We start from the raw sequence: 144,179 nt of genomic DNA on the forward strand, positions 1-144,179 counted from the left end.
GTGGAGTGCTCGCTTCTCATGTGCTGTGGTTGTTCTTCTGTCCTCAGATGTCTGGGTTGTGGCCTGCCAGCGGCCAGCAGAGCTGGCAGCAGAGTCGGACAATGAGGAGGTTGGGGAGGAGCATGGGCCAGTCCTGGAGGCTGGGAAAGATTCTGACGAGAGCTCTGCGTCGGAGGCAGAGACGGGATTGAGGATGTCTGGCAGTGATCAGGTGCCTACAGAGCTAGGCAGCAGTGAGGCAGAGGAACAGCTGGAGCCTGTTCCTAGTGTGTGCGTGCGCAGAGCTGCTACAAGAAAAGAATAACTCAGAAATCAGGGTAGACTTGGGAGTAAAGTCACAGGTAAATGGTCTCTCCCATAGGAAATAAAAGAGGAGCGAAAGGGGAGTGGGCTTTTACAGGAACCAATTCGTTCGTTCAGTTGTTAGATTTGTTTCAGGAGTGTGAAGATCTGTCCATGAATCTCAGAGACTCTGTGCCCAGTCTTTCCTTGCACAGCGCCTCATTTGGAAAATATTTACATGGCAGCTTTCCAAGATAGATGAGGTCTGTAGTCATAAATATTCTTTTGAGAGATTGTTTGCTGAATGTGAATGAGAGGAATTCACATTAGTTTTATAAACGGGATTTTGTCAGGACCAGGACTCTGCCTTGTGCTAGGTCAGAACAGTCTGGCGTCCTTGGTGGATCAGCGTGCGCCGTGTCGATCGATCTTGTGCCAGGGTTTCCCAGGAGGTGGCGTCAATATCCAGGGACTTGAAGGTGGTTTCCAACGTGTCTTCGTATTGCTTCCTTTGTCAACCGTCTTTCCTTGAGACAGCTCCCCCTAGAGGAGCTGTTTGGGGATGCAATAATCTGGCATCCTTGCAACATGGCCTGCTCAGCGTGTTTATAAGTGCTATTGCTATACGAGGAAGCGTAGACCATCTCTAATTAAAACCTCTAATGGCTAAGAAACCGATCAGTATTTCCAAACTTAGCCATATTAAGAGGTGCAGACTTCAACTCCCAGAACCCCTCACCCACCCACCCACCCACCCACCCAGAATGCTGGCTGGGTGATTCTGGGAGTTGAAGTCCGAACATCTTAAAATGGCCAAGGTTGAGAAATATTATCTTAGGTCTTGATAAAAGGCTGCCAGTTTGGACTGTAAGCACTAAACTAATGAATTACTAGTGACTCCCAGTTTACTAGGATCAGTGGCACTGACCTGTGACCATTTTTCACACTTACGACCATTGCAGCATCTCCCATCATCACATGATCAAAATCCAGGTGTTTGGCCACTAGTTCATACTTACGACATTTGCAGTATCCTGGGATCGTGGGATCTCTTTTTGCGACCTTCTGCAAGCAAAGTCAATGCGGAAGCCAGATCCATTTAACAACCATACTACTAACGTAAGAATGGCAGTGATTCACTTAACAACTGCGGCAAGAAAGGTCATAAAAAGAGGTAATCCTCAATTAACTGTCTTGTTTAGCAACATAAATCTGGGGCTTAATTGTGCTTGTCAATCAAGGATGACGTGTACAACCATAACGTAGCCTGCCCATTACAACTGAACGCCAAGGCGGTTGTAAATTAGATCAGTCATGTGACTGATTTTACAACTTTGGTTTACAGCAGTCATTAAGCAAATCCAATGCTCACCATGGAGAGGTTTTGCTCAAAACAAGAAGTAAAGCAAAACCATCATAAATGTCAAACTAAGATTGAGCATAATGCTAATTGCATCTCACTGTTAAAGAGGTTAATCAGTTGCACAATAGAATCAATGGTGGGTTCCTAACCAGTTTACTACCGGTTTGCTCGTGCATGCGTGCATGTTCATGTGCACACGTGCCTGGGTGGCTGGGTGGCGCCTCCCACCACTGCCACCACCGGTTCAACAGCAACCCACCTCTGGATAGAATCCCTTATGCCACCAAGCTTGAAATTTTGGGCTTGGACAACCTGGAACTACGCAGCCTACGGTCTGATCTAAGCTTAGTACACAACGTTGTCTGCTACAACGTCCTACCTGTCAACGACTACTTCAGCTTCAACCTCCATAATACACGGGCAAACGAGAGATATAAACTCAAGGTAAACCGCTCCAAACTCGATTGCAGAAAATGCGACTTCAGCAACGGAGTGGTCAATGCCTGGAATGCTCTACCCGGCTCCGTTGTTACATCCTCAAACCTTCTCAGCTTCAACCTCAAAGTTTCTAGCGTGGACCTCACCCCATTCCTAAGAGGTCCGTAAGCACACTAGCGTGTCTTCCATCCCTGTCCTCCTGTCCCCATTTATTCATACCCATTTTCTGTGTTCATGTCCATGCTTATACTTATACCTGTTATCTCGTGCATGTTTGACAAATTAAATAAATAAAATCAAATAAAAAAAGATTCCCAGTCCATTTCTGGAATCAATTCAAAATGCTGGAACTCTGGTTCTTAAAGAAGTATCTACCTACCTACCTACCTACCTACCTACCTACCTACCTACCAGAGGTGGGTTCCTACCAGTTCGCACCTATTCGGTAGAACCGGTTCGTCAAATCTACCGAACCGGTTAGAAAAGGTTCCACCAGTGGACCCGGAAAGCAGGCCACACCTACAGAAGAGGTTCCAAAAATTTTTGAAACCCGCCACTGGATAGAGGGAATGAGAGACAGACACAGACACAGAGGGAGGGAGGGAGGAGACAGATACACACACACAGAGAGAGACAGACACACAGAGAGAATCATATAGAGAGACACAGAGGGAGGGAGGGAGGGAGGGAGGGAGGGAGAGGCAAAGAGCCACACACACACACACACACACACACAGACTCACACAGAGAGAGAAAGAGAAAGAAAGGAAGAAAGAAAGAAATAAAAAAGAAAAAAGAAAGAAAAAAAGAGAGAGATGAAAGAAAAAAGAAAAAAGGGACAGAGAGACAAAAGGAAGGAAAAAGAGAGAGAGAGAATACACATGGCCGGCAAGCCACTCCCACCAGGTCACATGGCCAGCAAGCCACTCCCACAAAGGAGCCACACCCACAGAGTAGGTTCCAATTTTTTTTGAAACCCACCACTGCTACCTACCTACCTACCTACCTACCTACCTATCTACATACCTATCTATCTATCTATCTATCTATCTATCTATCTATCTATCTATCTATCTATCTATCTATCTATCTATCTATCTATCTATGGCTCTCTATATTCAGAATTTGACTGTTCTTTGCATTCTGAAATCTTGAAACTGAGTGTGGCAAAAAAGCACACTCTCAAGAAGACTGTCTTCACTCTAATCAACATTTATGGAGATTCTCAATCATCCAGGTCATGGTTGTCCCCAAAGGTGCTTTTTCCAAATAGGTAACTGGAATTTCTTGGATTTAATTTTTGCTTCTCATCCAAGAAACCTCTTCAGTTCTTCAGGGGAGAAAACACAAGAAAGTCCAGTTACCTTTTGGGGGAAAATACCACCTAAGCAGTGGTGGGTTGCAGGCAGTATGCCCTGGTACGGACGTACCGGATCCTGTCCAGAGCACCCAGTACCGTTCCGGTATGGTGCTTTGGAGGGCCTGCCTCCCGCCCGCCCGCGCTCCTTACCTGTGCTTTAAGCTTTTGGCGCTTCCGTGCACGCGCATGGCATGTATGGTGCCTGCACGACGCTCCGCCGAGCAGCTGGAGCATCGCAGAGGCTTGCTGAAGCGTCATTTGACGCTACAACGTATGCGCGTGCTGTGCGCATGGGTGACTCCAGGGCTGTTCCAACCATACTGGTTGGAACGGATTCCGGAACCCACCACTGCACCTAAAGGACAACTCTAAACAACTTGAGTCGACATGTGCAAGTGGGCAGCAATATAAAGTTTCTAAATAAATAAATAAACTTTGACGTTTATCTTATTGACTTTATCTTGGAGACATTTTGGCTTCACTGGAACAGCTTTTTTTTTAATGCCCTTGAAAAATGGGTTATTTCTTACCAGTTACTTAACAAAAGTAATTTGCTATTGTTAATCTGGAGTCTTTGCTGTATTCAGATAGTTGATATTATGATGACGTTTTACTATACCGTATGATGTTCTGAGAGTTACTTTGCTACCCTGGTTTAAAAATAGTGGGTTAGAAACTGTAAAACATGGGTAATAATAATTCTTTCTCCACCCCTAGGAAGAAGATGGCAACGACTTCTGAGAATCTTGCCAAAAGAACTGCAGGATTCGTGCAGGTACTAGCTGGGAGTCATGACTGATTGGAAGCTCTCTCTCCCTCCCCACTGTCTCCCTCCCCACACTCTCTCTCCCTCCCTTCCTTCTTTTCTTTCTCTGTCTCTCTCTCTCTCTCCCTCCTCTCTGTCTCTGTCTCTCTCCCCCCCTCCCTCCTTTTCTCTCTCTCTCTGTCTGTCCCTCCCTCCTTCTCTCTCTGTCTCTCTATCCCCCCTCCCTCCTTCTCTCTCTCTGTCTCTCCCTCCTTATCTCTCTCTCTCTCTGTCTCACACTCTCTCCCTGCTTCTCTCTGTCTCTGTCTGGCTCCCCTCCCTCCTCTCTTTCTCTGTCTCTCTCTCCTTCTCTCTCTTTCTGTCTGTCTCCCTCAGTCCTTCTGTCTCTGTCTCTCCCTCCTTCTCTCTGTCTCTCTATCCCCCTCCCTCCTTCTCTATCTCTATCTCTGTCTCTCTCTCTCCCTCCTCCTCCTCTCTGTCTCCCCTCCCTCTTCTCTTTCTCTGTCTATCCCTGCTTCTCTCTCTTTCTGTCTCTGTCTCTTTTCTGTCTCCCTCACACCTTCTGACTGTCTCTCCCTCCTTCTCTGTCTCTCTATCCCTCTCCCTCCTTTCCTCTATCTCTCTACGTCTCTCTCTCCATCTCTCTCTTTGTCTCTCTATCCCCCTCCCTCCCTCCTTCTCTCTGTCTCTCTTGCTCCCCTCCCTCCTCTCTTTCTCTGTCTCTCTCTGTCTTTCCCTCCTTCTCTCTCTGTCTCTCCTTCTCTCTCTCTCTCTGACACTTTCATTCTCCCTCCCCCTCTCTCTGCCTTTCCCCCTCTCCCTCCCTCCCTCCCTCCCTCGCTTTTCTCTCTGTGTCTCTCTCTCTGTCTCTCCCTCCTTCTCTCTGTCTGTCTCTCTGTCTCTCTCTCCCCCTCCATCCTGTCACCCTCTCTCTCTCTGTCTCTCCCTCCTTCTCTCTCTGTCTCTCCCTCCTTCTCTCTCTGTCTCACCCTCCCCACCTCCCTCCTTCTCTTTCTCTCTGTCTCTCTCTCTCCCTCCTTCTCCATGTCTGTCTCTCTGACTCTCTCTCGCTCCCCATCCTCCTTTCTTTCTCTGTGTCTGTCTCTCCTTCCTTGTCTCTCTCTCTCTGTCTGTCTCCCTCCCTCCTTCTGTCTCTCTCTCTGACTCTCTCTCTATGTCTCTCTCATTATCCCTCCCCCCCTCTCTGCCTCTCCCCCCCACACACAAATTCTGATTGCTATTATGAATCACCCTGGGAACTGAACAGTAGAACAATATGATTATAAAAAAAATCAAAACATGTTGGCATCATCAATGCCCTCTCCTGAAGCTAAATAAGTTCTCAAAATAAATGTCATTATTTTTTTAAAATAGAGAAAAGAATGCTAATTCTTCAAAAAAACATCACTGACTAAATAGTAAAGTTGGTGGAGACTCTGGTCCAGCAGCTCCTGTCCAAATTATTCTTGGGTTGGGGTGACTGATACGTTGGGGGAGATTGATCGTAGTTGTGGTGAGATAAGAGATATAAAGTAGAGGCATAAATGTATATCATTTCAGGAAAAGAGACATTGTCATTTCCAGCCTGGCTCTCCCAGGTTCTTGATGATGTTACCTAGTTGGATAATGAAATTTCTGCAAGAAAGTAACCAAACTCGGAGTCCATCCAGGACCCCTCTTTCAACCCTGAGCTACAAATATTTTCTTTTGTTGACTTTTCATTTCAGGCCTTGGCATAAGATAAGGTAGTCCTCAACTTACAACCATTGGTTTACTGATCACTCAAAGTTACAACAGCACTGAAAAAGTGACTTATGGCCGTTTTCCCCACTTACAACTGTTGTAGCAGGTTGTCACATGATAAAAATTTGACTTTTTATCATGTATAGTGGATGTGTGATAAAGCAAAGAAATATTGGAGTAGGACTCATACCTTAATACAGAAAATTGTTGAAGTGAATATAAACAGAAAACCAGAGACTTTTCCTTTTGGTTTAACGGAAAAAGAAAAAAATTGGGGAAAAGGTTCTTTCTTTCTTTCTTTCTTTCTTTCTTTCTTTCTTTTTCTTTCTTTCTTTCTGCCTGTCTTAGTTTCTTTCTTTCTTTCTTTCTTTCTTTCTTTCTTTCTGTCTGTCTTCTGTCTTTCTGTCTTAGTTTCTTTCTGCCTGCCTGTCTGTCTTTCTTTCTGTGTCTTTCTGTCTGTCTGTTTCTTTCTGTCTTTCTGTTTCTTTCTTAGGTTCTTTCTTTCTGTCTGTCTGTCTTTCTGTCTGTCTGCATGTCTGCCTGTCTTAGTTTCTTTCTATCTGTATGTCTTTCTGCCTGCCTGCCTGCCTGTCTTTCTCTCTGTCTGTCTTTCTGTCTGTTACTTTCTGTCTTTCTGTCTGTCTGCTTTCTGTCTGTCTGCATGTCTGCCTGTCTGTCTTAGTTTCTTTCTATCTGTATGTATTTCTGCCTGTCTGTCTGTATTTCTGTCTGTCTGTTTCTTTCTGTCTGTCTGTCTTTCTGTCTGTTTCTTTCTGTCTTTCTGCCTGTTTGTCTGTCTTAGTTTCTTTTTGCCTGTCTGTCTGTCTGTCTGTCTTTCTGTCTGTCTTAGTTTCTTTCTATCTGTATGTGTTTCTGCCTGTCTGTCTGCCTTAGTTTATTTTTGTCTGTCTGTCTGACTGCCTGTCTGTCTTTCTTTCTTTTTTCCTTTCCCTCACTTTTCTCTTCCCTTTTCCTTTCGCTATTTTCCCTATTATATTTACTTTTGTATTTTCTCTGTATGCTACATTATAAACTAATAAAATTGTTATTAAAAATGGGCATTGGCTCCTATTTATGACAGTTGCAGTGTCCTGGGGTCGTGAGATCCACCTTTTGTGGCCTTCTGAAAAGCAAATTCAATGGGGAAGCCAGTTTCACTTCGTAACCATGTTACTAACGACTGCCCTGATTCACTTAGCAACTATGGCAAGATGGATCGCAAAATGGAGCAAAACTCCCTTAACAACTGTCTCACTTAGCAACAGAAATTGCGGTCGTAAATCGAAGACCACCTTTAGAGGAAGGATTGCACCCCTCTGCATGCTATTATTTCGTCACAACAGCTTTTGAAACCGTTGAGGGCCTGTGTGGGTTTTGAAACTGAGGAAATTATTGGCTAGGAAAATGTTTTTCCCAAATATGGAGGGAAGTAGGGAGGAAATAGGCATTTTTCTTCAGCTGACTTAATACACTAATTCAAGCATGTACAAAATGTGTTACATGGAGCTGAAATGCTCTTACATTTGAATTATCCCCATATTATCCTAATCCCAGAAAAGGATGATGAACACTTTGTGAACATTGGTACTTAATTGCTAATAGAAAAAGAAAGTGCCATTGTCATTGGATAAAGATAGACATGGTCTCACAATTAAAATAATCTACAGAAGCTGTATAACGCCTGACGTTTAAAAGATCCCTGCAATATAATACGGTGAAGTGAACTCAAACCTTTTGCTTGGGGCATATCCTAAGACTGGGCCTCATCTGCTTCTTTAAAGGTAAAGGTTCCCCTTGCACATATATGCTAGTCGCTCCCGACTCTAGGGGGCAGTGCTCATCTCTGTTTCAAAGCCAAAGAGCCAGTGATGTCCGAAGACATCTCTGTGGTCATATGGCTAGTACGACTAAATGCCAGAGGCGCATGGAACGCTGTTACCTTCCCACCAAAGGTGGTCCCTATTTTTCTACTTGCATTTTTACATGCTTTCGAACTGCTAGGTTGGCAGAAGCTGGGACAAGTAACAGGAGCTCACTCCGTTATGTGGCGCTAGGGATTCGAACCACTAAACTGCTGACCTGCAGAGTGCTTCTGGGGGGTGGGAGAAGGCAAACACCCCCCTTTCTGGTGAAAAACACCCCATTGTTTTGTCTATTTTCGGGAGGCCAAAAATGGCTGTATTCGGTGTATAAGACCCACCAACATTTCTATGCTCTTTTAGGGGAGGGTGCGTCTTATACTCTGAAAAATACGGTAAATATGAGCCAGCTGTGTGCAGCAGCTGCCAAAAAAGCCAGCATGGTTCTAAGCTGCATAAACAGATGGATAGAATCAAGATCACTTGAAGTCTTAATACCACTTTATAATGCCTTGGTAAGGCCACACTTGGAATACTGCATTCAGTTTTGGTCACCACGATGTAAACAAGAGACTCTAGAAAGAGTGCAGAGAAGAGCAACAAGGATGATTAGGGGACTGGAAGCCAAGACATATGAAGAATGGTTGCAGGAACTGGGTATGTCTAGTTTAATGAAAAGAAGGACCAGGGGAGACATGATAGCAGCGTTCCAATATCTCAGGGGTTGCCATATAGAAGAGGAAGTCAAGCTATTATCCAAAACACTTGAGGGCAGAACAAGAAGCAATGGGTAGAAACTAATCAAGGAAAGAAACAACTTAGAACTAAGAAGAAATTTCCTGCCAGTTAGAGCAATGAATCAGTGGAACAACTTTCCTTCAGAAATTGTGAATGCTTCAACACTGGAAGTTTTTAAGAAGATGTTGGATAACTATATGTCTGAAGTGGGGTAAGCTTTCCTGCCTAAGCAGGGGGTTGGATTAGAAGACCTCCAAGGTCCCTTCCTACTCTGTTATTCTACTTTATACTGGAGATAAGTCATTCCGCTGATTAATTGTTTTCACTGTCAGTAAATTTCTCCTTATTTCTAAGTTGGTTCTTCCCTTGATTAGTTCCTATCCATTGCTTCTTGTCCTGCCTTCAGAGGCTTTGGAGAATAGGCTGATTTTCCCACCCCCTCTTCTTTGTGGCGATCCCTCAAATATTGGAACATTGCTATCCTATCACCCCATACTCCTTCTTTTCATTAAACTAGCGTGACTCCTTCTTAATGGCAGAGTGAAGGATGGCAGAGCAAAGTGAAGGATAGCATAATAAAAATTTAAAAAATAACTAACCCTTCCATCTTCCATCCTATCCAACATAAGCAGAACTGGCTATTTCATCACCAGTTTTGCTCCAATTTGCTAATCTTCTCAATCGTATGCTTCCATATTCTTATTTAATCTAGTGCGGGAAGAATAGAATTCTCGGGATGAAATTAGTGAAGTTATTATCAGTATAAATGCAGATAAGCCCTAAATAGGTTTACAGTGCATTTACATTACAAAGTACACTGCCAAATGTCAACTTGCAGGCATTATTTAATACCTAATATGCTTATCTTCTAAAATTGGTACATGCATGTTACTTTTTTTTTTTTACAAAAAAAAATGTATTTTAGAGTACTATTGAAGGATCAGGTCAGGAGAACTTAAGATTCCTGTTTGGTGTTAGATCATTAACCATTCTAATGACTTCCAATATTTTTGAGATGCATTTAAAGGATGTTAAATCTGATCCAGAAAGGCACTTACATTGTTAAGCATGAAGGTATAAATTATGTATTAATTCTTAAGCGATCTTGAATATGTATCATTGCTTTGTTAAATGAAAATACATTAGTTCTGGTCTTCAGAAAGGATCGTTGCCATTCCTTAAAAACATCTATTTTTAAGAAAAGCAGAGCACAGACTCTGTAAGTCTGTAAGTAATTTCCAGCATACAGTATTATGCATTATTATGCATCAACACAAGTATGATCATTTTAAAGAATATTTTCTGGCTTACAAGTCCTGTTCCTGTAACCTGTTTCCCCCGCATGCAAATATCAGCTGCTTATTTTTTTTAAAGTAAGTAAGTTTGCTTATTCATGAAAAAAAAAACTAATAAAAACTTTTCCCAAAGGTGCTTTTTCAATAAGAAAAAAAACCCACCCAAAACCCTGGACTTTCTTTATTTTGCTTGAAGATATGTCTCATCTCATCCAGTTCTGACTGAAGAAGCTTCTTGGATGAGAAGACAAATGTCTTCAAGAAAAAACAAAGAAACTCCAGTTGGCTTTTGAAAAAGCTCCTTTGGGACAATCATGACCTAGATGACTGAGAATCTCCACAGAAAAAAAAAAGCTTCTGTGTGTTGTTGTTAGTTGTGAAGTTGTATCTGACCCACCATGACCTCATGGACAACATTCCTCCAGGCCTTCCTGTCCTCTACCATCCTCTGGAGTCCATTTAAGCTCACACCTACTGCTTCAGTGACTCCATCCAGCCACCTCATTCTCTGTCGCCCCCTTCTTCTTTTGCCCTCCATCTTTCTCAGCATGAGGCTCTTCTCCAGTGAGTCCTTCCTTCTCATTAGGTGGTCAAAATATTTGAGTTTCATTTGAGCGCATTAAATACACACTACTTAAAGTTATGAAATAATCTTATTTATGTTGCAGGATGAGGTGGCAGCCAGGGTTATAATTCCACAAACATTGGTACATCCTTTCAATCTTTGAAAACGTCATTCTCCCTATTCTGGTAGAGCTCCCGAAGAACTACAGTAATTATGCCTTTTCCAAATAATAGAAGAATTTCAAATTTTCACAATATTTTTCAAACTGTCCTTTTTCCTAGGAGTCTAAGAGGGCAATAATAATATTAGACATTCTGGTGGATGACAATGTGCTCCCTCTAGTCCTCCTAAATCTCTTAGACTAGAGGTCTCCAACCTTGGCAACTTTAAGCCTGGAGGACTTCAACTCCCGGAATTCCCCGGCCAGCTTTGATGGGTGGATAACCACTTGTCTGCAATGGTATAGGGCAGTGATGGCAAACCTTTTTGGCACCAGTGCCGAAAAGGGAGCACGCCAGGGCTGGGTTCCTGTCAGTTCTAACTTCTTCTATAGAAGAGGTTCCACAAATCTACAGTGCCATTTAGAACCGGTTCCAGCTCCCTCCCTCCGCCCGTCCGCACATCATCAAGATGAAGAGCGAGAGGAGGGATTCTGGGAGTTGAAGTCCACAAGTCTTAAAGCCGTCAAGTTTGAACACCCCTGGGGGTTTTTTTTCTAAAGAGTTAGGGGTGCGAGGGTCTTGTAACTTGACAGCTTTAAGACTTACGCGCTTCAAATTCCAGAGTTTCTGAGCCAACATTTTGATTGCTAAGCAAGAGCGTTGTTATGAGTTTCACCACATTTTACAAGTTGGCCATGCCCATCCAGTCACATGGCTGACAAGCCACTCCCACCCGGTCACATGGCTGGCAAGCCACTCCCACAAAGCAGGCCACACCTACCGAAGAGGTTCTAAAAAAATTTGAAACCCACCACTGGAGCACACATATGTGCAGTGGTGGCACGGAGTGCTGAAAGGGGAGCACTTCATCCGTGTGATCGTCTGGGCTGCAGCCAGGAAGAGGAGTTGCCCAGGAGGCATGCGCGCACCAGAAAATGTAGTTTCAGTTTCTGGCACATGCATGTGCGCCGGCTGGCCAGCCTTCCAGTTACTGCCGTGCATGCACACGGGCCACACCGGAAAATGGAAAACCAGCTCTTCTGGTTTTCAGTGCTGCTGCATGTACAAAGGCCAGCTGATTGTCACGTGCACACCAGAAACCCAGAAGCGGCAATGCCACACGTGCCAGGCAACATGGCTCTGTGTGCCACTTTGGGCATGTGTGCCATAGGTTCACCATCACAGATATAGGGTTTCCTGCCTAGGCAGGGGGTTGGACTAGAAGACCTCCAACGTTCCTTCCAACTCTGTTATTCTATTCTATTCTATTGCTCATAGTCTTCCTTTGTCAGTACTTCATGTGTTTCTGTAGTTCTCTCCTAAAAGATCTCAGTAAAACACAGGCCAACTTGGATGATTAGCCCAGGAAGACACTACTGAAAGGCAATTAAATCTAGTTCCCAGTTTGCTTCCTTTTACCACTGGTTTACCATACACTGAACCAAAAATGGTCACTGGACAGCTGGAAACTTCCTGTGTGTCTTTTGGAAACCAAAGGATCCACTAGTTACCTGGAATGAATCACCAGAATCGGCCTTCCATCTCCATGGGAGTCATAGGTGGCCCTCATTTGCAACTGGGTCATTGCAAGGTCTGGCAAATGGCTAAATATAAGGTAAAGGTTCCCCTCACAATGGGTGTTAGTCACTCGACTCTAGGGTGGTGGTGCTCATCTCTGTGTCAAAGCCGAAAAGCCAGCGCTGTCCGAAGACGTCTCTGTGGTCATGGGGCCGGCATGCCTAAATGCCGAAGGTGCACAGGATGCTGTTCCCTTCCCACCAAAGGTGGTCCCTATTTTTCCACTTGCATTTTTACATGCTTTCAAACTGCTAGGTTGGCAGGAGCTGGGACAAGTAACGGGAGCTCACTCCGTTAAGCGGCGCTAGGGATTCGAACCGCCGAACTGCTGACCTTTCCGATTGACAAGCTCAGCGTCTTAGCCACTGCATCGCTGCGCCACTGTCCTGGCTAAATATAACTCCCTGGCTAAATGCAACAGTCTTGGCTAAATATAACTCCCTCCATGTCGAGGTTATCCTGCAACTGCTTCAAGGGACTACAAAGTCCAAAATATGATCATTATATGTGTGGGGCCAGCAATTTCTTGGTCCCTGGTCAGCATGGGCGTCATTAATGCTCAAGGCTTTCCAACCGACGGCCAACGGCTGATTGCCCCTCACAACGTGATCTTCACAGAGAAGCAGGCTGAGCTATTTTAAATTTACCTAGCAGACGGCGATTTATCCATGCAAATTTTTTAGTTAATAACCATGTTCCAAAATAGCTTATTTGCTGGCTCTTAAAAGGCTGTGCAGGGTACTTACTATAAAAGAAAAAGTCAAGGATTGGCGGGTCAATAGTAGTCATTGAGAAAGGGGAGACTGAGTAGGCTTTACCTCATCATTATTTCTAAGGTAAAAATAGCACTTTTTTGTTCATCCATTAAGGGGGAGGTGGAAATACCACCTCAGAATGTTGTGCATGTGTACTAAGTCATAAGCCTCACCAAGTGTCCTCTTGGCTAAGTACAGAAAATTAAGATTTGTGCGGGAAATGTACAGAAACTAAGAAGATTGGCAGTTTGGTGATGGCCGCAACAGAAGAGATTCAGGCAAGGGTGGGCTTCAAAATTTTTAGCAAGGGGTTCTCTGCCCAGTTACTGGGTGGGCGTGGCCTGCTGGGCGTTGACCTAGTCAACCTCCTGAACCACGGCGGGGGGGGTGTGTGTTTCTGCTCTCCCTGGGCTCTGGAGGCTTTCCTTGAGCTTCCGGGAGAGCAAAAACGGCCTCCCCAAGCTCCGGCCCTCTAGAGGCCATAAACGGGCCTGTTTCAGGTCTTTCTGAACTTCCAGTAGGCCCATTTTTCACCCACCTTGAGCCTCCACATAGCAATAGCAATAGCAGTTAGACTTATATACCGCTTCATAGGGCTTTCAGCCCTCTCTAAGCGGTTTACAGAGTCAGCATATTGCCCCCAACAACAATCCGGGTCCTCATTTTACCCACCTCGGAAGGATGGAAGGCTGAGTCAACCTTGAGCCGGTGAGATTTGAACAGCCGAACTGCAGAACTGCAGTCAGCTGAAGTAGCCTGCAGTGCTGCACTCTAACCACTGCGCCACCTCGGCTCTCTAAGTGCACCTTGCACTTACCAGCATCCAAAACGGGCTGCATGGGGACTCCCGGAAGCAGAGAGGTGGGTAGGGCCAGCCAGGAATTAGATTTGTGGGTTCTTTGAACTGCACAGAATCTTAGCTAGAGGTTCTCCTGAACGCCTGCAAACTCCCAGCAGCCCACCCCTGGATTCAGGGAAAGACAGTTAAATCTAGTGGCAGAGGGCAGAGCGAGCATTGCTGTGGGTAAAACCCGTCCCTACTTACGTTCACTACCAAGTCACCACATTCTCTCAGCTTCTTCTTCCAGGAAAACTCAACTGTGAGTTGTCATTTGGGAATCCCAAGGGTGCTTTTTTCAACAGGCAACTGGAGTTTCTTGTTTTTCCTTGAAAGACGTTTCACCTCTCATTCAAGAAACATCTCCAGTTCTGACTGAAAAAGCTTGTTGGATGAGAAGCGAAACTTCTTCAAAGAAAATATATATCCCAGTGGTGGGTTGCAGGCGGTATGCCCCGGTACGGGCATAGCAGATCCTGCCCGGAGCACGGGGTACCATTCCAGTACGGTGCTCCGGAGGGCCCTCCCTCCCGCCTGCACTTCTTACCTGTGCTTTATGCTTTTGGTGCTTCCGCGCACGTGCATGGCACATACGGCACCTGTGTGATCCTCTGCAGAGCAGCTGGAGCGTTGCAGAAGCATCATTTGATGCTAGAACGCATGCGCGCATGCCATGCGCATGCATGTGGGTAACTCCATGGATGTTCCATCCATACTGGTTGGAACGGAATCCGGAACCTGATATAGCAATAGCAGTTAGACTTATATACCGCTTCATAGGCCTTTCAGGCCTCTCTAAGCGGTTTACAGAGTCAGCATATCGCCCCCAACAACAATCCGGGTCCTCATTTCACCCACCTCGGAAGGATGGAAGGCTGAGTCAACCTTGAGCCGGTGAGATTTGAACCGCTGAACTGCAGATAACAGTCAGCTGAAGTGGCCTGCAGTACTGCACCCTAACCACTGAGCCACCTCGGCTCTTAATATACCTCTTCCATAGGGAGCCGAGGTGATGCAGTGGTTAAATCAGGGGTGGGTTTCAACCGGTTCGCGGCGGTCCCTGCAAACCGGTTGGTCGGCAAACCCGGAAGTAAGTAACTTCCGGGAACAGCGAAGGGCCCAGCCGCCCGCCCGCGCTCCTTACCCGGTTTTGACGAGTTCTGCACTTCCACGCATGCGCAGGACGCATACAGTGCCTGCGCGATCCTCCAGGAGCAGCTGGAGCCTCGCACAGACACTAGTACGCATGCGTGTGCCGCGTGCGTGCACGAGGACGCCCCTGGCCCCGTTCAAACCGAACTGGTTGGAAAGGGGCGAGAAACCTACCCCTGGGTTAAATGCAGCACTGCAGGCTACTTCAGCTGACTGCAGTTCTGCAGTTCAGCTGTTCAAATCTCACCGGCTCAAGGTTGATTCAGCCTTCCATCCTTCCGAGGTGGGTAAACTGCTTAGAGAGGGTTGAAAGCCCTATGAAGCGGTATATAAGTCTAACTGCTAATGCTACTGCTATTGCTAAATAAAAAGCTGCTTTCTTCTTAGTGTACATAATTTTTTTTAAAAAAATCCTTGGTCACTTATATGGTGGCTTTCAACAGAACCTCCGTGTGCAGTGCACACACAGCTTTCCTGAACCCCCTGCCTAGCAAACAACAAGCATTTAAGATAAACAAGGATCAGACATCTTTTTTTTTAATGTCTTTATCCCGAGCCTGAGATTCGCTTTAGCAGAATATAAATGGCCGATTGAGATTAATTGGCTACAGCTGGTGATAATTGTGATGCAGGAGGATTTACTGAATGGGTATTTTATGGGCCTATTGTTTTCTTCCCTATTCAGCTGCTGTTGGGCAGGTTAAAGGAATAATGCTGTGGGCAGGCCCATAGACGAGGAAGGCTAGAGGGGCACCAAAGAGGTAGGGAAGGAGTTGGCTTTCCGCTATTTCCTTCCCTTTCAAATGCTTCCTACAAAAGCGTCCACTCTGGCCAGACACTTAAAAAAAAATGCTGTCTGCTCATGAAAACAACTTAAAAATAAAATAATTAAATTACAGTCTAGAACAGACATGGAAGCCATTGGGAAGGTGCAGCCAATGCCTCTTTGCTGGTTATTGCAGAGTGTGGATCCTTCCCCCCCTCCCCCGCACAGATCTATTACAAGGAAATTCCATTTTTCTATCTGCCCATAAAATATATTCTCTTTACTTAAAGAGGCGGGAAGGGGAAGAAGGGGGAAATTGAGTGATCCACTACATCTAATGGGGTAATAGGGCTTATTTGCAGTAAGGATCCTCTGAACTACATCATTTCTTTTGGAAAACAGCCGACCCCTTACTCCACTTCATTAATTCGGCCCCCCGGCCAGCCCCTATTTTTCAAGTGTTTCTTCCATAAATATTCATCTGTGGAAGTCTAGAGAGTAAAGGCTTTAGAAACACTTCGTAAATTGATACTTTGGAGCAGTGGTGGGATCCTGCTGGTTTAACAACCGGTTCGGTGATCTCGCGCTCCTCGTGCATGCACAGTTTTAACAAAATTTGTCTACCACGTTACTTCTGGGGAGTAACACAGCTGAGGTGTAGCAATCTACTCTGTTGCATGAATCAGCTGAGAGGATATAGGTAAGCAAAGCACAGGGGCAGGTGGGTGGGCCTACCAGATCGTCGAAGCGAAAGCTTCCCAGCTGATTGTTGGGAGCTACCGATTCACCCAAACCAGCCTGAACCGGCTGAATCCCACCTCTGCTTTGGAGCAAGAACAGACTTCAAGTACCAATGAGTCTAATTCTTCAGAACCTGCCTTATCCTATTTGAATAGCAAAGGATAGAAATGAACAGATGTGTTTTGAAATTGGTGAAGAATTATGGAAGAAAAACATGAAAACGCATATAGCAATAGCAATAGCAGTTCGACTTATATACCGCTTCATAGGGCTTTCAGCCCTCTCTAAGCGGTTTACAGAGTCAGCATATTGCACCCAACAACAATCCGGGTCCTCATTTTACCCACCTTGGAAGGATGGAAGGCTGAGTCAACCCTGAGCCGGTGAGATTTGAACCGCCGAACTGCAGATAACAGTCAGCTGAAGTGGCTGCAGCAGTACAGCACTCTAACCACTGCGCCACCTCGGCATATCCCAAAGGTGTTTTGTAAAAAGCAACTGGACTTTCTTTGTTTTTGTTTTTTTTGCATGAAAACATTTCTCTTCTCATCCAAAAAATTCCTTTAGTGCTTGGAGGAGAAGCAAAACGTCTTCAAAGGGGGGGGGAAACCCCAAGGAAGTCCAGCTACCTTTTGAAAAGCACTTTTGGGACAACCATGACCTGGATGATTGACAATCCATCCAAACTGCCAATGATGCAGTTCAGAGGGTCCTTATTGTAAATAAGTCTCATTGCCCCTGTTGGAAGAAAATATCCATCTGGTTCAGTTCAAAGCCGAGAGAAAGGCACTGGAGAGAAAATGGAGGCTGGAGGCTGATTGGAAAGATCGTTTAATGATGAAGCAGAACCACATGGGTGGTTCTGGGCAGTTGACCACATGGATTCGAGAATGGGGGGTATTTATACCTTTTCTTGGGTTTTGCACTTGAACTTCCTGTTTCTGTGCAAGAACATGTATTCTATTGGCTGTTGTCAGACTCTCATGAGGTCCTGTATAAATCCTAGGAGTTTGTCTGAGCTAAGTTTGGTTGAAATTCAGACTGCTGATGCAATGTCCTTAGGAGATTGTGCAATATGATGAGCTCTGCTTCTAGATGGTAGTGGGTTAATCCTATTATGTCCGGAAGGGTCATGTATTAATCCCTTCATCCTGGGGCTAAAGGTCTTTTGTTTTGCAGATAGGCTTGCCAAGTCTTTCTCAATAGACACAAAATATCTGCGGGGGGGAGGGAGGAGAGCTGGGGCTCTGAGTTTCTGTTTCCCTTAAGATTTTTATTTCTCTCTGAGGGAAAATATTTCATCTTGCCTTTTTAAATATTTCTCAAAATATTTCATTCTTTTAGGAGAGGGGTAGCTTCCCACACCATAAAGTGGACCATCTGAAAGCCAATTCCTGTCCTACTTCCGTGGTGCCTTTCTACCCTTTCTCAGTTATGGAGCTGTCCATAGCATTGTATCCATAGACATGAAAACACATAGGCTTGATTCAGGGATAGGTTGCTGCCAGCATTACTGCAGGTTTGGTATGCAAAAAAATAGGGGCGCAAAAAATGTGCGTGCGCATTTGCACCTAAAAAAGTTTGTTAGAAAAGGGAAAAAATTAATTTCTGCAATGAAGATTGTTCTGCGCATGCGCATAACTGAAAATCAAGATGATGTTGCTGCCGATAGAACCGGTTCAGGGGCGTGGCAGGCTGAGTTACTATCTACTTGGCCAAACCAGGCCAAACTGGTAGGAACCTACCTCTGGCTTGATTGGAAAATGTTTCTATACTACTCCTTATTCAGACGTCACTCAGATAACCCATAAACAGTCGAAACCCTGGGCAGAAATCTTCATCTACAGATGAAATGGATAACAGAGAGGGGGGGAGGGAGGGAGGGAGGGAGGGAGAGGAGGAGGGAGGGAGGGAGAGATGGAGAGAGAGAGAGGGAGAGGGAGATGGAGAGAGAGGGGGTGAGGGGAGGGAAAGAGAGAGATGGAGAGAGAGGGGAAGGGAGGGAGAGAGATGGGGAGAGAGAGATGGAGAGAGAGGGGGTGAGGGGAGGGAAAGAGAGAGATGGAGAGAGAGGGGAAGGGAGGGAGAGAGATGGGGAGAGAGAGAGAGAGAGAGAGAGAGAGAGAGAGAGAGATGGAGATGCTTCATTTACTGAGACAAGGCAGAAGACCTGGGATCTTGGATGTCTGTTCTTAACCAGAATGTTGCCAAAATGAGAGAACCTGGAATCATGGTATTATACAGGTATTTATAATGGCTGCAGTGTCTCAGGTCATGTGAGCACCTTTTTTGTGACTTTCTGACCAGCAAAGTCAATCGGGAAGCGAGATTCACTCAACAATCGTGTTACTAATTTACTACTAATGGCCTAGAGGTTAATACATCTGTCTAATATGCAAGTGGCCAGGGTTTGAATCCCAGAAGGGCATATGGCTAGCTGAAGAGAGCTAAACAGCTTGAAATAGTCAGTAAATTTAAATTTAACATAGTAATCCATATTTTTTAGGGGGAAAAAACATAAATCAATCTCCAAGGGCATCGCATTACTGCACTCTTCTAAGTTAAAAGTACATATTAATTACAGGTTCCGTGCCCATTACAATTAGAATATCTGTCAGCCCGTATGTTGTCTCTATACACTATCAGTTTTCCATAATATCATCTAGATCCTTAAAAGAAAAAGAAAAAAGAAATATAATTTTTGGCATCAGCATAGCTTCTTCTGATTAAGGATACTTCTGTAAAAAGAGAAACAGCTTGTTGTGTCAGCTGTCATATAGCTTAAAAAGTACATGCATAAAGAGCCATAGTCTAAGGACGTTCTTTCCGAAAACTATTACTACAGCAAGCCTCAGAAACTTACATCTGCTAGTACCATGGACAGCAGGCCCTTCTGCTCTCTATGAAGTCTGTCTGGTAGTTGCACCTGATAGAGGCAATAAGAGTTGATCCAGGAAGTACTTCTCGCTAGCAAAGCTTTTAATCCGAAAACTATGAAAATGGCTAGTGGTAGTCATAGTGTTAAATGTGGATGGCTATCATCTTAACACTATTTTGGTAAGAAAAGGATCTGCTCCAGTGGTAGGATTCAAATAATTTAACAACCGGTTCTCTGCCCTAATGATTTCTTCCAATAACCAATTCACCAAACTGCTTAGAAAGTTACCAACCGGTTCTCCCAAAGTGGTGAGAACTGGCTGAATCCCACCACTGATCCCGCTGGGTGGGTGTGGCTGGATGGGTGCGTCCAGGGTGGGCGTGACCAGGGGCATGACAGCACTCAGCCTCCTGCAGCACTCTGCCAGCCAAAACGGGGCGCAGGGGTTAATTACAAAATGTTGGCTTTGTTTTGTGACATCCAGATCCAGTGAGCAAGGGGTGTGAACTACACAGATAATACATTTTTGTTTGGTTATGGAGAAATATCGCCAAAGTCAGATGTACACTAAATGTAGACTGACATTTACCTTATTTTTCGGAGTATAAGACGCACCTTTTTCCCTCAAAAAAGAGGGTGAAAATATGGGTGCATCTTATACACTGAATACAGCATTTTTTTTTTGCCTCCTGAAACCCTGCCCCCTTTGCAAAAATGGATGTGCAGAGGGTTTGGGAGGTCTGCAAAGTGCTCCTGAGGGCTGGGGAAGTCAAAAAAAGTGCAAAAAATGGGCCGATTTGCCCCCCCTGCCCCCAGGAGTACTCTACAAGCCTCCTAAAGCCTCTGCATGCCCCTTTTTTTGCAAAACAAATGGCCTGTTTTTGCGAAAAGTGGACTGTTTTTTGCTCATTTTTGCCCCACCCAGCCCCCAAAGCTGTACATGCCCCCCCCCTCTTTTTTTGCAAAAAAATGAGGCCTGCAGAGGGTTTGGGAGGCCTGCAGAGTGCAAAAACCTTTTTTAACCTCTTCAAAATAATGGTGTGTCTTATACTCCGGTGCGTCTTATAGTCCAAAAAATACCACTCTCTCGGCCTTCCGAAAAGCCACTAAAACCTGGCTGTTCCGGCAGGTCTGGGGCTGTTGACCTATGAATGAGGTCCAGCCCCCATCTAGGTTTGAGTGTATGGTGTGTTGCTTTTAAATCTGCTTTCGTTTTTCCCTATATTTTATTTTTTATTTTACTCTTGTATTTGTAAGCCGCCCGGAGTCCTACAGGATTGGGCGGCATATAAATTTATTAAATTACAATTACGGTAGCTACACATCCCCAGCAAACAGCAAATTTTGAAGCTCCGGATAAAGAGGATTTGTTTTAGGATGAGTAACCACAGTTTGCACATTGGAGGTTCCTAAAGGAATGCTGGGAAACTCTGTATTTTAAAGAACATTTTGAGGGAGGGGTGCAGAATAGCCCTTCTCTGCCTGAAGCTGTAGAGACCTGGCATCAATCAAAACACTTTTGTGAAGCAACTGATCAACATTGACAGGGTAAGCTACTAGTATATGAAAATAAAAGCCACTCCCTTCTAATACTGATGATGTTACCTAGTTTGGTAATGAAACATCTGCAAGAAAACCATCGAACTCAGAGAGCCCCAAGGAACCCACAGTTCAACTCTGACCTACACATATTCTCTTCTATTGCTAAACCCTTTTTGGTTAGAGGGACTCAGAGCCTGCCTTATATGATGACACGGCTCCCAATGGATTTCATTCTAAATTTTGATATGATTTCTGTAAATAAGGAATGTAGAATTATAATGGATGAGTAGTTGATCCTTCATACATCAAAAAACCCGCAAAGCTAAGGGATAAACAAATAAAAAGATTTGAAAAAAGAAAAGGCGCAGGAAAGAAAAATAGTGAACGTGTAAAAAAGAAAGAGGAAAAGAAGGAAAACTGAAAAAGAATGACTTCCAACATTCTTTGGTACAGATATAAGTAAAAAATATATCAAAACTTATACTAAACTTAACATTTGTTTACATTATTTCCATAATCCCTTATTTAATCATCAAAATCCTAATCTAGTTTTAATTTCAGTTTCTCACAAAAAATCCAGTAAGGGTTCATATCACTTTAATCACTATTTGTGAACGAAACCACAACTGATTTATTTAATTGCACCAAACTCTAAATAAAACAGGAATGGGAAATCCTAAGTTCTAGTGTTGACCCATGCTTTTCAACTTTGGCAACTTTAAGGTGCATGGACTTCAATTCCCAGAATTCCTCAGGCAGCATGAAGTTCACCCATCTTAAACTTGCCAAGACTGAAAAAGGTTAGCCATTACTGATGTTGGTCAACTGATGGTAGAATAGAATAGAATTCTTTATTAGCTAAGTGTGATTGGACACACAAGGAATCATGGGTGCATATGCTCTCAGTGTACATAAAAAGAAAAGATAAAAAATACATTCATCATGAATCATATATTTATATTTAGTTAGACTCATATACCGCTTCATAGGGCTTTCAGCCCTCTCTAAGTGGTTTACAGAGTCAGCATATCGCCCCCACAGTCTGGGTTCTCATTTCACCCACCTCGGAAGAATGGAAGGCTCAACCTTGAGCCGGTGAGATTAGAACCGCTGAACTGCACATAACAGTCAGCAGAAGTGGCCTGCAGTACTGCACTCTAACCACTGCGCCACCTCGGCTCTATACAACACTTAGTGATAGTCTTAGGTAACGGATAAGCAATCAAATCATACTAGGAAACAAATAAAACAATATAAATCATAAAGATACAAGCAACATGGTTATAGTCACAAGTGGGAGGAGATAGGTACTAGGAAGGATGAGAAGAAGAATAGTAATACAGTCTTAGTGAATAGTTCGACGGCGTTGTGGGAAATAGTTGTTGGAATTAGTAGAATGTCCTTGTGACTAGTTGTTCTGGTGTACACTGCCCTACAGTATTGTTTTGAGGGTAGAAGTTGAAACAGGTACCCTGTTTCCCTGAAAATAAGACCTCCCTGGATAAGAAGCACAATCGGGCTTTTGAGTGCATGCACTAAAATAAGCCCTCCCCCCAAAATAAGCCCTCCCCCAAAATATTGCAACACAACAGCAGCCATGAAGTGACCACGCTCGCCGCTTCCTGCACCTCAAAAATAAGATCTCCCCAAAAATAAGGCCAAGTGCTTATTTTGGGGGGGGGGGGGTCAAAAGAAAATAAGAAATGCCTGAAACATGGTAGAAGTTGAAACAAGGTAGAAGTTGAAAGCAAAACTCTTCAACCTGTAGGTAGTAAGTCTATACTTACGAAAGGAAGGGGCCGGCAGAGAAATAATTTGAACAAATCTGCAGAGAAAAAAGTAGGGTAAGGAATCCATTTCAATGAAAGAAAGCTAGGATTTCTTAGAGGTAGGAAAAAGCATTCGGACTACATTTGCTGACAGTCTAAGAATGGTGGTGTGGCTGCAATCAAAAGCTGCACGGCCACAGCAGATATGTGTCAGTTCGGAAGAAGCACTTAAGAGATGGCATTCGAAAAGCATCAGGTCGAAACGTGGATGTGTCATTACACATAATGGCACACTTACAGGCAAAATAATTTCAATCGGCACAGCAGAGAAGTGGTTTAAAGAACACAGATGATAGAAAAAGATCATTCCCAATGCTCCACTTATAGCACCAACATGGCCATTTGGGAAAAATACAGGCCTTTATAATAAGTCCTGTAATAAAATATACCTTTGGATCTGCCAAGGAAGAGGTTTAACATCGGTGGCTTCGCTGGGCTCTCGGCTGTCCAATGCAACATTTAACCAATGTGACTTCCACCATTGGCATTTGCACTCTTGTAAGGATGAAGAAATTTATAGTGCCACGAATTCGTACTTCGATTCAAAATTCATTTCTTTTTTTTTTTTTAAATCAGCCTTGTGAAGTTTAGGACTTTTTAGAAAAGGTAGTTCATGTTTAGAAAAGGTAGTTCAGCTGTTCAAATCTCACCGGCTCAGGGTTGACTCAGCCTTCCATCCTTCCGAGGTGGGTAAAATGAGGACCCGGATTGTTGGGGGCAATATGCTGACTCTGTAAACTGCTTAGAGAGGGCTGAAAGCCCTATGAAGTGGTATATAAGTCTAACTGCTATTGCTATTTACACATTCAAGCAATTATTATAAATAGTACTGGTAGCAATCTTTATTTTCTGAATGAATAGAATAGAATAGAATAGAGTTGGAAGGGACTTGGAGGTCTTCTAGTCCAACTCCCTGCTTAAGCAGGAAATCCTACACCACTTCAGACAAATGGTTATCCAACATCTTCTTAAAAACTTCCAGTGTTGGAAGTCCTCCTTTTCATTAAACTAGACATACCCAGTTCCTGCAAGAGCCAAGGTGGCGCAGTGGTTAAATGCAGCACTGCAGGCTACTGCTAGATCAGCAGGTCAGCGGTTCAAATCTCACCGGCTCAGGGTTGACTCAGCCTTCCATCCTTCCGAGGTGGGTAAAATGAGGACCCGGATTGTTGGGGGCAATATGCTGACTCTCTGTAAACCGCTTAGAGAGGCCTGAAAGGCCTATGAAGCGGTATATAAGTCTACTGCTATTGCTATTGCTATTGCTATTGACCCTTCACATCCTGGACATAAACTGTTCCAACTTCTTCCCTCAGGATGATGCTATAGGCCAGGGGTGTCAAACTGAAGTGCAGCGGCCCGGATCCAGCCCATGTTGTGTTTAGATCTGGCCCACAGGGCCGCCCTGGAAATAGTGAAGGAACGGCCTACGGTGCCTCTGCCAGCGAAAAAGGAAGTTGGGATATCTCAGGGGTTGCCACAAAGAAGAGGGAGTGAAACTATTTTCCAAGGTACCTGAGGGTAGAACAAGAAGCAATGGGTGGAAACTAATTAAGGAGAGAAGCAACCTAGAACTAAGGAGGAATTTCCTGACAGTGAGAACAATTAATCGGTGGAACAGAAGTTGCCTCCAGAAGTTGTGAATACTCCAACACTGGAAGTTTCTAAGAAGATGTTGGATAGCCATTTGTCTGAAGTGGTGTAGGGTTTCCTGTCTAGGCAGGGGGTTGGACTAGAAGACCTCCAAGGGCCCTTCCAACTCTGTTATTCTATTCTGTTCTGTTCTGTTCTATTCTATTCTAGTCCTTCCTTAGGGATAAAGCTGGCTGGGTGACTATGGGCCAATCACCAGAAGACTGTGAGTTCTAGTTCTACATTAGGAATGAAAGATGGTCACTTTGGGTCAGTCACTCTCTGTCTCAGGCCACATCACACTCAGGCAATGAGCTGGTCAATCAATTTCTGTCACAATCAATGGATCAAAATTTGGTTGATCCAGGAAAAAAAAAACCACTAGGAAGAAAAAAAATGTCAAATTGATATGGCAAAAATATAGTTGACAAATACATAAGGTAAAGGTTCCCTCGCACATGCGTGGCAGTTGTTTCCAGCTCCAGGGGGCAGTGCTCATGTCTGTTTCTAAGCCAAAGATGTCTCCGTGGTCATGTGGCCAGCATGACTAAATGCCAAAGGCGCACAGAATGCTGTTACCTTCCCACCAAAGGTGGTCCCTATTTTTCTACTTGCATTTTTAACATGCTTTCGAACTGCTAGGCTGGCAGAAGTAATGGGAGCTCACTCCGTTACGCAGCACTAGGGATTCGAACCACTGAAGTGCCAACTTTCTGATCGACAAGCTCAGCGTCTTAGCCACTGAGCCACTGTGTCCCTTTTGACATATTCCACTTCAAATCCCATAATTCCAAGCCATCTGAAAGCAACTAAATTGAAGAAGATTATGGGAGAATAATGTTTTTTTTTCCATGTAATGAATTAGCAGTAGAACAAAATATTTGTAGCTCAACATCCAGATGAGTAGAGATTAACACCAAATTAACATTAGACCAGCAACCAAATAGCAAGCAATACCCCAATTAAGGAAATGCCAAACAAGCTAACATTAAGCAACCCAACCAAAGAACCCATTAAGAACACTCCCACCAATACTGACAGAAAAGCCACTACAATATAAAATGAGAACAAACCCCTCTACCCCCTAGTATGCCTGATGTTACTTAGTTTGGTAATGAAATGTCTTCAAGAAAACAATCAAGCTCAGAAAGCACCAAGGACCCCTCAATAAAATGAATTGCCTTTTATTTATGAAATAGTACATAGCTATTGAATTAGTAGTCGCTGGCAGTATTGTCCATCTATTTATCTATTCCTTTCTTAATTTCACCTAAACAGATGGTCAAGAGGTGGGTTCCGGCTGCTGCTACTGCCGCTTCGCTCAGGGGCGCTTGGCTCGAGACGCATGGTTTAATTAGGGCATCCGTCGGAACCCTGACAGCAGTCCAATCTTCATCCAGATAATTCAATACAGCATACAAACAAAGTTTCAGGTAGGGAAGCAGAATAACAATTATGACAAAGATCCCGTGAAGCTATTACCGTATTTTTCGGAGTATAAGACCCACCCTTTACCCTCAAAAAAGAGGCTGAAATCTGGGTGCGTCTTATACACTGAATACAGCATTTTTTTGCCTCCAGAAACCCCACCCCCTTCACCAAAATGGTCGTGCAGAGCCTTATGGAGGCTTTCAGAGTGCTCCTGGGGGCTGGGGAGGGCAGAAATGAGTGGAAAACAGGCCGTTTTTGCTCAATTTTGCTCCCCCAGCCCCCAGGAGCACTCTATAAGCCTCCTAAAGGCTATGCATTCCATATTTTTTTTAAAGAAAAAACGGGCCTGTTTTTGCAAAAATCAGGCCGGTTTTTGCTCAATTTTGCTCCCCCAGCCCTCAGGAGCACTCTACAAGCTTCCTAGAGATATTCATGCCCAAGAGCCGAAGTGGCGCAGTGGTTAAATGCAGCACTGCAGGCTACTTCAGCTGACTGCAGTTCTGCAGTTCGGCTGTTCAAATCTCACCGGCTCAGGGTTGACTCAGCCTTCCATCCTTCCGAGGTGGGTAAAATGAGGACCCAGATTGTTGTTGGGGGCAATATGCTGACTCTGTAAACCGCTTAGAGAGGGCTGAAAGCCCTATGAGGCGGTATATAAGTCTAACTGCTATTGCTATTGCTATTGCTGCTATTTTTGGGTGGGAAAGGGGGGGCGTTTTGGGGGAAAATGGGTCATTTTTGGGAGGTCTGCAGAGTACAAAAACTTTTTTTTTTAATTTGCCACTTCAAAATCTTGGTGCGTCTTATACTCCGAAAAATACAGCATCTTTTTTCAAATTACCGTTGACTACCAGCTTGAGTTATTTTCTAAGTCTTGCAAATAAAATCTCATGCAGCTGTTGTACCTTGGGCGCCCTGTTTTTCAGTGGCCATGGAGGACCTGTTCAGCAGCTAAGCCTGAGCTCTCCAAACTTGGCAACTCGTGGGCTTCAACTCCCAGAATTCCTCAAGCAATCATGATATTACAACAGTGCTGGATGGGGAATTCTGGGAGTTGAAGTCCACAAGTTTTAAAGTTGCCAAGTTTGGAGAGCCGTGACCTAAGCCAATGACCTATGTTCCTTCACAATAGTTAGACTTATATACCGCTTCATAGGGCTTTCAGCCCTCTCTAAGCGGTTTACAGAGTCAGCATATTGCCCCCAACAACAATCCGGGTCCTCATTTTACCCACCTCGGAAGGATGGAAGGCTGAGTCAACCTTGAGCCGGTGAGATTTGAACAGCCGAACTGCTGAACTGCAGTCAGCTGAAGTAGCCTGCAGTGCTGCATTTAACCACTGCGCCACCTCGGCTCTTCACAGGCCTCACCTTGATCCTATGAAGTTCAATATCTTAAAGAAACAGCTGCACAGGGTCATGTGGGGCTTGGAAATACAAGGCTATCGGTATTCTGATAAAACTGATATTCTATCGGTATTCTGATAATACAAGGCTATCGGTATTCTGATAAGAGCCAAGGTGGCGCAGTGGTTAAATGCAGCACTGCAGGCTACTGCTAGATCAGCAGGTCAGCGGTTCAAATCTCACCGGCTCAGGGTTGACTCAGCCTTCCATCCTTCCGAGGTGGGTAAAATGAGGACCCAGATTGTTGGGGGCAATATGCTGACTCTCTGTAAACCGCTTAGAGAGGCCTGAAATGCCTATGAAGCGGTATATAAGTCTACTGCTATTGCTATTCCTATTGCTTAAAACTACTATGTTATATAGGATAGGACAGGATAGGAAAGGATAGAATAGAATAGAATGGAATGGAATGGAATAGAATAGCAGAATTGGAAGGGTCCTGGGAGGTCTTCTAGTCCAACCCCCTGCATAGGCAGGAAACCCTACACCACTTCAGACAAATGGTTATCCAATCTCTTCTTAAAAACCTCCAGTGTTGGAGTATTCACAACTTCTGGAGGAAAGTTGTTCCATTGATTGTTTTAACATCATCTCCCTTTTTTCCCTTAGTTTCCCCGCATTGCTTCTTGTCCTGCCCTCAGGCGCCTTGGAGAATAGTCTGACTTCCTCTTCTTTATGGCAACCCCTGAGATATTGGAACACTGCTATCATGTCTCCCCAAGTCCTTCTTTTCATTAAACTAGACATACCCAGTTCCTGCAACCGTTCTTCATATGTTTTAGCCTCCAGTCCCCTAATCATCTTGGTTGCTCTTCTCTGCACTCTTTCTAAAGTCTCCACATCTTTTCTACATCGTGGAGATCAAAACTGAATGCAGTATTCCAAGTGTAGCCCTAACAAGGCATTATAAAGTGGTATTAACCCTTCACGTGATCTTGATTCTATCTCTCTGTTTATGCAGCCTAGAACTGTGTTGGCTTTTTTGGCAGCTGCTGCACACGGCTGCCTCCTTTTTAAATGGTTGTCCACTAGGATTCCAAGATCCCTCTCACAGTTACTACTATTGAGCAAGGCACCACCTATACTGTACCTGTGCATTTCATTTTTCTTGCCTAAATGTAATGAGCCTCTTGCAAATATGGCTCGACCAGTCAAACTGCTAATCGTCATTTATGCTTCAGTTATTTCTCAGTTTGATTATACCAAACTGCCAAATGGTTGCTAATTGTTTTCCAGGCATACTTTTATGTGGTTAGACCTAAACATCTTCCTGCTAATTAGCTAAGGGACCACCTAGCTTGATGTAAACTTACCCAGATATTTAAATCAGCAGGAAAGGCCCTCTTAATTTGGGAATATAAAAGCTTTTTTTTAACCTTAAAAATAGTTTTCATTTAAGATATGCAGTCATAAACTAATACAATACAATACAATACAATAGCAAAGTTGGAAGGGACCTTGGAGGTCTTCTAGTCCAACCCCCTGCCTAGGCAGGAAACCCTAAACCGTTTCAGACAAATGGCTATCCAGCATCTTCTTAAAGACTTGCAGTGTTGGGGCATTCACAACTTCTGGAGGCAAGCTGTTCCACTGATTAATTGTTCTAACTGTCAGGAAATTTCTCCTCAGTTCTAAGTTGCTTCTCTCCTTGATTAGTTTCCACTCATTGCTTCTTGTTCTACTCTCAGGTGCCTTGGAGAATAGTTTGACTCCCTCTTCTTTGTGGCAGCCCCTGAGATATTGGAACACTGCTATCCTGTCTCCCCTAGTCCTTCTTTTCATTAAACTAGACATACCCACTTCCTGCAACCGTTCTTCATATGTTTTAGTCTCCAGTCCCCTAATCATCTTTGTTGCTCTTCTCTGCACTCTAATAAGTACAAGTGCTGTGGCATCCAGATATTATCTTACTAAAACTTGCATTTTACTTAGTCTGACAACAAAGTAGTGTAAATTCTTATTTATTTGTTGCTTGCTTGTCAGTTTATTTGACAGGGTTTATATGCTGCTCCAGTGATATCTGACTCTTCGCGCTTTACAGACATCCCAGAGAATCTCCCTCCCCACCTGAAAAACACTCTGATGCTAAGCAGTTAGACTGAGGGAGAGAAGGGGATAAGATAGGAGAGGCCTTTGTGGGGCAAGCCTGACGGAGAGGAGAGGAGAGGCCGATCATAACTACTCATTCATTTTCAAGCTGTGTCAATTTATCAAGCCCTATCACATACCTTCATAGCGGAGCACGGATATCCAGCTAATATAACACTGTAAACAGAATAACGGTATAACTTCCTCAGCATCTCTCAAATTCCCTACCCATTACTAGGAGAAAGGAAGCAACACTTATGACGGAGCTGGCAGCAGAGTCGGACAGTGAGGAGATTAGAGAGGAGCATGGGCCAGCCCTGGAGGCTGGGGAAGGCTCAGAAGAGGGCTCTGTGTCAGAGGCAGAGCGGGGGCCAAGGCCATCTGGCAGTTGTCAACTGCCTTCAGAGCTAGAAAGCAGTGAGGCAGAGGAACAGCTGGAGCCTGTTCCCAGTGTGCGCATGCGCAGGGCTGCCAGAAGACAAGAACAACGAAGAAATCAGGGTTGACTTGGGAGTAAAGTAATGGGTGGAAGGTGAATAGGAAATAAGAGAGGAGTGAAAGGGGGGGTGGGCTTTTGCAGGAAACAATTCATTTGCTTGTTCATTCGTTTCAGGAGTGTGAAGATCAGTCCGTGAATCTCAGAGACTCTGTGCCCAGTCTTTCCTTGCACAGCACTGTGTTTGGAATGTATGTACATGGCAGATTTCCAAGCTAGATAAGGTCATAAAGTCACCTTTGAAAGACTGTTTTTACCAGGCCTTTGCTGAATATGAATGAGAGGAATTCTCATTTGTTTAATAAAAGGGGTTTTGCCGGAAGCGGGAATCTGCTTCATGCTTTTTGGGGAAGCCTAGGTCAGAACAATACTGCTTCCCACACAAAGCCTCCTCTACACATTGTTGTTGGGACCACACGTGCAATCTGATTTCAGCCCACAAAAACAGATAAGTCAAGTTTAAACATGGCGTCCTAAGACCCGCATCTTGGCTCAGACTTAAAGCACCCTAGACATGCCTCAAATATTTTTTTTTTAAAAAGCAGGAGGAAAGCAAATCCATAGTATCCCAGATGATGTGTAATTTGGCTTTGAATCGTAATATCAAAAATGCAGGTTTCACAATTACCACGCATTTTATCATCATGCCAATTCTTCCTATTCTGCTAAGGAAAACTGGCCTCTCATCAAACTGATTAGACCAAAAAAAAAAGTGTATTTCGGGGGGGGGAACCCCACAGCATATCACTGGCATCTTATCACTTGATTACTTAACATTAAATGAGTAACAGCTGCATGCATGAACTTCTCCAATGGAGAAGCTCTCGCAAACTATACATTACCTCGTGTTTCGCGATTTGTGTCTGCCCCTTTGATTTACATGTCTGTGTGAGGGAAGCAGGCGTGCCAAGTTGATATTTCCCTATTTCCTCTCCTTTTTTTCCCCCACTCCAAAGCATCTTCATAGAAGAAGGGGGGGGGGAAGAAGCTTGGAAAGATGATTTGGGATGAAACACAACAAGGGAATGAAGCTACACAAATTTTCTTCATCTACGCTTTTCCCCATTCCGGTGCAGCTCAACCCAATGGTTCAAAAACCATGCAAACTAATGACCTCTGCTATACTCCATATAGAGAATAAATTGCATTTCATATAGTATTGTTCTCAATGAAGACAGCTAAATGTCTGGGAGATATCCTATGAGGGATGAGTCTCATTCACAGATGGATGTTACCACTATATGGAGTGTCAGATTCTTCTCTGTGTGAGGTTCTATCAGTGCAATACTGATATTGCATAACGCCTTCGGTTTGACCTAAGCATAGTACATAAAATTATCCATTACAACGGCGGCCAAAGCCTGGAATGCTCTACCTAACTCTGTTGTTACATCCTCAAACCCCCATAACTTTAACCTTAAACTGTCTACTGTCTACCTCACCTCTTTCCTAAGAGGTCTGTAAGGGGCGTGCATAAGCGCACCAATGTGCCTACCGTTCCTGTCCTAATGCTCCCTTTTATTCGTATCCATTTCATGTATTCAAATCATGTTTATACTTATATCTGTTATCTAATACATGCTTGACTAAAATAAATAAATAAATAAATAAATAAATAAATAAATAACTAAATAAATAAATAAATAAATAAATACTGGGCAATCAAAAGCCTACAAGAACAAACTAAGCAAGAATAGTTTTTTTGTGCAGAATGATGGAAACAGACAATGGGAATTCATTTATTTAGCATAGGTCATATCATACATGGACTAGCAACATAAATTAGCATTTCAACTAGATTAGTAGAACCCAATAAAATATAAGTGTTAAAAAAATCTATGTTCAAATACCAATGCCTAGACTATCTAACCATTGAAGTGCTGCATCATTTATATATATATATTTTTAACAAAAGAGATACTAGACTGCTATATGCTTTCAGCTTACAGCCAGTCGTGATGTGATCTACAGTTTGACATGGGACCCTGCAATCACACCGAGGGGAGGGTACTACGCCCCAATTTTTTCTCAAATGCCATCACTCTGCTTAACAACTAATTCCCACAACACTGTCAGTAATTTACCAAGAATGTATTACTATTATTCTTCTCTTCCTTCCTAGTATCGCTCTCCCCACTAATGACTATAAACATGTTGCTTGTATCTTTCAATTTATATTGTTTTTATTAGTGTCCTAGTACGATTTGATAGCTTATTAGTAACCTTGACATCACTAAGTGTTGTATCTTTTTATTCATGATGAATGCATTCTATTCTCCTTATGTACATTGAGAGCATATGCACCAAAGACAAATTCCTCGCGTGTCCAGTCACACTTGGCCAATAAAGAATTCTATTCTATTCTTCTATTCTATTATACAAAGAGATTGTGGGAAATTTAAGATTTAAATGCTAGCCATGAAGTCTGATTGGTAACCTCTAACCAGCCAACCTGATAGTGATTTATAGCCATGAACAAATCTATAAAATGTTTGGTGCATAGCTATATTATAAAACTAGGCAATAGTATATTCTACCAATGATCTAATTAAAAGTTATCTTTTTTGAACTGAAGATGGGGTAATATCATACTTTGGCTGGTCAAACAGAGTCCCCCCCCCCCCCAAAAAAAACCACAATACCCTTTTAATGATCAACCAAAGCAAAACAATTCAGTAATGCACTTAGCTTTCACCAGCTGGCTACATGTTAATATGTATAAGATTAGACATGTATAAAGCTAGCTGTTCTTAAAAAGGATTATATTTCCAGTTAAGTCGCACCAAGAGCAACTATTAAAAATGAAATTAATTTGAGTTTATGCTATTGCGTCTAGCAGGGTAATAAAGACACCAATAGTGGGAATAAATCATATACTAAATAATGAGGTCTAGTTTATGACTGCTGTCCACTACGGTCCATTCCAATGTAAGTCCTGTTAAAATGGTTGAGAGTAGACTGTGGACATTAATAATGAAAAGCTTCTATATAGTCAATAAGGTTGACCTTGACTTGATGACACATCATCAATCAAGATTATGAATGTATTTTAGGCTTTCCATGTCTTTCAGAAGGAATCAGACAGTGAGAAAGTGTCAATCTATACCAAGAATAAACATGTTAAAAGTGATAATTGCATGAAATGAACATAATACCTATCATTTTCAATTGCTTTTAGGATGCCACCAGATGCCTGAGTGAAAATTCACTTTTTTAGTCCTTCTTAACCAACACACAAGCAAACATTACAACAATGAGAGAAATAATAGTCACAATCCAGCTCACAGACGGATCATGTAAGAGCCATATTGTGGTAAATATTTGTAACATCATTATATATGTTTTTAAAAAAATACTAAAAGGCAATTGATACAGTAAATCCATTTAAAGAAAAGAATAAAATGAGCTAAGAATAATTTGTATTTCATGGAGCAAAATTATAGAGAATTTCATGTGTTTATTTGAGACATTCATCCAGACAAGTAAATTATTACTTATGGTGTGCAGTATCTCAGCTTTGCCTTTTAATATCATACATATACACAAACACATAGACAGCATATGTTGCATTTCATCCCAGCATAATAAAAGTACTGTATTTAGATCTAAAATCACATAATAGAGAATAGTAAGTGTATACAAGTGTTACACTTTCAGGATCTTACAAATATAAACATTCAAATAGCTGATAAAGTTAACAGCTTTCAAAAAGTTACGTTTTAAAAAATGCAGGTTTTTTTAATGGCCACATCTGTTTAATGAATTTCTGAAATCAAAAGTAAGGAGGGTGGGAAAATATTTCCTAAGACTAAGAATCATAATATAATACAAATAGTATACAACATATAATAAAAGCATTGCTCTATATGAATGAACAGTAACCACATCTTATCTTATTCTATATTCATAGGTTTTTTTTTGCTAATTTATTTTAAAAATTATGAAGAGCTCTTTATCTTATCTAAAATAACTTTGGACATAATTAACACTTCCTTTTGGAATATGGATGCTTCATTTACTGTGGGTAAAATGTTCCAGAAAAAGATTCAAAATGATTGTAAATGGTTTTCTGCTGTATTTGTAAAAAACAAAGGATGGATAGAATGTTGAAAAAAATTACTGAGGGGAGAAATAATATATCAGTACAGCACCATATTAAATGGTTCTTTCAACAGCATAACATTATTTGTCTTCAATAAGAGTAAAAATAGGATTATGTATTGTAGCTGCATTTAAATGCTCACCTCAGTAACAACTTGTTTTTGTTACCTAGCCTCTTCCATGAGATCTCACTATGATTTTAAAGGTATATGTCCAGAGGATTTCTAAAAATTCTTTACACATGGTTTGTTTTCCCTCTGAGCTCTTAATTTAGTGTGAAGATTAAATAAATTAAATACTTTGGATCAAGCTAGAAATGTACATCAGTGTATTTCTATCAGTAGAGCTGACTCTTATCTCTATCAACCAACTCTTTGAATCTCGCATAGGAAATAGATGATTTTAAATTCCAAAAGTTATGTTTTTCCAAGATCGTATATAAAAGGACATTTGTCTTTCTGAGGGAGACTATATGCCCCCTGACAGGCACACTCACAAAATCAAACACCACCACTTATACCACGTAGATATCGCACACCCACAAGCCATTTTTGACACCCTCACAGTACACAACGTTCCCAATTTATAAATGTTGATCATTACCTGTTCTTCTTATTAATATAGCTCGCTATTTTAGTGCACACAAATGTATTATATATTATTTCAGGCAGTCTAAATGACAGTAATGTGTCATTTATTCCTGCCACTATGTGACAGTAATAAAATGGACTAGTCCATACAAGTGAAAGAAAACGATTAAAACATTATTGTATTTATGTCTCTTGAATCTCTGTGTACATGAGGTAAAATACAAGGGGGGTGCATTTATGCTAAAATGTAAGCATGTAGTACCTCTGGAGTAATAGCCACAAGAAATCTACTAATTAAAGCTGTTTGTTTAAATTCTATCATAGCAAAATCCCAATAATGTATTCAGTACTCTCAACCTACTAACAGGTACAGTAGCTTATATACTGCAATAGTTTCAATATATAACTCTCACCTAAACCTTTTTTTAATAGTGCTAACTCAGTTATTTATTAATAAAACCAGAATATCAAGGTAAAGGAAAAAGGTAACTACAGAAGGTTAAGCTACAGTAAACTACAGTAAACTGAAGAATATTTCTACAACATCAAATCACCACAAAATGCATATTTATATTAGAAAATAGTCTGTCTCACCCAGGTTGCAGGAAAGTTAATGCACAGACAGCAAAACATAACTGCGATATAATTTCAACAATATGCTAACTTTTTTTTATTAAAAAAATAAACCCAGTAGGTTATAACTAAGAATATACTGGTTTCCATTATTTTGCAACATTTTTGTGGAAGCTGCAAACCCTAAGAGGATCAAGTGTATTTTATATCATCAGCATTTTATAAGAACCACGTTTAAGTACTTTACTGAAAATACCATGTGATGAAAGACTTATGAATATAAATAAAGCTAAGTCTCCCACTGCAAATCATATCAATTTTTTTTTAAAAAAAAATACATTGCTTCAAAATGGCTAAAAGAGAGCCTTAAATGTTACCTTTTGGCTTCATCATTTACAAATGTGTGTGTGTGTGTGTGTGTGTGTGTGTGTGTGTAGGCACATGGGCTTTGTTGTACGTAAAGGTACAGATACACATAGACATTGTAGGGTTTTTTCAAATAATGATAATAATAAATAAGCTAGGACACGAAATAATGAGAAAAATTACTGAACTCTGAAAATGCCAGGGAAAAGGTTATCAAGCGTATGAAGCACAACCTGAAGTTTTATCATTCTCAACATCACCCCATGAACCACAAAACATTTGATAGGAACCCATCTAGGTGCCAGGCAGAAAGAGTTTGTACATGCCAAGCTGAGAGTCAAACTTTCAAGACGGCTGCTGCCTTTGCCCTGGTCTCCAGAGTCAACCTTTCTGGCCCCCTTATTTTCACCCTGAACATAAATAGCAATATAAACATTTCTAAAGTACCTCTATATACCCCCGAGGAAATGCTCTGGACAGACAGATGAGATGACATATATTTCTTCCTTTCCATTCTTCAACAACTTCCTCTTCTCTCTCTCTGAGGCTGGAAGGGAATGCTTGGAGACTCAGTCGCATAGTTAATTAGAAGCAAGCTGCTTGCACTATCACTCTGTGAATCTACCTCTCCAATCTCTCGTGAGTCAATCTTCCCATCTCTGATTTTCTTTTATATTTATGCTAGAATATTTAATTGTAGACAAAAGGTTACTCTGGCTGTATTCACTGCACAGAGGCAGAATAATCTGCTTTAAAAGGCTTGACATTTCAAGCTTTTCAGAAAGGCTGAAAAAAAATTATATCCCTGCTTTTGTTAATCAATGAAGTAGAACTCTCCTGAACAAAAGAATTAAATTGCTTGGTTGGTTTAATAAAACCAACAGAAATAGCAGCTTCCTCTGGGTTTTATTGTGTAGGCATGGCACACACATCTAGCACTGTAATTCCATATGATTCAGGGGCAAAACTCTAATTTCTGTGCACAGTTGGGTTTTTAAATCCTATTCAGACTCTATGCATTCTGGTTGGTTCGCTAAGGCCAGATTTATCATTAAACTTGACTTTTTCATAGGTGCAGCATATATGCAGCAATTTTGTTTTTGTTTTTGTTGCTCTGTACTACCCCAAAAAAAACAACAAAATAGCGATCATTAAAATGTATTAATCTAGCTATTAGTCTGACACAGTTTTATTTAAGCTGGGAGTTAATGATTTTATACCTTTACTCAGCTATTAAATAATTGTAGAAGGTGATGAGGGTGGGAACAAGTGTCAATGGGTTGTACAAGAACGTACAAAACAGTAGTTAGAAAACCCACTAACTTCAACCAAGAAAAGCCTGTTTTGTTAAGAAGAATTACTTAGTTCAGTATTAATTAAGTCAAGCGTTCATGGCAAAAAAAATAAAATAATAATGTTAACATGTTTTGAAAGACTACATAATGGAGAAATTGCAGATTGGTAGTTAGTTTTGACAAACTATTCTTATTTGCTAAATTCAAACATTCTCCATCTAGAGCCAAAGAGAAGTGGCGAATTCTTACAAAGCCAAAGATATCTAGACATTGAGCTGTTCCATAAATAGGGACAGTGGATCTCTAGATCCAAAGACTGGCCAGGTGGATTATAAGAGACTTGCCTAAATGTATAGGACTAGATACTTTCAGCAGCTGCATCCCAGATCTGTGATGGTGAGCCTGTGGCACTCATGCCACAGATGGCATGTGGAGCCATATCAATGGGCATGTGAGCCGTTGCCCTAGCTGATTTTCGGCTGGCCCAACCATGCTGCCCTTCCTTTCCCAGGAGCCTCCACACGATGCCAGGTAAGTACAGGACTCGTGAGGAGGCTCTGGGAGGGTGTTTTCAGCCTCTGGGGGCCCTCTGGGGCGGGGGAGCCCATTTGCACCCTTCCCAGGCGCCAGGAAAGCCTCTGGAGCCTGGGGAGGGAGAAAAATGGACCTACTTGACCCCCGGAAGTCAGTAAATGGGCCATTTCTGGCCTCCAGGGGTGTGTGGGAGGCTGTTTTTGCCCTCCCCATGCTCCAAAAAAGCTGTGTGCGCATGCGCAGGAAAGTGGGGAGACACATGCACATGCGCAGGGGGCACGGTGTGGTGGGTGATTAAATTATTGATGTGAGAACATGTGTGCGTGCGATAACCCGTGTGTGTTTTTGGCACCCAAGGCGAAATAAGTTTGCCATCCCTGTCCTAGATCTTAAAACAGAGCCTTCCAAATTTTGAGCATGAATTCCTACCACCAGTGTTTCCCAACCTGGGCAGCTTGGAGGTGTCCGGAACCAGATTAACATATTAACAGAGTTGGAAGGGACCTTTTAGGTCATCTAGTCCAACCCCCTGCTCAAGCAGGAGATCCTACACCTTTTCTGACAAATGGCAGTCCAATCTCTTCTGGGAGAATTCTGGGAGTTGAAGTCAACACATCTTCAAGCTGCCAAAGTTAAGAAACATTGTGCTATGCAACTAAATTAGATATACTTTGCACTCCCAGAAGGACCTTGAGGAACCCAAGGAGAGAGTACTTGTTGAAACTGTTGGAGCAAGTTCCTGGCTTCCCATGATCAATTCAATGTCTGGATTGGTACTGAACCAGTGACGTGTGGTGAGGTTTATGGCTGGTGAGGCAGTCCTCTCCCCCGACACCCCACTGACTAAAGCATTTTCTTTCGCCTTCCTGACCCTAAAGCACTTTCTTTCGCCCGCCTATGCTCATGGCAGAGCTCAGGCGGGCTGCTGCGAACTCAGGCGGGCGAAAGAAATGCTTTAGTCACTGGGGTGTTGCGGGAGAGGAAAGAATGCCTGAGCATTGCATTTATTAAAGAAAAAAGAAAAAAAGGAAATTTGAAGGAAAAGAGGGAGCTTGGGGTGGGGCGCATCAGAAACGGAGAAAGAGAGGAGGAAGAGTGAGCGCGAAACAGAATGACAGAGTTGAAGCCTCTAAAAAATGCGCCCTCTACTATGAGGCAGGAGAACTGCGTGCCTCAACTACCTTGGGATTTTTTAGGCTTTTAACCCTCGCTTAACTCTGCTCGAGCGCCTAAAAAGTCAGACTAGATGAGGCACGCAGTTCTCCTACCTCATAGTAGAGGGCGCTTTTTAGAGGCTGTTTTAAACAGGCAGTCATTCATGGTGTGGCAGCAGCTAGCTAGCCTAACCTCAGCACTCGCCTTTTCCCGTTTACATATTTTTTTTCCTTTTCATAATTGACAATGGTGAGGCTGTGCCTCCCCTGCCTCCACATCCCTGTACTGAACTCATACATTATGTGGGAGTACCCCAGTGGTGGGTTTCAAAAACTGTTCGAACCTACGCTGTGGGTTTGGCCTCCTTTGTGGGAGTGGCTTGCCACCCATGTGACCAGATGGGAGTGGCTTGTCGCCCATGTGACCGGATATGAAGATGCCGACGACACTTGTCAGAACCACCTTAAATTACCTCACACACAGCACTGGCAAGCATAAGAATATGATGTAAACTTGTTTTTTAAAAGGCATCTTTGGTTTGCGTTAAAACAACTTCAACACACGCAATGTTCTGATTGCACCACAAACGCAGTAGCCATCCTCACGTTTCACAGAGGCACTGAGTTTTATAAATATGAGCATGATAGTGTAGAATAATCATATCCAAGGACCAGTGGTGGGTTTCAAAAAATTTTGGAACCTCTTCTGTAGGTGTGGCCTGCTTTCCAGATCCACTGGTGGAACCTCTTCTTACCGGTTCGGTAGATTTGATGAACCGGTTCTACTGAATAGGTGTGAACTAGTAGGAACCCACCTCTGGAGTACCCATACTGATTGTAATTCTGAGGGTGGAGGTTCATCCTCCAAGCTTGTGGGTTGGTTCGTTTTGGTACCAGGCTAGGTAAGCATGAAGAGCTGAAGATGTTACCCAGCCTGGTAATGAAACGTTTGGAAACCAACCCACAAGCTGGGAGAATGAACCTCCACCTTCATCCTACACCCAAGCTACAGATATTCACCGCTATCACAGATTGTAACTCTTGCTATCTCTATAGCATAGATCATGGCCTTGATCGTCTGATTTTTATCAATTCATGAACTCTAACACCTCCGAACAACACACAAAATCTTTATTCTAAGAATGAAAATTGTGTGATACTTTTTATTAGTAGCTGACTACCAACTAAAGATGGATCTTGTAGCCTGCCAGCAGCCAGCACAACTGGCAGCAGATTCGGACAGTGAGGAGGTTGGAGAGGAACATGGGCCAGTCCTGAAGTCTGGGGAAGGCTCTAATGAGGGCTCTGCTTTGGAGGCAGAGAGGCAGTTAGACAGCAGGGAGGCAGAGGAACAGCTGGAGCCTGTTCCCAGTGTGTGCATACGCAGAGCTGCCAGAAGACAAGATCAACTAAGAAAGCAGGGTCAATTTGGGAGTAAAGCCACACCTTGGAGATGATTGGCACCTCCCATAGGAAACAATAGAAGAGCGAACAGGGAGTGGGCTTTTGCAGCAAACCATTTGTTCCTTCAATCGTTTCCAGAGTGGAAAGTTCTGTTTGTGACTATAAGAGACTCTGTGCCAAGTGTTGCCTTGCCCTGCATTTGGAAGCTAGTTATCTGGCAGCTCGCCAAGTGAGATAAGGTTTGTGTTGATAAATATTCCTCTGAAAGACTGTTTGCCAAGCCTTGCTGACTGTGAATGAAAGGAATTCACAGTCGTGTAAATAAAAGGGGTTTTGCTGGGACCAAGACTCTGCTTCATGCTTGTTAAGGAAGCCTGGGTCAGAACAATGGGAGAGCACTATGGTAAGGGTATAAAAAAGACAAATGTCATTTTAGGCTCAATCAAGAAAAATATAATTGCCACATCACAGGAAATAATAGTTTATTGTGTGTTTGAACTCAATTCTGAGCATCATAGTTTTCGCCTTGCAGTCCAAGGGACTCGCAGGAGTCTTCTCCAGCACCATAGTTCAAAGGCCTCAATTCTTTGGTGCTCAGCCTTTCTTATGGTCCAACATTCACAGCCATACATTGCAAACTGGGGAAACCATAGCCTTGACTATAGGCACTTTTGTTGGCAGGGCGATGTCTCTGCTTTTGAGTATGCTGTCTAGATTTGCCATAATTTACAGTTTAACCCTGGCAAATTCATTGTCTACTTCACAAACGCAGAAGTGCTTAATCTTCTAGTCAGCCAATAGTTACCATAGCCTCCACTGTTTTCCAGAGTTATCCTTATCAGTAATTCTACAACCATACAATGGTGATTATATTAATCGTACAAGAAGAAAGTTGTTGGTTAAAAACCTGAAAAAAGTTTTTTTTTTAAACTACTATTTTTAGTTCTCTGAGCTAAAGAGACTCAGGCTTTTCTTCTAGACAAAAAGAGAAGCCAAGAGGGCATCCTTTCATCATTTTTTCCTATAACCAGAGTTCTCAGGGTTATTTTTGGAACTTTTTTTTTTTTTGCTGCTGCAACTCAATCTGAGCTTATTTCATCCCATCGAGTGCCTTGTAACCTTCATAAAATGGATCTGGATTTTAAAAGCATCTCTGGATTGGTTTCCGCTATTATTAAACCCAACTCAGCTGGGAAAGAACAAGGAAGCAAGAATGAAAGAGACTTCGGTTAAATATCTTTCATTTTAGTCCTGAGGTAGAAGAAGAATTTTACAGTCCTCAATTTACAACCACTCGTCGTAGCTACAAAGGCACTGAAAAAAGGGATTTGTCGCCATTTTTCACACTTATGACCATTGCAGTATCCCTCTGATACCTCTAGGATCCCAACAATTCTTATCAATAATACAATAAAATACAATAGCAGAGTTGGAAGGGACATTAGAGGTCTTCTAGTCCAACCCACTGCCTAGGCAGGAAACCCTATACCGTTCCAGACAAATGGCTATCCAACATCTTCTTAAAGACTTCCAGTGTTGGGGCATTCACAACTTCTGGAGGCAAACTGTTCCACCGATTAATTGTTCTCACTGTCAGGAAATTTCTCCTCAGTTCTAAGTTGCTTCTCTCCTTGATTAATTTCCACCCATTGCTTCTTATTCTACACTCAGGTGCCCTGGAGAATAGTTTGACTCCCTCTTCTTTGTGGCAACCCCAGAGATATTGGAACACTGCTATCATGTCTCCCCTAGTCCTTCTTTTCATTAAACTAGAGATACACAGTTCCTGCAATCGTTCTTCATATGTTTTAGCCTCCAGTCTCCTAATTATCTTTGTTGTTCTCCTCTGCCATTCTTTCTAGAGTCTCAACATGGTTTTTTTTTTTTTACATCGTAGTGACCAAAATTGAATGCCGTATTCCAAGTGTGGCCTTACCAAGGCATTATAAAGTGGTATTAACACTTCACGTGATCTTGATTCTATCCCTCTATTTATGCAGCCTAGAACTGTGTTGGCTTTTTTGGCAGCTGCTGCACACTGCATCAAAATTCAAATATTTGGCCACTGGCATATATTTATAACGGTTGCAATGTCCCTAGGTCATGTGATGATTAGGATCAACTATAAACAAAAAGGAACAAACCCACCACTGATTAGCACTTGATAGAGTACACGTAGGGCCTTCGAAAAGATGCTCAAATGCCATGATCTGGCTACAAAGATCAGAGCAATGCAAGTAACTGTATTCTCCATTACACTCACTACAAGCCCAAGTTAAACAAAAAAAGAGTTGAGGAGCACAGCGAAAAAATGGGATCAAATTAAATATAAAGAATACCGAACTAATCACAACCCACAGAATTGCCAGCCTTAGAATTGACAACGGAGATAACAAAGTAGTACTGTGTTTCCCTGAAAATAAGACAGGGTCTTAATTTCTTTTGACCCCTGAAATAAGCACTTGGCCTTATTTTTGGGGAGGTCTTATTAATTTTGAGGTGCAGGAGGCAGCGAGCGTGGTCACCTTATGGCTACTGCTGTGTTGTAATTTTTTTTTTTTGAGAGGGCTTATTTTTAGGGGAGGGCTTATTTTAGCCCATGTGCTCAAAAGTCCAATTGGGCTTATTATCCAGGGAGGTCTTATTTTGGGGAAAAAACAGGGTAGATATCGTATTTTTCAGACTATAAGACACACCGGTGTATAAGATGCACTAAGATTTCGAAGAGGTAAGGAAGGAAAAAAAGGTTTTGCCTTCCCTCAGCCCCCAGCAGCATTCTGCAGGCTTCAGCAGGGCTTCGTCAAGGCGAAAACAGCCCTGTTTTTGCCTTGCCCCAGCCCTGCTGAACAGTGGTGGGTTCCTCTTACCATCGCTACCAGTACGTTGATCGTGGTCTGTCCATGCACAAGACTGATGTGCGTCGTGGCACATGCGCAATCCACCACCCCTGCGACACCCAGCTGCTTTTTGGGGCACACGCAGGCTCCACACGCTGTGCGCGAGTGCGCAGTGTGCCTTTTGGCATAAATACAGCTATAGAGCGCGGGCAGGCAGGTGGGCCAAGTGAGCCACTGTACTGGTACGCTCTCAGCTGCTCCAGGCCACTACCAGTACGACCCTATCAGTCAGGACTGGCACCAACCCACCATTGCTGCTGAAGCCTGCAGAGTGCTGCTCAGGGCTGAAGCAAGGGAAAAAAACCTCCATTTTGTGAAAAACAGGGGGCATTTTTGCCTTGCCCCAGCCCTGCTGAAGCCTGCAGTGGGCTGCTGAAAGCTGAGGGAAGGCAAAAAAAGCCTCAATTTTTGCAAAAAATGGACCATTTTCGCAAAAATGGGATGCGAGAGCAGGGTTTCAAGAAGCCAAAAATGGCTGTATTTGGTGTATAAGATGCACCAACATTTCCACGCTCTTTTGGGGGGGAAATGTGCGTCTTATACTCCAAAAAATACAGTAGCTTTCCTTTTAGGATCAACCATCAACTGTAAAGAACACAGAAGGCAAGAAATACACTACAAACATTTGGCTGATCAGCCACAGCAATAATAGTAGCACTTAGACTTATATACCACCCTATCGTGCTTTATAACATTCTCTGGACAGATTACAAATGACAGCCTATTGCCCCCAACAATCTGGATCCTCATTTTACCAACCTCGGAAGGATGGAAGTCTGAGTCAACTTTGAGCCCCATCAGGATCGAACTCCAGGCTGCGGGCAGAGTTTGCCTAAAATATTGCATTCTAACCAGTGGGTCAACAGGACTCGGGATACAAATTAAAATAAGAATACAGATCTGAAAAAAGAACATTTAAGAGAGAATAGTTCAGGTTCATAATTTTTATAATACAAACTGAAGTAATAACAATATTTTCAAGAGTCTCTACAGATCTCTAAAATTTGTATGGTTGTCCATAACTCTGGGAACTCTCAAAACAACAACATCACCGTAGATGTATAAAAAATAATAATCAGAATATCACAAAATTATAAAATCATATACTCCCAACAAGGCATCATAATTATCCCAGACCAACCATATCAGTGGTGGGATTCAGCCGGTTCGCACCTATTCAGGAGAACCGGTTGTTAACTTTCTAAGCAGTTCGGAGAACTGGTTGTTGGAAGAAATCTCATTTTGTGTTTTTTCCCACTTTATAGGGCTAATCCTGTAAGGAAGGCAAGAAGGAAACATTCTGGTGTTGTTTCTAGTCTAATCTTTATTCTCCTTGCTTACAGAAACTGCTTTTCCAGTTAACCCTATTACATTTTAACAGCTAAGACGAAGCGTCCATCAACGTGAGTGACATTGAGTTGGCCACGACCACCCAGTCACATGACCACCAAACCACGCCTACCCAGCTGGTCATTAGGGCAGAGAACCGGTTGTTAAATTATTTGAATCCCACCACTGCCCATAATGCAATGCGCCCCACCCTCCAAGCATGCACGCACGATCCTCCATGCAAGCGTGCGACACCCCCCCCCCCAAGCCCATTTTGGTCCTAGCAGGCTTCCCTGAAGCCTCCTGGGACCAAAAATGGGCCATGGGGAGGGGGACACACACCCAACCCCTGCAGCCCATTTTGGGCCTAGGTCTTCCTGAAGCCTCTGGAAACCAAAAATGGGTCTGGGGGGGTGCTGGATCCCCCATGCTCCCCCTGCCCCTGCACATTTGCACATGCGTGAACGACCCCCTCCTGCACATGCACACACCTCTCCCCATGCACGGCTGAGCCAAAAATCAGCTGGCCAGCAGGAGGCACTGATCTGCGCAGTGGAGCTGAGTTGGGTAATGGCCCGCATGGTCACAGAGAGGGCTCCGTGTGCCACAGATTCACCATCACAGACCTATTGTATACCTGTGCATTTGGTTTTTCTTACTTATAGTAGGTCCTTACTTTCCTCCAAGTCATCTACTAGTCCTACCAGATGGCATCATTTGATAGAGGGCACCTGGAAAGTGCCCACCTTATCGGATCTGGTAGGATTGGCAGATACTGCCAGGGAGGGGCAGATCCACAGATAACCTGGCCACATGTTCTTCAGGGATTAAATTGTTTTTACTTTACTTATTTATTACAGCATTAGCACAAGACAAGGAACAATGAATGGAAACTAATCAAGGAGAGAAGCAACCTGGATCTGAGGAGAAATTTCCTAACAGTGAGGACAATTAACCAGTGGAACAGCTTGCCTCAAGAAGTTGTGGGTGCATCATCACTGTGGGTTTTTAAGAAAAGACTGGACAGCCACATCTCAAATTGTATAGGGTCTCCTGCTTGAGCCGGGGGTTGGACTAGAAGACCTCCAAAGTCCCTTGTAGCTCTATTCTGATTGTTTGTTTGTTTGAGCCAAGGTGGCGCAGTGGTTAAATGCAGCACTGCAGGCTACTGCTAGATCAGCAGTTCAGCGGTTCAAATCTCACCGGCTCAGGGTTGACTCAGCCTTCCATCCTTCCGAGGTGGGTAAAATGAGGACCCAGATTGTTGGGGGCAATATGCTGACTCTCTGTAAACCGCTTAGAGAGGGCTGAAAGCCCTATGAAGCGGTATATAAGTCTACTGCTATTGATTGATTGATACAAGTAGAATATGTATGCTTTTAACCTTAACATTTGAGAGAAGTAGACATTTTTTAAAAAGCAACGGAATGGTCTATAATGCATTTTCATTATAGCTCTATGCTAAATAAGTCACGGTTGACTGACTTAGAGAATTGTGTACAATTGAAAGAGCACACTGGAGCTTATAAAACACGAACAAGCTTGAAAACAGTTCCCATTCAACCTTAAAAATATGTTCTCAAAGTTAGGTCTCTACAGTGTGATTAGAAAGCAACTATCCCTAGAAAAGTACTCGAATGTGCAGAGATGGACAAAATGACAATAGAACTAAAAGAAAGAGAAGAATCGGATTTCTATAAAGTATGGAATAAAATTTATAAGTGGCGAGAGAACAGTAGCCAAAACAGAAAATAGAGAATGTAAATATAAATAAATAGCAATAGCAGTTAGCAATAGCAGTTAGACTTATATACCGCTTCATAGGGCTTTCAGCCCTCTCTAAGCGGTTTACAGAGTCAGCATATCGCCCCCACAGTCTGGGTCCTCATTTTACCTACCTCGGAAGGATGGAAGGCTGAGTCAACCTTGAGCCGGTGAGATTTGAACCGCTGAACTGCAGATAGCAGTCAGCTGAAGTGGCCTGCAGTACTACACTCTACCCACTGCGCCACCTCGGCTCATTATAAATAATATAATATATATTATATTATATAAATAATATATATTTATATAATATAAATAATATATAAATATAAATAATATATATAAATAATCAGCATTATTGTAAGTGTTAGCACTACTGTTATATTATAGGACAAGGTTAAAGCAATAAGGAAGGCAATACAGAATGGAGAATTATAAAGGCTAAACGGGCTATACAGAAGGCTGTACAATTACTTTATATTGTTACGTATGTTTTGTGTTTTGTTGGTTCTTGTGGTGTTTTTCTTTCCGTTTTTAAAGATTAAAACATTCAGTAAAAATTATTTTTTTTAAAAAGCAACTGTCCCTCTTAGTTAAAAGCAGGAACTCACACTTCATTCTATAATAGTGTACTGTTTTCCTCAAATAACAAATTAACACTAAAAAAATGGAATAATATCTTTGTTAATCATTTTATAGCTGTACAACTTCCATTTTTTTTAAAAAAAAATGTCCTTTGTTCCTTCAGATCTATATTTATCATTTCTATCCCTTGCTTTTATTTGTTGTTGTTTTTTTCATTTAGCCCATAACCCCCAATTTCATCCCTATCCATCCAGGACACTTTCCCCCTTTCCTTTTTTGTTCTCAACACAAAAACCACTGACTAGATTTTGAATGAATGCACTCTGATCCCACGCCGCTTACTGGGGTGCCGCACAAATACAACTGACCACTGTAGCAATCTGGATAAACTTAATACCACGTGCATTTTCCAGATGGACAAGCTGAATTGTTTGATTGCTGAGATTATCACGAAATGAGGGTGAATTACTGCTCTGGTACTTGTTTGTGAGTATTCTTAATAATAGAGTGTCATGTATTAATAATAGTGTTTCACACATAACAAAAGCAATAGCAGAAAGTACATCTTTTGGTTCCATTATGAAATCATTTTTTTCCCCCTGCGGTTCAGAATGAAAGTTCACAGCGCAGGGAAAATTCCAGCTCTGCTGCTCAGATTTTTATATAGATTTGGAGAGAAAGATTGCTTATTTATTTGTTATATTGACATTGGATGGTGCACGGTGAATATTTACTATAACTAGTTTGCGGTAATCCCGTGTACATTCTTTCCTGGGTTTTTCACTTGCAATCTATAGTTTATAAGAAGCATTGCGAAACAAGAAAAATGGAAATTGTCTTCTGCCAAGTTATCCAGTTTCCCTTTTCAAAAATAAAGGTAGACAAAATGATGGACCTGCAACTATGAAGAACATTGGATGAAATGGGGTATCTAGATGCCTTTTAAACGGATTTCAGTCCCAAACATTGGATTGAACCTGCATTGGTTCCTAATGTGGATAAACTTCCTTAGAACCTGGATGAGTAAGTTCCATTTTACTGCTCTTCTTAGATTCTTCATTCTGTATCATTAATCATCGCATACTTCTGGATGGTCTGCATGAGCTGGAACTGGGAAGCAACATTTTCCTGTGGATCTTCTCCTTTCTAAGTGGACAGCTCCAATTACAGATTAATCTTGAACTTACTACAGTTCATTTAATGACCAAAGTTACCAATGACACAGAAAAAAGTGACATGATCACACTTACGACCATTGCAGTGTTCCCATGGTCAGATGAACAACTGGCTCATATTTATGACGGTTGCAGGGTCCCAAGGTCATTTGATCACCTTTTGCGACCTTCTGACAAACAAAATCAATGGGGAAGTGAAATTCACTTAACAACCATGTTATTAATTTAACACCTATAGTGATTCACTACATCACGACAGATGCAGTCACGACATAAGCCTAAGACTGAAAATCAGGCTTGTCAGATGTTACATCTTTTCTATCCTGCTCTACGGAGTAGATAGTTGGTCTCTGACAGAAAACCACTTGAATAAACTAGAAGCATTTGAAATGTGGATTTACAAACGGCTGTTACGTATAAGCTGCGTTGACAAAATTTGAATTTGAATTTGAATTTACTTTATTTGTATGCCGCCCTTTTCCGTGAAGGGACTCAGGGCGGCTCACAATTCAAGGGAAAGGAAAAAAACAAACAAAATTACAAAACATAAAGACCATACACAGCTAAAAAACACAACAATCATACCATTCGGAGTGGGGCTGCAAGTCTTTAGCCCCAGGCCTGTCGGAACAGCCAGGTTTTAAGGGCTATGCGGAAGGCCTGGAGGGTGGTGAGGGTATGAATCTCCACGGGGAGTTCATTCCACAGGGTCGGAGCAGCCACAGAGAAGGCCCTCCTCCGGGTAGTCGCCAGTCGACACTGGGCAGCTGATGGAATTCGGAGGAGGCCTAGTCTGTGGGATCTTATTGGTCTGGTGGAGGTAATTGGCAGTAGGCGGTCTCTCAAGTACCCAGATCCAATACCATGAATCACAAATGAGGAGGTGATAAGCCTCATGGGAAAGCCAAGGGAGATCATCAAAGCCATTAAAAAGCTAAAGTTGGAATCTTTGGCCTGCCACACTTTCTATTATTCTGCTATGCATTTTCTATTGTGGAAAAAATGGGAGGGGGGATTGTAAGGAGTCACATACTATGTAGCCACAACAAAATTCTCTCTAGAAAACCAAGGTCATCCTTTGTCTCTGCACCTGACCGGAATTGGATGGGTGGAACTGCCAGCATGGCAGTGGGAGATTGAACCATGTGATGGACTTGTGGGTACGGGGGCAAGATCTTCAACTTTCAACTGGGTGGGGAAAACCGGGAAGCTTTCAGGTTCAGGTTTTCCCAGATGTGCCAACATGTCTCTCTTAATAAATTGGAACTTTGAGTAATACTTTGCCTCATACTCTGATTTATTTTTGGATGCTATTTGGAACCCTGACACAAAGGAAAGATTGAAGGCAAATGAGGTCCAGGCAGAAGAAGAACATCATGGCTTCAAAACCTGAGGGACTAGTTTGGATAAAACTCAGAAGCACTTTTTGGTGCGGCTGTTGACAAAAATAGGATTGCCAACATGATCTCCAGCGTCTGATGACAGATATGGCACAAGAAGAAGAAGAAGTGATTCACTTAACAACTGTGGTAAGATTGATTGTAAAATGGGGCAAAACTCACTTAACCTGCCTCGCTTAGCAACAGAAGTTTTGGGCTCAATTGTGGTAGTAAGTCTAGGACTACATCTATTAGCAATTAGGATGATCAGTTCAGCCCTCGGCTACTCCTGTTAAGTTTAGTAAAGTAGATCAGGATAACAATGTAAAATATAGGGATTTGGAGGGCCGGGAGACTCAAACGTATTTGCCACTTGACTGTACCCCAAAGTTTAATTTCCATTACAACATTATTTTTCCTGGCAGGACTTTATTTAATGCTGTGTAAATTAGTCTGATCAAACAAAATTAGTTGCTTTAGTGGATGGTGATGTCTGTCTCCCAGGAATAAATGTATTTGTTAACTTCAGAATAATGGTATGCTTTTCTCTTTAAAGATGAGTCTTCTCTCTCCCTATCTATCTAGGTATTTCATATGCTTTCATTACATATTTATTTCTACATCACCTGTTTAATTTTCTCTCTCTCAATTTTAAAAATGACGGAGGTCCTCACAAGTTTTTATTTGTATGGATTATATTTACTGCATTAAAAATTAAAAAACAGATGCATTAGGTGCTGCTCTCACTCTTCACAGTTGTTGGATGGGATTTTAAGAGTGAGTTATTTTTTTAACCTAGGTGAGAAAGAGTTTTGATTTCCAGCACCCCTGAGAGAACAATCAACCAATGGAAGAGAAGTTGCCTTCGCAAGTTGTGGGAGCTTCATCCCTGGAGGCTTTCAAGAAGAGACTGGACTACCATTTGTCAGAAATGGTGTAGGGCAGCAACGGCAAACCTTTTTTGGCTCACGTGCCATAAGCGGGGGGAGTCATGCGTGGGCGTGCCGCACCCGTAATGCAATGGGCGACACCCCCAGCGCGCATGCACGCATGATAGGCGTGACCCATTTTTTGTATGCTTTTTTGCCATCCTCAGGCTCGAGGCTTTATAAGAAAACGGACTTCCGGTTTGTTCGTAGGGCCAGTTTAAGCCTTCCAGAGGCTTCAGGGACCTTCAGGAGGCTTCCCTGAAGGCTCTGGAGGACGAAAAACGACCCAACGAGCAAACCGGAAGTCACTTAGGGTCTTGCTCGTAGGGTCGTTTTTAGTCCTCCAGAGCCTTCAGGGACCTTCAGGAGGCTTCCCTGAAGGCTCTGGAGGGCTTAAACCAGCCCTATGAGCAAATCGGAAGTCCATTCTCAAACTTCTGGTTTGCCCATAAGGCCGGATTTTTGCGCTCTGGAGGCTTCAGGGAAGCTCCTGAAGCCTCCGGAGGGCCTCAGGGGGGGGGGGGGGGGAGGAGGCTGTTTTTGCCCTCCCCAGGCTCCTATAAAGCCTCTGAAGCCTGGGGAGGGCGGAAAATGGCTTTAAAAAAGGCTGAACTCAGCTGACAGGACAACGCCTCACATGCCCTGACAAATGGCTGCGCGTGCCACCTGTGGCACGTGTGCCATAGGTTCGCCATCCCGGGTGTAGGGTGTCCTGCTTGAATGGGGGTTGGACTAGATGACTTATATGGTCCCTTCCAACTTTGTTAATCTATTAATCTGATTTAGAAGGACACCCAGAGTCCTAGGACCACACCTTAGAACATATTGTTTTAGGTGAAAAGATGATATAAGGGTAATTCCTCAGGTCATGTCCATTCTTTCAGTGACTGTTCAAAGTTACGCTGGCTCTAAATAACTTTATTTATTACCAGTCCCAGAATTTTGGCTGCCACAGTATCTCCTCCCCTCTGCATAATCACATGATCATAATTTTTGACATCCCCTGCTGGTTTCCCACAAGCAGTTTATATATCACAATTGCCAGGTCTACACAACATGATACTTGCTCCTGGGGAGGAAATCTATGGCAAATCCAGACAGCATATTAAAAACCAGAGGCATCACCTTGCCAACAAAAGTCAAGGTTATGGTTTTCCCAGTTGTAATGTAGGACTGTGAAAGTTGGACCGTAAGAAAGGCTGAGTGCCAAAGAATTGAGGCCTTTGAACTATGGTGCTGGGGGAGATTCCTGCGAGTCCCTTGGACTGCAAGGCGATCAAACCGGTCAGTCCTAGAGGAGATCAACCGTGACTGCTCTTTAGAAGGCCAAATCCTGAAGAGGAAACTCAAATACTTTGGCCACCTAATGAGAAGGAGGGACTCACTGGAGAAGAGCCTCATGCTGGGAAAGATTGAGGGCAAAAGAAGAAGGGGACGACAGAGAATGAGGTGGCTGGATGGAGTCACCAAAGCAGTAGGGATGAGCTTAAATGGACTCTGGGGGTTGGTAGAGGGCAGGAAGGCCTGGAGGAACGTTGTCCATGGGGTTGCGATGGGTCAGACACGACTTCGCAGCTAACAATACACAACCTGTTGGTCCAAAACTAAATAAAATCTCCAGATAGATTGTAATTATTATAATACAAGTTATCCTGGTTTAGCAACTACAATTGGGAGCAGCAATTCAGTCATTAAGTGAAACCCTCACTAACTGAATCTATGATTGTGCTAATGATCTTACTTCAGCTTTTTTCAGATTAGTTGGACTAGAAGACCTTCAAGGTCTTCTGCCAATTATGTTATTATGTTCTGTTCTGTTTCCTTTGCTTTCCAGATGTGTGAAAATAAAAAAAAATTGTAATGATTGGCCATAAAGTTACTTTTTCATCACCAGCATAACTCGGGACCAAGAGATCATCAATAAGCACAATCAATGCTGTCTTCGTTTTGAACCCAGGTCTTCAAGTCCAACACCCCCTGTTCAAGCAGGAGACCCTATAGCAGTGTTTCTCAACCTTGGCAACTTGAAGATGTCCGGACTTCAACTCCCAGAATTCCCCAGCCAGCGAATGCTGGCTGGGGAATTCTGGGAATTGAAGTCCGGACATCTTCAAGTTGCCAAGGTTGAGAAACACTGCCCTGTAGCATTCTAGACAAATCTTAAAAACCTCTAGTCTTGGAGCACTCACAACTTTTGGAGGCAAGTCGTTCCACTGATTAATTCTTCTCCTTGTCAGGAAATTTCTCCTTAGTTCCAGGTTGGTTTCTTGGTAGGTTTCCACCCATTGCTTCTTGTCCTGCCTTCTGGTGCTTTGGAGAATAGGTTGACCCCCTCTTTGTGGCAGCCCCTCAAATATTGTAACACTGCTATCATGTCACCACTAGACCTTCAGAATGGAATAGAATGGGAATTGGAATGGAATAGAAATTTAAGATAGGATAGGATAGAGCAGGATAGGACAGGAATGGAAAATTGGGATGGGATGGGATAGGAATAGAAAATAGGATAGGATGGGAATGGAAAATTAGGATGGGATGGGATAGGAATAGGAGTAGAAAATGGGATAGGATAGCTTAGGATAGGATAGGAATGAAAAATTGGGATGGGATGGGATAGGGACAGAAAATAGGATAAGATAGGACAGGAATGGAAAATTAGGATGGGATGGGATGGGAATAGAAAATAGGATAGGACAGGAATGGAAAATTGGGATGGGATGGGATAGGAATAGGAGTAGAAAATGGGATAGGATAGCTTAGGATAGGATAGGAATGAAAAATTGGGATGGGATGGGATAGGGATAGAAAATAGGATAAGATAGGACAGGAATGGAAAATTAGGATGGGATGGGATAGGAATAGAAAATAGGATAGGCTAGGATAGGATTGGAATGGAAATTAGGATACGATGGGATAGGAATAAAAAATAGGATAGGATACGATAGCATAGGAATGGAATGGAAATTAGGATGGGATAGGGTAGGAATAGGAATAGAAAATAGAATAGGATAGGACATGTTAGGAATGGAATGGAAAAATGGGATGGGATGCAATAGGAATAGGAATAAAAAATAGGATAGGATAGGATAGGATAGGAATGGAAAATTAGGATGCGATGGGATAGGAATAAAAAATAGGATAGGATAGGAATGGAAAATTGGGATGGGATGGGATAACATAGGATAGAGGAATGGAATGGAATGAAATAGAAGAATAGATCTTCATTGGCACTTTAAATGTAAACTAATCAGCGTACATTAAAATGAAATGCCGTTGCATTTCTGCTCTCTAAGAATAACCATTAAGCATAAACCCACATATACGACCCAGAGAAACATCACCGTCTGCTTCGAATGCATACATGAGTAGATGAGACCATTCCCATATATTGGGGCTGGGCGGAGAGGGGGAGGGAAGGTGAGGGAAGCAGGAGATGAGGAGGGGGAACCTGGGACAAAGCGAGATCCAGCTGAGCTGCGGCTCCTTCTCACTGCAGGCGCCTCCCGGGTGGAGGAGGGGGGAGGGCGAAGAGCCGGAGCGCGCGCGCTCCTCTCTTTGAATTCGCGCCTGGGTGGGCGGAGCCTGCCGGAGGGGCGGATCCGAGAGGCGGAAGAGCGCGCGGGCGCTTTTACGACAGGTCCTCCCTCGGCTTACGGCAGGGCTTCTGAGGGGCGCCGAGCCTCTTTGCGAGGGAGGGCCGCGGGTGGTTTCCCGCCTTTTTTTGGTTCCCTTCCCGCGGGGCGTGTGAAGGAGCGCGGCAGGCATGGTGAGTGACCTGACCGCCCACCCACCCTACTTTACCGGCGGCGGATGGGACCTTAACCTTCCCTTAACCTGGCTTGTCTATGGCGGCCGGCTGGGAATCCCGGGCGCGGTCGTGATATAGCCGGGAATCCTGGGGGTTGTAGTCCCAGGATGCTGAGGTAGAGGCGCAGGACGGGAAACGACCTTTTCCAGAGGGTTTTGCTTTGCCTGAGGGGGGGGGGAGCCCTGAACCCCCGGTTGTTCAACAGCCAGTTCCCCTCAAAAAAGCCCAGGAGAGATTTTGCACGGGGTTTCGGCCTCCTTTTAGGCCAGAGGTCTTCAAACTTGGCAACTTTAAGACTTATAGAGGTCAACTGAATTCTGGGAGTTGAAGTCCACAAGTCTTAAAGTTGCCAAGTTTGGGGACCCCCCTATTTTAGGCCGTCATGTGAATGTTCTCCTCAGAGCAGAACTTAAAACGGAGCTAAACTGAGGAATAATTGGTTGGAGTTCCTCTGGGGGTGGGGGCTTTTCCCTGAGGAAGGGCAGGGCTGTTTCACCACTTTATTGCCCATGATTTTGAGTAGGGAGGAATATCCTGGCCTGTTTTTGTTATACCCCTGATCACTTTTCGCTGATTCTTAGCCCCAGGGATGGTAGGTTAAATTGGTTAATTTTTATTTTATTTAGTTTGTCAAAGATAACAGGTATAAGTATAAATGTAAGTATGAACACAGGAAATGAGTATGAATAAATGGAGACAGTAGGACAAGGACAGAAGGCCCACTGGTGCGCTTATGCATGCCCCTTACAGACCGCTTAGGAAAGGGGTGAGGTCGACAGTAGACAGTCTTAGGTTAAAATTATGGGGGTTTGGGGATGCAACAACAGAGTCAGGTAGAGCATTCCAGGCATTGACACACACTGTTGCTGAAGTTGTATTTTCTGCAATCAAGTTTGGAGCGGCTTATCCTGCCTTTTTGTATGTTTTTGATCAAACTCAACATAGTTAATATAGGTAATACTCCTTCCTTCCTTCTTTCTATGCTCCCCACCACAACCTGTAAAGTGGGATGGGCTGAGGGAGAGCAACTGGCCCAAAGTCACTGAGCTGGCTTTCATTGACTTAAGATGAGACTAGAACTCACAGTCTCCTGGCGATTGGCCCAAAGTCACCCAGCTGGCTTTCTTAGCCAAGGTGAGATTAGAACTCACAGTCTCCTGGCGATTGGCCCAAAGTCACCCAGCTGGCTTTCTTAGCCAAGGTGAAATTAGAACTCACAGTCTCCTGGTGATTGGCCCAAAGTCACCCAGCTGGCTTTCATTGGCTAAGATGAGACTAGAACTCAGTCTCCTGGTGATTGGCCCAATGTTACCTAGCTGGCTTTCATTGGCTGAGACTAGAACTCACAGTCTCCTGGTGATTGGACCAATGTTATCTAGTTGGCTTTCATGCCTAAGGGAGATCTAAACTTCATAGGTACCTGCAGCACCATTTTCTTCTAAATTACCCATTCAGGCTGCCTGGAAGAAGCATTTGGATATACTCCTTTTCTATGAAGTAAGGTATATAGAGCTCAGCTTTGTGGGACCTTCTTCCCTTACAAATGAGGTTTTGTCTGTCCATTCCAATGTTATAGATTACGGAATAGATTAGTTTTGCTCTGCCAATATCATTACTAAATACCTTAATACTATGGCTGGAGCAATCTTTGGTAGAACCTGAAGTGTGGAATTTATTCATTGCTGAAATTAAGCCCTCTCTCCAGCAGCTGATAAACTTAAACATGGCTGTCCTCACCTCTGTAGTTTTCTTGGCCGTAGTCTAAAATAATGCAGTGACAAACCATTCTTAAAGTTTTTACTGTTCATCAAAAGACTTGGGCAACTTAAAAGTTAAAGAAGAGAAATTCAGTATCCATCCACTACTTCTCCTTCAATCTCTGTTAAAGTTTCCACAGCACTGCAGTTGTGGTTAAATCAGTAACGTTCTCCCTATCTCACCTTCAGATGTATGGTTGTCTAGAGCCAAGGTGGCGCAGTGGTTAAAAGCAGCACTGCAGGCTACTGCTAGATCAGCAGGTCAGCGGTTCAAATCTCACCGGCTCAGGGTTGACTCAGCCTTCCATCCTTCCGAGGTGGGTAAAATGAGGACCCAGATTGTTGGGGGCAATATGCTGACTCTCTGTAAACCGCTTAGAGAGGCCTGAAAGGCCTATGAAGCGGTATATAAGTCTACTGCTATTGCTATTGCTATTGCTATTGTACAGGGTTTTCTGTTGGCTTAATAGGTCACTATATTAAAAGGTTTTTTTCCTTTAGATTTCTTCATATCCTTATAGGAGTGTTTCCCCCCAATTTCCCAGTCTATTTCATAGTCTTGCTTTTCCTTGGGGTGGACTCCAAAATAAAAATACCAAATCTGGGCTGCAAAATCTGGTTGCTTCAGAGCGTAAAGAGAGTTTTCTATATCTCTCTGCTGTCTTTTAATCTGATGACTGTCTGAATTTTGTAGCCATAACTGAAACACTAACCAGGTTAAACCTTAACTAATTTTTCAGAACCTAGTCAAGGTCAGCTAGGTGCTGCCATCTGCTGGGCTATTAAATAAAACTTAGTTAATTCACAGTTACTGTGTCGAAGGTTCTCAGTCATCCAGATAGAGTTGTCAGAGTTGAGTCAAGACAACCGGATTACTTGTTGGTTCAAAATGCTTCCCTGCTTATCCTAGCTTCTTTAGTCTGGGCATGTTGGTTAGGGAGGCCCAATATATGATATTTTAGGTGGCTTCATTTATCACCTAACCTAGATAGGCTCATTAGCTAAGTAGGCAGAGAGTAGTTAGGGAAGCGATTGACTGATTCTTTGGAAGCAATACTTGCCAAACCACTATATAAATCTGCAATGTTAGCAGGCCATATACTAGGGCACATACTCGATCATTCAAGAGAGGACGGATAGCACCATCTCTGGCAGCATTTTAAAAGGTCATTCAAATGCATTTTTTCTCTTTGTCTTTCATTTTTTTAAAGCTATGTCTGTTGCTGATAAATATTTGAACTTGCATTTTACTTAAAGTGATTATTTTAAAATTATTTAAATACCAGAGTCCTTTATAATTGGATATTGATTTTTACTATTTTTAAATATTTATGTCAGCCTCTGTTTCGCTACTTGCTTTCGGCTGCCATTGAAACGGGGAAGGGGAGGCATGGTATTTGGGAAGGGAAGTTTTAAGTACAGGAAAGATTGTGAAAAGGGAGTTTTGTTCTCGCCATCTACTGCGCATGCTGGAGATGGTGATTGGGCCCCCCAAGGCTAATTGTCCTGCATACCACCCTGATGATGCTTTTTGAAGATAGAACTCACATGACACCTGAGGGATTTGCAGATTGGACTAGGGATGGGATTACCAGTGGGAGGGGGTTGGGTCACATATTGATATCTATGATTTCGTGGGCTTTTGCCTCAGATCTTGCTTTGCTTAGCTGCTATCTTTTCATAACCATTAAAGGTACTCTTTAATTCTACAAAATAGAGTTAAGTGGTTTCTTTCTTGGTTGCTGAGGGAGGTTGGCTTGACAATTTTGGAGAAACTATGATCTTGAAAAAGTGGCTTATATATTTAAAATATATTAAATAAAATTGAAGTGTACCATCTGCTAGATACAATAGAGTTGCAATATTCTCGAGATACAAGCTACAATCTTTTAAGAGCAAAATTAAAAAGCCCCAAACTGATTGAATTTGCACAGCTCCCAGTTATTCTATTTTACCCTCACTGAAAAGAACTAGGCACTACATAAATTAAATATATTGAAATAATATACTGGAACTTCATCCTACTAAATTTTAGATATAAATTATTTTCTATTTAGGACCTTTGAGTAGCTGCATGGAAGCTGTTTTCCGTTGTGTTATAATACTTGATAAAAAACTAGGAACGTTGCTTATCTAATTTCTGATATAACTTCAAATATAGCTTATTAATTTGCATGAGAAATAAGTATTTCCCATGAGACTGCCTAAACTTAAATGAAAACTACCTGTGGAACATTTATGACTTGAAATTGTCAATCTAGAAATAAGGATAAATTTTCTGACAGTGAGAACAATCAACCAATGGAACAGCTTGCCTTCAGAAGTTTGAGAGCTTATGGACACTTTCAAGAAGAGATTGGACTGCCATTTGTCAGAAATGTGTATGGTCTCCTGCTTGGGCGGGGGGTTGGACTAGATGACCTATAAGATCCCTTCCAACTCTGTTAATCTGCAAATGCGTACTGGTATAATTATTTTGGAAAAGAGAATATAAAATCATACACATGCACATTCACACTGAAAGAACCCTATAAAATATATTCTTAACTCATGAGTATCTTAATTCATGAATTTGAAATTTAATGTATATTGTGATGAAAAATAAAAAAAAAACTTCCCGGGGACAATACTTTGTTTATTTTTTAAAATACTATTGTATCCAGCTGGAATAAAAATAACTCTTTAAGATTTCTGAGAACTTTTAAGAGCAGAATTTCTTATACATATGCAGTTATTTCAGAACAATTAAATTGATTTTCTAGCTCTCAGTTATGTTTGCAATACCTACATACACCCAAGATTTGTTCCAAAGGGTTGGTAGAAGAGACAAAGTAAAATCCCATTGGTGAAGTTATTCATTACAGTACCTATATAAGATTTGAAATTGGCATAATACAAGCTTCTGAATTATAGATCTCTGTTCGTCAAGAAGGCATAAACAAATCCAAAAATGTTTTGTGTCCTAGTTTTAAAAGAAAAGTACAGTATTCATGTTTCACTAGCCATATAAATCTAAGTTTCAAGATGACTTCCCTAATCATCCTCCCTTTCTCAGACACATACACACACAGAGTAAGTTCAGTATTATTTCAAATGCATGGAATTGAAAATTGTCAACTGAAGACCAGTATAATGTTTAAGCAATTTCTGTCTTAGATATTTGGTATATATTCAAAAAATCTTTTCACTGATAGTATACAAGCAAAATGTTCCTAAGTTAATATTTTATTTATTCCTTTTTTCCTTTCTTTTAGGCTGGTACTATGATAGTAGTTGGCCTGACAATAGCTGCAGCTGGTTATGCAGGTTTGTTCTTGGAAAACTTGCTTTATTTCTGCTTGTGTTAAATATGTACCCTATAACGAACAGTAGTATTACAGTCTAGTGTTTAGAAGCATAGACATCTGTCTACAAGACTATGTTGGATGGTTTAATAAACAGAAAGACAGTGGTTCTTGTAGATGGTTTCAGTGGCAGATTTGTTTGCCAAATATTGCTAATTATTTGATACATTTAATTTCATATCACATTTGTTATTGTGATGCCAGATTTGATGCTTTTAAGTTTAAAATAGATATCATAAATGTAGGCTCACATATCGTGGAAAACAGTGACTTGCTAACCATAGTTTATTGACTGACTCAACTTTTGTTAAGCATGGTTCACATAGCCATACTACATTACGGCTTAATGTAATTTGTAAATTGGCTCTGTATGACAATCTGTTTGAATTGCATCTGTATTATTGGACATAATTCTGCCTATGGCTTGCACATGGAAATTTGGAGTTTGGACCAAAATGATTTAAAATATGGTTAACACCTTCACCAGGGTGAGAGATATCAACTAGTTTAGGGAATTACTTAAATGACAGGAATTAGTCAACACGTACTTCAATTTATTGCATCTACAATAAATTGACAAGCTTCAAAAGAGAGGATGAATCCTCAGGTCCACTACCTGTGCTTGTATTCTATATGAAAAGATGGTATACTCTCAGAATTTATCGCATCAGAGGAAGCTGATCCCCAGGTTATGGGGCTTTCCATTCTTTGGGGTAGTCATACTTGGAATGCTGACAAAGTACCACAAGGTTATTGCAAAATGACCATTATGAAGGGGACAGTCCATTTATAAAGTATCTACCATGAAAGCTATGGACAATGACAAAACTTGATAATGCTAAAAGCATTAGTAACGTTAGTGAAATTTCACTCATCCCACTGACTTTTGTCTCTCTTTCAAGATAACTTTTTAAACTGATGTTTCCTCACCCTGCACACTTCCCTAGGTTAGGTGTTTGAGTCAATCGCACATGTATTATAATCTCATTACAATGCCACAGCTGTCTTTGTATGTGTAACTTGAAATTTGATTTTCTGAAAGAAAGGAACACCATAGTTAAAGAGCATCTGCCTTGCACTTTCGTTTCTGCTGCCCATACCTAATATAAATGGTTCTTTAAGGGATGTGCTGTTTAGTACCCTTGTAAGTAATCCTTAATTTAGATTACTTATTGTTGACTTTGTAAAATTCTTAAAATATATTGCCTTTTTAAAAATTGCATCAGTAAATGGTACTGGATTCTTTAAAATAGAATTTGAACTGTGCAAGGCAGAGGGAAAAACAATTTTGAGAGTGGTGTATACAGCCCTTCCTGGAATTTAGTAGCCTGAGTGCTGTGTGTGGGGAAAAATAAATTTAATCCTTTCAGTGGAATAGGAAGTACTGGACCTCTGTTTACGCTCTATTCAGCCTATTGCAATAGTAGGAAGCTTCTGTGGAAACATTAGATTTTGTCCATTTTGGCCTGGGATTGTCTAGTTGCCTCTACAGGTTCTGCAAATCTCACACTAAATAACTGAAATTGAATCTTTTCTTTCCTTTGAGGTCGCTATGCGCTGCAAGTAATAAAGCAAATGGAACCACAAGTAAAGCAAACACTGCAATCTCTGCCAAAAACGGTGAGTTTGTTTTTAATTCAATATTCTTTTGCAGCAATATCATCATCTTTGCTTACCATGGGACATGAGAGAGAAACAGTTCAATGCATAGGAATATGAGATCCCAAATTTGCCCGTTATAAGCCTTATGCTTATTACGGTGTGCAAATTAATTAAAAATAATTGCTGAGTTTTGTAGAAATATTTTTGTCTCAATGCTAGGAAAAAAAATGGATTAGTTGGTAATAATGAACTAAGCCACGTGGGAGGACATTAAAAGAAATAAATTGTGTCGCCTCTTCTACTTCTTGGCAATGTTGTATGTAATTGGATGATGTATTTTTTTCTATTTGCCACAATTGAGTGATGTGCATCTTTAATTTCTTATTGGTAGCATTGCATAATGCTTTCATAATAACAATATTTTATTTTCAGGCCTTCAGTGGTTATTACAGAGGTGGATTCGAAAGCAAAATGAACAAGCGGGAAGCTGCCTTAATATTAGGAGTGAGGTAAAATTAAAATAAAAAATCACAATATTTTCCAGGAAAAAGTGCATAAGAAAAGAATGGGAAACATGTTAGGTGGCGTAATTTTTGTAGCTATGATTTGAATAGTAAAAAGCTTATGGTAATCTTTTTACATCATACAGGCTGTAACTCTGATCAGAACATAACAGCCAATTTTATGTTCAGTATTGTTAATGACAAGGTCTCCAAGATATTGAATGGACATAGGGTGGATGCAAAATTTTCAGATCACTCTAGAACAGAGGTAGCATTTAGACTTATATAATATTTAGAGCCATGGTGATAGAGTGGTAAGAATGCAGTATTGCAGGCTAATTCTGCCGACTATCAGTAGTTTGAGAGTTTGAGACTGACCAGCTCAAGGTTGACTCAGCCTTCCATCCTTTTGAGGTTAATAAAATGAGGACCCCCAGATTGTTAGGGGCAACATGCTGACTCTGTAAACTGCTTAGAGTGTCAGCATATTTCCTCCCAACAATCAGGGTCCTCATTTTATCGACCTCAGAAAGATATGGAAAGCTGAATCAACTTTGATCTGGTCAGGATCAAACTCCTGGGAGTGGGAAGACTTAGCCTATAATACAGTATTCTAACCCACTGCATCACCACAGCTCTATAAAATTTTGAATGCTGTTTTATCAAGCAAACAGATTTGTCACATTTAAACTTCACTCAGCCAATTAAGCAAAGAAGTTCAATAACTGGGTGGTGTAATGAGGGGTCTGGTTTTTTTACTATCCTAATAAGACAATGGGGGAGGGGAGGGAATAAGTTTATTTGTATGCATAATTGCAAAACAATCATAATAAGCCATTTCTGTTTGTTGCTGGATTATCACAAAAATATAACATGCAGCTTGCAAATACGTATGTTAAGCAAACTGTAAAATTCAAAATATCCTCCTAATAGTCATATTGTGAAATGAGGTAGTGAACTGACATAGATGCAGTAATTTGTTTTTTTTAATAATAATCTGGGTGTTTTTTGATATTTTTCCTAGTTATAAATTATCTAATTAAAAAATAAACTGTTAGTCCTACAGCGAACAAAGCAAAAATCAGAGAAGCTCACAGAAGAATCATGCTTTTGAATCATCCTGATAAAGGTAAATCAGAAAATGTTAATATGTTAAATGGCTGTCTTCACCTGACTCATGTAAAATGAGACTCTCCTAATGGGGCTGCATGGGAACATTTTAAGAATTGAATTTAGAGATTTTGTGTTCTGTTTTCCTATTTTTTTATTTGAAAGTTGTGCATGCACACGAGGGGAAAACTAGAATTTTCTGATAAAATTCTATAGCCTGGCAAGCTATTGTTTCATTACCACTGCTGATGTAGTTAAGTGTTTTTGTATGTGGACCATTTGATTATTGAAATGACTAAAATGTTTTATTATTTTGAATATTCAGTTCACTGATCACATTTATTTCATTTACCAGAATAATGGAATAATTTCTGTCTTGTGAACATGACAACCATATTTTCCTCTTTACCAGGTGGGTCTCCCTATGTTGCAGCCAAAATTAATGAAGCTAAGGATTTACTGGAAAGTCAAGCTAAGAAATGAGAACTCATCACTGACTTTAACAATTAGAATATATTTTCAAAATAGCCCAAAGACAAATGAAGCTGTCATACATGCCAAAAGGAAATCGTTTTGATGTAGGGCACATCCTCCTCTCTGGTTATTTTCAGAAATTAATGTCAACTACAACTTCTGATGCACTTCTAATGAAGTGCAAGCTTTGTACAGAACCCATTAATCAGATAGTAATATCTGAAATTCAGAGTTATCATTTTAGATTAAAAAATTAGCAGGATAAATATGAACATCCAAGATTCTGCTGAAAACACCTGTGGGGTTTAATAATATTTTGAAGTAATTTATTTCTCAGCTGAGAACAGCTGTATTATTTTATCATAGAATTATGGTGCAGTATTCTTCAAAAATGATTTTTATTACCATGATTGCTGAGCAATAAAATTCGTACAGTATTTCTTTATATGTGCATAAGAAAGTGGTGTTATAGTACAGTTGCTCTCGTAAGCTGGTCTATATCTTCCCGCTGGTTAAACAGCCATTCATGAGCGAGAACCAAGTTGGTAGTCTCCAACTTTCTAATATAAGCATTTAAAATGAGTTTTCAATTCTTCATACTAAGAAAAGCTTAGATTTATTTCTAAATAATGGCTCCTGCCTTTGTGAACATTTGAAGATGATTAAAATGGGAAAGAACTAGGCTTGAAATTGTCATGGATTTAAAAAATCCAAGTATTAAGCGTGGTGAATAATGTTCTTTCCTGTGTCTTAAATGTAAGGTAGAATTTTCCCCACTTTAAATGTAGAGGGGAAAAAAGAGTTCTACGGCTTTTTAATTGATTTTTGTGGCTTCTAAAACACTGTTCAATTTATGTTACAAAGCATGTTGCTCAACCTATTCTGGAACCTGTATGCTTTTTTTCACTTTTCTTTATCTTGGAGGTTGCCTAATTTGTTACCCAGATCAACTGGAGTTGCTTGGTCCATAATTGAATCTAATTAGAGCAAGAAGCTCTTGGAATTCTACATTTGAGTGAGTAGTTTGGGGAATTTTTATGTGGGACTTTAGGGAAGGGTATGAAGTACTTGGAAATGGCAGATTTATCTAGAGAGGATTATATTATTATATTCTACATTTTAGGCAGAATTCAAGACACAGCATCAACAGTCATAAATATAAATACTGGAAATTATAGATTTCTTCCCAAAGGGATCTGGATAAATTTAGGAAGCAATGTAAAACAGGCCATCTGGAGCAATTTTGACTTTTTCCTGGTACCATGTTCTGTCACTTGTAGTATGGATATTGTATTTGCCTACCTAGACAATAGGAAGAAATATATAGGAAGAAATACAACTACAGAAAACGTGAACAAACTATCTCCAGTAATTTAGGAAGGGTGGAAGACGACAGAATAGTTCTGTGAAAGAGCACATGAAAATGGGGAGACATGGCAACCATTAGGAGAATGGAAGAATATTACACATAAGATCAAAGGATAAGACACTAAACCAGTGGTCCCCAACCTTTCCAGCTCGGCGGTGGGTGGGTAGGTGAGAACCTCCATAATTTTAAGGTAGCAGAAAGGTGGCAATTCAAAGTAGTCTATGGATCACTAGCAGATTGTGCTAATAGAAATATAATCATTTTGGTTCCACCACAAAACCGCGGTAGACTAAAGCGACTAACGCTAACCCTTAACCTAACCCTAACGCTTAACGTAACCCTAGACCTAACCCTTAACCTAACCCTTACCTTTATGTGAATCGGCTTGCTTTAAAAGCGCTTTTTAAAGTGCCCTTTTTTCTCCGCGGTCGTATTTGTCACACTGCTGATGACGTCAGGTACGCGCTTTAATTGGGCACGCTTTAGTGGACCGCGGTTTTGACGGGTCACGATCATTTTTCCAATAAAATGTTACTAGGAATCTTAAAAACCCACTGTTGCAAGCATAGTATTTCAACCAAGTTACATTTGAAATAGAGACCATTTATAGTTGAGACATTAAGAAGGAAGTTGGCAAGAACGTATTGAAGCAGAATTAAATGATAAGACAGAAGATAAAAGTCCAAACTCTAGAAGGAAGTGTTGAAAGAAGTTGACATCCTTACCCTGAAGAAATCTAGGAGATATTATAGTGATTTTAAATAAAAAGAAATGTTTCATAAATTTGTTAGCATAAGTGAACTCTCTCTTTCCAGAATAATTGTCACCAGTTTTCTGCATGGTATAAACATTAAATACTTTGGATTTTTTTAAAAAACACTTCAGAGGGTCATGGGCAGGATACACCAATTCTTACAAAGGAAAAAAAAAAACAACCATGAATAAAATAAAGACAATGAGTAGTAGTAGTAGTAGTAGTAGTAGTAGTAGTAGTAGTAGTAGTATCCCAGATGGCAGTGAGCCGGCTTTTGAAATTACAGTGGCATTGACAAGAATATGGCAGGAACTGCAAGGCAGCTACAGGGAATGCTAAGGAATAAGTATGACCCCAAAGCTAAACTTTTCTTAATCTACAGGGGAGAGGCATGGTTCTAGGACTTAGTTCTAATTTTGTCTCCTTGAAAAAAGATGATTTCCCTCTCCAAAAGCAATGCATTCTGTGTGCTACATCAGCAATGAAGTCAGACTTGCTCTTGAGATAAAATGATATGGGATATCTAATTAGAATGCCAGGATTTTTAGGGTCAAATTTTAAATTGGGGAGAGAATCCATTTGGGAATTGAATTTTACCATTTCCCCCTAAATTGTCCTATTACTGGTTTCTATGCAATAACCAGTAAAAAGGAAAGACATTTAGATCTGCAAGTTAAATGAGGAACAATGTTGCCAGCTACAAAAACCTTTCAGAAAATGACATTAATATACTCTTTCATTCAAAGGCAATGCCTCCATGAGAACTTGTGTCCAACCCTTGTATAACAAATTAATAACTAGCAAATGTTTAAGGATCAACCAATGGAAGATCAAGGTTTATTTTTCTACCAGCATACAAAAACATATTGCACATCAAACAACCAAAAATAAAAATACTCTAAGGACTAACATATGTAGTTTATACAGAATAAACTTTCTGGAAATTGATCTTTTCAGTAGTTCTGGTTATCTTAATGGACATGACTAATTCAGAATTAAGTGTTTTAACTAAAGCTATGTTTGATTTTTAAATACTGTACAGTTTAATAAATAAATCAAACAAAGCCTCAATGTAGAACAGTCACTGCCAATGTCACCCAATATCCCTGCAGATTGAGAATTTAATAAATGTATTCCAGTGGTCTGCAGTTTTCCCCCACTACATACAGCATTTAAAAAACATGTATTAAAACAGACCAGTTTCCAGACTAAACTAATGGAGAAATTACAATTCAGTGCAAAATATTTTAGACTGCATTTTTTTTTCTAGTTTTCCCTCAGGTGAAGAAGTGGTTGCATATTATTAAAAATGTAATAAAAGCAGCTAATGCTTTCATAAAGTAGGTTATGTTAGGGATTTCCCCCCACACATCTGTCATATTTTGAAAACAAAATAACGTTTCCTATAGCCAGCAATTTGTTTTTATTTAAATGTTACATATACTATTCTCAAGGCACATCTGATGATATTTATAACACAGTAGGTGTCAAAGTATGTTCAACATTGGATTTTTTTTCAGGATCCCTCCCTGTTGTTTTCCAAAATGGAGGAACTGAAAGTGCGATGTCAAGATTCGCAATCCATATTCTATCTTTGGCAAGCTTATACAAGCACTATTGTAAAATGTAATGTAAAAGAACTGTAAACTAGGAACTCTTGTTTATGAAACACCATTCAACACAGCTTCTTCCTGTTTATTTCCGTCTTCTTGTATAGTACTAGGCTTTTCTTCAGGACTAAGTTGCTGCTTGGAAGATTCAGTCCCAGAAACCACTGCCGGGCCATTTACCGCTTTTTCAGAAAGGCCAACCTCTTCAATCACATCTTTCACCTTTTAAACGGGGGGGGGAAAAATAAGACTCGGTGACGAGAGAACTGTCAATCATTACAGCATAATTAATACACCCCCACTCCAATTTCAGACTTCATAAGAAAATCCACAGAAGGTATTAATTTTAGAAAGATGATTAGATGAACATTTTACGTGTAATAGTGGATGTTACACCCAGTTATCTGTAGTACCTATGTATTTAAATCATTCCTAAAATCCAGTTGAAAACACTGTCAAATGAACAAGGTAGGTAATTATCTCTAGACATAAGCTACATTCTTGCCTTAGGCGGCCATTCTTAGAAAGCTGGAGAATGTGATTAGGGCAAGGTATTCTTAACAGAAGTTGTCTAAATTGGCTAATAAATTTGTAACATATAATTTTCCTATTTTCATAGAGCCCTCCAAATTGGCAAACTTTTTTCAGCACCTAGAGAGAGATGTAGTAGTTTACATAATCTTTGAAGTAAATTCATAAATAGGTATTATGTACAGATAAAAGTTTTCCCTATCCAGTCGTGTCCAACTTTGTTAGCCAAGGGAGCCAGCCAGCATTGTCCAAAGACTTTTCCAGCATGACATCATACCGCAACACAGAATGTATGGAAAAAAAACACGGAACACTATTACCTTCCCACCAAAGTGGTAGCTATTTATTTACAAGCTCACTCTGTCATGTCCTGAACCCAGGCTGCTGGTTTTCCAGCTGACAAGCTCGGCTTCTAAACCACTGAGCCACTGTGCCCCCTCTAGCTAGGTATTAGTTTGTACTTTTATTGTTTCTTACCGTTTCCTTCTTGTTTTTACCCAGTGTTTCCTTTGGGAGGTTTCTTTGTCTACTCTGAGATTCTGCTCTTGATATATAATCAGCAACTGTAACTGTGAGGAAAGAGATTTTCAGGCTTTTACGTTTAGGAAACATCCAACTGTTGGTTAACAATCCAAAAGGATAAATCATGTCTATCCTTTTACGTTCCAAGGCTCATATTATACAAATTCAGTCATCTTTTGAAGCCCTCCAAAATAAGAAAGACCTAATGGTTAATCCTGAAGTTTCATGCAGCTAATTTAAATTAAATCCATATTGACCTGTTTTTGCTTTTTTTTGGTCAGTTTCAAAATATTTTTGCCTTATTATCAAAAGAGAACTCTACGACTTTCCTAAAGGGGGGGGGAGGTATATTTAAAGGTATTGAAGATTTGAAAGATGGTCCAGATTTTGAAAAGAAACCTGGGAAATGATTTTAAAAAAACATGCTTTAATCCAAACTGGTGAGAGACTTGAGGCAGATGGATACAGAGCCCAAATCTTTTTGAGGATGTTCTTCGATTTAGGAACATTTTTTCTGAAGTGAGAAATATATGAAAAATTGAAGGGGTATTAATATCCCACCTTAGCCATGAAAGCCAGCTGGGTTTGGCCAATCCCTCTTTTAGCCCAACCCACCTCACAGGGTTGTTGTGAGGAAAATAGAAGGAGGAAGATCACACGTTTATTTAATTTATTGGCCACTCAACTTACCATAGGGTAACTGGGTCACTTACAATGTTAAAAGGATAAAACACTACAAATCCTATACTCAATACAAATAAAATACTATAAAAATATACTCAACCCTCACTAAAAGATTGGGAAGGAGGGAACAGGATAAGTTTTTTGGGGGAGGCGGGATCTGTTATTTATCAGCCACCCCCTTCCCATTGGAGCCCCAAGCCAATTGGTGGAGTCAGGTCTCTGGCAGAACATCGGGCAGGTTGGAGCCAACCTCAGCACCTTAAGTGATTGATAGAAACAATTGAAGGCAGGATATTGATACAAATCTTAAAATAGTAAATGCTTTTCTTTTGGAGAAAAGTATTCTTAGGTCAGGAAGTACTTTGGCTCATTGTTTCCTTTTGACTCCATATAGCAACTATATTTTCCAATATAGTTTATTGGAAAAGAATTGGGGGAAGAAGTATTAAAATGATTTCTGCATGATGAACACGGTGTAACGAATAAAGAAATTCACCATATGGCCAAAATTGTGCAGCATATCTGAAAATACTTCCCAGCAGTGGCTGTCATCCCTCTCAGAATTTAAGATTAATTGATCAAAAAACATACTGCCTTAATTTGCTAAGGATCCCTACGGGTGCAATATTTCTGATTACTATATTTCTCCAGTGAAGTCATACTGCAGTTCTCCAGAATTAAAGTGAAACAATCAGAAGCAAATTGAGAAAGCAATTTTTAATTATCCATCAAAGGATTTTTGTGGTTAACTGATCAATATCATGTGTCTATTATTCTATAGCATTTTGTGGTGTGAAATCCATTTCCTTTCATTTTTAATTGTACTCAACTGTTCATAAGCCTTTGAACTCTACAGAAAGAGGACACGCTAATATTCTGGAACTTGTTTAGCAAATGCAAGATGTTTACAAATGCAACAAACATGGATTGTTCTGGAAACTAAAATCTGCACTTTTAAGATGTTAGTACATATTTAAAGATGCATCAAACCACAATGGCAGACAGAACATGCAACTATTTTTTGCTTTACAGCAGTTGTGTGATTTCTGTTGTCCTTGAAATGCTTATCATATTGATTCAAAATATGAGACAGGCAAATACCATGCAAGTCACTTCATGTTTTATTGCAGCACTAATAAGCTGGCCAACATTCCTACTAACAAGTAGTTGCCAGAAATGAGCCTCACCGAGCAGTGTTGCTTTCATTATGGCATATATTTCCATTCTGACATCTACAAATCATTCCATTTTAATGATGCTTACACTGGGAGCATGACCAGTTTATAAGACACTAATGTTAGTTACTGGAAGATGAGTAACTAGTAATTTCTCAGCCTGTAGTCTTAGTTATTAAGTAATTATTATTTACAAAAGGCACTTCACACGCTTCAGAGGTACACAAACAGACATGGAGCATTCCTTCATGCTTGTGACCTGAGGTGGGCCACCTTTCCACTTAAGTTACCTGGCTGTCTATCTTCTGCCTGACCCCTGAAGCGACGCCTGCGACTACGGTTGCGTCGCTGGGGTTTTTTTTCTCTATCATCTGCAATTGCAAAGTTGAGGCATGAACCATTTTACAGATGGTTTTTTTCTCAGCACAAAGCAGAAAGAAAAAGGCCCATTTCACCCTTCCAAGTGGAGTAGCAACAGTATAAGACCATGTTTAAATTGGCATTAATTTATGTTGATACCAAAAGATAAAACACTGGTTCAAGGAATCATTTCCCCGTCTTATTAGAAATGTTTCTCCTTGATGAACTTTGCATAAACTATTATCACAAAATGGCAGTTACAGAATGCTGAGACACACCTACCCGCAAAGAAGTCCTACTGACTTCAATTATTTTTAATTCTGTTAGTTCCGCAAATTTAAGCAACAAAATCACTCGGGCCCTACCAAAGATAAAGTGGATGTTACGTTTACATTTATTTATTCTAAATGGGATTTTAAAATCTTCCAAGACTAAATCAACTTTACATTTCATGGTAGGTACAAAATGGATACTTGCTTGTTGAGATTTGGAACAAATGCTCTGTTTTTCTAACACGGTGTAAAATCGGTTCAAACCAGAAGGATTTTAATGCAATTATAAGAACATAGCCTCAAATATTCTGGTTACATGGAAGTAACATCTTTAATTATGCAAACAGTTAACATTATATTAAATTACAATTAGAGTGGTGACGATGAAAATGTAGAGTAATTGACTGTAATAGCACATTACAATTATACAAGTTTATGGGTATGAACCTCTTCGGTTTTGTTACAAGTGATTTACATACCTAAGCCATTTTCATTAACTGACGCCGTGTCAGATTCTGTCATGCCATCCATTAAGGAAGCATCTTCATCAGTCCTCCGTCTGCGAGATCGCCTGCGTCGGTTCGTGGTGTGATGCGATTCGCTTGCATCAGTATCTGCAGTCTGATCAGACTCTGTGTTATCCAGTAAGCTATAAGGATTGCTGTCTGGATCTTTCAGCACTAAAGTAATGACAGGGACAAAAAAACCCCCACAAAGGCCAGAAATGGCACATAAATTTGTGTTGTTTTCATCTACCGTTTTAAACAAAATGTTACGAGGGTAACTAAGTACAAAGTAATCTAATCCCAAACACGCATACTAATATGGCAAGCAACGTAGGAAAAATCTGAAACGTTCTTGAGAACGTGAGAATATTGCTCTTGAAAGGGAAACAAAAGCTACAGAGTAGATGGCTTTGGAGGTTGTAAACATCAAGGCCATTGCTTTAATTCCATCCTCCAGAAAATCCCAGAGGCAATTTGTTTTTTATTCATCTTCTCAGGTAAATAGACATAAATTTCTGTCTCTTTCTGGCATTCTTCAAATTAGGATAGAAATAAAGAGGGAAGAATAAGCACATCATAGGTACTAGAATTCTTTCCTGTAGTGTTTATATGAGATATTTATGAGATATTGGAAAATACAAGCAGGCTGCTTCAACTTAGGGTTTGTGAGCAGGAGACATTTCTTTGAATACAGAAATGGATAATATCCTAAAGCAGCTGCCCAACTGTCTCCCAATGACGGGAAATTTTCTTGGAGTGTTATTCTCCACAGCCCCAGTCTATTTTTAAACTTGATATTTCCTTTCCTCAATTGTCTCACAATATTAGCTTTGGTCCTGTTTGGTTAAGTTTTCAGAGTCATCCCACTGAGAGACTGATATAAAGGACTTTGAACCCCTTTATATAATTTCTTTCCAACAGTCCATTGGATGAGAAAAAATAAAATGGCAACACAAAAGCATTCAAAATTCAAAATTTAATAACCTCAGTGAATCAAGGCCAAGGCCCATCTTCTTATGGCAATTGAGAAAGTACTCTGGCATGCTTGAAGCAGGTACAGAAATTCCCGTGGTTGTTCGCTGGGAGCATGTTACCCCCAACTCAGAAATAACACTGAATGTTTCAAGCTTTTTTTTTTAACCAGCACGCTCATCTAGGTTCCTCTTAAAACTCATGGTCCTACCACAAGTAGTTCTTGACTATGACTGGTTGCTTAGCAAATAGCTAATAACCCCGATTAATGACTCTATTAACCCGCTTGCAACACTGTCCTTATCTCTTAGAATATTTTCTGAAATACCTACAACTTTCCAAATCAGATCAGAAGGTGCTCAGGATCGATCTGATTTTCCCCAGGGATTAATTTAAAAGCTTTTCTGCTATTGCTTTTCGTGTTATGCAGCAGTAGACCTCGCAATCTGAATTTGACCTTCCGGATTAGAGAATCCCATGGCCCAACACCAGTGACGTCAACATGGCCTCCCCACCACCACTATTTAGCAACCTATCCTGTTTGGCTGAGATGAAAAATGTGGAGCTCTCTAAAGAATTATTTACATCTAATTACTTTGTGAATTGAGATAATGAACTTGAAAATGATAGCAGTAGAACTTTCTGGTATAAATTTGAAACATGTTCTCCATACCAGAACTGATAGATGACTTCCCACCTCGCGGTCCACCTCGGCCCCGACCCCCAGAAACACTACGTCTTCCTCCTGGTGGGCGTCTTCGGCTGTCGCGCTGGTGTAGGACCTCCCTATCTTCATCCCCTGCTAGTGACCAATCACTCAGTTCGTCTTTTCTTTCTGATTCTGTCTCAGAGGGATTAGATAGCTCAGAATTTGTTCCTTTAGGAAGAAAATGGGAACCAAAAGAATACAAGCATGAATCAGCAAAATACTTATAAGGATCTGAATCATTTCAAAGGCACAAAGAAATACCAAACTCTAACAGGCATTTGGATTTACTGGTTTTTAAGGAGGAAATTACTATTTGCAAACTATATATCTAATATCAGGACACTTATTGTAGTTGGTGGAACTTAATCCAAAAGGTAGACTAGATGTATTAGACGAGATCCAAATTAGAAAACAGATGATGCTAAGAGAGATCAAAAGTATATGAAGACAGTTAAGAGCCAACATATTTTAAAGTCTACTGCTTTTAAGGAATGAGTCCTAGCTGTTTGTTAACTATGTGATACTGTTAGTGGGAAAAATGCTCCCAAAACAAAACCCACAAAGAATCACACATAAGAGCCATGTGTTCTACAGCAGATGATGATGTAGTCTGGATGGGCGAAACAGGGGAGCGATATCACTTTTAATAAAAGGTGCCCTCATTTTCTGTCATGCACAATACATATTTTGAGATAATGAACCAGTGATTATTCATTATATTTCTGCTTCCAAACTTGCACTTTTTTCCTGAAATGTATGCAGAAAAGAAGAGAAAACCCAAGCAAAATTGTTCATTAATCATAGTTTCAAGATCCATTAGAAATTTTCAGACCAAACTACCATTCCCGATAGCTTCATGACAATAGGGATTCATTTACATACCGTGTTTCCCCAAAAATAAGACAGGGTCTTATTTTCTTTTCACCCACAAAATATGGCTTTGGCCTGATTATCAGGGGAGGGCTTATTGTTTTGGGGTTGCTGGGCAGCTGCTCTCTTGCGAGCGGGCTCCCGAACGGCTGTGTTGCACTGCCGCAGCAGCACTGCATAGCAGCCATGAGGTGACCATGCTTACAAGCAGCCGCCCGGCAACCTCCCTTTCCAGCTGGGCACAGCACCATTCACTGACCTATGGATATCGCCAAGCCGCATGAGCGCCTGTTTGCCGCCCTCCGGCTCCCGCGGCTTGGTGCCTTCGGAATGCCCCTAGGTCAGTGAATGGGTCTCTGCATGGCCGGATAAGGGGGCTGCTTGAGTCGCTTTGCCGCTCCCTGCTTGCACGACTACCAGGCTCATTATGCCTTTGCCTAACTTTCCCTGTAGACTCAGGGCATCTCTGCTACCGCCGCCACATGGCTTTTTCTGCGGCTTCCAAAGCACGGAGGTAGGATGCCGAGTCTTTCGGCAGTTGCTGCTCTGGGAGTACACTCTATGGTTGTGGGCTGGCTGCCGGCAGAACATACTCCCAGAGTGTACAACTGTAGAGTCTATTCCCAGAGTGGCAACTGCTGGAAGACTCAGCACCAAGCAACCTGAGCCTTTGCCCTCCACCTCGTTCCTGCAGCTTGGCTCCTTCGGGATACTGCTAGGTCAGTGAGCGGCGCTATGCCTGGGCGGAGGGGTGGTGATTGTCCAGGGGGTTTATTTTCGGGAAAGAGCTTACATTTTTGTCCACTCAAATAATGTGGCATGGCCTTATTTTCAGGACATGTCATATTTTTGGGGAAACACGGTAATTGGGTTTATTATTCAAGATTGAAGACATTGGCTTATGTATCCACATTCCAGTACTTTGGGTCTTGTGTTATGAACAGTCTATGGTGTTCAGTTATTAAGGAAACCTGTTATTTATAACTTCTCTTAGCAAATTAAGTCTGATCTATTCAATATGAATCAATAATCTACGAAAGAGGAATTACCAATATTTGTATTATTTAGAGGTATTATGTTGATATTATATAACACAGCTAACATAGTTACCAAAAATTTAATTCCAAATTATAAACTCTGCAGACAATGATTTATATTTTTTGTTTTTCTATCGAACTAAAGTAGGACAGAAAAAGTATTGAAGCTTTTCAACTTTTGGGGAAAACTCTTGAAAATACCCCCGACAGCCTAGAAAACCAATGAATAGATTGCAGAACAAGTCAATTCAGAGTTCTCATTGAAAGAATAATTAATCAGACTTCTCTGCAAAAACCCAATTCTCTTCAGAAGTCTATAATTCCAAGAAAGATGGAAAGAAAGAGAAGAAAAAAGACAATCAGCAAGCTGGATGCACTCAAATACAATGGACCACACCGGAGATAGATCATCCAGGTCAGTCTATGTCAGGGATGTCAAACTCAAGGCCCAGGGGCCGGATACGGCCTGCAAGGTATTTAGATCTGGCCTGTGGGGCCACCATGGAAACAGCGAAGGTCTGGGTGCTTCTGTCAGCGACAACAGAACTCAGGAGGACATGTGGCCACGCCCATGCCGCCCCCCCCCCCCCAGCGGTGAAACACAACCCTGATGCAGCCCTCAATGAAATAGTTTGACACCCCTGGTCTATGTGATTGCTAAGAATCGCTACTAACGATGTCCAACTTAATATAAAAAGCTTGAATTAAGCTGTAAGAAACAATAGATATTTGATACTCAAAAACTCTGAAAAATAAATATATTAGATAATGTTTAGTATCATTTTTTGCGTGAGCCTGTATTAAAAAAGAAATTTTGTGACCTGTTCACAAAAGAAAGTATGTATCTACCCATACCCATACATAAGGCACATATATACATGCTTTATATGTGTTTGGTAAAAAGGCACAATGCCCTTGTTATATTCTCTATTAAGGACAAGAGGAGCAAAGCAAATTTTCATAGCTTATCGTTAAACACACTTACCATATCCAGAGGTGTAATTGGGCCCTCTCCGGCCTCTGCCTCTTCCACTATAGGACCTTGAGCCTTGCACAGACGAAGGGTTGCTTTCATCAGTGATATAACCCTTTTCCTTCTCAGGGCCTCTGGTAGATGAAGGTCTAAAACCCATGCCAATTTGACGCAACTGCTCGTCAATCTGGAGCCTTTCCATCCGTAGTTGTTCTACCTCCTGAATTGAGAGTTGTATTAAATATAAACTAAGCTATGTATTGTTATTGTTCCCCAATTTATTTTCTTATGCACTCTTCACTTTAGAAAAGAATAAGCAAGCTTCTAACTACGCTAACAAATAATTACATTCACGGAATTACAGGGTCAAAGAGCTTCTGATTGCTTAAATGTCAATGAGTATCAACAAGACATGATTCACTGGAAATACCCTAATAAGTGTTAGATAGTTCGGTATACATTTCTTTCAAATGTTTCATAATTTTTACTTGTAGCAATCTGTTTTTTCACATCGAGGACCAATTCCCAACATGTGTTGGTATAAGATGTTACCTAAGTATTGGGCTAGATTTGTTCAAATCAACTGTTTTAAAATACCAGAATAAAAATCCTTGGGGTTAAAACTACTGTGAAGTCTACAGTTATGAAATTATAAAATGAAAAAAATAGTGATTAGGCTGGAAACAATCAGGGTTTTTATACAGGGGCTGAAGAATACGGTATAAAGATTAGAAAGGTACATAAAAATGAATAATAACAACAACAATGATGGGAATATAACAAGGTTGATCTAAAAATGTACTGGAAGATATAAGAAAAAAAGCAGAATGATCACCTTCAAGATAAGGTAGATGTAAGTGAAAATAATTAGAAATCAATCCTGATTCCTAGCTCTGCAGCAGCAAATCACATTCATTTAATGGACCCGCAATAGGTAAGAGTGGATTGCAAACTAAATCTGAAAATTACATCAAGCAATGCTTACCTTTAAGTAGGCAATATGGTATTCAAGAAGTACTTGGACATTCCCTATGCTTTCTTTAGTACCCACAAACACAAATGGAACCATTCCCTATAAAGATAAAATATGTTTTTCAAATATATATATATAAACTAAATCACATATAATTCTTGCAACTGTATATGCGTGCCTGGACACACAGACAAAATCAAACACTATTTTAACTAAAGCTACCATGTAACTTATATGTGTATGTCTTATTTAGGATTGATTCCAGAGCAGTCTCAACAATATTCTAGTATGAAATGGTTGGGGGGTTGGTTTTTTTTTTTTGCCAGGCGTAAGTTGTTAGATTTGTTTTGTTATATTGTACAAACAAGCTTAACCTGAATTCTCAAGAGAGGCTAAACTGATTGGCTTGGAGTTATAAAATCTGTAGAAAACCTTAAAGATAACAGAACCAAGATTTTGACTTTTGAAACCAAATTTTAAAAGAATTAGCTAGTTTATGGCCAACATATAGGGAGCATAAGCCATAATTGATAGATACAATCATTTGATCAAGAATAAGCTAATGTCAAGGTTGTGTCTCTAATTAGTGAGGAACATTTGAACTCTGCCAGAGATGCTGGCTTATTGTTGAAGTTACTTGGATGTTAGACAGAGGTCATACAGACATCAGTGAATGCTTGGTGCTATACCATCACTAGATTAAAGAGGGGAGCAAATCTAGAGCCCACAGCATTCTCCTATGACTGCACATTGCGAATCCATATGCTTCAATGAAGTAATGCAATCATTCAAAATAACAATTTAGAACTGTATGCATCTGAGCTATCTATTTCCTACAGTATCTTTGTACAGTTACCTGGTTAGACACAATGGGAAACATACCATATTTTTCAGAGTATAAGACGCACCAGAGTATAAGAGGCACCAAGATTTTGAAGAGGTAAATTTTAAAAAAAGTTTTTGCACTCTGCAGAACTCCCAAACCCTCTGCACGCCTCATTTTTTGTGAAAAATGGGGTATGCAGAGAGTTTGAGAGGCCTGCAAAGTGCTCCTGGAGGCTGGGGGGAAAACAAGCAAAAAACGGCCTGTTTTTCACAAAAATTGGCCCTTTTTGCCAAAAAAAAATATGGCATGCATAGCCTTTAGGAGGCTTGTAGAGTGCTCCTGGGGTGGGGTGGGGATGAGCAAAAACAAACAGCCTGTTTTTTGCTCATTTCTGCCCTCCCCAGCCCCCAGGAACACTTTGCAGGCCTCCCAAACCCTCTGCGCAGCCATTTTTGTGAAGGGGGCGGGGTTTTGGGAGGCCAAAAATGTTGTATTCCGTGTATAAGACACCACCAGATGTTCACCCTCTTTTGGGGGGGGGGGAGGTGTGCCTTATACTCTGAAAAAATATGGTAATACTGCATTAATTCTTGAGCCCAACTGAGCTTTACTGACACAGCACATTAAAAAAATAATGAGATTTCACAATTAACAGTACCGCTACTCAAGTACATATTTGTTAGATTTATGTACAGGCAGTCCTCGACTTAAGGACAGTTGATTTAGTGACTGTTCAAAGTTACAACAGAACTGAAAAAAGTGAATTATGACTGTTTTTTGCACTTATGATCTTTGTGGTATCCCTGGGGTCACATGATCAAAATTCAGCCGCTTGGCAACTGACTCATATTTATGACAATTGCAGGGTGCAAAGGATATGTGATCAGCTTTTGCAATCTTCTGAGAAACAAAGTTAATGGGGAAGCCAGATTCACTTAATCTTGTTACTAACTGAACAACTGCAATGATTCATTTACTGTAACGATTGTGGCAACTAAGGCCATATAATGGGACAAAACTTCCTTAACAAATGTTTTGCTTAGCAACACAGTTTGGGCTCAATTTTGGTCATAAATTGAGGACTCCCTATGCAGCCTTTTTTCCCAGGAGCTCAAGATAGCAATAACCCTTAGACTTATATACCGCTTCACAGTGCTTTACAGCCCTCTCTAAGAGGTTTACAGAGTCAGCCTATTGCCCCCAACAATCTGGGCCCTCATTTTACCGACCTCAGAAGGATGGAAGGCTGAGTCAACCTTGAGCCAGTGAGAATCGAACTGCAGTCAGCAAAAGCAGCTTGCAGTACTGGATTCTAACCACTGAGCCACCGTGACTCATATTGCATGAACTTTCCACCATTATTCCACAAACAAAACCTCACATCCCCCTTTAATTTCTACCCTACCCATAGGACGTTCATTGCCAAGGAAAGAGGGGGAAAAAGAAGTTAAAATCGTACATCTTCTCTGGGTAGTTTGTTCTCGTTGTCTCCTTCAATTCTCACTCGAACAACTCCAGACTTGTCCACAATCTCTTGAATAACTTTGCCATTTTTGCCAATTACTTTCCCTTTAACAAATAAAAGATATTGAAGTTGTGAGTTATCATTAGGAATTTGGCCTCAAGTAAACCGCCAACAAGAAAAACAATTAGAAAAATTCTTTATAATAATTTAAGGCTGATGCTGGAACTACTTTTATGACTGAAAGAAGGATAATTTCCACTTTCCCATTAGGCTCTTCTGCACCCTCAAAATATAAATATTTATTGCCATTAGGTTAGATTGAAATAGATTGGCAGGGAGTGTGTGTGTGAAAGGGGCGGGGGAGAGAAAAGATGGGGAAAAGATTTTTATGTTGAAACTTTTCCCTGCTAGTGTTAAAATGTTATTATTATTACATACCTACAAGACTCCTAGGAACCTGAATAAAGTCTTCCACAAATTCCAAATAGCTTCTAGCTTTTTTCACTGCCTCAGCACTCTGGTAATAAATAGAACAGAATGCATTAAACATTAAAAGTTAAAACACTTTTAGGGAACAACTATTTCCATATAAAATGAGGGGGGAAAACTACACATACTCTCTTTTGCAATGAGAAAATGCAAGTATTTGTATCTGGCAAATTAAAAATGATGGCTATCAAACAGGTGCTTAAACACTATGGGATTATGGGACTTATCTTCAAACTACTATATACATTTGCAAATTGCTGCATGCACTTTTACACAACCATTTAAGTAAATGTTTTTATCTGAACCTCAACATTATGATAGCCATTTTGTCACCCATCTAAAATTTTAAAGCTTCCCAAAGGCTCCAACGGCCGTACGGACAAACCAGAAGTGATGGTTTTTAGTCCTCCGGAGGCTTCAGGGAAGCCTCCTGAAGGTCCCTGAAGCCTCCGGAGGGCTTAAACCGATCCTACGAGCAAAGCGGAAGTCCGTTCCTGAAGTTCCGGTTTGCCCATAGGGCCGTTTTTTGCGCTCCAGAGGCTTCAGGGAACCTCCTGAAGCCTTCCGGGGGGGGGGGATCCGGGGGGGAGGGGAGGAGGCTGTTTTTGTCTTCCCCAGGCTCCTATAAAGCCTCTGGAGCCTGGGTAGGGCAAAAAATGGCCTCAAAAAAAGGCTGACAGGGCAACGCCTCGCATGCCCTGACAATGACTCCATGTGCCACCTGTGACACGCATGCCATAGGTTTGCCATCCTGGATCCAGACTTAAGCCCAAAGAAGTCAGAGTTTCCCAACTTGAAAATATGATGTTTCTGTGTTCTCTTTTACCTCTCCATAGATCCTGAAAGTTCCAGTATCTTCTTCAAGTTCAATTGCAGTAACGCCTGGCACTTTCCTGGCTTGCTGTATATTACTGCCATGTGTTCCTATTGCAAGTCCCATTAAGTCTTCTCTGACAACAAATTCTTCATGAAATGCCGCTGCAAGCTGTTTTGTGCACTGGGGAAAAAGGAAAAAAATATATGTTTATTCTTCATAAAAACTTCAAGCACGAACACCGTTTCAGCGACTAAATCAGAAGCATAATTAAAAGGTGTGAGAAAACCAGCTGAGACCCACTCACTTCTAAATGCTTTGTTGCTTCTTCATTTCTTGACATGAGCATTAACTTGGTTCGAATGCTACGCAAATGCATGTCGCTGAGTATGCTCACTCTTTTTACTGTTGCCTCACTGGCAGACTGAAAGAAAAACAATGGGTAAGGATCTTCATTTTACAGGCGATGAATTTTAAAAAAAAAAACAATTATTTCACCTGCCATTGTCCCAAAGGTGCTTTTTCAAAAAGGCAACTGGACTTTGTTTTTCCTTTGAAGAAAAGCACCTTTGAGACAACCACAACCAGGATAACCGAGAATCTCCACAAACAATTTACCTACCTCTGATTCATATCTAATTTAGAATACGTGGAAGAGACCAAATAAAATTGATATGCTAAGTGTTTTTTTTTCCTATTTAAAACTGAAATATTTGTTTTTATTAGTTTATTAGGGCGGTGAAATCCATATTGTTATTTGTGGGCAAGCAGGGTCTGCTGATCTACTTTGCTCAATGCAGCTTGATATGCTTTTAGCATAAAGCCAGATTCAGATGCAACAGCTGTGGCAATCAAAGTGACACCAAATAATACAAAAACCTTTGCTATAGGTCCCAGGTTCTTGTTTGATCCAATAGGCAAAGGTTACCAGGCCCAAATAGTACAGCTTGGATTATAGCTTGCATGAGATCCTATTTGCAATTCTTCAATCTGCATTTTCTAAAGAATATTTTCTTTTCACCAGTGGAAAGGTATAGTAATATCTTTTAATCCTCTATACAAGCCAGACCCAAAGTATCAAATTGGTAACATAAAAGTTAACATAAAAATGACTTGCTCACTGATAGGGTAAAAAAAAAAAAAGGAAGAAACGTTATCTTACCAGAACTATTAATTGAGCTGCTTCAGCCTGGAAAAAAATTCTGCAGGCTCCTACAGCTTTCTTAAAATCCTTGTGAGCGCTTTCATTAGCACACCTAGAAAATTAATGTATGAATTAATTTGTTTTGAAACGTGACCAATAAGACATGAAATTGGAAAAATTGAAAATACTGAAAAATCTCTTTAAGGCACAGCCAGAAAACAACTTTTAAAAAGCTCATTTGCTTTTATTGAGAAAAGAACTGAAAACTTATACCACATTGCCAAAAGAATAAAACACAACAAAACATTACAAGGTGAAACATTGATTTAACAGACCAATTATTCCCAATTGTCCATTAAATCAGACTGTACATCATTTGAAGGAACATTACTATACAAATAATACAAATTAGAATCAAGATGTTTTTATACAAATGATGTAAAAGCAGGAAGAATTCCATCTGCTGCATCTGAGATCCACTGCATTAAGTTCTGCTAAATCAAAGTTTCACATTTCAGATGTATGTACACTGAGAATAATTTGCATGAGCATACAGGTAGTCCTCACTCAATGACCCTAATTGGGATTGACAACTCTGCAGCTAACGAAAAGCAGTTGCTAAGTGGGGAATCACATGACTGCGATTGGTCTTTCCAGCTGGAAAGAGACAAGATTACTGTATTCAGTTTCAGCTTTTGTTTGCCACCTGGCTGCTGGAGAGGTCACACTGCTTTCGATGTGCAGAAGAATAAACAGCTCGCTCTCTTGAACTCCCTCTCCAATCTCTACACTCTGTGGTGGTGGGAGGGAAGGATCTAGCAAAGAAGAAATTGCCTACCGGAATCACTTTATTCCCCCACCTCAACCGCTATAGAGTAGAGAGATCGGAGAAAGGATTTCAAGACAGTACTGTAAGCGGTTTGCACAGTATGCTCACAGTTCTCAATCCAAGCTGCTGGCACAATTGCTGTCTCATTGCATTGCGTAGAAGAGCAATCAACTTATTTTCTTGCAATCCCTCTCTCTCCAATTTCTCTGCTTTGTTGGAAAGGGCAAGGGAGAAAGAAAAAGCCACAGGTCAGGCACAGGATAACATGTTCTGACTGTCATGTGACTCAGGGACACTGAGGGGGTTATAAATGGGTTGTAACCTTATCTTTTCAGCACTGCTGTAACTTTGAATGGTTGCTGAACAAATTACCTGCAAGCAAAGACTACTTGTATTATGTCTTTTTTTGACCTTCCAAAACATAAGTGACAGCCCAAAAAGAAAATTTCCATGTTAATTTGCAAAGCCAGGCAGCTCCACTCTTTCATTAGACAGAAAGTGTTCAAATTCAGGATTATCTTATGAAAGTCAATTTCTAATAGAGATGTAGTTCTAATATAAGGAATTTTGAAGAGTGCTTACGCCTCTCTCAGGTCTTCTGGAACGTCTACGGCACATCTGAAGAATGTATTCTTGTTCACAGGTTTATTCTGATTCACAGGCCGAAGTCGTTCAAATGTGACTATTTCATTGTAAGTAGCATCACAAGCAGCATACTCAATGACATAAAACTGAGAAAAGATTATTCTTCTTAATTTTAAAAAAATAAGTCGTGACTGATCAAAGATTCAGAATATTTACTTTTCTCTCATTACGTATGTTTATCTACTCTCAACTATTTATCATTCCCTTCACAGCTCAATAATGTCAAGTTATCATATCTTTCCTAATCCCCATTTTCTCTTTATAACAGCCCTGTAAGGCAGTGGTTCCCAAACTTGGCAACTTTAAGACTTGTGGACTTCAACTCCCAGAATTCTCCAGCCAGCTGGCTGGAGAATTCTGGGAGTTGAAGTCCACAAGTCCACAAGTCTTAAAGTTGCCAAGTTTGGGAACCACTGCTGTAAGGTAAGGTTATAGAGTGTGATTTTAATTAAGATATTAAGACCCAATATTAATTTATGTAAGATATTAAGGCCCCATAATAATTATATTATAATTAAGGCCCTATTAAGATATTCAAAATAATGCAACACAGTCATATAGCATCCATACATTGTCAAAGACTTATTTTCCCTCACAAATTCATTAGGTCACATTACATTAAAACAGCTATAGCCTCAAAACATAAATTATTTGGGATAAAATTTGTATTTCAGGCTCTTTTTCCTTTTTTATCATCCATTCCACAACTAACTAAGTTAGAAGATCCAAGTTTATTTCATTTTTTTTTCAAGATTGGAAGACAGTATCAACCAATAGAGACCAAAGAAAGCATTTGTAGCTCAGGGCTGAACTATGGAGTCTTTGTGGTACATTCTGAACATGATTTGTTTTCTTGCAGGCATTTCATTACCCAACCAAGTAACACCATCACTGCTAGTTCTGCTAGAACAGTACTGATGATGTTACCCAGTTGAGTAATTAAATGTCAAGCTCAGAATGCACTAAGGACCCCATGGATAAGAAGCAAGTTACTAAATATATATAATTTAACTTCTATGTGGTTCTTAGCTATTCAATTACTTCACAATAATTAATGCTCCCTTTAGATGGATCTTTCTCATGATACAATTCCACCTACTTACCTCCCCTTTCATCATTCGAACCTTTGCCAGCCACCAGCCACATGGCTCTTGGTCATTTGCTCTCGAGTAAACCTGAAAGTAAATTAAACAGTATTTAGACCACTGTGATTTGAACTTCTTAGGAAAATCATTTTAAAATGTTATTTAATATTTGGATTTATTCCATATTTTTTAATCAGAGTTCCCAAAATCAGACATGAGAAATTTCAATTAATTGAATATTTTCTGTTTCTCACCATAAAGAAGTGGTACCTATGTCGAAAGTTGGATCATTTCTTTATGCTGAGATGTAATTGCCCCAAAGTGGTTATTTTTGCACAAATTAATATTATGGAGCATTAAAAAAACTTAACTATTTTTTTTTAAAAAAAAATCCTATTCCTTAGGCTTGTGATGGTGAACCTATGGCATGCGTGCCACACAAAGCCATTTGTTAGGGCACGCGAGGCATTGCCTTGTCAGCTCCAGCGCTCAGGCGTGCGCTGGCCAGCTGACTTCGGCCTTCTTTTAAGGCCATTTTTCACCCCTAGGAGGCTTCAGGAGGCTTCCCTGAAGGCTCTGGAGGGCAAAAAAATGGTCCTACGAGCAAACCGGACTTCTGATTTGACCATAAGGCCAGTTTCTCACGCTCTGAAGATTTCAGGGAAGCCTCCATAGGGCCTCGGGGTGGTGGGGGAGGCTGTTTTTGCCCTCCCCAGGCTCCTAGAAAGCCTCTGGAGCCTGGGGAGGGCAAAAAACAGGTCCATCACGGTCCAAAAGCAGGAGGTAGAATGGGGACATGTGCGCAGAGCATTATGGGTGTTTATATAGAAGAAAAAATAATTGATTTTAAATAATTTCCTCCAGCCTGAAGAAAATAGATTTTTGAAAATAAATAGTTGGTGGTGTAGAAATGAAATTAAACTATTATTATAAAACTCATTATGTTGTCAATTAATCTTAATGGGACATACTTTCATAATGAAAAGAAATTAAATATGCCCACACATGGATTATTTCTCTACTGAAGAAAATGTGGTGGATGTAGCCCTCACAATAATCTAATCTGAAACATGTTTGGCTTGATTTTTGGTATTCTATATACAGTTACTAACAATGCTATAAATAATTAACAAATTACTGGACAAAAACCCAAGACTGAGTACAACTTAATCCATGACTGTATAAAACGACACCAACCCAATTCTGCTGCACTATAGCAAGAAAGTATTATAAGGCCTCTTCCTAACTACCCTATATCCATTCTCTAAGTCAGATGAAGTAATGGCTATGACATTCCAACACATCCCACACATTTAAAATCCAAGCACAGAAGCACAAATCATCTGGCTGAATATATGATTTAATCAGAGATACTAATCACAAATTTCAAATAAATAGCATATGCATCCCATGTAGAATGAGAATTAGGTTAACAATTTGAATTTTCTTCAGACAATATTCTTTAAACTGGACCTCAAATAGCTTTTACACCTGTTCTGATATAACAGAAAAGACAATGAAATCTTGCCCACTGCATTTTATCACTCCTCTAACGAGAAGAATTTAGCTTTATAGAACCCAACAAAAACAGAAGAAACCAGTAGCACTGAGTGTATTTACAAGAACATCTTTGAAGCACCCAAGAAGCTTTCAAACAATGTTCATACTTGCCCAAAATAAAGGCATGGTTAAGTTGTAATATAAAAAGTATCTTGAGGGTCTACAGGACATGACAAGAGGAAGCTCATCCTACCTGCCTTCTATAAATATTGTATGACTGGTTAAACCTACCATAGCAACCATTTTGTGAAAACACCTACAACATGCTCTCAGCATTCCAAACATACCCACAGACTTTAAAATATTGCCTATATCCACCACTGAGGATGGAACCTTTTCTCCAAGAAAGCATATTTTGGTTAATTATTAAAAACACATTCATGACAAACGTTATTTGGCATTAAAATATTCTACCCTGGCACATGGTAGACTTTTTTAAAACAAAAATTAAATAGCCTTCTGTCAGGAATGTAAATTCCATAAGGAACAATGAGTTTGAGGTCATTTCTAACTATATCTCAGCTTCAGACTTGGCAGGAATTCAAGACAATATTTTGTAGTGTGTAACTATTGCAATTAATATTCATGGTATGGCATGAATTTTTTTTAATTTAAACATGGTTGCTTAAAAACCTGCCCAAAAGCAACTCATATTTTTTTTCCCTAATAAAGTTGTTTCCTTTTAACTAATGTTTCTGATTTTTTTTAATTTTGCATTTTTAAAGCCATTTTAAAAAAAACAAGTTCTATTAACTTGATGATAGCAAACTAAGTTCTACCATTAACCTTCCAGAAGAAACTTCCACATAAGCAAGCAAAGAAATACTTGAATTAAATCACCTCCACTTCATCTCCTTCACCAATTTCTTTCTTGATATCAGGTGGTGGTGGTAATCTTACATCACTGAAAGGAACCTGGCGTTCTGGTTGCCAACTGTAAATTGAATAGATATTTTAGATTAGCAAGGATTACCAAGAATGTTACATGTCACTTAAATGGAATACTATCAACTTTAACTCAGCAGAGAACTCCACTGCGTATAGAGACAACTCAGAAGTGCAGCTGTTAGAAAGTGAGGACTAAACTGCAGGCAGAACAATCCCACCAGCGTAAAGTGACACCAATTTTAATTTGGTTGCTCTGGTTGCCAATACAGAGGGGCTATCACATGCAATTCAAAGTGTTGGACTCTTTAAATTCTACAGCGATGTAGCCAATCAGAATAAAAAAGATGGGCATATTCTACAAACAAAATGAAAGAGAAGCAATTTTTGTAATACGTACTTGTTTTCAAACACAACTGTGAGTGAATCCTCATGAACATCTTTGATGAATCCCTGAGATAAAAGAACAAAAATTACAATAATTTACAGCACAAAAATATAGCATTTTATTACAAAATCTCTATTTAACAGAAATGCCGCAGAAAATACCAAGAATTGTAGATTTATTTAACAGACAGAGACTTATTGGAGAAGAGATGGTGATAAATTGCTCTCACTCTTGTTGCGGTGATATGGAGACTAATGAATCACTAATTTAATTCCCCAACAAATTATTCTTGATAGAACAAAAAATCCTTCATCCTGCTCAAATTCTCTCCTGGCTTTTCCCCACCCAGATAGTTGATATTTCCCAAAATGTATTTATTAAATATGCCACCAATCTCACTGTTGAAAGACTCTGAAATGTCATTTAAAAAATTATACAACCATTATTGTCAAATCCACTTTACTAATCCTTTTGTTGTGACAGAATATAGACTAGCAAAAGCAAATGTTCAGACCAGCTCTGTGGTGGGATATGATTGGTACGCCCCGGTACGGGCGTACCGGTGCCTGCTGGGAGCACTAGATACTGTTCCAGTACGGTGCTCCAGAGGGCCCACCCGTCCTTCTTACCTGTACTTGAGCTAATTAGGGCTTTTGCGCATGTGCACAGAGCATATGGCGCCTGCGCAATGCTCCGACCAGCTGGAGCGTCGCGGGTGGTAAGTATGTATGCGCATGCTGCGTGCGTGCACGTGGTGGACGCCCGGCCCCGTTGCACCGATCTGGAACCCACCACTGGACCAGACAAACAAACTGCAGTGTTAATTGGCAATTAACGACTGCAACTGGGATGGGGAATTTCACTGTTAAGCACTGCTGTCACTAAGTCACATGACTAAGGATGGTAGGTCTAGTTACAGTCAAGTGAGGTCATTAAGTGCAATGCCACATGACCACAACTTGCGATTTCCTACTGGTTGACCCTTTGCTTAAGGGGCAGCACTGGGCTTGTCAGCTAGAAAGTCAACAGCCCGAGATATAAGCACCCCACAACAGAATGAGCTCCCATTCTTGCCCCAGCTCCTGTCAACCTAGCAATTTAAAAGCATGTAAATGTGAGCAGATACCACTTCGGTGTGAAAAGTAACATGCTGGCCACATGGCTGCAGTAACATCTTCCAACAGCGCTGGCTAATGGCCCTTGAAATGGAGATGAGCACCCCTACAGTTGACAGCAACTAGCACAGTAAAATCCACAGGGATTCCTTTACTGTTACCTTTACCTTTTGCTTTCAAGAAGATGGCAGAGAGTCACAAATGGGGTTTATGTGACTGCAAGGACACTGTGACAAACATAACTTGGACTGGTTATAAGCCTCCTTGTACAGGGCCATTATAACATCGAATGTTTGCTGAACACTAAGCACTAATGTACTTTCTTCTTCCAGCATAAAAAAGAAACACCCCAGGATTTCTGACACCTTAATTACACAGCTCTAATGCAACCTCATTTCTGTTTCTGTTACTATGCTGAGTAAAGTGCATCCTAAGTCTGCATGGGACCTGCCATCAGTCTTGCCATAAGTTGAATCCCTTGACCATCATAGAATAAGACTCCTAGGTTTTGATGAGTTTATAATACTGGAGGTGATATAGAGAAGTAAAAAGAGAAGATATAATCTTTCTTTATTGTTTCTATTAAAAATTATTTCCTAATGTTATCTGACTGATGGACAAAAATATTTTATTTATTGCATACAATGCAAGGAACATTTGCTAAATGATTATTCGAATGAATACGTACAAATCCCAACATTGTACATTAATATAAATTAATTTAAGACTAAGTATCAAACAACAACAAATTAAATGAATGATGAATATGAAAGTGCCCAGGATTATTCACTAGACTGACTCAAAGAAATCTGAAAAAGTAGAACTGATATTTAATTTAGTTCCTCCAAAGCAAGTCAAATCAGAACCCTTCCTGAAGTCTTGTTAAGTGAAAAACCACACAAATGGATACATCTCTACTTAATTTCTCCAAATAATGTTAATCCTGAAATATTGTGTTACATTCCCTTATTTCAAACAAGTGCCTTCTCAGGCATGGGCAGTGATTTCCATGTCTGGTCCAAGATAGCTCATTTGGTGCCAACTTTAGTAACATTTCAGAGCCAGATAAAAGTACTATTGTTCAGTCTTGATTTAACACCTAATTTACTATATTCAATACTAAGCATTTTCTGCAATTATGCTGTTTTTATCCTTGTTTAAATTTCATAAAAATTTGATGAAGACTAGAAAGCAGTAATAAATGGGGTATTTGAAGACTCCAAAAGGGATTGGGCTAAGGTAGGCAAAATTGGTACAATTACTTCCTATGAGTAGACTCTATGATTCTGTTAATGGACTCCTAAAACAGCATTTGGTTTTTTTACTAGATGTATCACACTGCTGGCTCACATTTGACTTGTGATTGACACGGTCAGCCAGAAACCTTTCACATGTACTATCACCAAGCCAGATCTCTGGGGCCCTATACAGGTAGTCCTTGACTTACAACATTCACTTAATGACTGTTCAAAGTTATAGGGGCACTGAAAAAAATGACTTATGACCATTTTTCACACATGATCTTGCAGCATCCTCATGGTCATGTGATTTACATGTATGTGCTTGACAACTGATTCACATTTATGACAGCTGCTGTACCCTGGGGTAATGTGATTACCTTTTGCAACCTTTTGACAAGCCAAATCAATGGGGAAACCAGATTCACTTAATAACCGTGTTACTAATTTAACAACTGTAGTGATTCACTTAACAAATGTGGCAAGAAATGCCACAGGGGACAAAATGTGGCAAGAAATGGGACAAAATTCAATTAACAAATTTCTCACTTAGCAACATGAATTCTGGGCTCAATCGTGGTCGTAAGTTGAGGACTACCTGTATTTTGTATTTCCCACACGAATGTAGAAAGTTCAGTCCACTCTTTCAGTCCAATATTTCTGGACGGTCTAGGTTTTTCTGATTTATTTGAAACATTTATGACATATAAAATAATTAGATAATGCAAAATAAACATAACACATAACACTAAAGCAAGCTAAAACTTTAAATAGCAATTACAACTAAAATACCCTCTACCCTATTCATCCTAATCCAAGCAACTGAAGAGTCACATTTTAATTGTGTTTCTTTCAGCCCAGCTGTCAGCGCTCCAAGTATCACGTAGAATTAAATCAGAGTCCAAGGCAAAACGATCCTTTTGGTTCCAATTTGTCAAGGCAATACTCCCATTTAACATACCTATCTTAATTAAGGCAGAGCTGGTCTTTTTCTCATTTTCTCATACTGTACAACCATTTTCTTCTGAACTAAGGAATATTTTCTACTATGGTCCAGCTCTCTGTTTAATTCCCTCTTCTTTCTTCCATGTTCCCAAGGCCTGTTAGCTATGACAGTAGCTCCTTCTTCATGCTCCCTGGGCCTTCCATGGAATGCATGGAGAATAATGATCCTAACTGACAAAGATTAGCCTGGCAACTCAAGGCCAATGATCTTAACCTGACCAGCCTTGGCATTAGCTCTTCTTCCTGTCCTTCAAGACCATTTCCTCTGCTTTCCACAACATTTGACACTGCTTCCAATAATCTCTTTGTGTCAGGATAGCCCTTTCAGTAAATTAAAGGTTGTAATCTCCTCCTGCTGCTGCACACAGAACTGTGTATTCCACCTCATCTGGAAGGCAGGGGGAATTATAACAGGAGGGGAAACTGCAGAATACATGGAACAAGAAACCACTCCTGCAACAAAGAGAAAGCAGTGAAACACCAGATATACTTCAGAATGAAAAGCTACCCTGTTGAGCTAAGCAGCCACAGGAAAGAATGCAATAAACTTTCTTGGACAGGCAAAAATTAAACAGAAAACCACTCAAATCCCACAGTAATTCTTGATCCTTCCCCTCTATGCACATATGCTATCTATTTACGCACAGCCCTGGCAGAATCCAGATGTTCCCAATAGGGAACTGCGCTGCTTGGAGAAAATTTGAGGCTCAAGGAATTCAAGGCAAGAGCAAACCATGCGTGCTAGTCATAAACTCTGCATCATGCCAAGAGCCCAACACCAAGTATTTTAAAGGCAAATTCTGCAAATGGCAACAAATCAGGTTCCACTGCTCGATATTGTTCTACTATCACATTTCTTCATTCCATCTTCACATTCAATTCCAAGTAATGTGGCAATCATAAATTAAATGAGTGGCCCATTAATTGAAAGATAGCTTAACAATACCTGGCTGTACAGGAACAATCAAAATCTGGGTTTTTACATAAATAATAAAAATCCCATTTTGAAAAAAATAGTGCCAAACCAGATGTGCAGCTCCTAGAGTGAATGATAACCTATTACATATAATAAAAGAAGCTATTACTTCTAGAATGTTCATTAAAATATTCAAGTCTGGAAGATTTCCCAAGTCCTAAAGTCCAAGTCTCACGGTTCAGCAGAAAAGGCCAGCAACTGGAGCAAAAAGTTCCAACAGGCAAGACATGAGGTAACATAGTCCTAGACTAAGACAAAGAATAAATCTTCAACAACTGCTCTGTGGCCACTAGAGATCTCTTGACCAACATATGGCCTATCTTAAAAACCCCTCTGTGCCCTAAGTCTTAATTTCTTAAGAGGAGGAACATTCAGTGAATAAAGCAACAGAAGCGATTATTGCAGTAGTTGAGGGCTGAACTATGGAACCAAACTCAGAGGCCCCAAGGACTTCAGTAACTTCTCCTTCAGACACAGAAAATGGAGAAAAATCAAACTGGTGGGAAAGAATTTGGATATGTATAAAAGGAAAAACAGAACTGGTACCGTTTTGAAACGTAGAGACCTCATGTATCCATTTTGTTTCTCTCTTCTTTTGTTCTTATTCATCTTCTTCCAAAAAGATTGCCACACTGCAACTCCAAGTATATTGTTTTCTTTATGTACAATGCAACATTCCATGCTTTTTTGCTGGGGTTTCCACTTTTAAATCAATTGTAGGCTTCTCATGCTATGTGCCGATCATGTATACCATCCCACCAAGTTGTGTCCTTGAATTAGGATCGCTAGTTCTCATTGTTTGCTTTTTATACTTTGTGCAGCAGTGTGGAACTTCTGATGTTTTGAGCACCATAGTAGTGTCTCTGTTGTGGTGGCTTTTGAAACTCAGACCGCATTCTAACTTCCTGATTTTCCTATTTACAGTCCCTATCTGCTTACTCGCTCAGCTCTTAACTTTATAACTGCCAATAAAACAATAAAACCATTGATTGGCAACTATGGCAACCGTACAACTTGTTGACCTCAATTCCCAATCGTATTCTCCTGAATAAAACCAATAATCCCTGAGCAATAAAAACAGTCAATCTAATGCAGTGTTTCTCAACCTTGGCAACTTGAAGATGTCCGGACTTCAACTCCCAGAATTCCCCAGCCAGCATTCACTGGCTGGGGAATTCTGGGAGTTGAAGTCCGGACATCTTCAAGTTGCCAAGGTTGAGAAACACTGATCTAACGAACAAGTGGATTCTAAATTTCTCTATGATAAATTTTCTAATGGTGAGAACAATCAACCAGTGGAATGGCTTGCCTTCAGAAGTTGCAGGTGCCCCATCACTGAAGGCTTTCCAGCAGAGACTTGTCGGAAATGGTGTGTAGACTCTCCTGCTTGTGCAGGGAGTTGGACTAGCTGACCTCCAAGGTCCCTTCCAACTCTGTTATTCTATGCTCGATGGCAACTGATACCTTACTTGTGCCTGAATTAAGTGCCATGGTTTTCATGCATTTTCTGAAACAAAGCATAGAAACCCTCTGAGTTTTCCATAACTGAAGCACTGTCACAGAAACCTCCTTCCTGACCATTCTCACTATGAGACACCCACAACCTGTGGAAGCACAAGTACGGTTTCCCCAGCTGATCTTAGCTGACTGATTGGATAATATATCAGAACCAATCCTTGAGGTTCTTAGACAGTAAGCCATTCAGGGCTTTTTAAACTGATCTCAACACATTCAATTAGTTCTGGTCATACAAAGCCATTGCCATGCTTGTAGAGCAAGCATTACACAATTTCATTTTTGCCCACATAACAAATGGGCAAGTGCATTCTGCACTGCTCAATTAAGGGCACTGGTTTACTTTTAATTTTAAATGACCACCATAATCCTGGGATATTGCTTTTATATGTAATTAAGTTTTTTATCTTCAAAGACAATTTTGATTGAGCAAATAATACCACCACAACCAAAATTATTGGAATTGCTGCTTCACAGACCCATTCTACACAAATCTACTCAGAAATTAATTCAGACACATAAGTAGAAATCCACTGATTTAAACTGTAATCCTCTACATACATATTTAGTAATTAAATTGAATTAAAAATAGCGTTAATCCACTGTAAAAATACTAGTGTTCGCTTTCCACAAAATGAGTTTATACACAAGAATATCGCAACATAGAAATCAACACTATTTTCCGTAATTTCTTCCAAAGACATATAAACATTTTAACATGAAAAAGGTAATTATGTTTGAAATCATTTATCATTCAAATTACTAATAAAAATGCCACTTTAATCCTTTCTAGTGACCCCAGTCTACAGTGAAAAATAAGCAGACAACACACCATTGGGAAAGACTACAACCACACAAATGCATCAGAATAGGTCTCAAAGTACGGTATAAAGCAGGTAATAAGGAAATGAAAGTCAGCAAATTTGAAACTGCATAAACCTTTTAACGAAACAGTAAATTTCTACAGAAACAATTTTAACAGTATTTCAGAATTGCAGTGGGAGTGTATCAATGGAAAGGGAGTCAATACTGAGATATGGAATCAAACACCACTGTAAAAGCTCCATTTCTACAGGACAGTGAAGGACCACAAATTCAATTTGCTGTATCTCCAGTCAAAATAATCTCCCATCAGAAGACAAGTCTCAACAATTGCCTTTGTTACATTTCACTATAGTAAGTATATCGTTATCAACAGCTACAAACTGTATCAGCAGTTAACAGAAAATGTGGCCTTCTCTTGAGGAAGCACTGCTCAAACATGCTGGTCAAACAATTACTCCTCAAGTATACTCAATATTTTCAAGTATTAAAGTCCAAAATGCTCCTTAGTATTAGTAGTTTAGATATTTTACTGAATACTGGCAGTCCTTGACTTACAACCATTTGTTTAGTGACTATTCAAAGTTACACCACCACTGAAAAAAATGACCTATGACCCTTTCCCAGACTTATGATCACTGCAGATCACGTGATCAAAATTCAGATGCTTGGTAACTTGCTTGTATTTATGACATCTACAATGTCCCAGGGTCATGTGATCCCCATTTGTTACCTTCTCATCTGGCTTCCAATAACCAAAGTTAATGGAGGAACCCAGAGTTGCTTAATGTTTCACTTAACAACTACAATGATTCATCTAATAACTGTGGCAAAAAGATCATAAAATGAGGCACAGCTCACTTAACAACTGCCTTACTTAGCAATAGAAATTTGGAGGTCAATTGTAGTCATAAGTCAAGGACCCCCTGTAGACCAAGAGGACAATTGCAATGATTCACTTAACCAAGGTAGCAAGAAAAGTCATAAAATGGGACAAAATTCACTTAATTTATCACAACAACATAAATTCTGGGCTCAATTGTGGTCATAAGTTGAGGACTACCTGTATGTCCCTTTTTTTGCTTCTTCCTGAGAGGATGACTTCAGTCCATAATTTCTAGAAGGGGAGATGTCAAGCTTAAAGAGACTCCAGTAAGAAGAGCCCTAGAGCTTAGTTTGCTCCCCTTTTACATGAAGTTGTTGAGAAAAGTCATTAACAGAGACTTTTGAATTGAAATGAAAAAATGCTTTTGTTTTGAATTGTCTTTTTACAAAACATGATAGGATAAGATTCTGAAGGTTAAGAATAGAGGGAACCAGGGACCTAAAGATTACACTAAAGGAGGACACTTAAATTTGACTTACAGAATGTAATAAATTATTGTATTGAGGGATATTTTAAGGGCGTCTTTTCTTTTATAAACCAATTGTGTTTAAAAAATATGAAAAGGAACAAGTTTTACCATACAAGACTCAAACTGATTTGAATGTGTATTCATAAAGAACAGGCAACAAGAATTATATGGAGAAAAATGCTATATTGATATACAAATGAAAACAGGCTATCAATAATTAAAATAGACATACACATAAATAAAAAGAGCAATCTGGACATCTTCCTATATTGAATTTACAAGAGAGATTTGTTAAGTACTGAAAAATTTAGTGAGAAGGGATAAATAAAAATAAATAAAATTTTAGGAAATTATTTGAAAGCACTAAAAAATCAAGATTGTTAAAAATACAAGGAAGGAATATAAATTTGGTTATCTGATCAAGGTTAAAAATCAATTGTTATCTCTGTTTTAGTGGGGTTTTTGTTAACTAAACCTGAATAGAGGTTTTTGAAGATATGGGCTGAGATAGGGAAGAAGAGATAACGTGTTGTATTTTAAGAGAAGATAAGTTCCTAAAATTGTTATACTTGTGATTAAGGGGAAGGAAATGCAAGTATTTCTTTCACTTTTTTACCATATGCTTATTTTTTTCTTTTATATTTTTCCGCACTTTTTTATTTTTGTTTCTATTAGTTTTTATCTTTTTAACTGTAATCTTTAATATTACTATAAAAATAATTGATTACTACAAAAAAGCAACAGAAGATAAAGACTATTTAAAATGCTCAACAGCTAAGGTCTTCACAGCTCTACTATCAAAATCTGATAGCCTAAAATAACCTCACAGCTATGCAACTTGACAGTGACAAGTGAATGTGAGAGAGCCAATGAGAGCTCAAACTAAAAAAGGCATATGACTAATGGGTAGCAGAAGCAAGCAAAAGTAAAGGCAGGTATCGCTTATGGTCAAATTAATTATTTCAAAACATATTAAAGGTAGCAAATTTTGTCACTTTTGTTCAAAAAAACCCTATCAGATCATCTACAAATCATTTAAATAACTGTTAAAATTAAAAATATTCCCACTAGACAAAATGGATAAAGATCTCTTTTTTTTTTCTGCCAGGCCTATTTTGTTCTCCAAGATTCCACCTGAAGATTTTAAAAATTACTGTATACTGGATATTTCTTAGATTTCTGCATTTTCATCTGCAGTAGTGTGCACTACTTTAGAAACTCTGTCCATAGAAAAGACTAATGCATCCCAAACTCCTTAGAAAGTCATTCTGCCCTTGTAGGATGGGTAATATAGAACAAGGGATTTGTCTCAACGAATTCATTCATGAAATTTTAGCTCTTATATTAGGAAAACTATAAGAAACAGTGATGGCATATGTTTCTTTTAAAAGAGCCAAATATTACACAAAATTCTCAGCTAGGTTCAAAATTTGTAAGAATACTAATTAGTATACAATAATGCAGAACAGCTGCAACATAATTCTACTGTATGTAAATAAAAGTGATTCCCAAACAATCACATTAGGTGATCACCCACTCCTACAAAGAACTCAAAGCGGTTTATAATCAAAATAACACAACATGATCAAACAGTATTTAACATAGTTAAGACAATTCCAACACCATCATTGTGCACCCTTCTCTGCTGGATAAAGTTTTCAAGATCTTTCTGAAAACCAAGGATCAAGGGAAAATGAAGAGCCGAGGTGGCGCAGTGGTTAAATGCAGCACTGCAGGCTACTTCAGCTGACTGCAGTTCTGCAGTTCGGCTGTTCAAATCTCACCGGCTCAGGGTTGACTCAGCCTTCCATCCTTCCGAGGTGGGTAAAATGAGGACCCGGATTGTTGTTGGGGGCAATATGCTGACTCTGTAAACCGCTTAGAGAGGGCTGAAAGCCCTATGAAGCGGTATATAAGTCTAACTGCTATTGCTATAAAATCCTCATATCAGGACACAAGATGTTCCTAAAGGCAGGGGCAACCAGATACAGAAAACTGTTGTCTCCCCCCCCCCCAAAACCGGTCTCCTGTGGAATGGGATTATTCAGCATTCCTTCCCTCCAACAATGCTCACAGCAAAGCAAATCTGAACAGAAAAGCCAATCCTAGGGTATATTATATAATTATCAGATACATGTAACTTTATTTCCATGCCTGAAGCAGACTTCATGGATAATCCATAGAATTTTTTTATGGCTACAGAACAGGTATAGATTGCCACCATCTTCATCCAACGTGCTTTTCTTACTTTTCTGCCTAGTCTATGCCTCCAGGGATTCGCATGTAATTAAAATTCTCTTCAAATAATATTTATGTGACTCTAAAACTGATCTCCCTACTGAAAATTGTCTGCTTCTGCTGATCTGCCTCTATCAATTTCTCAATGAATTTCTGACAATCCTTCCAATTTTATGGAGGGGGAGGCACGACCCTAATGTTACTTTCAAGTAGGTACAACAAATTCCCTTCACTGAGAACTGCATGCAAGTCCAATCCATTTGAAAAGAAATAATCTCCAATATTATTAATTTATTATTATTGGGCCGAGGGAGCTACAATGTCTACCACAGCCCTAATAGCTTAGTATGAAGGTTGCAAAATCCTAAATGGTTTAGGATCAGATAGATGGCAAAGACCCTCTCTTCATTTAAGAAATTAACCACTTACTGAAATAATGTTCAGAGGCCCTCTTCCATGCCTCAGACACTTAAAATGAAGAGAAAAGTCTTTTCAAACTGCTAATCTAAGCCGTGACATCTTCCAGGAAAAGTTTTTTTCAGTTTGTTAAAATCGATGAAAAGGCTGGATGATTTCACTAGATGTTTAATTAATCTTTCACTATTTTTAGAGGGGTATTTTTAACTGTCAATTATTTGAGAATCCCCTAGAACTCCTTGAAGAGAAAGTCTAAAACATAAGTGTTGATTTCGGAATGCAAAATATGAAAAGTAACTTTTTTTTGGTGCTTCCTTTCTCACCACAAACTTCAGCTGTTGTGACGCACATTATCTTCACTGCCTTCTAGTTATACAAATTGTGGTAAACAATGAAACAGCAATTTAAGCGTAACTTTTTAAAACTAATTTCAGCCAAGTTAACCATAATAGATATAGTTCAGCAGAGCTAAGCATTATTAAGTATTCTGATTTTCATGACTCTCAATTAATGACATTGCTATGATCAATGATCATCACACTGACTGATCATATGAAAAATAGGAAATACATAGTAGAATTCATTTGTTGAGTGGGGAGAAAATCGGAATCAACAAATATTTCTCCAGAGGCAGGAAATTTGGTTTGATTAATACCTAGGTACACCCATGTTACACCTATCCTCCGTGAGCTGCACTGGCTTCCTATCAGTCTCCGAACACGCTTCAAGGTGCTGGTTATCACCTTTAAAGCCCTACATGGCCTAGGACCGGGATATCTCCGTGACCGTGACCCGACAAAAGGGCGAATGACAAAACCACACCCAACTAAACCGCATCGCTAAAACCACGACGTCATCAACGCGACAACAGCTCGGAGACAGAAGGGCGATTTCAGTTGACAGAGGGGCGATTTAAATTAAGGGTTAGGTTTAGGGTTAGGTTTAGCGTTACGTTTAGGTTAACAGCACGCTTCTGTCGCCGCGCTGTTGTCGGCGCAATTCAGCACTCATTTGTCGGAGCGCTTTAGAACACGCGGTTTTGTCACCACGGTTTAGTCGGGCGCAGTTTTGTCATTTGCCCTTTTGTCGGTGAACCCTCCATGACCGCCTCCTGCAACATACCTCCCAGCACCCAATAAGATCCCACAGGGCAGGCCTTCTCCGGGTACCGTCGACCACACAATGTCTGGCGGCTCCTTGGGAAAGAGTCTTCTCTGTAGCTGCCCCGGCCCTCTGGAACGATCTCCCCCGAGATCCGGACCCTCCCCACTCTCTCGGCCTTCCGAAAGTCTGTTAAGACCTGGCTGTTCCGGCAGGCCTGGGGCTGCTGATCTTTGATTGGACTTCAGCCCCATTATAATCGAGTGTATGTTGTGTCTCTTTTAATCTGTTTCTGTTTTGTATTTTAAACTCTTTTTAATATTTTTAAACTGTTTTATGTAAGCCGCCCAGAGTCCTCCGGGATTGGGTGGCATACCAATCTATTAAAATTACAAATTAATATACAAATAAAGAAGTAGAGACCTTCTCCAAAACCCTGATTAAACTCAGCCTGCTAGATTTTTTTTCAACCTAGTTACCAAATCTAGCTACTGAAAGCTGTCACCTATATTGGGGGTAAGGAAACTAAGATCTTTCCCTTGCAATGATCAGCAATTCCAACAAATGTGGCTAATGGTGATGGAAGCTTACAAGTTGTGATTCAGCATCTTCTGAGGGCCTCAGATAAATTACACATTCCTATTTGCTGAAAATGTTTCTGGTGTATTATTTTCTTCAAAAGACAGGCTCTCAGTGTCTTTCAGATTACTTTTTGTAAATAAAGGGAAAATTAGATATAGATTTCTAAAAAAGTAGTGCTCATCTCTTAGAATATGTGAAAATGATTTACAGCAAGTATAACTATATTATTTTTCATGTGATTATAATAGCTATTAATAAATAAATCTGTGATAATCCTACAAATGCTCAAAGGTGATGCTTCAAAGGAACTCTAATTAAAGAAATAACCAGATTCTATGAAGTCCACACCAGAAAAATGGGATACTTCAATTGCCTAAAATCAATCAAGGATGTGATACTAAGCAGACCAGACCCTATTGAAAAAGGATCTCCTCTGAGAGATTTATTTATCCAGCATGCAGAAGTGGATTTTGTCTGCCCTTTTTCCTAGGCTATACAACACATTCTGTCACAAGTCATAATTGGTCTTTATTTTGCTTTTACTGTGGACTCATATCTTTAATCAAAGTTTTAACTATCTATTTTGATTTATATTTTGCATTTGGCATTCTAACTACAGCTATCCACTTAACCATCTGAACGAAGAAACAGGATATACACGCTCAATCTAAATAAAATGTAGCACAGCATTATTTTGAGAAAATAAATCTGCCAATGATTATTTTAATATAACTTCATGTAATTTTAAATCCCACTACCAAATGACTATTATTTCCATACTACTCTTACTTCCACAGGTTCCCAAGCAACTTAAAAAAGGAATATAGTAATGTTAAATAACAATTCTTTAAAACTACTTTCACAAAATAGAAACAATGTTAATGTAAGAAAAGTCATATAAACAGGAAATATGAAAACTGATTGGTCCAAGAATCATTACTTTATAAATATCTAGGTAAACAAGCAGATCTTCAGCTGACATCTAAAAGATAAGCTACCTTTCCTTTGTGGAATTTTATAACGGAGGTATTGCTATTGAGAATGTCCTAATAGCTATAGCACTTAGACTTATATACTGCTTCATAGCGTTTTACGGCACTCTCTGTGAGGTTTATAGAGTCTGCATATTGCCCCCAACAATCTGGGTCTCCATTTTACCAGCCTCGGTAGGATAGAAGGCGGAGTCAACCTTGAGCTGGTCAGAACTGAATTCCTGGCAGTGGGCAGTGAGTTAACCTGCAATACTGCATTCTAACCACTGTACCATCATGACTCTAATGTTAGCCCTTGAACTCTGACCAAACCAACCTGTTGGGTTTTTCCAGCTACCTTCAGTGTATAGATTAGAAATTTACTGGAGAAGACAATATTAAATTCCTAATACCTAGTTAAAGTTTTATAGACCAAAGCCAACATCTAATACTGGATCCAATAATTGAGGGAAGCCAAGGGCAGCATTTTCAGGCCCATGTTATATGGTGCAATTTAGCATATAATTTAATAAGAAGGTAGTTATGATCTGCAGCAATTGCAATTTCTGGACAACTTTCAAGGATATCTCAATGTCAAGCACCTTTGTTTAGGCCACTTGTGTGTTATCAAAGCATTGACTATCCCAATCCAAGAGACTTGAGTTGCTAAATGAGCTGACTGTAGAACCTTCAGTTGTTGAGATGGCCTGTGCCTCTCGTACCAAAATGGAAACAAGGAGAGTCCTCCAGCTACACACCTACTAAGGTGGAATGGATACCATCACAACAGCTTCTGTTCTAACAGCATCACTTCCACTTCCCTTCATTTATGTACACAAAAGCAATAAAGGAACAAACTTCTGTTAAAACATCAATACTCTTGGATTGCAGGTACTTTTGGGATGAGGTAACTTCTACAAATTGTCTCATTCCTTTGATATAAAATAGTTGAAGAGAAAATTAATTTGAGTGAACTGAATGAGAAATGTTTCGGTACAGAACATATCCCAACTATATCTATCTATATCTATATCTATCTAAATAAATACATAAATACATAAATAAATAAATAAAGTTGGGATATGTTCTGTATTGAAACATTTCTCATTCAGTTCAAATCACACACACACACACACACACACACACACACACACACACACACACACACACACACAGTAATGGCTCAAGGAATGCTCCAGATGACTATGCAGATTATCTTTTTTTAAAGTAAATAAAATATGGAATACATGTTAAACACTAAAATATTAAAAAGGAAATTTTTCATTATACAGTTCAACATTATGGTAAGGAAAGATCAAAACACTTTATAGAAACAGAAACAGCCCTCCTAGTTCAAAAACTTATGAAGCATTTGGTTCAATTCTAATGTAACATTTTTTGAAATTAGGATCACTGTTCAGAACCTAGAGACTACATAAAAATGTTACACTGAGAAAAAAAGACAGACTTTCTTAGCACAACTGTTGAAAAACACAGCTCATATGCTATGTAAGAATTCATAAGTATGACATGTAGTTGTTAAAGCTATTAAATAACATTTTATAGAGATTCCTCCCATTAGTCTTATTAAACTATTAAGGACAGTGCTTGGAACATGTTTTTTTAAGTATCGTTCAAATGTCCATAAGACCTATTATTCTTAACCACGACTCATTCAACTTGAAACAAAAAAAGAACATGGGATCTGATAGCAGGATAGAAGCAGCAGTATATGCATGTTATTACATGCAATTAATTTACACAATGCAGTGATAAACTAACATTCACACGGCTAACCACTAGCAGCACTTCTCTAAAGGAAGGCACAGGCCTCACACACGATTAAAAAGGGCTAGGATTTTCAAGAATCCAAGGCTTGGCTCAGGAAGACAGACTGACAGCAACAGCTGAGAGTACCCTGTATTGATCCTGCAACATCCTGGCATTCCAGAGAGGGTAGCAGGGGAAAAGGGTGACATAAATAAACTCCCGAGAGCCCCCAAGATGAAAGAAGCCACACCATTAAGCCACAAAAGTTGTGACCTGAAAGTTTCCTGAATTTGGGAAGATCCGGACTTCACACAATGTTCTAGGGGTAACATTCAGGCCAGCGGGTCTCTTTTTTACATTTTATTTTAATTGTTGACTTCACATCAAAGAAAAGTAAAGGGGGCACAAAAGAAGAGATGAGTAAAGGGGGCAGAAAAGAAGGGATGAGTAAAGGGGGCAGAAAAGAGATGAGTAAAGAGGCCAGAAAAGAGGAGGTTGAGTAAAGCAGTCAGAAAAGAGGGGATCGGAAAAGGTGGAGATGAGTAAAGGGGCCAGAAAAGAGGGGGTGAGTTAAAGGCCCAGAAAAGATATGAGTAAAGCGGCCAGAAAAAAGGAGATGAGTAAAGGGGCCAGAAAAGATAGGGATCAGAAAAGATGGGGATGTAAAGTGGTAAGAAAAGAGGCGTTGAGTAAAGTGGTCAAAAAAGATGAGGATAAGTAAAGGAGCAGAAAAGAGAGGTTGAGTAAAATGGTGAGAAAAGAAGAGATGAGTAAAGGGGGAAGAAAAGAGAGGTTGAGTAAAGGACCCAGAAAAGATGGGGATGAGTAAAAGAGTCAGAAAAGAGGGGCCACAAGAGGGGATTAAGAACAGAGTTATCCCTAACCTCACACTCATCCTGGGGTTCCCGAAAACCATGCCCGCCCTCTAGGTTTCTGCAGTAAAAAAAAGAAAACCGCAAAGGAGACCAAAACTCCTGGCCTTAAGGTTATGGATTGGCTGTTATTATTATGGGGCATGGATGCAGGGGCTTAAAGTGTCCTCCAAAGGCTGGGAGGAGAGATGAAAAGCCGCCCCAGCCCTCACGGAATCCCCTTTCCCCCCCGGCTCCCACTTCTGAGAACGAAACCTCCCCGCAGCCCCACAAACCGCCCCCCGACGCCTCCCCCAGCGACCCCTATAGGCCTCCTTGGTCTTCCCCTCTCCGCCCCGGGGCGGAAAGACACCCCCCCCCCTCAAACAAACAATGGTCGGCCGATGGCGGCCCTCAGACACACCCCGCCCCGAAGCCGCAGCTCCCGGTGGTTCCCGCTTCGGCCGGTCGCCCGCCGGGTAGGGTGGGGGCGGAGAGGCGCGTACCTTATAGAAGGCCCCATTGGAGCCTCGCACTTCCACCGTCAGCTCCTCCATGTTGGGGCCGCAAAGGACGCCGGGACGGGCTTCTAGAAACTATCGCCACCTGAGTGGGTTACAGAGGAGGGCAGGAAGAACAAGGAGGGGACGCGGGGCCCCCCGCCCCCAGGGCTCTCCCCCCCCTCCACTCCGCACACCCGGCGCAGGCCCAGGGCCCGTGGGAGGCGGAGCGGCAGGGCAACGCGACAGGCGGGGGCGGCGCCGCCCTCAGTCGCCACGGGCGACTCACAGCGGCGGAAGGATCTCCTCGGCCGTTCTGCGTCCCTCCTCGGGCGCCTCGCGCAAGCCCCGAAGGCGAGTTCTGGCTTCTTCGCTTCCCACCCCACCCTACCCCACCCCCCAGAGGGCGGGGCTTGCGCGTCTTCTTCCCGTGGCTAGCGTCTCTTTCCCCTCCCCGCCTGCTTCTGGCCCTCGAGCCGGTGGGGACTTCAACTCCCAGCATTCCTAGCGGCTCGTAGCCGTTATATGCCCCTGAGCAGGAGGCGTGGGAGTTGTAGTGCGAACACCTGTGATGAGGGGAGGCCCTCCAGGAACACCGGGCATCCTTCAGTGGGCTCAAAATGGAAACTTCAGAACTGAAGAAAAGTTGTGCTGTGTTTCTCAACTTTGGCTTGGTTTAAGGAGCGTGGGTTTCAAGTCCCAGAGTTCCCCAGTCAGCTTTCTGGGTGGGGTGTTCTGAAACTTTAAAAGTCCGCCTTTTAAAAGTTGGGAAACGTTGGGTTTATTGTTTCAAGCCATATGGGCAGCAGTAAAGGTGTAAGGCTGAGTGGGTGGCTGCAGTTAATCTTATTACAAACCGATGGTGCCACTGCATGAGGACTACAGATAGTCCTCGACTAATAACAGTTCGTTGACTGTTCGAAGTTAGAACAGCACTGAGAAAGGAGGGTAGGAGAAGACGCAATGGATGGAAACTAATCAAGGACAGAAGTAACTTAGAACTGAGGAGAAATTTCCTGACAGGACAATTAACCAGTGGAACAATTTGCCTCCAGAAGTTGTGAATTCTTCAACACTGGGAAGTTTTTAAGAAGATGGGACTTCTTTGCATCCCCTTGTATTCATTTCATGTATTCATAATCATGTTTATACATATATCTGTTATCTAATTCAGTGTTTCTCAACCTTGGCCACTTGAAGATGTCTGGACTTCAACTCCCAGAATTCCCCAGCCAGCGAATGCTGGCTGGGGAATTCTGGGAGTTGAAGTCCAGACATCTTCAAGTGGCCAAGGTTGAGAAACACTGATCTAATTCATGCTTGACAAAATAAAAACAAAATTTGGATATCCATTTGTGGTACAGGGCTTCCTGCCTAAGCAGGGGGTTGGACTGGAAGACCTCCAAGGTCCCTTCCAACTCTGTTGTTCTATTCTAAAAGGGACTTACGACCATTTTTCACACTTAAGACCATTGCAGCTTCCCCATGGTTATGTGATATTGATAACTGATTCATATTTATGATGGTTGCACCATCCCAGAGTCACGTGATCACAATTCACAATCTGACAAGCAGTCAGAAAAACCGGAGTCACTTCATCACCTTGCTACTAATTTAACTCAGCGGCAGTAATTCACTTAACAACTGTGGCAACAAAAGGATGTAAAATGGGACAAAACTCACTTAACCAATGTGTTACTTAGCGACATAAACTTTGGAGTCAATTGTGGTTGTAAGTTCAGGACACAACAAGTATTGTGTGCTATTTTGGTCGTTGACAGCATAGGACATAAAGTGGAGCTAGGGAAGGGCCTGAGGAGGGCAGCTAAGATGATCCAACATTGAAGCAGCATTCACATAAAGATTATGACTCTTGGGGTTTTTTTCTTAATAGGATAACCTTTATTGTCATTTTTTACTTTGGGTACCCACACACACATTAAAAGTGAAATTCTGTTGCCTGCTCTCAAAAGTATATATCTACGCATACTTGGACTTGGACTTAATCTTCGTAAATGTCAACGTCCATAAGGCAGTGACCGTTGCATTGTGAAGGCCAGGGGCAGGACGTCACGGCTTACAGCACGCCATTGATTCCGATTTAGGGCGGCTTGTTGGGCATCGGTTATCGAGAAATGGAGTGGTTGAAGATCGTGAGCCACTTGGGATATCCACGTTTTCTTTGGGGCATTTCTTGCGATTTTCCACCCATCCGGTCGCAGCGAGTTAATCGATCGGTAAGGTAATCGGCTATTGTCCATACGGCAAACGTGTCCAAACCATCTAAGTCGTTGTCTTCTTAGGTAAAGTTCGATTGTAGTTTGGTTTTTACACAGCTGCAATACCGTTTCGTTTTTCCATCGGTCCCGTAGAGTTATGTGCAGAATGTTGCGCAGGCATCTTAGCTGGAATCGTTCTAATAGGTTCAGGTCGCTTTTAAGTAAAGTCCACGATTCCGAGCCGTACAGTAAGATTGTGCGGATGGAAGCATTAAATATCCTCATCTTGGTCGCAATCGTCACGTCATTTTGGCTCCACAGGCACTTCCTTAAAGAGGCGAATGCGGCTGTAGCATTGCCAATGCGGCTTTTGATGTCATTTGTAGCCACTACACGTTGGCTGTCGATGATCAACCCCAAATATTTAAACGTGTCTACTCTTTCGATAGGGTTGCCTTCGAGGTGCAGTTGAGCTGGTTGAGTGCCCGTGAAAATGAATTTGGTTTTTGCACCATTTATCACCAGGCCGAGCTTGTTAGCATTTGCTTGTAATGCATCCAGGGTATTTTGGGCGGTTTGGGCTGTTTCAGCAAAGAAGACGATGTCATCAGCATACACCAAGTCCGTGAGAGACAGCTGAGCCCCGATTTGAACGCCTGGTGTGTCTTTAAAAGTTTGTCTGAGGATACACGCATACACATACATAACACACATATACACATGCTATATATAAATATATATTTTATACCTACACCCATACATGTATATCTTGATCACTGTCCATTTTGAATACATAACAGAAAGAGAAATCTTGAGAGTTCCCAAGGTTGATACTACATGGAACAAAACTGATAAGAAAGGTGACTAATAGGAAGTGGGTGATTGAGATATGAAAAAGTGCATAGTGCAGATAAAATGGAAATGATAAATCTCTTTTCCCCCAAAGTGGAGTCTTCTAATGAAAATGAACCCTGAAGGGCATATGAAAGGGATTTTTTTCTAATGCAACACATAATCAAACTTTGGGATTTGTTAGCACGAGGTGTGGCAGGATGCCATCTAGGTTGGCTTCAGAGATGGATTCATTTTTGGAAGTCATGGAAATCCATGGTTCTTAATTTAACAGCCATGGGTCTGCCATCTGCTGGGAAACTACCGGTACTGGGCTTTCTAGGTGTGTCGGTCAGCAAGAGTTGTCCCAAAGGTGCATTTTTTTTTCCAAATGGCAACTGGAATTTCTTGGTGTTTTCTTTTAAAACATTTTGCTTCTCATCCAAGAAGCTCATTTAGTTCTTGATGAAGAAACTTCTTGGATGAGAAGCAAAACATTTTAAAAGACAAAACCAAGAACGTCCTTTTTCTTTTTGGAGAGAGGGAGGGAGGGAGGGAGGGAGGGAGAGAGAGAGAGACAGAGACAGAGACAGAGACAGACAGAGAGAGAGAGAGAGAGAGAGAGAGAGAGAGAGAGAGAGAGAGAGAGAGAGAGAGAGGCATCACAGGAACAATAGAGCTGAATCCTGGAAAGGCAATGTGATACAAGAAACAACTATAATAGAGAGGAATGCTAGAGCTGCATATAAGGTAGACATAACACCTGTAACATTTGCCTAATCACTTATAGGAAATTGTGACCTTGTAACAGTAGTGTACAATACCAGTGTTTCTCATCCTTGGCCACATTCAGATGACTTGAATGTCAACTCCCAGAATTTGCTGACCAACCAGACTGGATCCACACATTTAAAATTGGCCTAGCGTGAAAAACACTGCCATATATAGTCCTTAACTTATAACTCGGTTGCTTGGCAAATGTTCCAACTTACAACGGATCCCAAATATGAGACTGATGACCCAAATTCAACGTTCTGATGTTCGAAACATACAAACCTCCCCATTACATTTATGGCCATTGCAGTGCCCCACTACACAGGACCACAATTTTACAATGTTTTTTGCTAGAAAAACAGCATTTACTTCCAATTTTCAGCAAAACTGCCCCATAGCAAATAATGGGTTTGTTTAATGACCTCAGTGTTTGCTTAACAACTGCCACAAAAGAGATTGTCACATGGTGATGTGCTTTACAACCATTTTGACTTTTGACCAAAATAGTGGGCAGAATTACAATTGTAAGTTGAAGATAACCTGCAGTGTATTCTATTCACATTTTGAGTATAGGTAGTCCTCCACTTATACCCATTCATTTAGTGACCGTTTGAAGTTACAACCCATTTATACCTTTCCCAGCCAACTTCTGACAAGCATAGTCAATGGGAGAAGCCCAGGGGTGGTTTTCAGCCAGTTCGAACTGGTTCGCATGAGCCAGGTGCATGCATAAAAGGTGCACTTGCGAGCAAAGTGCATGCGTAGAAGGGGCGCCTGCATCTGCAAAGTGTGTGGGCGCGCGCGGGGCAAACCGGTGATAACAAAATGTGAAACCTACTGCTGGAGAAGCCAGTTTCACTTAACCCCAAGATTCACTTAACAACTGCACTGATTCGCTTAACAACCGTGGCAAAAAAAGAAAATTAAAATGAAGAACAAGTCACTCAACAACTGTCTTGCTTAGCAATGGAAATTTTGGGCTCGCAAGTAGAGGATTATCTATACTTCCCCCCCTACCAATGCAATTTATTCAATTTTTAACTTGATAGCAGTAGACATTCAGATAGTTTAATTCCATGAAAACTATCAATTCTGAGAAAGTCAGAAACTTTGTACTTGAGAGACCGCCTACTGCCAATTACCTCCACTAGGCCAATAAGATCCCATAGATTAGGCCTCCTCCGAATTCCATCTGCCGGCCAATGTCGACTGGCAACTACCCGGAGGAGAGCCTTCTTGGTGGCTGCTCCGACCCTCTGGAACGAACTCCCCGTGGAGATTCGTACCCTCACCACCCTCCAGACCTTCCGCATAGCCCTTAAGTCCTGGCTGTCCCGACAGGCCTGGGGCTAAAGACTCCAACCCCACTCGAATAGTATGACTGTTGTGCTTTTTTAATGATGTATTGTCTTCATGTTTGTAACTTGTTTGTCCTTCCCTCCCCCTGAATTGTGAGCCGCCCTGACTCCCCTCAGGGAAAAGGGCGGCATACAAATAAAGTATCTATCTATCTATCTATCTATCTATCTATCTATCTATCTATCTATCTATCTATCTATCTATCTATCTATCTATCATCTATCTATCTATCTATCTAAAGAAAAGAATCATAACTTCTAACATTTAAATAGTGGGGGAAGGGCAGGAATTCATAAAAACAAATAGCTTAACTTTAGTCATCAAATGTTATTTTACCTTCTCTTTTTCTGGCTTTAGCCCTGCCTAATGAAGCATTTTTTGAAAACGAGCCAACTGCACAACTGCCTTCTTCACAAACTAGTTAGGTCACAAAGGGTCACAAATAGCATTAGGACACAGTCAGAATAAAAGAGCAATCAGTCAGGAAAAATGTATACAACCCTGCAGACTTTGAATTGGCTAAGATTCTGCTAATTTCCCAGTGAGTTGATGTGCAGCCACAAGAAATATCAGCAAGGCTATATTTGGAATATTATTCACCGTTCTGGTCAATAATGATAACGAGAGTTGGCTTGGCCTGCTGTAATCTGCATGTGAATTTGCCTGATTAAAATTGTTAGTGCTGGAAATATGCACTCAACAGCCTTTAAAAAGCAAAGTGTATTCATATGCTGATATCGGGGTCGTGCATTGCAGCTGGCCAAAAAAAAAAAAAAAACCTGGTTGTTTTTATGGGGCTCAACTAAAGAGGGAACAAATACAAAGGAAATCAGACTCACAATATTGATCACACTAAAGTCCCCGGACAATATTAGCCTTTCCCTGTTCCAACTTCTAAAGGTCTTCAGCCTGAATTCCTGAGGGCCATCTTGGCTGCCAATAATACGAGTAAGACCAATAATACACCAGGGAGACACTTAATTTGGAAAACAATCTACTATGATTCAACTAGCCTGACACACAGACCTGTTTATTTGAAATACAGGTAGTCCTTGACTTAGAACTATCACTCTTTTGACCCAAAGGTGCTTTTTCAAGAGGCTTTTCCTCTGAAGACATTTCACTTCTCATCCAAGACGTTTCTTCAGCTCTGAGCTGAAAAAGCTTCTTCAGAAGCTGAAGAAGCTTCTAGGATGAGAAGCAAACTAAAAACTAGAAAGTTCAGTTGCCTCTCGAAAAAAACATCTTTGGAACAACCATGACCTGGATGCTTGAGAATCACCATTGATGTGGTTATTTGAAGTTACAATGGTACTGAAAAAAGTGACTTATGACCAAGACTGTGAGTTCTAATTCGGTCTTAGGCACAAAGCCAGCTGGGTGTCCTTGGGTCAGTCCCTCTCTCTCTGTTTTGACCTAGGCATCCCAAAGAGCATGAAGCAAACTCCTTGCCCCGACAAAAAACCCTTTTATTAATGTACTGTGAATTCTGCTCATTCACATTCAGCAAAGTCTTTCAAGGGAAGATTTACAGTCACAGACCTTATCTGACGTGGAGAACTGCCAGGCTGATATCTGCAAAACTTGGCAAGGAGTCTCAGAGAGTTAAGAACCAATTAGGCGAACTAATCCACTCCCCTTTTGCTCCTCTTTTATTTCCTCTGGGAAGGGACATTCATCATCCACCTTACTCCCAAGTCGACCCTGTTCTTTAACTGTTCCCTTAATCTGGCGTGCGCACACTGGGAACAGGCTCTAGCTGTTCATCTGCCTCACTGATGTCGGATTCTGAAGGCAGCTGATAACTGGCATACGGCTTTGACCCCTTTCTGCCTCCAACATAGAGCCCTCATCAGAGCCTTTCCCAGACTCCAGGACTGACCCATGTTCCTCCCCAACCTCCTCACTGTCTGAATCTACTGCCGACTCCACTGGCTGCTGGCGGGCCACAGCACTCTGTGCCCTTGGAAGGACGCAATGGGAAAGCTCTTCTGAAAAACCTTGCCAAAAAAACTGCAGGGACTTGTCCAGGCAATCTGTGAGAATTGGACACGATTCAATTGAAGAAAGAAAAATGTGTGCTAGTATGTCTCTTGGTTATCCATCCCTTGAATCACTCACGTTCTCATATGAGTGTGCATCATATGTTACTTCTCTACCTATACGATTGTCTCTTAAGAAAAATATGCAATATGGTTGTTTTTTTCTTATCTGCTCTAAAAAACAGTCATCTTTTCTTGCACCTCTAGAATTGAGGAGAAGGGCATTCCGGGATGGTGATGCACCTCCAGACAAAACCCAATATAATTCTTCCTGGAAATCAGTGTTTTTGGTTGTCTTCCACCTGCTGCAAAACATTGTTCTGTAGATTTGCCTCGCTGATCCATCATTCTTGGGGATGCTGCAACAGTCGTGTGAGTATCAGTTGTAAATCCCATTTTTCAGTGCCATTGTTACTTCACACAGTTGCTAAACAAACGGCTATAGGTTCACAACTACCTATACACCAACAGCAAGCTATGAAACCTGTATCAATTGAAACCCATTGAAGTGTTGGCATATATGTATTCATGCCTCTGCATCCAATTATTATGGTTGCGGATCTTATCAATTTTTAAAAATATTCTGTCAAATATTCTGGAGAACACTGAGGGTAGCCTAAACCTAGGTGTGGGCTTCAAAAGTTGCAGCAAGAGGTTCGCTGTCCCATTGCTGGGTTGATGTGGCCAGGGTGGGCGTGGCCTAGTTGGCCTCCTGCACTATGGTGGGGGGGGGCTTTTAACCCTCCCCAGGCTCCAGAGCTTTTATCAAGCCTCCGGGAGGGCGAAAACTGCTTCGCCTGGGCTCTGGAGGCATTCCGGAGGCCAGAAACAGGCCCGTTTCTGGACTTCCAGAACCTCCGGTAGGCCCATTTTCTCCCCTCCCTGGACCTCCGCGTAGGCCCTGCACTTATTTGGTGTGATGAGCAGACCATGTGGGGACTCCTGGTAGGGGTGGGATGGGTGGGCGTGGCCAGCCAGGTGGTGGTATTTAGGGGTTTGCCGAACTGAGCAGAATCCTAGCTAAAGGATCGCCCGAACCTGCGTGAGCCCTAGCAGCCCACCCCTGCATATACCATAGTGTGAGACAGCAAAGGTTAAGACTTTGAAACCAATAGTAATAGTATTAGTAATAGTAGTACTAAAAGTAATAATTCAAAGGAATGGTTTGATTAAAGTCATCAAGGAATCTCACAAAAACAGAATTTACACCCAGGCCGTTCAGGTCTGTTTTCAAGGCTCTGTCTTCTAGACTTCACGGGATTATATCATGTCCAATGGATTACTTTGACAAGGAGAAAACCTTGGGATGACCTTTTCATCTGGGCCTGACACAACGCCCCTTATTGAGGAAGAATTTGGACATCTCTGCTAGGTAGGCCCAGAATTGAATTCCATGTGCAGCTGCAATCTGTTTTACACGTAGCCCCTCAATTTACGACTACAATTGACCCCAAAATTTCTGTTGCTAAGCAAGTCAGTTTTGCTCTATTTTATGGCATTTTTATCACAGTTGTTAAGTCAGTCATGAGTTTGTTAAATACATTTGGCTTCCCCCATTGATTTTGCCTGTCGAAAGTCCGCTGGGAAGAATACAAATGGAAGGACCCCTGGACAGTACAACTGTCATTAATTAATTAATTAATTAATTAATTAATTAATTAATTAATTAATTCGATTTGATTTATATTGCAAATGGTGACCATGTGACCCCTGGACAGTGCAATGGTCATAAATACATTCATTTATGTATATATCTGTCTGTCTGTCTATCTAACTATCTAGCTAACTATCATATTTTTCGGAGTATAAGATGCACTGGAGCAGTGGTGGGTTTCAAAATTTTTTGGAACTTCTTCTGTAGGTGTGGCCTGCTTTCCGGGTCCACTGGTGGAACCTCTTCTAACCGGTTCGGTAGATTTGACGAACTGGTTCTACCGAATAGGTGCGAACTGGTAGGAACCCACCTCTGCACTGGAGTATAAGGCGCACCAAGATTTTGAAGAGGCACATTTTTTAAAAAAGTTTTTGCTCTCTGCAGTCCGCCCAAAGACGGCCTGTTTTTCCACGAAAACAGTATCATTTTTTGTCAAAAAAAAAAAAAAAAAAGGCATGAATAGCCTTTAGGAGGCTTGTAAAATGCTCCTGGGGGTTGGGAAGGGCAAAAATGAGCAAAAAACAGCCCATTTTTCACTCATTTTTGCCCTCCCAAGTCCCCAGGAGCAATCTGGAAGCCTCCTAAAGGCTATGCACGGCCATTTTTTCAATGGGGCGGGGTTTCGGGAGGCCAAAAATTGCTGTATTCAGTGTATAAGACGCACCCAGATTTTCACCCTCTTTTTTGAGGGAAAAAGGTGCATCTTATATTCCGAAAAATACAGTATTTGTTTAGAAAATGTATATTGCTGCCTACTTGCACATGGCGACTCAAGGCAGCTTAAAGGATATAAAAGCAGAATATAAAAGAAATAAAACTAAAACTAATAGAATTGTTAAAATAATAAAATAATAAACCCCCAGCCCCATCCCAACAACAGCACACATTCATACCAGCCATTTAATGGGCTCCATCCCGCTCTGGGTTCCCCGCTCCCCCTGGCAGAACTGCATCTTCAGGGCCTTCCGAAAGAGTGTCAGAGTAAGGGCAAGTCTAATTTCCAGAGGGATGATATTCCAGAGGCAGGGAGCCACCACAGAGAAGGCACTGCTTCTGGGTCCCGCCAGATGTACCTCCTTTAGGGGATGGGACCCACAGCATTCCTTGCCTCCCCACTCTAGTGGGTCAAGCGAGTTGCCAAGCCCTTGAAATTTGATCATGTGACCCTGGTGATATTCCAATGGTTGTAAGTGTAAAAAACAGTCATGTAACTTTTTCAGTGCTGTTGTAACTTTGAATCGTCACTAAATGAAGATGAGGATTCTCTGTTTTAATATTCCTTGAGCACCATTTTGCCTCATTAAAAAAAAAAAAGCTACGGTTATTCTTCTTTGACCTACGCTGACATTTCTGCTCAACAATCTACCCGAATTTAAACCACCTCATCCCTCTAACAGTGGGTTTCCCCCCACCCTCAAAAAAAATGTAAAACTGATTAGTTTCATGGCTTCTTTCTCTCCCCCCCTCAACCCCCACCCTACCCCACAAAAAATCCTTTTGAACATATCAACTCAGAAAGCTCTGTGTGAAATTTTTAGAAGAGGGGTTTTAAAACAGCAGTGAAGGCAGAGACATACGTAGAATTCAAAAGAATTCTTTTGTTTAAAAGAAAATTGCCATTTTCTAGACTTCTGTTTGGTTTTGGCCATTCAGGGACATAAAATCCAACACACACACACACAACCACACACTGTCTCTCTCTCTCAAACACACACAGACACAGACACAGACACACACACACACAAAGAGACAGAAACTAGAACAAGCAAATTCAAAACTTCTGAGATCATTTTCACAGCATGGAATAGAATGCCTGAGTTACCGATTCTAATTAGCTTGACCGCCTTCAATAGGCCTGTACCTCTGGCTCTGTTTCACCAAATTCCCACTCGGCTTTATCTGTTTCTTCTGTGTTGCTCCTGGAATCCGATTTTTATCAGTCCTTTGATTTAAAAAAAAAAACATTTCAGTTGCCCCAGGGAGAAGCTTTCAATTTTAGGAAGCCTTGAAGTCTTCCCTGTTCGTTCTTCTCTCGAAGAGCAGTTCAAACAAAGAGTTTGGGAGGAAGCCATCTGATAAAATTAGGATAAGGTCTCACTGAGTTTTGCAGCTGCGGATGGCGGTTCACGCTGCCTGTCCCATCTTCCTGTCTCGTAATCCGAATAGAATGGAAAGAAGCAGGGGGCAAATTATAAATTACTACCCACCCCCCTTGTCTTTTTTAAAAAGAAAAAGAAGCCAGTTGTTGTGGCCCGCCAGCAGCCAGCAGAGCTGGTGGTAGACTCTGACAATGAGGAGGTTGGGGAGGAACATGGGCCAGTTCTGGAGTCTGAGAAAGGCTCTGACGAGCGCTCTGCATCAGAGGCAGAGAGAGGGCCAGGGCCGTCTGACAGTTATCATTCGTTCATTTATTATATTTGTATGCCGCCCTATCCCGAGGGACTCAGGGCGGCTAACAAGGAGGGGGGGGAAGGGGAATACAAACAAGAGTCAAACAAGCAAGTTAAAAAACAAGGCAACAGTCACGTCAGATTAAGTGGGGCCGGGAACTCATCAGCCCCAGGCCTGCCGGAACAGCCAGGTCTTAGTGGCTTTGCGGAAAGCTGGCCACGCCCACCATGGCCATGCTCCCCCCCCCCCCAGCTTCCAAGGTCAAACACAACCCTGATGCGACCCTCAATTAAATCGCATTTGACACCCCTGGTCAACACACATAGTGACCAAACTGGATATTACAACTCTGACAGTCAAAAATTACAGAGGCAACAATTACATTACAACAGTTCTTTTAAGAACTCACTGTCAAAAGGTATTGGACCCTACATCCATATTTTGCAACTGATCATAGAAAACGTAAGTAGTAATAAATGGGAGCACCTAAGCAGACTAGCCATAGATAATAGGATCAATAACACTACAAGAGACTTGGAAATTTTTGACACCCCTGATCCAGTGTTTAAAGTCAATTTGAGGGCAAAGCCCAGTTTGCAATTTCCCATTCTTTAATCCAAAGGTAGTTTGACATAGAGATTCAAGACAGAAATTGGGAGACTGTTAATTCTAGTCCTGTTTTAGGCATGAAGTCAGCAGGCGATGTTGGGCCAAACCGTTTCTCTCAGCCCTAGGAAAGAGGCAACGGCAAGGCCATTCTGACAAATCCTTGACAAGGAAATTGAGGGGTAATCTCCAAGAATCAGACATGACTGAATGGAAGAAAATTAACATTTGATCCACCTTCTCATCAAAGCCAGATCGCAATAGGGAACAAATAGGAGATGGAGAAGAATCGAAGTACAACAATCAAACAGCACAGCTAAATCGTAGCATGTCAGTGCCATTTGTGAGGGAACAGGCTCAGAGATGTCCATAACTGTTAATCTCAAGGGAGAAAGCTGATATGAACATGTTTCCTCCCATCTGTTTTCCACCTTCTAAATCTTTTATCCATATGTTCTGCCCTAAGTTTAAACAGCTGATGCCATCCCTACGTGATGATCTTTAACTCCTTAAAGAATGATCTTACTGGAGTGCCAGTCAAACATTTTGAGAAAACAACAGTTTGGGTAAGATTATTCAATATAATAAAATAGCAGAGTTGGAAGGGACCTTGGAGGTCTTCTAGTCCAACCCCCTGCCTAGACAGGAAACCCTATACCATTTCAGACAAATGGCTATCCAAAATCTTCTTAAAGGCATCCAGTGTTGGGACAACTTCTGGAGGCAAACTGTTCCACTGATTAATTGTTCTAACTGTCAGGAAATTTCTCCACAGTTCTAAGTTGCTTCTCTCCTTGATTAGTTTCCCACCCATTGCTTCTTGTTCTACCCTCAAGTGCCTTGAAAAATGTTCAATTTTCATTCTGGCTTTCTATCTGCTCAGTGTTCAGCTAATGTTTGCCTTTGAATAACATAATAACAGCGTGGGAAGGGACCTTTGAGGTCTTCTAGTCCAACCCCCTGCTCAAGCAGAAAACCCTATGTCCATGATGGCGAACCTATGGCACGCGTGCTACAGGTGGTCCGGAGAGCCCTTTCTGCGGGAACACGAGCCGTCAAAACCCAGCTCAGCTCCACCACACATGTGCATACGCCTCCCTCCGGTTCCACCACAAATCCGCGAAGCCCTTATCCGCGGAGACATAAGCATGAAGACTAATTTGCGCCATTCGAAGCTCTAAGGAAAAACGCGACCCTACCGCGATGACATAATCGCGGAGGGCAAATCCGCGCATTCCCAAGCACTCAGTACCCTAAACCTAACCCTAACCCTAAACCTAACCCTAAACCTAACCCTAAACCTAACCCTAAACCTAACCCTAAGCCTAACCCTAAACCTAACCCTAAACCTAACCCTAAAACAAACCCCTAAACCTAATCCTAACCCTTACCTTAATTGAAATCGGCTTTCTGCCGCGGCGCCATTTTAAAGCGCCCTTCTGTTGCCGCGCTGTTGTCGCGGCGGTGATGACACGCGGTGATGACGTTGCGGCTTTAGCGACACAATTTTATCACCGCTATTTTGACGAGCGCGGTTTTGTCGTGCCACGCTCCCTCCGGCCAGCTGGTTTTCAGGTCTCTGCCGCGCATGCACAAGTGCAAGATGAATGAAAAAGATGTAACTGGAAGACAAGCTTAATCCTGATCTCACTTGGACAGTGCAAAAACCAAGATTTTTTTATTTAATCCTCAAACTCTCAGATACGGTTATTTAGATTGGTCATTCAGATTATTAATTAAGAACTTTCATGTTTTGCATTAGTGTCAATAGCCTGATTCCCCTTGGCTCGAATCTTGCCTCATCTGGGAATTTACTGAGTGGAGACATTACTTCTTACCTTCAGCTGTTCATAAGTTTCATATCGTATTTGATATGAAAATCGGAAAGAGGTGCACGTCTGCCTCATAGGATTGTTGCACAGGTTTTCAGCTAATGTAAATGAAGCTCTTCCAGTAATTCAGGTAAAAGGCTGTAAACCGTATTGGACAATTACCTTCTATTGTTTCATTCAGAAAATCATCTCCTCAGTAGTTAAGCTTGATGAACTATATAAATAAATCCATTACCACCTAAATGAACACACCAAAAATAACATATATAATCATGATTAGCAAACTATATTTTCCCCATGGCTATATTTTGTTCCACTGCTGCCATCTAGGGTATAAAAGGCTAGTGAAAATAAATGCATTAATTTTATAATGAGAGACTCAAATTAATAAGGGAAAAATCATAATCTCTATCAAGGTAGCTGTTTCATTTATCCCCCATCTCTCCCATCTATGGTCTTTGCCTATATTTTGCCCTGCTGCTGTTACCTAAATAATTTTAGCTATCGTATATGCAATGATATAATTTGAAATATATATTTCTACCTGTGGATCCGCAACCCAAAAATTTTATCTGAGCATTGAAATTTAAATATCCTTATGCACTGATGCATGTAGACCTGAAATATAGACCTTCTGTGAAGTATCCAAAAGATGGCCTAATTAATTTACGAGCCTCGAGACAAATGTCTCGAGCCATGGAAATGCTTTAAAAGTTGACGCCTACATTAAGAATCCATTTACCACTCCCTTATCTGATTGATATTCCATGGTTCCAGTCGGTAAATAAGAATTAAAATCAACATTCTTTTTCATGCTTTATTTATTTTGAGATTTGAGATTTGAGATTTATTAGATTTATATGCCGCCCTTCTCCCAAGGACTCAGGGCGGCGTACAACAATTAAAAGAAACACATAATATAAAAGTAAAAAAAAAATTAAATGGAATATCCCAAACCCAATTAAAATTGACAATACATTTTTTTTAAAAAAATTTTGAATTAAAATTAACAGTGATCAATACTGTATTTTGTTTTGTTCAGGCCAGGCTGGCTTGCTGGAAAAGCCAACTTTTTAGGGTGCATCGGAGGGACGGGTTGGGGATTATACGAAGGGGGCAGCTCATTCCAGAGGGAAGGCGCTCCCACAGAGAAGGCTCTCCCCCTGGGGGTCACTAGCCGACACTGTCTGTCCGACGGTACCCTGAGGAGGCCAACTCTGTGGGATCGCACTGGACAATGGGAGGCTACCAGTGGCAGTAGATGGTCTCGCAGGTACCCTGGGCCTAAGCCATGTAAAAAATCAATTTCCATCAAACAGTGTGTGGTCTTTTTAGGCGGTCATAATCCACATATTTGCTATAGTATTCATCACAATAATATTGACAATATAATAATATAATAACAATAATACTTAACATTGTCTTCTTTAACAATTCTCCACTTTAACATTTCCTCTTTTTATGTTTCCTCTGTTCTAACTTCTGTTTCTATTGTCTAGCCATTGATAAAATATGTCCCATATTAAAAAATATTCAGTTTCTTCTTTATCCTTAATAGTAAGCATTAGTCTATCCATTTCTGCACATTTTAGTATTTTCTTAATTTCATTCTCATCTGGCGGAATATCATCATTTTTCCATTGCTATGCAAATGCAATTCTGGCTGCAGTTAATATATGTAAAACCAGATATATAGTCCTTTTATCATATTTTTCCGGTAGAGTTTGCTTGTCAGAAGGTCATAAAAAAGTGATCACATGACACACACACTCAGGACACAGCAACCGTCATAAAGACGAGTCAGACGCTAAGCATCTGAATTTTGATTGCGTAACTATGGGGATGCTGCAATGGTCATAAGTGTGAAAAACAGTCCTAAAGCATTTTTTCCCTGTGCTGGTCACTAAATGAATTGTTGTAAGTCGAGGACTACCTGTACAGAGTGGTACTATCACTTCAGGGGTTAGGTTCCTGCCAGTTCTAACCTCTTCTATAGAAGAGGTTCCACAAATCTACTATGCCGTTTAGAACCGATTCCAGATCCCTCCCCCTGCCCATCCGCATATCATCAAGATGAAGAGCAAGAGGAGGAATTCTGGGAGTTGAAGTCCACAAGTCTTAAAGCTGTCAAGTTTGAACACCCCTGGGTTTTTTTTTTCTAAAGGGTTAGGGGTGCAAGGGTCTTGTAACTTGACAGCTATAAGACTTGTATGCTTCAAATGCCAGAGTTTCTGAGCCAACATTTTGGTTGCTAAGCAAGAGCGTTGTTAAGTGAGTTTCACCACATTTTACAAGTTGGCCACTCCCACTCAGTCACATGGCCAGCAAGCCACTCCCACCCAGTCACATGGCCAGCAAGCCACTCCCACAAAGCAGGCCACACCTACAGAAGAGGTTCTAAAAAATTTTGAAACCCACCACTGCTTCCAGCTCTATCACTACCACCACCACCACCACCACCATCATCATCAGCATCATCATCTTATTTTTCTAAGAAATGCAAGAGAAATGTAAAGACAATTTCAGCCTTCCACAAGAAAACTGAGTGTGTATGTGTGTGTGTCTGTGAGAGAGAGAGAGAGATAATGGAGATGTATAGAGTGTTCTGGGAGGGTGAGACATCTGGTGAGGCACCTTTTTATGTTTTCTTGTACACCTTTGGTTCTCCCCCAGTACTTAATTCTCACCTAAGTTTCCAAGTAGCTGTAACATAGTGCGGTGGCCATGTCCTAGTAAGCCATCTTGGCAAATGGGCTAATGCAGCCAGCAATTCTCAGTGAAATAAGGGGTTTGTCTATCCTGATGTGTAAAGTCTGGTCCTGGGAGATTGAGAAGAGGAGATTGATCCACAGTCCAATGATCAAGGAAGCAAGCATGATGTCAACTCATAAAGTTGCCACGGTGAGGAAAGGGGGTGCAGCACATTCCATGCATACCTTCAGCTTGAGTCAGATCTCAGATTACTACAGCAGGCTTGTGAGGTGTGCACTTCGTTGGAGAATGTGATTTATGACACAGATTCAGGGGAGAGAAGAAACAGGGGCAAAGTTCAACCGTAACTAAAATGAGGTCAGATCTGACTGCAATGAGGTATTGCCGAAATGGTGTTCCTAATAAATGACTGTATTTCTTTTGAAACTTGGCTCGAGGCTCATGAATTAATTAGCGCATCTTTCTGAAACCTTACCCATGACAAGATACTCAGACATCCTGGTTCTCCACTGCAGCAGGAGGGGTCCCAGCTATAACAGTTCTCCACTGGATTAAAGCCTCTTCTGCAGAGAAAGTGGAATTGCCCTTGTGCAATCGCTGTTCCCCTTAAAATTTCATTCACACACAGATTTCTCTTGCGCAATTCATCTTATCTACCTTCCTGGATAGAGATATTGCAACCATTGTAAATACATGTTGGTTGCCGAGCACCTGAAGTTAGGTCACAAGATCCTGGCAAGGCTGTGTGAACTGGTGTGATTGCAAGGATTAGTTGTAAGTCACTGTTGTTATAATTTTGAATGGTAGTGTTGGAAGAAATTTCCTCGGTTCATTCCCCGCTGGGACACACATGCAGCAGCTGAGAAGAAATGGATGCAGAAGCCAGCTGCCAGAAAGTGGAATTCTTTTAATGTAGGAAGGCAAGAAGCAAAAAGTGACACAGCTGGACCATTCATGGCTTGGAAGCAGCTTGGAAGTGTGAATCTGAGCCTTTTATGCTTAATTCCCCTCTGAAGCTCCTGCAGCTCGATGGGTTTTGATGTGTTTCTGAATGCCTTGGTTTTTGTTTTCCTACATTAATCTTGGTCCCTGTTCTTTTGTTTTTCCTTTCCTAAAGTTTAATTCTGTCAGGGGGCAGGAAGAGGGGGTTTCCAGTTTACCTTGGAGAGTTTATTTTTAGCCTGATTCCCCTTATGTTAATGGCTCTACTTAAGTGTTCCTGTTACTTTTCTGTTACTCAGCTCTGTTACTTTTGTAACAGCCATTAACAGGGCTGCTCTGAGTTTTCCTTTCATCTGGTGCTGCTTGGTTTTCTTAAAGGGGGAAAGGCTGGTTTGAATCTCTTGGCACTGTTTTCTGAGGTTTTTGGCGCTGTGAGGTTTTTTGGCACTGTCCTTTCGGTGTGTACTTCCCACAGTAGTTAAATGAATGATTGTAAATCAAGGATTATCAGTATTTGGGGGGAAATCATGTCTAATGTGGGCCTTGGAAGCAAAGTTACAAATTGGCTGGACATTTGTCTAATTAGTCCTAAGACTGGACTGAGGAAACCCAATTCCCACTAAATCAGTGAAGGAAATTAGCACCCACCCCTCTCCTAGAAAAATGAAATATCCTAGGAAATACTGAAAAGGCAGAGTGTTATATTTTCCTAGATGAGAAGTGGAGAAACATGCTTTTTTGGGCAGGAAGCAGACTCACTCTTAATAGCCCCCACCTTCCTCAATAACCCACAGCAGATGTCTGTCACGATGTTCTTATGTTTTGCCAGCTGTGCTTATATTCTAAGACATACGGTAGACTGATTCTTCTTTGTAAGCCTACTACGCATGTCCTTTTTGTCTTTCTTCTTTCTTTTTCTGTGTGCCTGCCAGGAGGAGGTAAGCTAGAAACTTTACCAGAATGTAGTTATTAGCCAGTAAGTTTGTTTGTTATTTATTTTACAATAAAAATGTGTTTTCTTAGAATCTACCTCGGGTTTATTTTACTTAGTCATAAAGTATACTCCAAGGAAAAACCACGATTCACCCCTCATCAAACACAGGGCTGAATTTCCAACCCTCACAATGTCCTTAAGAGATAAAGAGATAGCTAGGTCCATTCATAGGGAAATGCCCTCTCCCAAGTGTCAACAAAGGTAGGATTAGCCCTCTACCCATCTCACCACATGGCACCTGGGAAGATTATATCACCCAGCAAGGCTCAACCAAGCCTGGGACACCGACAATCAGCAAAGTTAGCTAAGACCCCCGCCCCCTGGGAGTCTGAGAACCAATCAGAATACATTTGTTATACAGGAACAGGAAGCTCATAAGGTGGAGCCCAGAGGTGGGTTGCTAATTTTTTTTACTGCTAGTTCAAGCACACTCCCGCGCGCTACCATGCGCGATGCTTCTGAGCATGCGAGCCCCCTTTTCCCCAGGGCCTCAAGCCATGTGGTCCTGTCCATTAAAATCTTCTTTCCAAGCAACTTCCATAAATTTTCCCCACTTGGAACTGAACCCAGAAGGACATTTCTTCCAACATCAGAAAGCTCACTCCATAATTTTGGATGAGGCGCTTTTTAAAAACTTTGCTTGTCTCATTTCCTCTCACTTCCAGTTTCTAGGAAATTAATGAAATTTAACAGGGCTGGAACGAGGCAGGAAAAAAAAATCACTCCAGACAGCCAGGATTGGAGCTAGCAAAGAATTTCCTTTCCCATAAACCACTTAGGCTTCCTTTCAACAAACAATTGGACTTTATTTTTCTTTTCTTTTTTTTAAAAAAAGCATATATATTATAGATAGCATGCAGAGATATTTTAAAACAGTACTTAAATGCGAAAAGGCAGCAGTCGCTAACTCTAATATATAGCTACCTTTTGAAGTCTGTACTTTTATGAGTTCTGAATTCCCACAAGCTTCAAAAGTACCAAGAAACAAATGAGGATTGTTCCGGACTCACCAGATGCTTGCTTTAAACCCTAAGCGATTCTTGTAAAATTGGAATAGCCATCAAAACTTCAAAAGCGAAGTTTCTCCCTTCATCCATCTGTCCAAAGTTTGCTACTAATTCTGTTGCCACAGGGTTAAACGAAGCAATGTGTGAATATACAATATACTGTTCTATCTGCCTTTTATTGACATTATTGAAAGTGTCTCTTGGCCCCATTGTGGATAGGATCGATGTCTGTGGAGTTTCTCAGTCATCCAGGTCACAGTTGTCTCAATGGATTTTTTTTTTATATAAAAAAAGACAACTGGACTATGTTTTTTCTTGAGGAAGCAATGTTTTTTTTTCTTAAAGAAGAAGTAGTTTTGCTTCTCATCCCAGAATAGGGGTCACCAACCTTCATTTACAATTTCATTTACCTTTAAAATTCATAATTTTAAATCCCACGGGCCATTAATACGATCTGCCTAATGACCGGCTGAGTGGGTGTGACAAGGTGGTCATGTACTGGGTGGGTATGGCCAACTCGAAGTCAGTCACATTGTGGTGCGCCTTGCCAGCCTCTCCTCACCACTCCTCACCTGCTCATCCGGGTTCCTTAGGACCCCAACAGGAAGCAGTTGTCGGAGCTAAACAGCCACCATGAGAAAGAGTTGGCAAAACAGCTGGCTTGGTTCAAATTGGATCTGACCGAGAAGGAGGCTCAGCAGAAGCACCTTTCTGAGAACTACGAGCATAGGCTTTCCAAGCAGAGGGAACACCTGCGGAAGTGCATGGCCAGGTACCAATGCCTGGAGGCTCAGCAGACTGAGATGTTCAGCCAGTTGCAGACCATGATGCAGTCCCACTGGAATGAGACCCTCCGCCTCTTTGCCACCAGCGGTGTTTCCCTCCAGCCTTCGCCCAAAACCGCACACCAGGAGGCTGAAGCCGACCCCAAGTTGGAATTTCCCACCCCCTCCAACCTGCAAAAGAAGACCCAGAAGGGAGAGACTCCCTGCAGCAACACAAGCATTCATTGCATGTATCTGGCCCAGAGGCCATAGTTTGAGGACTCCTGATTTCGTGCAATATAAAAAATGCAAATAATTTTTCTGCAGGCCACCAAACTTTTCTCGCGAACCACCAGTTGGTGACCGCTGTCCGAGAAGGTTCATGAGTTCGGAACTCACGAAGCCCCTTGGATGAGAAGCTAGTTGGCTTCTTCCTCAAAAAAAAACCCACCCCATGATTCAGTTGGCTTTTGGGGAAAAAAACAACAATCTTTGATATATGAATGGGATCATTGAATGTGAAGTAGCGGGTGGATACAATATTTATCCCAATCTCTAGTCAGAAAAAGAAATTCATAATCCCACATTATGTACCACGGTAACTGTGCACGGTGGGAAATCTTATGTAACCCGTGCAAATAGATTAAAAGGAGGAAGATTAGGCTTTCCACAGCCTCTCCTAAGGGTTCTAATCCAAGGGACACCACTCTACATTTACAACAAAGCAAATCAAATTATTTTCTTTAAAACAAAATTCAGATGTAGTATAGCATTAGCAACAGCACTTGTATGCCACTTCATAGTACTTTACAGCCCCTCCCTAAGTGGTTTACAGAATCAGTATATGTCATGGCTCCCCTGGATGCTTCCCCAGATACCTCTCCAGATGTTAGCTCAGAGGTGGATGAACCAGTTCCGGACACATCTGGAGAAGAGTTGGTCAATGGCTCTGAACAACCATCTGAGAGGAATTTGGCTGAAGCCCAGCTGCAGCAGGAGAGCCCTGAGGCTTCAGGTGGGGAAAACACGTAGCTGCAGCTGATCAGTGAGGAGTAAGAGGAAGTGCCTTCTGCAACTGATCCAAGAATACGTAGGGCAGAGAAAAGGCAGGAGCAGTGTTGGTCAGTTAGATTAGTTATGAGGAGAAAGCCTCTCCTTTCTTGATGAGCTGCACCAGAATCTGGCTATTTAGCACAGCAGACAGATGGAGACAATGTTCCGTTCAGTGGTGGGTTCCGGCAGAGACTACTGCTGTTTGCTCAGGGGCGTGCCGTGGGCGCGCTTGAAGCACGCTGCATACACATGCGCAGTACAACTAAAATTGCTCTGCGCATGCGCAGAAGCAAAAAATAAGATGGCGCTGCCTACAGTGCCGCCAGGAGAACCGGTTCAGGGACGTGGCCAGCCAGGGTCGCTGCCGGTTCCAACAACCCAGGCCGCCAAGCTACTACCGGTTCGGCCATACCGGTCCAAACTGGTAGGAACCCACCACTGGTTCAGTTCCTCGTTTTGTGTTTCTTGGTTATTGTGGTTCTTGCTTTGAATTAACACTGTGCATTGATTTTGGATTATACCTTGTGAACTCTGGACTTTTTTTGCCTCATGAATCTTCTTGTTGTAGATTTAATTTTGCTGGTAGATTTGTCTTGTAGGGGATAACCTTCAAGTGACTTGTGAACTCATTGGCCATTAGTCTGTGGAATGGCATTGGTCTGCTTTTGGCTGGACTTGGTGAAGGGAATTGTTCTGACCTAGGCTTCAGAAAATCACAAAGCAGACTCCTTGTCCCGACAAAACCCCTTTTTATTAAGTGAATGTGAACTCCTCTTATTCATATCCAGCAAAGTCCTGGCAAACAGTCTTTCAAGGGTGAATTTACAACCACAGACCTTATCAGGCTTGGAGAGCTGCCAGGATATCTTCCAAACGCAATGCTGTACAAGAAAATACTTGGCAAGGAGTCTCTGAGTCACAAACAAAGCTTCACACTAATTAAACGAACAATTTGTTTCCTGCAAACTCCATTCCCCTTTCGCCCCTCTTTATTCCCTATGGGAGGGGCCATTCACTGTCTACCTGTGCCCGAGTTGGGGCTTGTTCCAGTGGTGGGTTTCAAAAATTGTTAGAACCTACTCTGTGGGTGTGGCCTCCTTTGTGGGAGTGGCTTGCCACCCATGTGACCGGATATGAAGATGCCGACGACACTTGTCAGAACCACCTTAAATTACCTCACACACAGCACTGGCATGCATAAGAATATGATGTAAACTTGTTTTTTCAAAGGCATCTTTGGTTTGCGTTAAAACAACTTCAACACACGCAATGTTCTGATTGCACCACAAATGCAGTAGTCATCCTTACCTTTCACAGAGGCACTGAGTTTTATAAATATGAGCATGATAGTGTAGAATAATCATATCCAAGGACCAGTGGTGGGTTTCAAAAAATTTTGGAACCTCTTCTGTAGGTGTGGCCTGCTTTCCGGGTCTACTGGTGGAACCTCTTCTAACCGGTTTGGTAGATTTGACGAACCGGTTCTACGAATAGGTGCGAACTGGTAGGAACCCACCTCTGGCTTGTTCCCTAACTGTTTCCTGGCAGCTCTATGCATGCACACATCGGGAACAGGCTCCAGCTGTTCTTCTGCCCCACTGATCTCCGACTCTGAAGGCAGCTGATAACTGTTGGATGGCCCTGGCCCCATCTCTGCCTCCAATGCAGAGCCCTCATCAGAGCCTTCCCCAGATTCCAGGACTGGCCCATGTTCCTCCCCAACCTCCTCGCTGTCTGAGTCTGCCACCAGTTCCTCTGGCTGCTGGCGGGCCACAACAGAAATTGCTGAGGAATATTAATAAAACCACTAAATCACTGTTATGAATGTGAGTGAGTGGACAGCTCAGCGTATTGCCCCCAACACTCTGGGTCCTTATTTTGCTGGCCTCGGAAAGCTGAATCAACCTTGAGCCTGTCCAGGATCAAATAGAATAGCATAATAGTATGTGTTTTATATATCTTCCAGTTGACCCTTTGCTTAGCAACTTTTCAATGGAATGTTGGGATCCATAAGTGGATGCACATCCCCGCCCCAAAAAATATGATTCAGGCTGTTGGAATCCACTCGTTCCATCCACATCAGCTTTGTTTACGCACACCAGCTGTATGCTCAGCCAGGCAAAATGCAAGTGAGCTTTTAACTGTCATGGAACAATCGAAATAAGGAGCACACCACTGATTCATGTTTTATAGCCAGGATTTTAGATTTACAAGAAAAAGAGATCCTGAATAATGGGAAAACAGATTTGTATCCGGACCTTACCCACTCTCATGGCCTTCAGAAAAGCTGTTAAAACCTGGCTATTCCAGCAGGCCTGGGGCTGTTGACCTCATTGTTGAGGTCCAGCCCCGATCATAATGAATGTATGTGTGTTGATTTTAACTTGTTTTTATTTTCTTTTTTTTTTATTTCTTTTTTTCCTTCGTTGTAAGCCACCCGGAGTCCTCCGGGATTGGGCGGCCTATAAATTATACAAACAAACAAACAAACAAACAAACAAACAAACAAACAAACAAACAATAAATAAATAAATAAATAAATAAATAAATATAGAAGTTGAGGGCTTCAAGGTGAAAAATCCTACGGATCTGACTGGCTGGTTAGTATTGTGGCCTGTCAGCAGCCAGCAGAGCTGGCAGCAGATTCGGGGAATGAGGAGGTTGGGGAAGAAGATGGGCCAGTCCTGGAGTCTGGGGAAGGCTCGGATGAGGGGTCTGTGTTGGAGGCAGAGAGGGGGCCCAGAGCCGTATGCACACGAGATAGCGCATGTGTACTCACACCCACAATGCAAAGCGTCCCACCCCCTGTGCATGCATGCATGACCCCCACCCTGCTCCCCGTGCATGTGCACGACACCCCTCCATGCCCCGTTTTGGACCTAGCAGGCCTCCCTGAAGCCTCCTGGAACCTAAAATGGGGCGCACAGGGTGCACAATGCAATATGCCCCAACCCTCGCACATGGGTGTGTATCTCCCACATGCACAGCAGAGACCCGAAAATCAGCTGGGTGGTGGGAGGCATGCATGCACATGCACAGTGGAGCTGAGCTGGGCGATGGCTCGCGTGCCCACGGAAAGGGCTCCATATGCCACCTGTGGCACACGTGCCATAGATTCGCCATCACGGCTATAGGGTGTCTTGCCTGAGCATGGGTTGTGAGTGAACACCTCCAAGGTCCCTTCCAACTCTGTTATTCTGCATTCTGTAAATATTGTACAATACCATCAGGATATCTCCTGATGCAATTTCTGGAACAGGCCGGGAATTTATTGCATCCAATAATCCATGGCTCATTCTAATCTAGAGCATTAAAAAGAGTAGCTGTGCCAGCAACTTTTGATTTAGAGGAAGCACAGCGCAGAAGATCAATGTGAAGAATTTTTACAAAAGGGAGCTATAAGAAGAGGAACCTGAAACAGAAAAAAAAATATTCTCAGAACTCCAGAAAAAAAAAATCAAAGTGGATTTCAGGATGAACTAAAGAAAGAAAGATGGAGGAGGAATATCTTGAGCAAGATGGACACAGAATGACTAAATAATACCAAGCATGAAATGACAGGGCAAGATAATGGGGGGAAAATCAGCAAATAAAATGATATAACAGGAATAAAATAAATGTGTTTAGGAGTATCATAGAAATCACAGGGAAACTTACAGCTACGCAGGCAATACTAAAGAGTAATCAAAGAAGAGATCATTTAGAAGCAAATGAAGTTTGAGGAAGGTGAAAATGCTGCTTTACAAACATATTATAGAACAATAGAAACACTTCTAGAGAAAATACAGTTAGTTCTCAATTTATGACCAAAATGGTGCCTGGAATTTCCGGTCATTAATTGCTATGTTGAGGCATCACATGACCAGATTCGATTTTACATCTGTTTTTTTATCATAGTCATAAAGCTAATCATCAAGGTTGTAAAACAAATCACATGGTCGTTAAGGAAATCCATGCTTCTGAATAGGCATTTTTTTTGCCAGAAACCAGTAAAATGTCACGAATTGATGTCACGGGACCAGTTGTAAATGCAAGTTGGTTGCCAAGCAACCAAAATGCGATTAAAATAATAACAGGGGGGAGCAGTTGTAACTTTGAGAATGGGTCATAAGTAGCTTTTTTTAATGTCCATCATAACTTCAAATGGTCATTAAGCAACCTGTCATATGTCAAGGACTACCTGTATGTTCAGAAACTAATTCCATTAGATGCAATAGTCAGATAGTTAGCAAGCCAGCTATTAGACAGAAAGGCATTAGACACTGGATGAAATACCAACTGAACTGTTTAAAAAGAAATCTACAAGCAAAGAAATAGTTAACGTACTAAAAGTTGCGTGTCGAGAAATACAGACCAAGGTTGTATGACCAAGATATTGGAAAACTTCATATTTATATATAAACTACCTATAGCAAAGAAAGGAAATGTTAGAAAATATGCATTGAATGAAACTACTGAACCATTTCATTAAGTCCTCATGTTTATGAAGTTTTGCTTAAGATCTTACAAAGAAAAATGGAACCAGACATACAAACAGAGAGAAATGCCAAAAGAACAGGAAAATTGAAGAAATTGTAAACAAGACCAGATATCCGATCAAATAAATAGGAAAAATGAGAAGAGCAAGACAATGCAAGAAGAATTTTATTTTTTCCCTCATCGAATACTGAACACACTTCAGGATCTTTAGATTCATGTAGAGATCATGCCTAAAAAGTGAATTCATTCATTTGTTGGTTCATTCATTCATTCCTCCAGATATAAAGAGGAGTTTCTTAAGGAAAATAGATAAAGAATCAATACCATCTGTCAGTCTAAACTGTTGCTCATGACCTTAAATATTGTTTCTTTAATTCTTTACTTTTAATACACCTTCATTGGTTAGAAGATGGCTGCAGAGAGTCCCCTCCCCATCCTCCTCCTCCCTTATTTATACTATTAAAGGTAAAGGTTCCCCTCGCACATACATGCTAGTCTTTCCTTTTTTTTTTTAATTAAATGTTTTTTAGTTTTAGTTTAAAACTGGTACAACATCTTTCTTAATATATCAATCAATTACAGATAATACAAAAAAAGACAAAAACAACAATCAGGAAAACAAAACAGAACACAGGTGTCTATTATAAAAAAATAAGAAGTATATCAACTGGTTACAACATGTTTTGGTGCTTCTCTTCCGTTGACTTCTATTAATTCAAATATCTTAACTCGAATATTTACCATATCAACATCATTATACCTCCGGTTTTAATTATTATAGTTATTTAAACATCCTTCATCCTTAGCTATGCTAAGGAATTAGTCCATAACACATGCTGGCAGTTCATTTACTTATTTGTAAAATCCTCTATTATCATCAAATCCTCATATTCTATTTTAACTAAACATCCATAATATTCAATTATATCATATATCATAACATTTTCCCAATATTGATTAACATTTAATTATATGGATTTTATTTAGTTTTTTAATAGTGCTAATTATTATAGTTAATACTCTTTATGTATAACCTAAAGGTATTTTCTCATATCCAATTGTTAGTTATCATATCAACTCCACATTATATACATTACTATCAATATCAATTATTATTCAGCAATATCTGTTACACAAAAAAGCAATTAGGTTTAGCTAGTTTTCAATTGTATTCATCAATCTATCAACCAATTCCAAATTATATATATTGCTATCTATATCAGTCATTATTCAGCTATATCTATTACAAATTGAAGTAATCCGATCTAGATTCTATTTTAGCTAAACATCCATAATATTCAATTATATCATATATCATAACATTTTCCCAGTATTGATTAACATTTGATTGTATGGATTTTATTTAGTTTTTTAATAGTGCTAATTATTATAGTTAATACTCTTTATGTATAATCTAAAGGTATTTTCTCATATCCAATTGTTAGTTATCATATCAACTCCACATTATATACATTGCTATCAATATCAATTATTATTCAGCAATATTTGTTACACAAAAAAGCAATTAGGTTTAACTAGTTTTCAATTGTATTCATCAATCTATCAGCCAGTTCCAAATTATATATATTGCTATCCATATCAGTCATTATTCAGCTATATCTATTACAAATTGAAGTAATCCGATCTAGCTAATTTTAAATTGTATTATCCCATCTGTCAGCCTGTGTCCCTCCAACAGCAAGATTTCCTCCGTCCAGTAGCCATTCGTTGGATAAATTTACCAAATGTTTCCATAAGCAAGTCCAAACAAAAATATTTCGGCACCTTTGGATTCTGAATGTCGGTGATGAAATAATAAAGTTGTCCTAAGCTTATAAAATTTCCCAATTTAACTTTAATTCTCAAGGGTGGATTCTCCATTCCTTCTGCACACTGTCTCTTTAAATGAATCATCTTTATAGCTTCCCCCCTCCTCTCTTCCTCTGAGATAGACCAGACACCATTTCTCACATTTTCCGTTTGTGTTTCAGGAACATTTAAGCATTCAACGATCTCAGTTTTAACTTCATATTTTAGAATCAATTGATCCAGTTTTCTTTCCAGTTTTTGGTAAGAATGAAAGAGTCCTCTACACGCAGAGAAAAGAGTCTGAAATGAAATCTTAGAGGTATCTTGGTGTGTCGTAGTTAAAATAGAAGCTCTCTTTTTTTTCCCCACAGGCTTCGAAGCACTTTTTACTTTTTTTTTTTTTTAGTCTCTTACCGGCTATCAATCTTATCTAGTTGTAAACAGAACTAGATAGTAAAGTAATAAAAATGTCGAATCGTGACGGGCTAATTAGTAGGAGATAAGTTTTACGATCCACTTAGGGAGATTCAGAGGGGGGAGGGTGTCGCGGAGTTTCTTGAAGCATTTAAGAAGTAAAGTAACCACCAGTCATAAATCCATTAGAAAAGCCAATTCGCCGCTAAATCTTCTTGTTGTTTGGTTTTCAATTAGCTTAATTTTTAACACGAACAGTCTCTCTTGAATAATAAAATCAGCTTACCAGATGACATCACTTCTTCCATTCTTAGGGGCAACCTGCAGTTTCAGTTAGCACGCAGCTAATCCAAAAAGGAATTGGCACGAGGAGTTAATACCCCCCCCCCCCAGAGATTTGCGAATATCTCTGGGGTCCTGGGTCCCTCCCCACCTTCACTGTCGTCTCCGGGACAGCTAGGGTTCAAAGAACCCGTCCAAAAATCCTTTGGTATAGAGGAATTTCAGGAGTAGCCTAAAACTCCATCTTCTCACTGCTAAGCCCCGCCTTCTTCCCCATGCTAGTCTTTCCTGACTCTAGGGGGCAGTGCTCATCTCTGTTTGAATGCCAAAGAGCCAGTGCTGTCTGAAGACATCTCCATGGTCATGTGGCCAGCATGACTAAATGCCAAAGACGCACGCAACACTGTTACCTTCCCACCAAAGGTGGTCTCTATTTTTCTACTTGCATTTTTACCTGCTTTTGAACTGCTAGGTTGGCAGAAGCTGCGGCAAGTAATGGGAGCTCACTCCGTTATGCGGTGCTAGGGATTCGAACTGCTGAACTGGCGACTTTTCTGATTGACAAGCTCAGAATTTATACTATTTATACTATTTATATAGTTTATATATTTATGATCTACTATTTATATATTTTTATGATATACTATTTATATCATTTATACTATTATGTGGAGATAAATGAAAGCTCTTTTTGGTTGGGAGACTACTGAATTCTCTGTCTATGATTTCCAGAACTACTCAGCAAATTAAAAACAATATGAAGAAAGCTAAATCTACTTTCCTATCACACCTTGGATTTATAACAGCACAGTTTTTTTTAACCAGGTGTATCTTTGTATAGATTCCATTTATCCAGGTCTCTCGACGTGGGAGCAATTTATCAAATGCTTTGGGAGGCACAATAATTAGCAGGACTGAAATCACAGGCTGACATCTTAACTTTATTTATCTCCCCTTTCCTGGCGGGTGCATCATTGGAAAGTGAAAATGTTCCCCAGCTTTTTAGAAGATGCTAAGCTAGATCAAATGAAAAAGTAGATCTACTGCAGGAAAATAGCAGGCAGATCTGGAGGAGGGAGTTAAACGAGTTATCAGTTTAGAGTCCTTGCATTGCTGCAAGAGATCCAATTCCAATCCTCTTGATATCTGTTAACCCTGATCTAGAGTCAGTTTGGTCCTGGCCATGAGTTAACCAGATTAACTTTGTCTGTAACCCCCCTTTCCCTGGTTTTGAGTTGTGAGCTGCCCTGAGTCCCCTTCGGGGGGAAAGGGCGGCATATAAATAAAATCAACATAACATAACATAATGTTAGGCACAAAGCAGCTCTGTCTGCTTTTGTCCCACATCTACTACATCCCTGTGTTTCCATCACTATGTCAACAAGGACCCTGGAAAGCTTCTAAATATGCATTGCAGTAAATATCTTCAACAGTCTTCCTGTACTATACAGGACTAGTATATGTTCACCCATTTGAGCATTCCCCTTCTAAATGTCTATTTTAAACCTATTATCTTGCTCTGAAATATAGTTAACTAACTGATAACCTGGTATTGCCCGGGTGTTTATTTATCCTAATCCTGTATTAGACAGGAAAAGCCCCGACGTTGTTGAAAATGTCTGGACCAAATGTAATTTCTAATGTTGTGTTTTCCCCCTTACCAGAGGGAGCTCCCTTGTGGAGTACTGTGAAGTTGTTACCATGGCAAGTCCACTGCGCTGTACAGTAGAAGTCATTTTACGGCAGTACAGTAGAAGCCATTTTAAGGCATAACAACCTGTATCTTAACAGAACACTCACCCCAAGGGGTGTTAGGGGTGTCTTACCCGCACAGTATGGCAAATTTTGACTAAGCCGAAAATGTGATGAGCTTATAAAGCAAGCAAACCTTTCATTACCCCCCCCTCCTCCCACTCTCTCTCCTCCTAGGGTAGATTTTAACTACAATTAAAATGAACAAATAAAAACTGAACCTTTAAAAATCACAGAAAAGTATTGCAATCAATACATAACAAGATCTATTTAAGCTGTAAAATGCACACCTATAGACCTGCTGGTACCCTTGCCTAGCAGTCTGGTGTACAGGTTCTTGAATAATGCATTTAAGAAAAATATTTCTTTAGCATATTGAACTATGTCCGTTAATAACGGTTGTTAGATTGTCATGAACTTCCTACTTTTTTTAAAAAAAAAACCTGATCTAAACTAATGACTGTTATGACACCTTGTGGCAGTGAACTGTATAAATGAACCAAGACATCAAAGAAATCAGCAAACTAGAACTCTAAAATGATTTTAATTGCCATCTTTCCCTAAAGGATCCTGGGAAATGTAGTTTAATGACAGGTGCCGTTTTCCAGGCTATTTGGGAAAACCATGCCAGATAAATCTTGGGTCAAAAATCCTTGCGATTTCCTATCTATAATAGGATACTACACTGTGCTCTTCTGACCTAGGTAATCAACAATTTCCTTTAAGAATATTGACCCAAAGATGCTTTCTTTCAAGAGGAAACTGGACTTTCTTGTTTTTCTTTGAAGACGTTTTGCTTCTCATTCAAGAAGCTTCTTCAGTTCTGACTGGATGGTGGGGAATGGAAGGATTTATATACCCATTGCAGACTGACAGTTGGTCATTTGCATTCTTTTAAAGAGTCGTTGAGGCCACTTGGAGGTTTGTCTGGGTCTTCATGGTCACCTGAATAGTGCAAATGGGTGAGGAATTTGCCAACCACATGACTGGGTGGATGTGGCCAACTTGTAAAATGTGGTGAAACTCACTTAACAACGCTCTTGCTTAGCAACCAAAACGTTGGCTCAGAAACTCTGGCATTTGAAGCACGCAAGTCTTAAATCAGTCAAGTTACAAGACCCTTGCACCCCTAATTGTTTAGAAAAAAAACCCAGGGGTGTTCAAACTTGACAGCTTTAAGACTTGTGGACTTCAACTCCCAGAATTCCTCCTCTCGCTCTTCATCTTGATGATGTGCGGACGGGCAGGGGGAGGGAGCTGGAACCGGTTCTAAACGGCACTGTAGATTTGTGGAACCTCTTCTATAGAAGAGGTTAGAACTGGCACCCCTGATCCAGGACCTTACCTATATATATTTCTGGAAATCTGTTGCTACACTGATATGACATGGATGCTCTTCCCTGAACAAAGCAATCCAAGGCCAGGGATCTCCAACCTTGACAACTTTAACATCTGTGGACTTCAACTCCCAAAATTCCTCAGAGAGTTGTGCTGGCTGAAGCATTGTAGGGGTTTATTTTATTTTATTTATTTATTTATTTCATCAAGCATATATTAGTTAACATATATAAGTATAAACATGATTTTGAAACATGAAATGGATACGAACAAAGGGAACATTACTGCAGGAACAGTAGGCATGCTGGTTTGCTTATGCACGCCCCTTAGAGACCTCTTAGCAATGGGTTGAGGTCAACAGTAGACAGTCTAAGGTTAAGGTTTTGGGGTTTTTTGGGAAGAAACCACAGAGTCAGGTAGAGCATTCCAGCATTGACCACTCTGTTGCTGAAGTCGTATTTTCTGCAATCGAGTTTGGAGCGGTTTACCTTAAGTTTGTATCTATTGTGAGCTCGTGTGTTGTTGTGGTTGAAGCCGAAGTAGTCGTTGACAGGTAGGACATTGTAGCAGATAATTTTATCTACTATGCTTAGGTCAGACCGAAGGCGGCGTGGTTCTAAGTTGTCTAAGCCCAAAATTTCAAGTCTGGTAGCATAAGGTATCCTCTTGCGAGTAGAGGAGTGGAGGACTCTTCTCGTGAAATATCTCTGGAACTGTTCAATTGTATTACTGTCCGATATGCAGTTCACGTTCCAGACAGATGAGCTGTATTCGAGAATTTGTGTAGCAAATATTTTGTATGCTCTGGTTAACAGTACAATATTACCAGGGAAGAAGCTACGAAAGATTAGGTTGACAACTCTTAATGCCTTTTTGGCATTAGCACTTAGATCAATAGATATGAGTACTCCAACGTCCTTGACAGAGTGAGGGTTGTCTACAAGGTTGTGTCCCCCCAGCTTGTATTTTGTGTTCTGCTTTTTTTTTGCCAATGTGTAAGACAGAGCATTTGTTGGTTGAGATTTGAAGTTGCCAATTGTTTGACCATTCTGACACATAGTCAAGGTTTTTTTTTTTTTGAAGGGTAGTAGCATTGTCGGTGGTGTTAAACAGTTTTACATCATCAGCGAAGAGAACACAGTTGCTTATAGTTGAAGTCCACAAGTCTTAAATTTGCCAAGTTTGGAGATGACTACAGGAGAGCATTATTTCTCAGCAACTTTAAGATGTTTAAGGTTTAAGGTTTTAATGGATTTTTATGCCGCCGAATCCCGAAGGACTCCGGGCGGCTTACATAAAAACAATGTAAAAAATATTAAAAGAATTTAAAATACAAGACAGAGCGAATTAAAAAAGACACAACATACACTCAATCTTAATGGGGCTGAAGCTCAGTCAAAGATCAGCAGCCCCAGGTCGGCTGGAACAGCCAGGTCTTAATAGACTTTCGGAAGGCTGAGAGTGGGGAGGGTCCTGATCTCAGGGGGTAGATCGTTCCATAGGGCCGGGGCAGCTACAGAGAAGGCTCTCCCCCGAGGAGCCAGACGACATTGTGTAGTCGACGGCACCCGGAGAAGGCCCACCCTGTGAGATCTTATTAGGTGCTGGGAGGTATGTGGCAGGAGGCAGGAGCCCTATAGGCCATATAGGGCTTTAAAGGTGATAACCAGCACCTTGAAGCATGTTCGGAGACCAATAGGGAGCCAGTGCAGCTCGCGGAGGATAGGTGTAACATGGGTGTATCTAGGTACACCTAGTATCGCTCGCGCGGCTGCATTCTGGACCAATTGTAGTCTCCGAACATTTTTCAAGGGCAGCCCCATGTAGAGCGTGTTACAGTATTATGGACAGTAGTACAGATGTATGGACTTCAACCCCCAGATATTGGCTGTAGAGACCAGTGTGGATGGATAGTCAAAAAGATAGCAGAATTGAAATTAGATTTCCTGACATGGAATATGCAAATCCAAAACGTAGTTGTAATTCTTGCTCAGTTCAGCTGGAAGAGAAATGAGACTTGTACACAAGCACTCCAGCCAAAGAGTCTTTTGAAAGGATGTTGAGTTGATTAGTTCGTTCCGGTGTCTCTTGAAAATCGTGGTACTAAAACGGCAGTAGCGGCACCTGTTCTTATTACAGCTGTGCATGAAATATTCGTCAAACTTCCCCTTCACGTTTTAGTAAGCATCTTTCTGCGCATGTCAACCCAAGTAATTTCCCCTTGATTTTTTTCCCCTCCACAGCTGTGTCCTATACTGCTCAGTCACAGCTATCTTTGAAGGTCTATCCCTTTCCTTAAGGATGCAGAGGTGCGATCATATATTTCATTTTCTCGTTCTTTCCTTCTTAATGGCGAGGGTGGCTGTGTTCCCTTGTGCTGCTTCTGCATAATGAAGTACTACTAGACCGAAGAGTCACTTGTGGCAGGTAGCAAAGAAATTTCAATAAAAACTCTCAGTATTATCAAAATTATACATTTAGTGGTGCTAGCATGGCCTAGAAAACGAGGAGGACAGGCTCATCACATTAAATGAGAAGAAATAGTGGAATTAGCCTGAATCTAATTACAAACCACACTATCTAATGTAAAAACATGACTGTTTTTTTTTCACTCCCATTCATTTGGGCTAGTAATTAGTTTTGGCCTCTAAAATGCCACCCTTTAATCATCCAAACACAGATGTGATTTGCCGTGCTATTTAATCTTGCTTTAATGAAGAACTAATGGACGCATCGCAAATTACTTTCCCTGTTGGAGAAAAATTCTATTTCCTGCTTTTCAAAAGATCAAGAGTATCTTGTGATAATAGCCCAAACCGCCCTGGCAGAAGCATTGGGTAGAGCAAACAAGCTCTTTTTACTCAACTCCCAATTCAATGGAGGGAAAAAGAGGCTACAATTAGCAACAAAGCAGGGGAAACGCGGCATTACAGCCGAATCGCTTTCTGTAGCTCAACCCCCGGCAACCACTGCCTTGTTAGAGCCAGGTCTAAAGTGTCAGGCGCGAACAATGTGGCGTGATAAATTACTCTCTTCAAACAGCTGCACTGCTAATTTTCAATTATACATACAAATGGCTCTCAGATTGGAAGAAAATGGAGCCCATAGGGGGAATGTTTGTAGGTTTCTGGGTTGGGTGGGGGAGCGTGAAGATGGGAAAGTAGAAGGATTCGCCCCGAAAGCTTCTTGGATGAGAACGCGAAACGCCTTCAAAGAAAAACCGGAAAGTCCAGTTGCCTCTTGAAAAAGTGGGACTCCTTTCTGCACACATCCATGTTTCATTCACATACGGAGGATTATGTGGCCGTGACTGCTATCTTCAATCCTGCTCATATCATTATGGGCCTTACTTAGCATCAACACTTTAACGGCTGGACTACAACTATAAAGTCAAAGGTTCCCCTCGCTCACATGTGCTAGTCGTTCCCGACTTTAGGGGGCGGTGCTCATCTCTGTTTCAAAGCCGAAGAGCCAGCGCTGTCCGGAGACGTCTCCGTGGTCAGGTGGCCGGCATGACTAAACGCCGAAGGCTCACAGAGCGCTGTTACCTTCCCACCAAAAGTGGTCCCTATTTTTCTACTTGCATTTTTTATGTGATTTCGAACGGCTAGGTTGGCAGAAGCTGGGACAAGTAACGGGAGCTCACTCCGTTAGACAGCCCTCAGGAGTTGAACCGCCGAACTGCCAACCTTTCTGATCGACAAGCTCAGCATCTTAGCCACTGAGACACCGCGTCCCTTATGACACAACTATACCTAACAGTAAATTGTTTTTGCTTGTTACCTGAGATTTGGTCAGCATATGTACATGGGTTCTTTGTGTAGAGGTTTCTGATCCCTGAATATGCGATAGTCCTAGCAACATGGGTCACCTGTCAAGAGTGGTCTTCTTCTTGTTAATGAGACGTTTTACCTTTTATCCCAGCAACTGTGTACTTGACAGGGAAGGTAAACCAGTGACATTCATGGAAGGAGGGACCAACTTGCATGACAGCTTGTATTTTGCTGCAGGATTTCAGCAATATAATCTTGGAGGTCTTCAAGAGGAACATAAAGGGGAACAAGTTTGGTCCAGTAGAATAGAATAGAATAGAATAGAATAGAATCTGCAAGAGAGCTTGGAGGTCCTCTAGTCCAGCCCCCTGCTCAAGCAGGAGAACCTATGCCATTTCAGATAAATGCTCTGTTCTTAAAAACCTCCAATGATGGAGCTGTCATAATGTCTGGTGGCAAGCTGTTCCACTGGTTAATTGTCCTCACTGTTAGGAAGTTTCTCCTTAATTCCAGGTTGCTTCTCTCCTTGATTAGTTTCCAACCATTGTTTCTTGTCCTTCCCTCTGGTGCTTTGGCGAATAATTTGACCCCTTTTTGCTTGAAAGCCAACTGGGTGACTTTGCGCCAATCATCAAGAGGCTGTGAATTCTAGTCTCACCTTTGGCATCATAGCTGGCTGGGCAGAGGTGGGTTCCTACCAGTTTGCACCAGTTCGGTAGAACCGGTTCGTCAAATCTACTGAACCGGTTAGAAGAGGTTCCACCAGAAAGCAGGCCGCACCTATAGAAGAGGTTCCAAAATTTTTGAAACCCACCACTGACACATACAGAGAGAGAGAGAGAGAGAGAGAGAGAGAGAGAGAGAGAGAGAGAGAGAGAGAGAGAGAGAGAGAGAGAAAGAAAGGAAGAACGAAATAAAGAAAAAAAGAAAAAAGAAAGAAAAAGTGAGAGATGAAAGAAAAAAAGGAAAAAGAGACAGAGTAACAAAAGGAAGGAGAGAGAGAGAGAGAGAGAGAGAGAGGGAGAGAGAGAGAGAGAGAGAGAGAGAGAAAGAAAACACATGGCCGGCAAGCCACTCCCACCAGGTCACATGGCCGGCAAGCCACACCCACAGAGTAGGTTCGAAAAAAATTTGAAACCCACCACTGTGGCTGGGTGACTTTTTGGGCCAGTCACACTCCCTCAGTCCAATTCACCTTACAGGGTTGTTATTGTGTGAAAAATAGGAGAAGGGAGGAGCATAAGATATGTTTGTTGTTTAAAGTTCTTTATAAAAAAAATAATAGACAGGATAAGACAGACAGTGTCGGCTAGTGACCCCCAGGGGGAGAGCCTTCTCGGTGGGAGCGCCTTCCCTCTGGAATGAGCTGCCCCCGGAGCTTCGTATAATCCCTGACCTCCGGTCCTTCCGATGCACCCAAAAATGTTGGCTTTTTCAGCAAGCCAGCCTGGCCTGAACAAAACAAAATAAAGTATTGATCACTGTTAATTTTAATTCAAATTTTTTTTTTAAAAAAATGTATTGTCAATTTTAATTGGGTTTGGGATATTCCATTTTATTTTATTTTTTTATTTTTTTAACTTTTATATTATGTGTTTCTTTTAATTGTTGTACGCCGCCCTGAGTCCTTGGGAGAAGGGTGGCATATAAATCTAATAAATCTCAAATCTCAAAAAAGTAAAAAAAAACTCTTAGGGGTCATTTGTGCTCATTAGACTTCAGTTTGCCCACCCATGATCTAAAACAGTCCCCTACATTAAGCACTGTTAGGCCTTCAGAGACATTGGCCCAAGTGTTGTACTAATACTTGTGCAAACTCCCAGGGATATACAGTATGCCAGGGGGGGTGGGCTTCAAAAATTTCAGCAGTGGCTTCTCTGCCTGGTTGCTGAGTGGGCGTGGCCATCAGGGGTGGGTTTCAGGTGGTTCGCGGCGGTCCCCGCGAACCGGTTGGTCGGCGAACCCGGAAGTAAGTAACTTCCGGGAATGCCGAAGGATCCACCCACCCGCCCGCGTTTCTTACCCGGTTTTGACGAGTTCTGCGCTTCCACGCATGCGTAGAATGCATACAGCGCCCGCGCAATCCTCCAGGAGCAGCTGGAGCATCGCACAGGCGATAGTACGCATGCGTGCACTGCGTGCATGCACGAGGACGCCGCTGGCCCCGTTCCAACCGAACCGGTTGGAACGGGGCGAGAAACCCACCCCTGGTGGCCATGGTGGGCATGGCCTAGTCGGCTGCCTGCACCACAGCGGGCATTTTTATTTCATTTATTTTTACTTATTTGTTTTGTCAAGCATGTATAGGATAATAGATATAAGTATATACAACATTATAAATGCATGAAATTGATACGAATAAATGGGTTTGTTATGACTGGAACGGTAGCAGGGGTGGGTTCCTGCCAGTTCTAATCTCTTCTATAGAAGAGGTTCCACAAATCTACAGTGCCGTTTAGAACCGGTTCCAGCTCCCTCCCCACCACCGCCCGTCCGCACATCATCAAGATGAAGAACGAGAGGAGGAATTCTGGGAGTTGAAGTCCACAAGTCTTAAAGCTGTCAAGTTAGAACATCCCTGGGTTTTTTTTCTAAAGCATTAGGGGTGCGAGGGTCTTGTAACTTGACAGCTTTAAGACTTGTGTGCTTCAAATGCCAGAGTTTCTGAGCCAACGTTTTGATTGGTAAGCAAGAGCATTGTTAAGTGAGTTTCACCATGTTTTACAAGTTGGCCACGCCCACCCAGTCACATGGCCGGAAAGCCACTCCCACAAATCAGGCCACACCCACAGAAGAGGTTCTAAAAAATTTTGAAACCCACTACTGGATGGTAGATACGTTGGTGCACTTATGCACGCCCCTTACAGACCTCTTAGGAATGGGGTGAGGTCAATAGTAGACAGTCGAAGGTCTACAGTGTAAGGTCTACCTCAAGCCTCCGGGAGAGCGAAAATGACCTCCTCAGGCTCCGGAGGCCTGCTGGTGGCCAGTAACAGGCCCATTTCCGGCCTTCCCGAACTTCCGGTAGGCCCGTTTTTTGCCCTCCCCGAGCCTCCACGCGCGCCCTGCACTTACTTGCATCCAAAACGGGTCACGTGGGGACTCCTGGGCGGGGTGTGGTGGCAGGGCCAGCCACGAGTGGGATTTGGGGGTTTTCCAAACTGCATAGAATCTTAGCTAGAGGTTCTCCCGAACCCCTGCGAACCCCCAACAGCTCACCCTTGGGTATATCTCTTTTCTGCTATCCCAAACTTTCTTGTGCATTTCCCATACATGAAGTTTTTTCCTTTTGCCTCTGGTATATATAGATTAGTTGCCAGAAATCAAGTACTGTAATTTCATTATTCCAACTTCTTGTTTAAGGCTATATTTTTTCTTTCTTCTTTCTTTCTTTCTTTTTTTGAAAGTAAGCTTAACCAAAATTAAACAGGATGTTTTTTGATCAGTGCCGGCAAGTTCTCATTTTACATTTCTCATGTTGATTTGCAGCTGATGGCTAAAAAACATCTTCTACTGATTTTGTTTGTTTGGAGGGCAAATGATAAAACGTTCTACCCCAATTAGTAATGACAATTTTTATCCCCAGAAAATGTATATTGCTAATGTAATGGTATTTGTTGTCGTTTCAACATCTTGGCCGTAATTGAAACAGGACAACCAGTACTAATTCTTGCTGTCATATTTTTTTTTAAAGGGAAATAAAGCTTTTAAATAATCGTCAAGGTTTTCATTCATTGCTGGCACACTCCTTGGAGTACACCCTCATCAAAACAGCTAAACAAAAGCTAACTAAGGTTCTGGTTTCTAATCTTTTTAGGAAACATACTCTGTGCTGTCTCTGAAAACGTGTCTTGCATGCTGGTTTGCCAAGCTGTCAAGTTGTTCAACAAACTGCATTTCCAAATATGCGGTGGGCACCAGGTTGGAGAGATGGGTCTGTTTAATTTCTAACTAAAAACAATGTCTCTGAAATTCAGAGAAGCATTAAAAGAAGATGTTTTAAAAGCAGGCCGCGCAGATGGGGGAAATGGCATTAAATATTTTCCTTACTTTATCACTGATCCAGGGGTGGGTTCCTGCCAGTTCTAACCTCTTGGTTCCACAAATCTACCGTGCCGTTTAGAACCGGTTCCAGCTCCTTCCCCCCGCCTGTTTGCATCACGCTTGCCCCGCCCGCCGCTCACTGATTGGCTGGCTCACCAATCACCCCACCCGCCTCTAAGGGTCCTATCTAAACCTTAAAGTCTTAAAGCTGTCAAGTTTGAACATCCCTGGGTTGTTTTTTTCTAAAGGGTTAGTGGTGCAAGGGTCTTGTAACTTGACAGCTTTAAGACTTGCACACTTCAGTGCCAGAGTTTCTGAGCCAACATGGAGGAGGAATTCTGGGAGTTGAAGTCCACAAGTCTTAAAGCTGTCAAGTTTGAACACCCCTGGTTTTTTTTTTCTAAAGGGTTAACGATCCAAGGATCTTGTAAATTGACAGCTTTAAGACTTGCGTGCTTCAAATGCCAAAGTTTCTGAGCCAACATTTTGGTTGCTAAGCAAGAGCGTTGTTAAGTGAGTTTCACCACATTTTACAAGTTGGCCATGCTCACCCAGTCACATGGCTGGCAAGCCACTCCCACCTGGTCACATGACCAGCAAGCCACTCCCACAAAACAGGCCACACCTACAGAAGAGGTTCTAAAAAAATTTGAAACCCACCACTGCACTGATCTGAATTGACATTTTAAGTGTTCATGGTTTCCAACACTGTTTACAAACCAAATACTGTACAGGATTCAGACACAAAATACAAAATAACAGAGTTGGGAAGGATCTTGGAGATCTTCTAGTCCAATCCTGCTCAAGAAGGACACCCTGTACCCATGATGGCGAACCTATGGCACGCGTGCTGGAAGTGGCACACAGAGCCATCTCTCTGGGCACGCCAGCCATCGCCTGTTGCTCTTCCGAGTTCTGGCGCACACATGTGCAGAAAATGGGAAGAGCAACTCCCTTTGTGCGCCGGCCAGCTGGTCTTCGCACATGCATGCATGCCAGAAGCAAAAATACCAGGTGACCATGTGCATGTGCACTCCGGGAGCTGCTCTCCCAGTTTCCAGCACTCCCATACGTGTGAAGACCAGCTGGCTGGTGAGCCAGGGAGCTGAAATCTTCTGATTTCCAGAGCATGTGCACCACAGGTGACACTGCTATTCTATTGGTGGGTCCTTCTGGACATACAACTCTTTCCTGAAGAACAGGGGGCAATTGTGGCTAGGCAGCCCTTCCATAACTTGGATTGTGTACCAGCTTCACCATTTCTGAATCAGGAGGCCTTACCCGCAGTCACCTATGCCCTGGACATCTCCCATGTTACTATAATGCAATCTATAGGCTATAGAAGAACATCTGGAAGCTTCAGCTGGTGGGACAACATAGGTTGCGCGCACTTAGATCAATGTACGTCAGGTTTCTGCACCATGAACTGCACTGATTACCAGTTTGCTTCCAGATTGAATTGAATTGAAGGTACTAACAATAACCTATAAAGCCCTACGTGGCATGGGGCTGAGTTATTAAGTGATCACATCTCCCCAATTCCATCCACCCAACCCATCAGGTACAGCAGGAAGGACATGTTGTAGATCCTTTCCATGAAGGATGTCATTTGATAGGACCCAGGAGGAGAACCTTTTCAGCTGAGGCCTCCAACCTCTGGGACATCCTTCCTCCTGAAGTCAGATGGACCCCAATTGTGTAGGCCTTCTCAAAGAATCTGAAGATGTGTCATTTGGCCTGGGGAGCTGATAATGGTGGCATGGAGCCTGTAAAATATCTGTACTGCTAATGTACTGTGATGAATGTAGTACTGCAGGCTGACTCTGCCCCCTGCCAGGAGTTCGATCCTGACCATCTCAAAGTTAACTCAGCCTTCCATACTTTCAAGTTCGGTAAAATGAGGACCCAGATTGTTGGGGGCAATAGGCTGACTCTGTAAACTTCTTAGAGAGGGCTGTAAAACACTGTGAAGCGATATATGTCTAAATGCTATTTCTATTCAGTTGTGATGCTTTTGATATTTTTTATTATATTAACGTTTTCATGCTTTTAGTTGTCATGAATTTTGACCCTTTTTTTCCCATTTAATAAGCCACCCAGAGACGTATATGAGACTGGTGGCTATATAAATAAAATAAATACAAACAAATCTCCATTCTTTATGTTCAGATAAGGAAAAGCATGTATATTTACATACTTTCCCATATTTATTTTGCTTGCATTTGTCATAATTCTAAACAGAGCGAAGTAATTAAGAAAATAATGAATTGACAATCTGTTTTAGCTGCGCAGTTTTTTTGAACATACTTTCATCCTCCTGGTGGCTACTGATTACATGATAAGGAAGGATGGAAATGTATCAGTGGATGCACTTGTTTTTAATTAGTATTTTTAATGAGCCTCGGGTGGTATCTTTCTACGTTGGAATCAAAGTTTCATTCTTCTGTTTGCTGGGAGAAATAAATGACCTTCTCCCCTATCTTTAGATGAATGAGTCACGGACCAGAGAGCTTACTATGCATATCAGTATATTATAGGATGAGGAGGTAATCATTTTGTGACATATTTTTTTTAAAAAAAAGTAATCTAGAAAACAAAATAGTTTTGCATGTGCAAAATGTAACATTTATTTATTTAGTTTGTCAAACATATATGAGATAACAGGTATAAGTATAAACATGGACATGGACACAGGAAATGCGTTACAAATAAATGGGGACAATAGGACAGGGATGGTAGGCACACTGGTGTGCTTATGCACGCCCCTTACAGACCTCTTAGGAATGGGGTGAGGTCAGCAGTAGGCAGGTTTAAATTAGTGGGGTTTGGG

At 41.2% G+C, this 144,179-nt stretch overlaps 2 protein-coding genes across 7 annotated transcripts; one reads left to right on the forward strand and one right to left on the reverse strand.

The window, feature by feature from the left end:
- The first annotated feature begins 53,406 nt into the window (after positions 1-53,406).
- On the forward strand, positions 53,407-74,311 carry DNAJC19 (DnaJ heat shock protein family (Hsp40) member C19). 5 transcript variants are annotated; one of them, XR_015697983.1, is made up of 8 exons: positions 53,407-53,543; positions 58,597-58,648; positions 60,233-60,306; positions 60,721-60,797; positions 61,850-61,920; positions 62,257-62,313; positions 63,300-63,390; positions 66,019-66,345. XR_015697983.1 is itself a non-coding variant. In XM_087725194.1 (7 exons), exons 1-6 carry the CDS (start codon positions 53,541-53,543, stop codon positions 63,344-63,346), a joined length of 324 nt encoding a protein of 107 aa, XP_087581320.1. In that variant the 5' UTR covers positions 53,407-53,540; the 3' UTR covers positions 63,347-63,390; positions 73,892-74,311. The 5 variants fall into 5 exon arrangements, 4 of the variants coding, with proteins under 4 accessions (XP_087581320.1, XP_087581319.1, XP_087581321.1 ...); XM_087725194.1 differs by lacking the exons at positions 62,257-62,313; positions 66,019-66,345 and adding an exon at positions 73,892-74,311; XM_087725193.1 differs by lacking the exon at positions 62,257-62,313.
- On the reverse strand, positions 65,306-102,485 carry FXR1 (FMR1 autosomal homolog 1). 2 transcript variants are annotated; one of them, XM_087725190.1, is made up of 17 exons: positions 102,285-102,485; positions 85,835-85,887; positions 85,390-85,483; positions 83,008-83,079; positions 81,842-81,990; positions 80,449-80,542; positions 79,594-79,710; positions 79,299-79,469; positions 78,422-78,500; positions 77,978-78,087; positions 75,705-75,791; positions 74,732-74,939; positions 71,804-72,007; positions 70,132-70,332; positions 69,311-69,391; positions 67,117-67,208; positions 65,306-66,330 (listed from the first exon to the last, which is right to left on the reverse strand). In XM_087725190.1, the coding sequence occupies exons 1-17, from the start codon at positions 102,333-102,335 to the stop codon at positions 66,160-66,162; spliced, it is 2,034 nt and encodes a 677-aa protein (XP_087581316.1). In that variant the 5' UTR covers positions 102,336-102,485; the 3' UTR covers positions 65,306-66,159. The 2 variants fall into 2 exon arrangements, with proteins under 2 accessions (XP_087581316.1, XP_087581317.1); XM_087725191.1 differs by lacking the exon at positions 69,311-69,391 and having other exon boundaries at positions 102,285-102,480.
- Between the last annotated feature and the right edge of the window lie 41,694 nt (positions 102,486-144,179).

This window comes from Thamnophis sirtalis, unplaced genomic scaffold (assembly GCF_051295495.1).
Source record: "Thamnophis sirtalis isolate CommonGarterSnake01/CBP01778 unplaced genomic scaffold, rThaSir2_p1.2 scaffold_11, whole genome shotgun sequence".
Classification (NCBI taxonomy): domain Eukaryota; kingdom Metazoa; phylum Chordata; class Lepidosauria; order Squamata; family Natricidae; genus Thamnophis; species Thamnophis sirtalis.

Excerpts from the sequence above, each read along its gene's own strand:
- DNAJC19 (XM_087725192.1), top strand. Across the intron at positions 58,649-60,232 it reads AGCTGCAGCTGGTTATGCAG|GTCGCTATGCGCTGCAAGTA; the intron begins GTTTGTTCTTGG and ends CTTTCCTTTGAG. Across the intron at positions 60,798-61,849 it reads GCCTTAATATTAGGAGTGAG|TCCTACAGCGAACAAAGCAA; the intron begins GTAAAATTAAAA and ends ATAAACTGTTAG.
- FXR1 (XM_087725190.1), bottom strand. The coding sequence starts at position 102,335 with ATGGAGGAGCTGACGGTGGAAGTGCGAGGCTCCAATGGGGCCTTCTAT. Across the intron at positions 67,209-69,310 it reads GGCAGAAGATAGACAGCCAG|TTACAGTTGCTGATTATATA; the intron begins GTAACTTAAGTG and ends CTTTCCTCACAG. Across the intron at positions 66,331-67,116 it reads GTAAAAACAAGAAGGAAACG|GTGAAAGATGTGATTGAAGA; the intron begins GTAAGAAACAAT and ends CCCGTTTAAAAG.